We start from the raw sequence: 144,179 nt of genomic DNA, 5'->3' as shown, positions 1-144,179 counted from the left end.
ATGAACATTCATGTATTCTGAGTAATGGATTTGCGTAGAAATTGTAACAATATAGAGAAAAATAATGCATGCATTTGAAAATGTGTCCACGTGAGTGGCCATCTGTGTCACAAAGTATACTTATTAATGGCTTATTAATATGAAATACGGAGCTTATGTTTGATTAACGTAGTAGTACATCATATTAAGGGTTATGCATTATGTATTAACTTTATTAATCATAGGCCTTAACTTAGCGGATGTCTTGGCCTAGTTGCATGGCCTCATGTCAAGCTGTATTTCTAAACTGATTATTAAAATGTCTGCTTAGAGAATTAAATTGCAATTTTCTACTGTGCTGACTAAATGTGCCCATAGCTAAAAGTCTTTCTCATGAGAACTGCTTGCTTGAAGTTGCTGAATGTAACAATATAAGTGTAATGTGTGTAAGACTGACTTTCTCAGGAGGAGAACAATGGAGACACTGACTGGAGCATAAGCTGCAACAATATTGTTACCTGACGAGCCGGATGATGAGGACATTACAAGAGAAGCCAATGAGTGACATGTTAACTGTGTACTAGTAGAAATTATAGATTTGAAGTTTTAGTTTTATAGGACAAAGTGTGAACATGCAACCCTTGACCAATAGGGACTTGGGAAGTGATTTTAGAAAATCTAACTTAGCCGGACTGCACTGGGAAGAAGTTGCCATTGCGCATTTGCCCATTTCTTCATGCCGAAAAGCCATTACTTTACAGAGCGTCTAGATAGGTGCTTTACTTTAATGCTTAAAGACTTTGTGTTTCCTGAACTTTGATGCTGAATCAGGATGCCTTGCTGACCAAACCGATATCCTGATGACTATCTTAGCTTGCCGATCCAATTGAGGAGAGGTATACTTTTACCCATGAGTTTGTTATGCCTTTTTGCTTTTTCTTTCTAGGTACCAACTGCACTATTTTGATAGAGCCATAGTTAGATGTTTTCTACCTTTGTGTTGACTAACCTGTTTTGCAAGAAGCCCAACATGCTAATGCTAATGGGCAGCCAGTAATGTTTCTGTATGTTTATCATTTGATTTTGAGATTATTTTACATGACATTAGCATTGTTAATATAGGGAAATAAATATTCAAACTTTTACTAAAAGATGTGGTTATTTATGACTGATAGGTCATGGTGTGTGATAATTACTGACAAGTTGATTACCAATGCTATTGGTTATCATTGATTAGTGATGTTACTGATTGGTTATTGATCTGCATATACTGGAATCTATGGTGGGAACATCTTAAATGCGAGTCAAAAGGTTAATCAACCTATTTGTGTCCCCTTGTAAGTTTACTTATTAAGGTCTGACGCGCTAACAATAGTGCGCTCTACAGATCTGCATAACATAACACTGTCCTACCAATGTGCACAATACCTGCTCAAAAAGGTAACAGTGACTTCATTTTTATTTCATCCCCTGCCCTGATAATCGAGACTACCAACATGTTGATTACCCTATCCAAATACACAAAATACAAATCTTGACATACAACACATCTTCATGACGATCACAACAAAGATCTTCATTGTTGAAAAAAGTTTTGTCAATTGTGATGCTATTAATTGTGTTTGACCAATGACTTTGTTTCACCACTGTGCATATTAGTTGCTCAATGTTCACCAGTAGCACATTATATGTTTTGTTCAGTTTAGCTGCCTATTGGCTTTGATATGGCATTAGACATTACATTCTGTATTCAGTTTTGCTGCCTATTGGCTTTGACATGACATTAGACATTACATTCGATATTTAGGTTAGCTGCCTATTGGCTCTGACGTGGGGTTAGACATTGTAGTTGAGACATTGCAGATGAACTGTGTTTTTCCACAAGATGGACCAAGCTGTTTTCTTCACACCAGACCTTAGCTGATAAGAGCACGTAGATTTTGTGTTTACCTCGCAATCCAATCTGAGAGCTCGGGGGCTCGGGAGAATTGGCCACTCTCCAGGGTTCTTCGGTTCTCACACTGAGTTTGCTTTTAAGGATGACTCTGGGCTACAGCAGGGTAGATTGAATCTGCTTTGACTTCAGACAGGAGCTAGACGTCAGTTGCCGGTCTCCCGTTTGGGTAGAGAATCTCTTTCTCGCTGTTGACCGGAGTCATCAACTTGCTGACCCCAGAAAGATGAAGCTGAGCTATAGGCCCTACGGTGATGAATTTGGACTTTTATGCTTTGCTTTGAAGTTATGCTATAATATAATCACCTATATTTGCTGTGTACATTGCAACTGAGAAGTACTTGGATATATTTTGCTTTCATTGCTGCAACTACTTTTTAATGTGTGCTTCCAATCTACTAATTTCGTCTCTCAGGAACCTTGTGGTGGGGAATTAATAATAATAAATGTCTTCTTTAAACTCAGAAGTGCATTCCAGAGAGGTTCTGTAAGCTCGGTTATGAGATAAGGGCAGGAAAGCAGAACATCAATGTATTTATGCAGAGTAACCCATTACACCCAAACCATTTAATCCATGTATTAGTTCAAATCAAGACAGTGAATGTTTTAAAAAATAAGACAATATGGCCAGTGAATGCAGCAGGATGAGCAAAGCCATAATTTGAGTGATTTTTACACTTTACCACCATGAGCTGAATCTTCAATTGCTTTCGTTGTTTTAGCATGTCATAAAAACTATTTAACACACAAAAATAGCAGCTTGGGAGAGATGGCCTTCTGAATGGGTGGATCTTCCATTCATAAGAGTGCAAATTTTTGTTCTACATGGAGCCATATGTACCTGCTTTGTGCACCCCCAGGAAACTTTGGTATTACAGAAAGGGCCAGAGACCCTTGTGCTGCCTCTTCTGTAATACTGATAGCCTTGGTGTTACATGTGCCCCAGTGCTATCTTGAGAGGACATTTGGTTATTTGCATGAGAGTGTGGCCCCATGCAGATAAGCAAATCACTTTTACTCCATTAGGAGGCGCACTGACAATGCACCACAAAAAGGTAGCACAACGTTAATGCATCCCCTGAGGGCAACCCCCTCCTGGGGGAGGGAGGGAGTCCCATGGACCCCCAGGTAATCCCCTGCAGGTGGGTGTAGGCTTCACTCCATCTGCCTGCAGGGGAATCTTTCTGCCCCCTTTGAACTGCAGATGGCTTGACATCTGCACTATGACACACAGTCTGGCTTGGAGAAAACCACTCAACTTTTACGCAATGTGCTGCCCCCAGGGTAGCACATTCATCGTAATGGAGTGCTCTATTCGGGTCCGTGACAGGTGTAACTTTTGAATAGTGTGCTGTAGTGCAAACAGAGACAATGTACCCAGTTTATAATATGGTCCACGATGCTCTGTTGGTCTAAATTCTGTGCCTGCTTGTATACTAAGTCCCTGTTATATGTGCCATGCTTTCAAAATATCTGTTTTAATCCTAATTTGCCTTAAGTAACACTTGGACAAATCAACTGTAAATGTAGGAAGGTGCTCTGCATGACTTTACAATGTTCAGTTATGGGTTGAAAGAGAGAACATGGCTTTTCTTAACTGTCAATATAAAAGGGCAACATGTTTTAAAAGCCAGGATGCAAAGTCTGCAGGAAATATAAAGGTGGTAACTTCCCTTTTTGCCATCTTCAAAAGAATTATATAAAAGGCAAATTTACAAAATATACGTAACCCATTATGAGAAGATTCTTGGAATTCTCTCATTTTGATTATCTAGAATGCTTATTCAAGTCTGAAATTTTACACATAATATGCAAGAAGCCCAAATGTAATGTTTAACAAAAGTCTGTACAAGCTAATGGTTTACCTAATGTCATTCACATTTAATACGCTCAGTGGCTGAGAGAGATATCAGTTGTTACATAAAGGAGACAATGCATAGATGATCAAAGGAAGAAGGAGCATTAAACCTAAGGGGTCACATCTGTTTCTGAATACCTCCTATAGCATACCCTATTTTGAGGGTGGGGCATCTATCAGACTTTAGGGTGCCAGATCTACCTGGGGACTAGTACAGGTGGGGGATTGGGGATCTTTGGTGAGAGAAACTGAGCTGTCCAAGGGTGCAGTTTTATATACAGGAAAGATCGGACATGGTATTTTCATAGATAAAAAGGATTATAGGATAGTTTGGTCCAGAATTCAAGTCCCTGTAACAAGAAGTGCATCATGCACATGCAAAGGATGTAGATGGATAGCCTGGAAGTTTTAAGAGGATTCACTTAGATGTCATCACCATTCCCTGACTGATTCTACTCTTTAAATTGACCAACTCAAGGTACCCTCACCAGAAAGCCGATTGATGAAATGAGACAGATGAGCTTACCTGCCATTACATTGAAAATTTCCAGCCTAATGAGATTTTTGTCTCCAACTTCGGTTTCAAACCCTGAGCCTAGGATGCTGTGGCAAAAGGTTGGTAGTGCAGGCCGTTCACTGACTTCACAGTCCAGTGGTGCCAGTGTCTTCCCTTGGAGAATGTGTGCGAGACAGAGAGTGAAAAAAGTCCTGACAACAAAGTAGTTTCAGGCTACCAGAAAAAAATCTGTGGGGATCCATAACTGTCATGTCTCTTGTCTGGTCTCGTTACCCTTCTCCCTTGTGCCTCTAGAGTGAGGGAGGCCCTCTAGGCAAAGAAAGCTGTTGCAGCTCAAAGAAATCCCAAGGAGTAGTTGGAAAGTGGTATTTTGCGATGGACCAGGATGCCAATTTTCGGAAGCCTCCTGCAACTGCGAATTATGGGTTGGTGTGAGAGTGCATTTAGTCTTAGCTAGGAGTAGAGAGTCCTGTGAACACAGTTCCACTATTGCTCGATACAGTTTAAGAAGTAGGATAAAAGAAAAATCCACCTAATTCTGTGAGGAATTTCAAAATGGGTTTGAGTTCTACAGCTGGAACTGGGCAGATGGTAATTAATTGATATGTCTGTTGGGGCCAAGTGAAGTGAAAGATGGATTATTTGACAAATCAGGCTCGACAAAAAAGTACCCAAGGAATGTAAGTGTAGGGCCATAAACAGAGCAAATGATGTATTTGTCAAATGCAGTGGTAGCTACATCCCCAATTGAAACAGATTGGAGTAAGATTTCAAATTGCAAGCAAAATTAAAAGAGACTCGCCAGCGTATTTTTCCGACAGGCTCAAGGATGTGTTTGAGAGATATTCAGGCATTGCCCTTCCCCCAGAGATCGCTCAAAGAGCTGTAGTTGCTTCCTTTGTGCAGGAAGTGTTACCAAATGTGCTACACCAGCTAATGACTATTTGTGCTGGATGGCAAATGAAAAAGGTTGCTAAATTAATAAACGTTGTAAAGCATTGTCACCTGCAAAGACCAGAAGAAAGAATGTTAAATCTAAACTACTATCCTTCAAAAGACAAAATATACAACAGAATGTAGATAAGGGAGGATGGGGTGCCCCACCAGCAAGAAGCAAAGGATCAACAGGGTGGAGGACAAGTGGAGAGAGGAAACAGGAAGGACAGAGACGAAGCCCCTAGCATGGGAGGGTTTGTTTTTCCTGCAGACAGTTAAAGTATTGGAAGAGGGTTTGTTCTAATGTTTTTTTTTTTCAAATGTGCTTGTTTTGCCAACCCATCAGAACGTAACCAGGTCACAAACAACTCTTATCCTGAATATGAGCACACCTTCAGAGGTGCCACAGGTACTGTGAATACCCTGACTCCCATAGATCAGAAATGGTGCTTACGTTGATTGTATGATAAATGGTAAATCCTCCACTTGCCCTGCTGACACTAGCACAAGCCGCTTTACTCTGAAAATGTCTTGGTTCCCTTCATTACCTATCTAGGGCTTGTCCAAAGAGGCATTGAAATTTCAAATAAGTGTGTTCTACACCACATTTTTGACCAAGTTTTCATCACCCTAGTTGCTGTCATACACAAACACTCTTTCCATTTAAACTGTACTTCAGCTACTAATCTGCTGGGTTGTTATATACTGTGTAAACTAAATTGTACCATTTTATGTACTACCCAAAATGTACCTCTAAACTGGAGAATGCAGTATCTGCCCTCTCGTGTTAAACGTCTTGCAGGCTGTTGCAGATTGTATTTTAATAGTATTTATATAGCGCTTACTACCTCTGAAGAGGCATCGAAGTGCCTTTTAATGAGTAGCTCGCCACTCCGGAACCCAAAAAGGAAACAGTGGTGGATTAGTATAGGGAAATATGAGTACAGTATTAGTATTAGTATGAGTTCATTTGAGCAGAGGATATGTGAGTTTGTTATTTGGATTGACTAGAGTAATGGAGGGATAGAGGAGGGAAGAATCCAGAAGTGTTAATTGGGAGTTTATAGTAATAGGATGAGGCTTAGGATGAGCAAAGGAGAGATGGAGGAGGGAAGAGTCTGTGGAAAGGGTTAGGGAGATCATAGTAACAGGAGGGGTTTTGGATGAGCCAAAGGTGATATAACTGAGGGAGAATTTAGTAGGGTTGTTTGGGAGATCATGGTAGTGAACTGAGGTTTGGGTGAGCTAGATGTGGTAGAGGAGGGAAGAGCTTAGGCAGGGTTATTTTGGAGATAAAAGTAGTAGAATGGGTTTGGGGTGAGTCAGAGTAGGGATGGAGGATAGATTGATAGAGACAGTTTGACGGGGAGACAGAGTAAAGCTTACAAGAGACTACATTTATAGATATTTTTATGTATTTATTTTATTTAAATATTTTTCATTAATATTTTTCATTCTATTATTAATATATACATTTGTAACTTTATAATTTGAATTATTTTTATTTAATTGATCTCTAGTACAGTAGGACTAGAGTAATAGATATGTAAATACATAGTAAGGGAATATATGTGCACGGAATACAATAATGGGTATAATAATAAAAAGAAGAAAACTAGTATTGTATAAACACAGACTTTCAAGATTTGTAATATTTGAAGTGAATTAATAAGTGTACTTCTTTCCTCAATTTTTGAATAGCGAAATGATTATAATAAAACATTTGATCAGTGTAAGGAAATGCCTCCTTGGCATGGTTACCCCCTGACTTTTTTCCTTTGCTGATGCTATGTTTTGAATTGAAAGCGTGCTGAGGCCTGCTAACCAGGCCCCAGCACCAGTGTTCTTTCCCTAACCTGTACTTTTGATTCCACAATTGGCACACCCTGGCATCCAGATAAGTCCCTTGTAACTGGTACCTCTGGTACCAAGGGCCCTGATGCCAGGGAAGGTCTCTAAGGGCTGCAGCATGTATTATGCCACCCTGGAGACCCCTCACTCAGCACAGACACACTGCTTACCAGCTTGTGTGTGCTAGTGAGAACAAAAGGAGTAAGTCGACCTGGCACTCCCCTCAGGGTGCCATGCCAGCCTCTCACTGCCTATGCAGTATAGGTAAGACACCCCTCTAGCAGGCCTTACAGCCCTAAGACAGGGTGCACTATACCATAGGTGAGGGTACCAGTGCATGAGCACTGTGCCACTACAGTGTCTAAGCAAAACCTTAGACATTGTAAGTGCAGGGTAGCCATAAGAGTATATGGTCTGGGAGTCTGTTTTACACGAACTCCACAGCACCATAATGGCTACACTGAAAACTGGGAAGTTTGGTATCAAACTTCTCAGCACAATAAATGCACACTGATGCCAGTGTACATTTTATTGTAAAATACACCACAGAGGGCACCTTAGAGGTGCCCCCTGAAACCTAACCGACTATCTGTGTAGGCTGACTGGTTCCAGCAGCCTGCCACACTAGAGACATGTTGCTGGCCCCATGGGGAGAGTGCCTTTGTCACTCTGAGGCCAGTAACAAAGCCTGCACTGGGTGGAGATGCTAACACCTCCCCCAGGCAGGAGCTGTAACACCTGGCGGTGAGCCTCAAAGGCTCACCCCTTTGTCACAGCACAGCAGGGCACTCCAGCTTAGTGGAGTTGCCCGCCCCCTCCGGCCACGGCCCCCACTTTTGGCGGCAAGGCTGTAGGGAACAAAGAAAGCAACAAGGAGGAGTCACTGGCCAGTCAGGACAGCCCCTAAGGTGTCCTGAGCTGAAGTGACTCTAACTTTTAGAAATCCTCCATCTTGCAGATGGAGGATTCCCCCAATAGGATTAGGGATGTGACCCCCTCCCCTTGGGAGGAGGCACAAAGAGGGTGTACTCACCCTCAGGGCTAGTAGCCATTGGCTACTAACCCCCCAGACCTAAACACGCCCTTAAATTTAGTATTTAAGGGCTTCCCTGAACCTAGAAAAACAGATTCCTGCAACTACAAGAAGAAGGACTGCTGAGCTGACAAACCCCTGCAGAGGAAGAACAGAAGACACCAACTGCCTTGGCCCCAGACTTACCGGCCTGTCTCCTGCCTTCCAAAGAAACCTGCTCCAGCGACGCTTTCCAAGGGACCAGCGACCTCTGAATCCTCTGAGGACTGCCCTGCTTCGAAAAAGACAAGAAACTCCCGAGGACAGCGGCACTGCTCCAAAAGAACTGCAACTTTGTTACAAGGAGCAGATTTAAAGACCCCTGCAACTCCCCGCAAGAAGCGTGAGACTTGCAACACTGCACCCGGTGACCCCGACTCGACTGGTGGAGAACAACCAACTCAGGGAGGACCCCCCGGCGACTCTACGACTGTGAGTAACCAAAGTTGTCCCCCCTGAGCCCCCACAGCGACGCCTGCAGAGGGAATCCCCAGGCTCCCCTTGACCGCGACTGTCTGAATTCCATTTCCCGACGGCTGGAAAAGACCCTGCACCCGCAGCCCCCAGCCCCTAAAGAAACGGAACTTCTGTGCAGGAGTGACCCCCAGGAGGCCCTCTCCCTTGCCCAGGTGGTGGCTACCCCGAGGAGCCCCCCCTTGCCTGCCTGCATCGCTGAAGAGACCCCTTGGTCTCCCATTGAAACCTGAAGGAAACCCGACGCGTGTTTGCACACTGCACCCGGCCGCCCCGCGCTGCTTAGGGTGTACTTTCTGTGCTACTTTGTGTCCCCCCCGGTGCCCTACAAAACCCCCCTGGTCTGCCCTCCGAAGACGCGGGTACTTACCTGCTGACAGACTGGAACCGGGGCACCCCCCTCTCTCCATTATAGCCTATGTGTTTTGGGCACCTCTTTGACCTTTGCACCTGACCGGCCCTGAGCTGCTGGTGTGATAACTTTGGGGTTGCTCTGAACCCCCAACGGTGGGCTACCTTGGACCAAAAACTCAAACCTGTAAGTGACTTACTTACCTGTGAAAACTAACAATAACTTACCTCCCCCAGGAACTGTGAAAATTGCACTGTGTCCACTTTTAAAACAGCTTATTGTGTTTTATGTAAAAAGTATACATGCTAAAGTAATGATTCAAAGTTCCTAGAGTACTTACCTGCAACACCTTTCAAAAGAGCTATTACATGTAAAATTTGAACCTGTGGTTCTTAAAATAAACTAAGAAAAGATATTTTTCTATAACAAAACCTATTGGCTGGATTTGTCTCTGAGTGTGTGTACCTCATTTATTGTCTATGTGTATGTACAACAAATGCTTAACACTACTCCTTGGATAAGCCTACTGCTCGACCACACTACCACAAAATAGAGCATTAGTATTATCTCTTTTTACCACTATTTTACCTCTAAGGGGAACCCTTGGACTCTGTGCATGCTATTCCTTACTTTGAAATAGCACATACAGAGCCAACTTCCTACATTGGTGGATCAGCGGTGGGGTACAAGACTTTGCATTTGCTGGACTACTCAGCCAATACCTGATCACACGACAAATTCCAAAATTGTCATTAGAAATTGATTTTTGCAATTTGAAAAGTTTTCTAAATTCTTTAAAGTCCTGCTAGGGCCTTGTGTTAGTCCCTGTTAGCATTTCTTTTAGAGTTTAAAAGTTTGTAAAAGTTTGAATTAGATTCTAGAACTAGTTTTAGATTCTTAAAAGCATTCCAACTTTTAGAAGAATAATGTCTAGTACAGAGATGAATGTGGTGGAACTCGACAACACACCTTACCTCCATCTCCAGATGAAAGAGCTAAGGTCACTCTGTAACATAAGAAAAATAACAATGGGCTCCAGACCTACCAAAGTACAGCTCCAGGAGCTGTTGGCAGAGTATGATAGAGCCAACCCCTCTGTGGATAACACAGAGGAGGATGATAGTGAACTGGAGGAAGAATCCCCTCCACCAGTCCTATCTAGGGAGAACAGGGCTTCTCAAGCCCTGACTCCAAAAATAATAGTCAGAGATGCTGGCTCCCTCACAGGAGGGTCCAGCCTCTCTGAAATCACTGAGGATAACTCCAGTGAAGAGGACATCCAGTTAGCCAGGATGGCCAAAAGATTGGCTTTGGAAAAACAGATCCTAGCCATAGAAAGGGAAAGACAAGAGATGGGCCTAGGACCCATCAATGGTGGCAGCAACATAAATAGGGTCAGAGATTCTCCTGACATGTTGAAAATCCCCAAAGGGATTGTAACAAAATATGAAGATGGTGATGACATCACCAAATGGTTCACAGCTTTTGAGAGGGCTTGTGAAACCAGAAAAGTGAACAAATCTCACTGGGGTGCTCTCCTTTGGGAAATGTTCACAGGAAAGTGTAGGGATAGACTCCTCACACTCTCTAAAAAAAGATGCAGAATCTTATGACCTCATGAAGGGTACCCTGATTGAGGGCTTTGGATTCTCCACTGAGGAGTATAGGATTAGATTCAGGGGGGCTCAAAAATCCTCGAGCCAGACCTGGGTTGACTTTGTAGACTACTCAGTAAAACACTAGATGGTTGGATTCAAGGCAATGGTGTAAATGATTATGATGGGCTGTACAATTTATTTGTGAAAGAACACCTATTAAGTAATTGTTTCAATGATAAACTTCATCAGCATCTGGTGGACCTAGGACCAATTTCTCCCCAAGAATTGGGAAAGAAGGCGGACCATTGGGTCAAGACTAGGGTGTCTAAAACTTCCACAGGGGGTGACCAAAAGAAAGGGGTCACAAAACCTCCCCAGGGGAAAGGTGGTGAGACAGCCAAAAACAAAAATAGTAAAGAGTCTTCTACAGGCCCCCAAAAACCTGCACAGGAGGGTGGGCCCAGAGCCTCTTCACAAAACAATTCTGGGTACAAGGGTAAAAACTTTGATCCCAAAAAGGCCTGGTGTCGTAGCTGTAGTCAGTCTGGACACCAAACTGGAGGCAAGGCCTGTCCCAAGAAAGATACCACTTCTAACTCCCATCCAGCTAAAACTGGAATGGCCAGTCTCCAAGTGGGATCAACAGTGTGCCCAGAGCAAATCAGGTGTCACACTGAAGCTACATTAGTCTCTGAGGGTGGGGTGGATTTAGCCACACTGGCTGCCTGGCCCCCTAACATGCAAAAATACAGGCAGCAGCTCTTAATTAATGGGACAAGTGTAGAGGGCCTGAGGGATACAGGTGCCAGTGTCACCATGGTGACAGAGAAACTGGTTTCCCCTGGCCAATACCTGACTGGACAAACTTATCCAGTCACCAATGCTGACAATCAAACTAAAGTACATCCCATGGCAATGGTAACTTTAGAGTGGGGAGGGGTCAATGGCCTGAAACAGGTGGTGGTCTCCTCAAATATCCCAGTAGACTGTTTGCTTGGAAACGACCTGGAGTCCTCAGCATGGGCTGAGGTAGAACTAAAAACCCATGCAGCCATGCTGGGTATCCCTGAACTGGTGTGTGTCAAGACTAGGGCACAGTGCAAGGCACAGGGTGAAAAAGTAGAGCTGGAGTCTGGAAAAATGGCCCAGCCTACCAAGAGGAAAGGAAAGTCAGCTGGGAAACCAGCTGCAACACAACACCAAAAAGAGAACCTCTCTTCTCAGGAAGAAGTTCTGCCCTCTGAGGGAACTGAGCCTATGGAACTGGAACCTTATCAGGTTGAGCTCTTAGGCCCAGGGGGACCCTCAAGGGAAGAGTTGTGTAAGGGACAAGAAACCTGTCCCTCTCTTGAAGGCCTTAGGCAGCAAGCTGCTGAAGAGTCCAAAGGCAAGAAAAATGGAACACATAGGGTCTATTGGGAAGATGGACTCCTGTACACTGAGGCAAGAGATCCCAAACCTGGTGCCATTAGGAGAGTGGTAGTGCCTCAGAGTTTCAGAGAGTTTATCCTGACCTTAGCCCATGATATTCCCCTTGCTGGGCATTTGGGACAAACCAAGACGTGGGAGAGGTTAGTCAACCACTTCTACTGGCCCAATATGTCCCAGAAGGTTAAGGAGTTTTGCCTCTCCTGCCCCACCTGTCAAGCCAGTGGTAAGACAGGTGGGCATCCAAAGGCCCCCCTCATTCCACTTCCAGTGGTGGGGGTCCCCTTTGAAAGAGTGGGTGTGGACATAGTTGGTCCACTAGAACCTCCCACAGCCTCAGGGAATATGTACATCCTAGTAGTAGTGGATCATGCTACTAGGTATCCTGAAGCTATTCCCCTTAGGTCAACTACTGCCCCTGCAGTAGCCAAGGCCCTCATTGGTATCTTTACCAGAGTGGGCTTCCCTAAGGAGGTGGTGGCTGACAGAGGTACCAACTTCATGTCAGCATACCTAAAACACATGTGGAATGAATGAGGGGTGACTTATAAATTCACTACACCATATCATCCACAGACTAATGGCCTTGTTGAGAGATTCAACAACACATTAAAGGGCATGATCATGGGGCTCCCAGAGAAACTCAAAAGGAGATGGGATGTCCTCCTGCCATGTCTGCTTTTCGCTTACAGAGAGGTGCCTCAGAAGGGAGTAGGATTCTCACCCTTTGAACTTCTGTTTGGCCACCCTGTAAGGGGACCACTTGCTCTTGTTAAAGAAGGCTGGGAGAGACCTCTTCATGAGCCTAAACAAGACATAGTGGACTATGTACTTGGCCTTCGCTCAAGGATGGCAGAGTACATGGAAAAGGCAAGTAAAAACCTTGAGGCCAGCCAACAACTCCAGAAGTTGTGGTATGACCAAAAGGCTGCACTGGTTGAATTCCAACCAGGGCAGAAAGTCTGGGTTCTGGAGCCTGTGGCCCCCAGGGCACTTCAGGACAAATGGAGTGGCCCTTACCCAGTACTAGAGAGGAAGAGTCAGGTCACCTACCTGGTGGACCTGGGCACAAGCAGGAGCCCCAAGAGGGTGATCCATGTGAACCGCCTTAAGCTCTTCCATGACAGGGCTGATGTAAATCTGTTGATGGTGACAGATGAGGACCAGGAAGCTGAGAGTGAGCCTCTCCCTGATCTCCTCTCATCAGACCCTAAAGATGGCTCAGTGGATGGAGTGATCTACTCAGACACCCTCTCTGGCCAACAGCAAGCTGACTGTAGGAAGGTCCTACAACAGTTTGCTGAACTCTTTTCCCTAACCCCTGGTCAGACACACCTGTGTACCCATGATGTGGACACAGGAGACAGCATGCCTGTCAAAAACAAAATATTTAGACAGTCTGACCAAGTTAAGGAAAGCATCAAGGTGGAAGTCCACAAGATGCTGGAATTGGGAGTAATAGAGCACTCTGACAGCCCCTGGGCTAGCCCAGTGGTCTTAGTCCCCAAACCTCACACCAAAGATGGAAAGAGAGAGATGAGGTTTTGTGTGGACTACAGAGGTCTCAACTCTGTCACCAAGACAGATGCCCATCCCATTCCTAGAGCTGATGAGCTCATAGACAAATTAGGGGCTGCCAAATTCTTAAGTACCTTTGACTTAACAGCAGGGTACTGGCAAATCAAAATGGCCCCTGGAGCAAAAGAAAAGACAGCATTCTCCACACCTGATGGGCATTATCAGTTCACTGTTATGCCCTTTGGTTTAAAGAATGCCCCTGCCACCTTCCAAAGGTTGGTGAATCAAGTCCTTGCTGGGCTGGAATCCTTTAGTGCAGCTTATCTTGATGATATTGCTGTCTTCAGCTCCACCTGGCAGGATCACCTGGTCCACCTGAAGAAGGTTTTGAAGGCCCTGCAATCAGCAGGCCTCTCTATCAAGGCATCCAAATGCCAGATAGGGCAGGGAACTGTGGTTTACTTGGGACACCTTGTAGGTGGAGGCCAAGTTCAGCCACTCCAACCCAAGATCCAGACTATTCTGGACTGGGTAGCTCCAAAAACCCACACTCAAGTCAGGGCATTCCTTGGCTTGACTGGGTACTATAGGAGGTTTGTGAAGGGATATGGATCCATTGTGACAGCCCTCACAGAACTCACCTCCAAGAAAATGCCCAAGAAAGTAAACTGGACTGTAGAATGCCAACATGCCTTTGACACCCTGAAACAAGCTATGTGCACAGCACCAGTTCTAAAAGCTCCAGATTACTCCAAGCAATTCATTGTGCAAACAGATGCCTCTGAACATGGGATAGGGGCAGTTTTGTCCCAAACAAATGATGATGGCCTTGACCAGCCTGTTGCTTTCATTAGCAGGAGGTTACTCCCCAGGGAGCAGCGTTGGAGTGCCATTGAGAGGGAGGCCTTTGCTGTGGTTTGGTCCCTGAAGAAGCTGAGACCATACCTCTTTGGTACTCACTTCCTAGTTCAGACTGACCACAGACCTCTCAGATGGCTGATGCAAATGAAAGGTGAAAATCCAAAACTGTTGAGGTGGTCCATCTCCCTACAGGGAATGGACTTTATAGTGGAACACAGACCTGGGACTGCCCATGCCAATGCAGATGGCCTTTCCAGGTTCTTCCACTTAGACAATGAAGACTCTCTTGGGAAAGGTTAGTCTCATCCTCTTTCGTTTGGGGGGGGGGGGTTGTGTAAGGAAATGCCTCCTTGGCATGGTTACCCCCTGACTTTTTGCCTTTGCTGATGCTATGTTTTGAATTGAAAGCGTGCTGAGGCCTGCTAACCAGGCCCCAGCACCAGTGTTCTTTCCCTAACCTGTACTTTTGATTCCACAATTGGCACACCCTGGCATCCAGATAAGTCCCTTGTAACTAGGACCTCTGGTACCAAGGGCCCTGATGCCAGGGAAGCTCTCTAAGGGCTGCAGCATGTATTATGCCACCCTGGAGACCCCTCACTCAGCACAGACACACTGCTTACCAGCTTGTGTGTGCTAGTGAGAACAAAAGGAGTAAGTCGACCTGGCACTCCCCTCAGGGTGCCATGCCAGCCTCTCACTGCCTATGCAGTATAGGTAAGACACCCCTCTAGCAGGCCTTACAGCCCTAAGGCAGGGTGCACTATACCATAGGTGAGGGTACCAGTGCATGAGCACTGTGCCCCTACAGTGTCTAAGCAAAACCTTAGACATTGTAAGTGCAGGGTAGCCATAAGAGTATATGGTCTGGGAGTCTGTTTTACACGAACTCCACAGCACCATAATGGCTACACTGAAAACTGGGAAGTTTGGTATCAAACTTCTCAGCACAATAAATGCACACTGATGCCAGTGTACATTTTATTGTAAAATACACCACAGAGGGCACCTTAGAGGTGCCCCCTGAAACCTAACCGACTATCTGTGTAGGCTGACTGGTTCCAGCTGCCTGCCACACTAGAGACATGTTGCTGGCCCCATGGGGAGAGTGCCTTTGTCACTCTGAGGACAGTAACAAAGCCTGCACTGGGTGGAGATGCTAACACCTCCCCCAGGCAGGAGCTGTAACACCTGGCGGTGAGCCTCAAAGGCTCACCCCTTTGTCACAGCACAGCAGGGCACTCCAGCTTAGTGGAGTTGCCCGCCCCCTCCGGCCACGGCCCCCACTTTTGGCGGCAAGGCTGGAGGGAACAAAGAAAGCAACAAGGAGGAGTCACTGGCCAGTCAGGACAGCCCCTAAGGTGTCCTGAGCTGAAGTGACTCACTTTTAGAAATCCTCCATCTTGCAGATGGAGGATTCCCCCAATAGGATTAGGGATGTGACCCCCTCCCCTTGGGAGGAGGCACAAAGAGGGTGTACTCACCCTCAGGGCTAGTAGCCATTGGCTACTAACCCCCCAGACCTAAACACACCCTTAAATTTAGTATTTAAGGGCTTCCCTGAACCTAGAAAAACAGATTCCTGCAACTACAAGAAGAAGGACTGCTGAGCTGACAAACCCCTGCAGAGGAAGAACAGAAGACACCAACTGCCTTGGCCCCAGACTTACCGGCCTGTCTCCTGCCTTCCAAAGAAACCTGCTCCAGCGACGCTTTCCAAGGGACCAGCGACCTCTGAATCCTCTGAGGACTGCCCTGCTTCGAAAAAGACAAGAAACTCCCGAGGACAGCGGCACTGCTCCAAAAGAACTGCAACTTTGTTACAAGGAGCAGATTTAAAGACCCCTGCAACTCCCCGCAAGAAGCGTGAGACTTGCAACACTGCACCCGGCGACCCAGACTCGACTGGTGGAGAACAACCAACTCAGGGAGGACCCTCCGGCGACTCTACGACTGTGAGTAACCAAAGTTGTCCCCCCTGAGCCCACACAGCGACGCCTGCAGAGGGAATCCCCAGGCTCCCCCTGACCGCGACTGTCTGAATTCCATTTCCCGACGGCTGGAAAAGACCCTGCACCCGCAGCCCCCAGCCCCTAAAGAAACGGAACTTCTGTGCAGGAGTGACCCCCAGGAGGCCCTCTCCCTTGCCCAGGTGGTGGCTACCCCGAGGAGCCCCCCCCTTGCCTGCCTGCATCGCTGAAGAGACCCCTTGGTCTCCCATTGAAACCTGAAGGAAACCCGACGCGTGTTTGCACACTGCACCCGGCCGCCCCCGCGCTGCTGAGGGTGTACTTTCTGTGCTACTTTGTGTCCCACCCGGTGCCCTACAAAACCCCCCTGGTCTGCCCTCCGAAGACGCGGGTACTTACCTGCTGGCAGACTGGAACCGGGGCACCCCCTCTCTCCATTATAGCCTATGTGTTTTGGGCACCTCTTTGACCTTTGCACCTGACCGGCCCTGAGCTGCTGGTGTGATAACTTTGGGGTTGCTCTGAACCCCCAACGGTGGGCTACCTTGGACCAAAAACTCAAACCTGTAAGTGACTTACTTACCTGTGAAAACTAACAATAACTTACCTCCCCCAGGAACTGTGAAAATTGCAGTGTCCACTTTTAAAACAGCTTATTGTGTTTTATGTAAAAAGTATACATGCTAAAGTAATGATTCAAAGTTCCTAGAGTACTTACCTGCAACACCTTTCAAAAGAGCTATTACATGTAAAATTTGAACCTGTGGTTCTTAAAATAAACTAAGAAAAGATATTTTTCTATAACAAAACTTATTGGCTGGATTTGTCTCTGAGTGTGTGTACCTCATTTATTGTCTATGTGTATGTACAACAAATGCTTAACACTACTCCTTGGATAAGCCTACTGCTCGACCACACTACCACAAAATAGAGCATTAGTATTATCTCTTTTTACCACTATTTTACCTCTAAGGGGAACCCTTGGACTCTGTGCATGCTATTCCTTACTTTGAAATAGCACATACAGAGCCAACTTCCTACAATCAGTGTGATATAAAAGCGAAAGCAGGGATTCATAAGTATCTAATATAACAACTTATCTAGGAGCTATGCAATGACCTATGGACATGTTAAGAATAGAATACACACATGCACACACACACACACACACACACACATACATATATATATATATATATATATATTTAACTGTGAGTAAATATACATTTGTTAAGCAGGCTTAAAGAGTATGTGTATAATTTATTATTATGACATAGTAACAATACATATTTCCTAAAGAACTATACATATCTACAAAATACACATAATCAGATTATAAATATTTATCAACACAGGCATACGCAGTCCATTGCTGTTTGGATATGGTGGTTATGAAGGAAAGTCTTGAGTAGTCTTCTGAAGGCAAAATATTCATCTGTGGATCTTATATTTGGAGGTAATTAATTCCATAGTTTGGCTGCTTGGACGGAGAAGGATGTACCACCTATTGTCTTTTTCTTCTATGGTGGTGTTCTAAGCCGGGGTGCCAATCTTGAGCTAAGTTTCTTTGTTGAATGTATGTGGTTATTTTGATCCTGAAAAAAGCAGTCCTGTTCCATGTATAGCTTTGTGGGTTATACAAAGCAGCTTGAAGATGGATCTTCTGGCAAAGGGTAACCAGTGTAGTGCTCTCAAGGCAGGGGAGATGTGGGCTTGTGGCTTTGCATGTAATCGTAGCCTGGCAGCGGAGTTCTGAATACTTTGTCGTTTTTTCATACTAGATAGAGATGATCCATGGTAAAGGTCATTGGCATAATCTAGTTTGGATAGTACAAGAGAGATATTAGCCTGTACCTTGTGTGGAAATCTGGAGGTGGGGGGAAGATGCGTCGCAGAGTCTTCAAGGTGATGAACCTTGGTCGTGCAAATTTGTCATTTTGGCATTCATGGTTAACTTGGAATCCATGGTAATTCCAAGGTTTATAACTTCCTTCGATACTTGAGGAAGTGGTCAGAGATCGTCAGGCCAGGCGCACATTGGGTCATAATTTTCCAGTCATCACACGTGAGTATTTCCGTTTTGGAAGCATTTAGTTTGAAATGGCTCCAAGTCATACACTGATCAACGGCTCTGAGGCAACTGAAGACTTGTGAGTTTTCAATGTCTTTGGGGTGTTCCAATTTAAGTAATATTTGTGGATCATCTGCATAGCTGTAGCATGTGAGTTGAAAATCATTGATCAGTTCTGGTAATGACATCATGTAGATGTTGAAAAGCAAAGGTGAGATGATTAATCCTTGGGAGACTCCTGCTTTTGTGGGGTAGGGTTTGGATGAGAAGAGGGAGAAAAGATAATATTAGTTCTGTTTTGAAGAACCCTAAAATGTCTAAAGAACTATCTTAGTTGATTTCTCAAATGTCATCCACATCATGGGCCATAGTGGACAACGACGTGTGGTATATTTCTTCTAGGTACTCTGTAAAAATAAGAATCAATCCAATGAAACATCTGCCTCCTATGCCACAATATGTATTGAAGTCTGAAGATGAGTCAAGGATTCGACCAGTTATCGCAGAGGATACCCTCGGACCACTGAAATGGTCCAGAAAAGCCTTACATGCCTTTTACAAATAAAGAATGCTCTTGCCTGTGCACCCACTCTATGGCTCCCTGATTAATCAAAGCCATTTACTCCCTATTGCCATGAACATGATGAATTTGCTCTTGGTGGTACTAGTCCTAATCATAGGGCTTAGAAAGGTTTGCAGCAAGCTATTCACCACTATAGACCTAGTAGCAGCTGGTCTTCCTCCATAACTTCCACTCTGTAGCTGCTGCTACCACCTTATTGAAGCATTTGGAAATGTCTTGAGTTCCACGCGGGTAGTTGCTGTTCCCACTCTGCTGCTGCTCTCCTCCTTGCTGCCTAGACTCAGCACCTTTCTACTGCCAGATTGACCCTATTTGAAATTCGGTTATTGTCTGCCTCTCACTCTAATCCATTGCCCTATTCTGCACCCTTCGTGTCTGATGCCCATTGGTGGAGAAGTAGAACCCAGTGATTGCCTTGTGATAACTGAGCATGCATCAAAACCCTACATTGATGTTACAGAGGGCCCAATACAGAATTGTGAACTAATTTATTTTATGGATGGATCCGGAGATGAAGGTGAGCTGGTTGCAGGTTATACTGTATGTGCTATAAATCAAATGTTTCCGCTTGCCGAGTGTGAGATTGTCACAAGTTGCTGAACTAGTGGTGCTCACCAGAGCCCGTATGCTTCTGAGAAAAAGCTCTTTTCAAAAACTCAAAGTATGCATTTAGAGCCACACATGACTTTGGCATGCAGAGCGGTTTCTTTATTTCTATTGGCAACCGAACACAGAATGGCTTGTATGTGGCTTGCTTGAGCAGAATTTATTGAATGCTTTACCAACGTCTCTGCATATTGCTGCTGTAAAATGTGATGTGAACTAGTGTTTTCATGGTGAAGTGTCTTAAGGAAATGCTGACACTGAAGCTAGAAAAGTTGCTTTGTCCCAAACCAATGAAGGTGCCATGTAGGTTTACAAACTCGTTTATTTCTTGTACGGGATCTAAAGTAAATGTTTCTGTTACAGGGCCAACTGCCTTAAAGCAAAAAATAGTATTGGACCAATAAGAATTGTACATGGGACCTGGAAGGAGTATGCAGAGACAGCTCAGGCATGTGTGCACATCAGAATTTCTGCTTCCAACGTTGCATGATTCCATCATGGAGCTGTCCATGTTCGTAGGGATAGAATGGTACAAGCCACCACAACCCAATGGTATGCACACTTCCTTCCTTTTATGACTAAGAACTATTGCCATTCTTGTCATTTGCCTATCCCACAATGTCAATCAGGGGTCCCGATAGCCCCAGCTGCTCACCCTCCTCATGCCCTTTTCGCTATCTCCAGATTGATTTAATTCAGATGACGAAATGTGCCTCCGCTTTTTATGTGCTCATCATTGTTTGCATATTTTCAGGGTGGATGGAAGGTTATCCGTATGCAAGAGCATGAGCCATTACTGTAGCTAAGCACTTAGAGACTTCATCCTCCATTTCGGATTCCAGTGTTGCCTTTTGAGTGACTGAAGAACGCACTTTGTTTTGGCAGCAATACATGAGCTCTGCAAAGCTTTAAGGGACTATCAATACTTCCATTTTGTCTATCCCCCGAGTCAGCAGGAAAGGTAGAGCAAAATAACGGTGCGCTTAGAAATATTGTAGTGAATATTTATTCCGAAAATCGACTGAAGGAGGTCAACACTTTGCAGTTAACTCAGAACCATAGCAACCGAAAGAGACAGACTGTGCCCCAATGAGATAGTTATGGAATACATTATGATGTAGTTTTCAAACTCACCTGTCTCAATTGCTCTGTTAGACTTTCAATTAAATGACGATGCAGTCCTTTAATACAGTAAAAAAAATGTACTCACTGTTTCTGCCTTTTCCGTTTTCAGGGTCCAGTTGCCTTACAGATTGCCCGTCTCAGTTCTGCCACAGCTTCCAGCCAGGTGATTGAGTTTTTGTCAAGATCCACCAGAGGAAGTCCACCCTGCAGGCCAGTTTTTTTAAACATATTCTTTATTGGTATTTTAAAAAGAACAATAATTTAACTCACCACTGGTCAACATTTTTGTTCTTTTGGCGTGGAGCACTGAACATACAGGAAACAAGAAATAACTTAGTTCTATTGATATAAGTCAGGAGCAATTTTCTCTTCTTTCTGCACATTTCTCCTATCCAATCAAAATAGGTAGTTATAATTCTCACAACTGGCAACTTCCAGATTGAGTTGCACACTATATATGTCTAGGTTTCCCTGACTTCATGTCAGTGAGCTCTCAATGTCATGTTACATGGTTTTCTAGACGGCAGCGTGTGACACAGTGATAGAGGGACTCTAGGCTATCACCAATGGTACTTCTGAGTTAGAGGATATACAGCCAATTACCAACTAGCTACGAAAACAACTGGGGTGAGGGAAAAACAAAAAGGAACCAAAAAGCGGCAAAAAAAGAAAGTCTCTGGGAGGTCGGGTCCCAGATATTGTGGCTGGTGGTGAAGGGTGTGTGAACCAGCAGACAGCTACAGTGACTACGCATCAGGGCGTCTGGAGTATAGTCTGTATAGGCTTATATGAGGGAATGGTGGTGACTTTTGTAGGACAACCGCTCTGTGCTTGAGGCCCCCCTACTATGTACTATGCCCCATGTAAAGGCCAGCTGAGGATGTTAGCAGACAGAAGGTCCTAGTTATGTGCAGGACCGATCCTCACCCCCATACCTCTCCTCACTGGTATCCCTCATCCTCACAGATTCACATCTTCCAGCTCAAATCCAGTGTCGCTGAAGGAGAGCTCAAACTTTTCAAGGACCTCCACCCACTGACCCACCATAGGTCATCTCCTGACCCCCGGGGCATCCTCCCTGTGTAATATACTTTCTTCTGCTTTAGCCAATGTTGTGATGTTACTAGCCCACGTGCCCACAACTGGTCCAGTCATAGACCTCCATGACAGCAAGATCCCGTGCCTCATTAGCGCAAGCACCAAGTCCAGAAATTAAGTTCTGACTTTGTGTGCCATGGGCCTAGGAAACTCCCCCCAACCCCAAGAGGCAGGTCTCCACTGTGCAAGAAAGTGGATGCACCAATGTCCTGTGCAGACAAAGTACCACTTCAGTCCAAAACATCTGGAGCATCTGGCAGCTCCACAGCATGTGCTGGAAGTCTGCATCAAAGGATCTGCATTTTGGACTCTCCCAGGACTCACCCCTATAGATCATCTGTAGTCTGTGTGAGGTGACGTAGGTCATGTGTAAGCGATTTAGGGCCATATCTACAAGAAAGTGGTGCATCGCTCCTGATGTGCCACTTTTCTTGCTCCAACCCAACCCCACCTAAGAAACACCATGGTTTGGGCAGTACTTATAACATAATTTATGATTCTATTGTGGCGCTTTGCTTGATTAGCCCCATAACTTATGACACTCATGCAGCAAATCACTAGGGAGGTCCCTAGATTACTTCCCGTCCCAGGGTGCCCTCTTATCTTATCCTGAGTGCCCCCAGTGAGCTCCATCCCATCATTCTGTGACTGGTAGAACCAGGGCACCAGTCATTGTGCCGAGCCCAGAGTAAGGAGCTGTTGAAGTACAGTGTGTTGTCAGGGATTCTTCTCTCCCCGTGTCGCATAAGTCAGCATATTGTTCAGCAACACCTCATATATCAGGAATGGGTCACCAGGTAGCACATGTTGTAGTATTAGCACCTCCAAAGGCTTGAGGACACCCAGCTCAAAGCAGTCTCTCACTTCCTCCAGCACACCTTCAGTCCAAGCCTGGAATGAACCTGCTTTAAAGTAACTAACTGGGGTGCCATGGGGTAACCCAAACAGTAGCAGCACCAGTGCATATAAGCCTCTTAGCCTACATCTGCGCCAACAGTGCAGGGCCACCTGCAGCAGGGTACTCAGCTGCGAATCGCCCCATCCACACGCAGCAGCCTGACTAACAAAAGCCCCTGGTATAGCGGCTGTCCCACAAGTTCTAAGTCACTCCTGCGGGTCTTGTCAAGTCAACGCCATCTGTGCGGCTAAATAATACAGTTCAAAGTCTGGGACTTTCATGCCTCCTGCAATGGGCGGACACCGTAGCACTCCAAGGGATATATTATCGCGGCTCCGGTGCCAGATTTACTCCCAAAGTAAAACATCTAGTCGTCAAAACCATGTCACAGGGAACTTAATTGGGAGATTAGCAAAAAAGTGAGATTTTGCTATGCATGTTCTGTGGTCAAGGCATCTCGATTTTTCTAAAATTACCTGATAATGCTCTTTCATATCTAACAAAATTCAGTGAGTAGCAGGGTCAGGACCCAAGGCATTGTCTAGCCAATGTAGTGTGGTATCCAAAGTGTGCAGTTCTGCATTGAGTTCTTTGCTGGCACCCACAGATTGTCTCATGTAGTGGTCCTGGACAACAACCTTAAAAGCCTCTCCCACTCTAACCAGAGTATGCAATGCTGTGCTCTGATTGGTGTCAAAGTATTCTATGATGGCCGTTGGCAGTGTGTTTCTATAACTTGCCACCAGCTTAAGGTGCCACATTGGAATTGCCGGCCTTTTATCAATGGGGCAGAAAGGGTCCGGCCGAGGTAATCCGTGTATGTGACATATTGACACAACCCCAGTGAGCATATATATTTGTCTAATCCCATGTTGAGGGAGTATATGTGGGAATTAAAGGAGAAATCCCACTCATTGCAATGCTGAACTCACCAGATGTCCAACAGCTCCCCGTTCTGTAGCCAGTCTTGGAACCCTGTAGCTACTCTCTGGGTGGGTGTCCATGACCAGGGGGATGGGGTGGATCGATCCAGGAGCACGTCTGTGACACAGTAAAGTCTCCTCAGCCAACAGGCTCCCACCCACTCTCTTTCCCGGTGAGGCAAAGACTGGAAAAAAGATATTTGATCAGTATTGGTTTTGAATATTCTTCCCAGTATCTCAACCTTTCCCAGCAACCTGCCCTTCACCAGTACGTACCACCCCTCTACATCAATCAACAAGCTTATAAGTTCAAAAGGGGTCCCGCCCCTAACCCAGACCAGAACTCTACAGGCATAAGCCGAGAAGGAAGTGGCATATAACTAGCCATGCCATCAACTGAGCAGTCTTTCCACCTCAACCCCCACAAGGTGGGTCTCCTGCAGGATGGCAATGTTAACACCCCTGCGTCTCAGGTATCTGTGGGTATTATGTTGCTTGGCTGCTGATTGTATTCCTTGAACATTTCAGGTCATGCAGATAAGCCCCATTTGCCTGTTAGCTTCAGATCACATTTGGCAAGGGTATACTCCAAACAACTCCCACCGTGTTCCACAACCTCCCCTGTTGCTCTGCCCAGTAAGGATCCCCCAGAGACAAGACATAACACATTTCCCAACAGTAAACTCCCCAGACTCAGGGTCCCACAGCATCAACCGGCCATCCAAACTTATAGTAAGCAACAAAAAGAGCCATAGGTTCAGTTCCACAAGACACCTAAAATGGGTCAAGTGGGAGGGTGCAGGCAAGAAAAATGTCAATGGATGTGAGTCTGCTCTAGCCATATTCGCCAGGAGTCTCCTAATTAAGACCTACTTCGTGACCGGCGGTGTGCTCGTGGACTCTCTGGTCAGTAGGGCTGGGTTCCAACAAGTGTGATGTTGACTTCAGGGTCACTTAAGGAGTACTGCACTACTCAAATATTAGATAATGTTGTCCACAGACTATAGGGTCACCACTGGCAGTTCTGTCTGTGCCAGAACAGATCCCTCTGAATCTGAATCCAGAAACTGTTTATCAGACAAAACGTCTGGTTCTGACTCAGTGCCTGTACGCAATGCGATCCCAGAGGCAGTCTGTAAAGCTCCAACCTGGTCCTGCTCTACCTCCATCCTGGTCAGTCTCTGCAGGCCGCTCCTGTTTCTGGTCTCCCTTCCATGGCCTACGTGTGTTCCCTCACCTCGCAGAAATGGGTTTTGACGTCCAACATAATTTTTTGATTTCGCTGGAAACATCAGAGAGTACTATATCCCTTCTTCCCCTCAGCTCTTTTTTCACCTCCATACAGGAGGCCCTCTTACATTGCATGGCAGCCATAGTATGGAAACATCAGCACTTTGCCATTACCAATAGCATACGATCCATTGACACAGGCGTGCTGCAGTAAAATATCCTTATCTCTTTAGTGGAACAACCTTGCCACCACCTTACGGGGAGGCAGACCAGAGGCTGGTGGCTGGGCAGGCACTCGGTGTGTGAGATCCAGGGCAAAAAAAGCATCAGATGATTCAGGGAAACTTCAGTCTTTATCCAACGTTTGAGCTAAGACACCATATCACTGCCTTCAGAGCCCTCCGGAAGTCCCAATATACGTACATTGTTCCGCTGATAGCGGCACTCAGCATCATTTGCTATGTGTTCTAATGTACACACTCTGTCAGTTAGTGCCGCCACTTGTCTAGCCAGGTCTGCTTGTGCAGGGCGCACTTCCTTGAGCCCCATCTCTACTTCCTTCACACTGCACTCATGTTTATGGTGCTGCACTTTCAGCAGGCCCAGTCCCACTGATACCACGCCGGTGTCCTGCTGAAGCACGATCTTTGTATCAGCTATTGCCACCAGTATTCTGTCAAATTGCATGTGCAGTGGAGGAGTCGCACCCTCTGAGTCCGCCGACTCCTCTTGCATGGCTGGTGTGGGCTCTGTCGCCCCCTATCTGGAAACTGGCCTGTTTGGCCCTAGGTTTTCACATGGCCAACTAGCAATGCAGAGACTAATGGTCCCACCTCCAGCAGTACAGTCTGGGGAGAGCAAGTCAAGGGTAAATACAGGTGACTGTCAATAGGTGTTTTCCAGAGGTGGTCAAGTTTGACTGGAGCACTGCACCACAACCATATGAGTCTTGCCAGGGCCTTAAGGGATGACTGCGTATTGGCTCCTCTTCATACCCATTTGGTGTCTAACTGGCCAGAACTCTCGCTGCAGCACCAATCACTCCCTCGGACCAGAGTACAAAATGTAGCAGTTCCCCTCTGGCTCCATTCACGAAGAACCTTGATGTATTTTAGTCCCCCGTCTGGCCAGGGTCTGCAGCATGCAGGGTCAAATCTTTGCCCGCCCCGGTGCTGGGGTAGCAAAAGTTAGAGTCCGCACCATTCAGACCACTGCTGTGTCAGGAGCAGCACAGTAGAAGGAGGTAACTCCCAATGACCTGCCTTCTGCAGTAGCACTAGGTTTCCTGGAGGAGCTTCTCCTCCGAATTCCCCTTCGGTTCCAGGCTGCGGCGTTCTCCAAAGTCTAGCCTCAGCTGTGCCGCCTCACCAAATGGGCACAGCCAACTAGAGAAAGGATAATGGAGCACAGGCTGGGTTCTTCAAGGCCCTGTCAACAACTGCCACCATTCTGTCATCTGCAGCCATTCGTGGGAGTGTTGATGAATGCACAGGAACCCTAACACTTCTGCAGGCCCATTCATTTGCCATAAGCGAAGGCGCACACAGAGGATCACAGAATCTGGTGTCTCTCTCAGCCCCCACCACTGGGTCTCTGCATCAGAGGCAGCACAAGGACTGCATTTCCGGGGCCCGTTGCGGCCCACCCAGTTGGCCTATAGGTTTGGTGGTGCTGCCAGGTAGCAGGGCTGTGCTGACACAGCCTCCAGACTCAGGAGCACTTGATCAGCCCTGCGGGTTAGGATCACCTCTGTATGCTGGGCTGGCCAGTCTAGGCCATGCGCACCACTCGCTCTCTCTGCTGCACCTCTCCAGCTGATCCCAGGGCCCTGGCTTGTAGGGCCAGTTCTCACACAGCCCCCACATGGAACAATCAGGGTTGGATGGGGCCCTGGCTCAGCAATTTTGCAGGATAAGCAGAACGGCCAAAGCAGAGCAATTAAGTTATGCATCCACCATCTTAGATGGGAAGCTACACCCCCACCCTGCAGGACACTATATCCTGCTCACCACCCTCAAAGCTGTGAAGTGTTGTGGACTGCGACACAGGTTAATTCCTCAGAGTGCAAGAGAGTTGCACCTCTCTGAAATACTAGTCTGCCTGTGTACATCTCCAGACCTGCTCCAAATTCTTGAACGGGGCCCCATGCCGGAATTTCTCCTGCCTCACCTCCTGAAAGTGGGCTGGACATCTGAGACACACCAGCCCCACCTGTAAAATAATGCACCCATCACCCTTCATTGTTACAACCTCTGTCTGAGGTGAGCAACCACCTCCTGGTCTCTTGGTCTGCTGTCTTTGTGTTGACCTCAACCTCTATCTCCTCGTAGGGCATCTCATGACTGCATAAAGGAGAGCTGCTGGAAAGACTAACTGTACTGTCCCTGTCCAAAAATGAAGCCACCACTCTGTGCATGAGAACAACGCATACTTTAAGTTGCTGGATAAATATAAATAAACAATTACTCTTCCTTCATGCTTTATCAGCACTTGTTATTATGCCAATGCCTTGGGGATGTTACTGTGATCAAAGAGCCCCTCAGGAAAAACACAACTTCTCTTGATCTGTTCTACCATGGGCACCAACTAACTGAACATGCAAGCACTTGCCCTTGACAAAGTCAAGAAAACTGTAATCTCACCAACTACTATTTATATAGTGTTACTCGCCTGTCTTACCGAAAATAGAGGCAGTTATACCAACAACATGAGACCACTAACTGGAGTATATCTGTGGGTAAAAGCAAACATGACACTGTTTTAGGGACTATACATCCCACTGCACATCCATATGAATACAGTTTTTCTATCAGTATATTGTTTTAGAAATGATATTAAAAGGAATATGTACATTTCATCTGAAACAATTAAGTCTACCCTGGCCGAGCTGGGGTCTGTTATGCCAGTTACGTGGTTCCTCCCAACAGACACTGTGGCATCCATCCCCTTCATTAGAGGTGGGGCATCATAAGGTCTCCAAAATGAACAGATCCGTCTCCATTTTATTTCCAAACTATGGGGTAGGGCAGGGTTCTGCAAAATCGGTCCTGGAGAGCCAGGTCCATGCCAGGTTTTTTGCATGTCCACATTTAGAAAATAGATGTTTCAGAAATCTACATTTTTCTAAATGTGGAAATGATGAAAAATTGGCATTGACCCGGCTCTCCAGGACCGACTTTGCAGAAACCTGGAGTAGGGCAAGCCATCAGAAAAAAGTCGATATTCAAATATTGAAAAACTTAGCCATTGTCACCTTAGGCCTGATAACTGATCAACTGGATGCCCACATAACAATGCTCCTACAGATTTGAATGGAACTGGTCTATGTTCATGCAGCCAAAGGGAGGTTTGTGCAATAGTAGGGTAAAATGCTGCATTCATTTCTTTAACACATCGTTTAGTATGCGTGAACAAAGATCATGTAAAGAGTACTGTAAAGTGAATTGCATGAGATTTAGAGTACTTTAGACTTAAGCAAAACTGCCATCTGGTATTGGATAATTGAATTTTTTTTAAAACAGGGAATGACGATTTTTGAAATAATGAAAACAGCGATTTTTGTTGTACTGACCTCGTATTTTTCGATTAAACTGAAATATGCATCATTCAACATGTGTACTAAAATAAAGGTGTTGCTTGTGATTATTCACTTGTTATTGCTGATGATGTAAAATGTGTGTGAGGAATAAGACTATGGCCCATATTTATACTTTTTTTAGCGCCGCATTTGCACCACTTTTTGACGGAAAAAGCGGCACAAAATTTGTATTTTGTCAGTTTGCACCGCTTTTGCATCTAAAAATTATGCAGAATGCGGCCCTAAAAAAGTATAAATATGGGCCTTTATGCTATTAAATTATTGTGTTTCAGCTTACTAAAACGTTAGCATTATTGTACATTTACATATATTTTAAGTGCACTGCCATTTTCAGCTAGATCACTCTATTAGGCACAGTCTTGTTTTGAACTTCGAATGAAGAAGAAAGAACTGCTAATTCAGGGAAGTCAGCTTTTTTACACTCACTTGTATCACTTTTAAAGGTCTCCCCACCTTCTTTCTACAAGAAGACCCTGACATCTGTGCGTTAGTATCTACCCCACAGTTCTGATTTTAGCATGTCCTTCATTTCACTTACTGCATCAAGAAAAAGTGCATCAAATTAGTGCCAAAATGTATAGAATTTAACATTGTTTCAAAGGATCGGAGGGGGAAGCTCTGGGACACTGAAATGGTAATTTGTACTTAAAAGACTTTGGGTTCTTGCTGGCTATTCTTGCATCAAACATTTGTTGGATTTTATGAACTTTCCCAGGTGTCAGATTTCTATCAGAACATCGTTTTAACTAACCTGGGGGTATATTTATACTTTTTGATGCAAAACTGCACTAATGCAGTTTTGCATCAAAAGGTTTTGCACTGGCTTGTGCCATTCCTTAGCCCAGCCAGACTCCATATTTATGGAATGGCGCAAGCCGGTGGAAAGGGTGGGCTAGCGTAAATAAAATAAAAAAATATGTTAGCTGGGTGGGGTTGGTGGTATGGGAGAAGGGGGTTTTGCACGAAAAAATTACATTAGGCTGGTTAGAGGCAAAAGAAAAATGCCTCTAACCAGTCTAGCGCCGTTTTCTGATGCAAAACCATCCATAGCATAGGATTCCTGTCTTAGAAAAGACAGGAGTCATGCCCACCACCCCAACGGCCAGCACATGGGACCAGGGTCGACATCAGATGGGAGAGGAGGTCCACAGCTGCTTTGTTCTTTTTCTCCAGGACAGCATGCAATTCACTCAACTACATATTGTGATTGCTACATATCCATCTTGGGCTCCGATGGTCTCTGCTCCTAAGAATGGATATTTAAGTGGTACTCAGATCCGATGATGCAGGTCCTTGTACTGCCAGATTTTGGCTATCATCCTCTGGTCCATGGTGTGTTTACAAGTTTATGTTGCGATGAAGGTAGAGTCAGCAGTAATCCATTATTTTTCTCCAGCAACAGTCATTGGAACAAGCACTCTGAGGGTTGGGCAGCGAACCAGTTTGGCTCATACTGCTTGAACATAGAAATTCTCAGGGAGGTTGAGAGACCTCCAGGCAAACACAGGTCAACACTGGTTATTCTCTTACATATAGTCAACCCTTCTGAAGCACCCCTATACTTGTCTTAGAAGTTGGGCTTCTCCTTTCTCTGGCAGTCAGCTTCATCAGTATCATGTATGCTTCTTCCCCTACTTAGTGTGTGAGGCAGGCTGCCAGGTCACAGACAGACCCACCGCTCTTTCAGCAAGAATTGTGGACTTCAAGTGATATCCACTGAACTTTGGGATTCTGTCAGGCAGTTACAAGCCCTGGCTCTCCGTAGTTTTTTAGCATACCCTTTTCATTGGTCTTGATGAACTAGGAACTGCAACCAAGTAGGATAATTTGGATCCCAATTTTATAAATACATCCAGTCATTGGATTTCGATCCCACTCTAATGCCCTGGAAATACTTTGGGTGGTTCTTTTTTCATATTTCATGTTCTTTCTGCAGTTCAAAATAGCTATTTGTGTAAAAGGTGGTGGCTCACATAGCAGGTAGTGACAATGCTGGCTTTAGGCAAGAGTGCACACAACAACAATGATGTGTGAAACCTCTGACTCTGGTTATCATCAACCTTCCTAAAGGAGCACCCAGGGAGAGACAAAAGGGGCAGGTCCTGCATAGAATTTTCTATTCCTCTAACAATAGGATCACAGTGACTCATTCCATCACCATTAACCAAAACGGCAGTGCTAAAGAAGGACTAATCAACATTCCCCTTATAAAAAGTCACCATAGGTTTTCTAAAGGCAGCAATTTCTCTAGCTTCCACCATTTCAGTGTCTAGGGTTACACCCTCCAATTTCCCAGGGGAAACCTAAAATGAATCCCACTGGTCCCAGCAACCTTACAGTCACATCCACGTCCTTCAACCATGCACACTTTACACAACATGCCCTGACATGCAAATGAGATGTCAATGCAAGGATCTTGGTGTCTCTTATAATTGGAACTTTACACAAGTGGTGGCAGTAGGAGTCAAACACCTTTTTTCTGTATAGTTTTTTTTTTCAGGTGTAAAACTACCAAATAAGGTGTGTTTGTGCACACAATCAACATAGACATTATCATATGTACATACAACATCATAAGTAGTGATGAGAGAGGCCTCCTTCTTTAATGTCAACTTTGGTACATAGTGGTATCACATGCCTTCCCTAGGTGGGAGAGATTAGGATAGTGTTGATGCTCTGCATTGGTGGGAGGAGTAGGAGGTAAAAAGTCAGAATGGTGGGGGCTCTCCAGCCATTGGCATGGCCTTTGTGTGTGCACAGTCACACCAGGTAACCACTTTTCCCTGCTCTTATCAAAAGGAATTGTCAGTGGATCCCAATGTATCACAGGCTGTCTCATCTTATGTGTTTTGTGCTGCGTTATTTATGTAATTCTCTGCCCTCCTCTTCTGCTGCCTGTGGTTGATCATTTGTGGAATGCATGTGCATGCTGGGCCTACTTTCCGCTTGTATGTAGCATTGTATTTGTTACACTCGGCGTGTCTGTGTTAAAAATCCATTTGGTGTTAGTGTTCACGGGGATGTGTGTCCAATTTAGCTTTAATTGCCAACAATATCATGTCCCATTTCATTGTTGCTTGCCCATCCCCAGTGATCGCCCCATGATTGGTCGGTTTTGCTGCTGTCTCCTTTTCTCACTTCATCAGGTCAGCTAGCCTGCATTTCTGTGGTGCCTCATGGACCTTCCATGGCTGTACACCTTTTTGTCAGTACCACCAATAGGTCTATAAATCTGGAATGGTAATTTTACACCTTTGGTCTGGGCATTAATCCCAAGAGGCAAAGCGAGGGATCAAGCAGCAGTTCCCATTTCACCAATTCACTTGAAGTCTCAAGCACCTCTGACCAACCTTGTTACTAGACATTGCCATTCAGTGTGTTAAAAGGCTGCTTGCGTCGATAGGTAGCAGAGAGTGTGTGTCCTCAAACATGCAGGCAAATTTGCCCCAGTGTGAGGTAAATTTGGAGTACGTAAATTAACTGGGTGCATTTCAACTGGGCGTTTCTAGACAGCCCTGAGTAAACCCCAGTATTTTGGACCATTGGTCATCTGGGCATTTCCTATGTTCTTTTGCCACCGAGTGGTGAAATGTATTGTGTGGACAGACTAGTGTGTCCGCAGTGCATTATACCATACATTTACCATTCTCCTAGTACGTCCATGTTTGAGTACAAACTTGGGGACCTGTGAACTGGGGATTTTTTTTATCTCTCTTGCACCCCTGTTCATCTCAACATCTCCTTGATCACATTGTACCTGAGAAACTGCCCAGGCCTTAACGAATAGTTATCATGTAGTTCTTGGTAAGTGTATAGGTCATTCAGGATGGTTACCTTTGTTAGGGTGTCCATGCAGGTAAAATAACCATGAGTGGCAATTGTGCCACATTTCAAGCAGGCTGGCATGGGGTTTCATCACAATGTGCAGGCCAGGTTGCATTCACTGGGCAGCGGTGCTAACAAGCATGAAATACAGGTTGTCCTTCATGGGGTCAGGTTGTCTGTGGTCAGCTGCAGCCCTTCGGCGATAGTACCTCTGTATTGCTACATGCACTACGTGCAAGGTAAACAGTGGTGCAGGGTGTGGACCATTGGCCTCTGCTTCCATTGGCCTTCGCTTCCATTTTGGTTCACGACGCCATTTTGTCGAGTCTGGTTCTGTGCGTAAGGCACTGTTCTGTGTTTTTCCACAAGCTTCGGCAAGCTGAAGGGTGGGGTGTTTTTCTGCTCAACTTCGCTCCATCTGCCTGATACGAAGGGCGCTATTTACATTCCACGAGCTATCAGTTAGAACAACAGGGGGATGCGCCTGTACTCAAGGAGGAATGCAAGCTTCACCTTGGAGCCCTCTTCTGGGAACTTGGCCCGTTCCGAGGAGACGTCTCGAAGGGTGAACAAGGTACCGCTGATTGCACAATTTGTAAAGGAGGGGGTCTTTTTCTAGAAAAGACTCCTGGGCGTTAGTAAATACTATAAAGGTCGGGGCCTGGATGGACTGCTTTAGGAACTCTCTTCTGGGTTGGACGCAACGCCAGGAGGACTGATTGTCCCGAAGGAGGCTCCCTGTGTCAGCCGATTTGGGTTCCCCGGCTCTGTGTACGGCGGAGGGATGCAGACGCTCTTTTCGGTGAAGCTTTTCAATTTATGAGCACTGAAGCATATGGTGTGTGTGCGTGTGTTATATGCACTTATTCTTGCAGTTATTCTCATGCTATTAAGCATTGAAGTATATTGTGTGTGCGTGCGTGCGTTATATGCACTTATTCTTGCAGTTATTTTCATGCTATTATTCATGATATCACAGAGTGCTTATATTCTCACCATTATTCTCATGTTATTTTTTTTTATATATATATATATTAGTGTGGTTAGTTTTGCCATCTGAGAACTTGCCCCTTAAATAAACTTGATTATTCTACTCATTAAGGTGTCTGAGAGTGATTGCTTTACATTGTGCCTTAAAATATCCTGAAGTTCATAGTTTTTATATTCTGAAGAGTAAAGCAACACAAATTGGCGTAGTCGGCAGGATGTTGACAAGGGGTGGTGGGATTGGGCTTTTGGATGGCTGCCTAATTTAGGCCAACTGCGTTATATCCTTTGTGTAATCATTATCATAACAGTTATTTTAATTTCGTTATGTTGTTGTATTCAGTGTGTGCCTAACCTTCTATCTCAGCGTCGCCCAAGAGCATTGCCATTTCAGCTTATAGGATATACTTAGTTGTAAGTTGGCCAAATGGTCCAAGGGTGGAATGTATTGCTACATGCACTACGTGCAAGGTAAACAGTGGTGCAGGGTGTGGACCATTGGCCTCTGCTTCCATTGGCCTTCGCTTCCATTTTGGTTCACGACTCCATTTTGTCGAGTCTGGTTCTGTGCGTAAGGCACTGTTCTGTGTTTTTCCACAAGCTTCGGCAAGCTGAAGGGTGGGGTGTTTTTCTACTCAACTTCGCTCCATCTGCCTGATACGAAAGGCGCTATTTACATTCCACGAGCTATCAGTTAGAACAACAGGGGGATGCGCCTGTACTCAAGGAGGAATGCAAGCTTCACCTTGGAGCCCTCTTCTGGGAACTTGGCCCGTTCCGAGGAGACGTCTCGAAGGGTGAACAAGGTACCGCTGATTGCACAATTTGTAAAGGAGGGGGTCTTTTTCTAGAAAAGACTCCTGGGCGTTAGTAAATACTATAAAGGTCGGGGCCTGGATGGACTGCTTTAGGAACTCTCTTCTGGGTTGGACGCAACGCCAGGAGGACTGATTGTCCCGAAGGAGGCTCCCTGTGTCAGCCGATTTGGGTTCCCCGGCTCTGTGTACGGCGGAGGGATGCAGACGCTCTTTTCGGTGAAGCTTTTCAATTTATGAGCACTGAAGCATATGGTGTGTGTGCGTGTGTTATATGCACTTATTCTTGCAGTTATTCTCATGCTATTAAGCATTGAAGTATATTGTGTGTGCGTGCGTGCGTTATATGCACTTATTCTTGCAGTTATTTTCATGCTATTATTCATGATATCACAGAGTGCTTATATTCTCACCATTATTCTCATGTTATTTTTTTTTATATATATATATATTAGTGTGGTTAGTTTTGCCATCTGAGAACTTGCCCCTTAAATAAACTTGATTATTCTACTCATTAAGGTGTCTGAGAGTGATTGCTTTACATTGTGCCTTAAAATATCCTGAAGTTCATAGTTTTTATATTCTGAAGAGTAAAGCAACACAAATTGGCGTAGTCGGCAGGATGTTGACAAGGGGTGGTGGGATTGGGCTTTTGGATGGCTGCCTAATTTAGGCCAACTGCGTTATATCCTTTGTGTAATCATTATCATAACAGTTATTTTAATTTCGTTATGTTGTTGTATTCAGTGTGTGCCTAACCTTCTATCTCAGCGTCGCCCAAGAGCATTGCCATTTCAGCTTATAGGATATACTTAGTTGTAAGTTGGCCAAATGGTCCAAGGGTGGAATGTATTGCTACATGCACTACGTGCAAGGTAAACAGTGGTGCAGGGTGTGGACCATTGGCCTCTGCTTCCATTGGCCTTCGCTTCCATTTTGGTTCACGACTCCATTTTGTCGAGTCTGGTTCTGTGCGTAAGGCACTGTTCTGTGTTTTTCCACAAGCTTCGGCAAGCTGAAGGGTGGGGTGTTTTTCTACTCAACTTCGCTCCATCTGCCTGATACGAAAGGCGCTATTTACATTCCACGAGCTATCAGTTAGAACAACAGGGGGATGCGCCTGTACTCAAGGAGGAATGCAAGCTTCACCTTGGAGCCCTCTTCTGGGAACTTGGCCCGTTCCGAGGAGACGTCTCGAAGGGTGAACAAGGAACCGCCGATTGCACAATTTGTAAAGGAGGGGGTCTTTTTCTAGAAAAGACTCCTGGGCGTTAGTAAATACTATAAAGGTAGGGGGCCTGGATGGACTGGTTTAGGAACTCTCTTCTGGGCTGGACGCAACGCCAGGAGGACTGATTGTCCCGAAGGAGGCTCCCTGTGTCAGCCGATTTGGGTTCCCCGGCTTTGTGTACGGCGGAGGGATGCAGACGCTCTTTTCGGTGAAGCTTTTCAATTTATGAGCACTGAAGCATATTGTGTGTGTGCGTGTGTTATATGCACTTATTCTTGCAGTTATTCTCATGCTATTAAGCATTGAAGTATATTGTGTGTGCGTGCGTTATATGCACTTATTCTTGCAGTTATTTTCATGCTATTATTCATGATATCACAGAGTGCTTATATTCTCACCATTATTCTTATGTTATTTTTTTTTATATATATATTAGTGTGGTTAGTTTTGCCATCTGAGAACTTGCCCCTTAAATAAACTTGATTATTCTACTCATTAAGGTGCCTGAGAGTGATTTCTTTACATTGTGCCTTAAAATATCCTGAAGTGCATAGTTTTGATATTCTGAAGAGTAAAGCAACACAACCTCCAAGCTCCTACCATGGCTCCTGGGGTGTAGTTGGGTATTTTTTTTATAGCAATTGGGGAAGTCACCTTCCAGGCCCTTCAGGCCATCTCCCTTCTGCAGCACAAGTGGGTGGGGGGGTTCTTGCTCCGGATTATGAGGATCCTGGGGGAGGGGTATGCATCAAGAGTAGTGCTGCCTTTGTCTCAGATCCACTTGAGTTCCAACAGCAGCCCTATCTTTCTGATCTCAGGCCTGTCCCTTGATTCTCTTTAACCGTCTTCCCGGGGAGACGAGTAGGCCTCTGCCTCTTTTCCTCCATGGCTTTGGGCTGCAGCGCAGCAGCTGACTCTGCTCTACTCTGCTCTGCTCTGCTGCAGCATGAATCTCCAGCAATGACCATCTGTGACACCCAACCTGCTGTTTGCGCTGCGGCGACAACCATCCACAACGCTCTCCCTACTCCTTGTGTCCTCTTCCACCGTGAACAGAATGTTTCGTGCTAGACTCTAAAAAGTAGCTTTTTTTTTTTTTTTTTTGCTGGACTGACCTGGTCCCTGTAGTCAGCCCACCCTCCATCTCTGTCGGAATGAACATGTTACTTTCATCCAGTCTCACATAACCAGATAACTGCGAGTAGGGCTTTGTGCCTTTAGGTTCTAAACTTACCTTAAACTTTGTAATTACATAGCTTCAGTTCTATTGATTGGATTTTTGTAATTTTGGTCTCAATTCATAAAATTGGACTCTATTATACAAAACTGGTGTGGTATTTTTCCTGTGTTTTCACTTTATTTCTGTTTGTGTGCTACATGAATAGTTTGCCTCTAAATTAAGCCTGACTGCTTTTGTGCCAAGCTATCAGCGGGTTGAACACAGGGTAATTTGAGGTTTGCATGTGCCTCACCCTGACAAGAATCTGTGGTGCTGCTTGAGTAGGGTTTCGCCCCCTCAACCTGTAACCCAGTTTCCTATAATGGTGTTCAACAGTGAGATTAAGACTTGTGTTTGTGCAGTACCATGCAATGATTTTGTGTTACCTTAAAACTTAGATAAATAATTTGACATCAATTCCATTTTATTTAATTCTCAATTGGTTATTTTGATTTTTCCAAATTCACTCTCACCCCACCAGTCTGTGACCATACCTGCAAAAATTGAATTCCAGCTCATCAACCTGGAGAGATACACTGTGGTTGAGCTCCATAAATACTATAAGGAAAGGGGACTTCCAACCAAGAATAGCACCAAGAAGTTGGAGCTTCAGAAAGCTCAGAGGCTGGGTGGAGGCTCACCAGTTGCTGACAGCAACAGAGTATCCACGTGAGGGGGATTATTCAGGGAGCAGGACCTGGGTGGAGGTTCAGAGATGCAGCTCACAGGGGAGGGGGATGATTTGCCTCCTGAAATGGAAATCCCTCCCGGAGAAGAAAACAGTGTGTCCTCCCTTGGCTTGTCCCCAGAGGAGCTGGTGGAGAGGAAGACTGAAAGCAAGTTTACGCTGCAGATCACCAATCTACAGATGGGGGAAAGGAAAGCTGAGAAAGAGAAAGCCTTGGCGGAAGAGAAATTGCTTCTGGCTCATGAAGTGAGCACAAGAGAGCTTGAACCTAAGGCAAGGCAAACAGATGCAAGCAAACAATACCTGCATACCTGCAGTGTAATAGGGGGGGCAAGAAGGTTCACATACCTAAAGATCTGGTGCATAGTGATATCCGGCATTTCAATGTAAACGTTAACAATAAAAACCAGTACATCCTGGTTTTTACAGCACAATAGTTGACATAGATATTTAATGCAATTGAACGTAAATAACATGTAAGTCCCTTACAGATACAACGCAGCATTGTTTTAAATCTACAATGCTGTTTTGTAAACTGAAAATCTCTGCTGGCAAATTTCTATGTTGACATTCTGATTTTGCTTTCACATTCAGAAAGCTGGGGTGATATTTTTTTAACCTGAATTATTACGTTTCAATTATTCCGCCGAGTTGTTTTTCAAAAGAATGTTACAAGATCCCCGTCACCCCTGCAGTGTCAACATTCTTTGTTGACATTCTGGCTTTGCGTTGACAATCAGAAAACTGTGCAGTCTATAGACTTTTTTCAAGAATCAACACTGCCATCTACTGGTGTAGAAGGTAAATGCAAACAGTCTTAAATGTCTATTTTTCGAACGGGGTATATTTGTGTATTATTAATAGTTTTTAAACAAAAATCTTAAAACGTTTTAAGTTAAATTAGTCCACGTTTTTGCCCTTTTTAACATAAATATCTTGCTACTACTAGTTGTAATGTAATATGTAATTAAAGTAATCTGATAAAATGAGTTCTCAAACTTTGCCCCATATCCCTTTAAATACATGTTCTGAAATAGAATGTTATTCTGGAAAAATGGAATTAGTAAATTTAAGTATTTACATTTAAACTTGAATTAAAACCCTTCGCCAGTAAATATACAAATTTAAACACCTGAACCTCAAATGTTCATTACCCTTATAAGCTTCATTTTGCACAAGTAAGAATTCTAAATGTAAAAATATATATATATAATTCTCATTAAATTACTTTCTACCCTTTGCCCCGTACAATTTTTAAAATCCGTTTTTAGATAATTCTTCTTTATCTTTATTCAAATTACATTCTAATATTTAAAATATTTTTTTTCAAATACATTTTTTCCCCTATAAGACATTTTGACCCTGAATCAAAAATTTACGGAATTTTCATAACATTAACATTATTCCAATTTCCACCAATAATTAGAAGTTAAACATGTAAATACATGGACTCAGATTGAACAAAAATGTGATGTAAATATTAGTCTATGAAAATGACATGTAATATAAAAAATGTTTTGTAAATGTAAGTATGTAAATGATTCATTTTGAAGGTAATATACCGTTGCCCAGCTATGTAGTAGGGAATGATATTGACAAATGGTTTTCACACTAGGAGGTGGCCCTCTAAACGCACAGGGATCCAGAAGAGTTTTGATGGGCCTCACTCTGGAGACACATGACTACAGCAGGGAGGGGGTACCTTGTTTACATTGGAGATGAGGGATCAGATGCAGTACACTCCCATGTCCCAGATAAATTCCTGATTAGGTTCTGGCACAGCCAAAAGAGGCAGAATCAACTGAGTGTATTTTCTTGATTATGGCAGCAAGGCACTGAATGGTTGGGTGCGGAGCAGAAAAGTTGGCAATTTTACTGGGTTGTTTTAAAGAGCACATGTTAAATATCTGGGTCAGCACCAGAGTATCCAAAGATGTATCTGGTGGGATGGCGGGGGTTCGCCAGAAGGGTAATCAGGGGTCTCACCAAAAGAAACAGGGGGAAGACTTAAAAATAAGGAATTCTCTAAAGGACCAAAATAATACAGTAAAGAAGTCGCAACCTGCTCAGAAGGGATTCTTTGATCACAAGACATGGAGGTTCATCCCCCAGTGTAATGACTATTACAAATATGGGCATTCCAAGGGAGCACTAAATATCCCACCAGAGGGCAGACACCTGTGTTGACCAATGTAGCATTTGGGGAGGTGTTGGTCCCAGTTAGCATGAGGGAGAGGGGCACAGGTTACATTAGAGTCCCTAGGGGATGGAGCGATTTTGCCAAAATTCCATATGCTCTCTGGTACTACCAAGTGTAGGCAGTGGGTCACCATCAATGAGCAGTGGTTGGAGACTGATAGACACAGGAGCCAATATTACTACTGTGAGGTCTCATCTGGTGTCCTCATAGGAATTCATTCCTAATACATTCCTCCAGGTCGTAGACTCAGACGACCATGAGAATCACTACCCAGTGGCTCTGGTTCCTTTTGAGTGTGGGGTGGGGGACCTTATGTACTCTGTATGCAGCTGTGAGCCCTGCCATGCCTGTATATTGTCTGTGAGGCAACAACTTAGAACACACTGTATGAAAGGAAGTGGAGCTCAGTTCATATCTGGAGATGTAAGGCTTGCCAGAATTGATCTCTATGACCACGAGGTCCATGACTGACCAAGAGGGGAGTCAAGGAAGCCTGGAAGAAGGTCCCAGGCACCTGACAAGAAGAGGAAACACAAGGGGCACTGGAAACCGGCCCATGAAGTTCTCATGGTCCAGGATGAAGGGGCACGTGAGAAAATCGCTCCTAAGCCTATTGGGGAGGACACTGCCACCCTGGGAGACCTGCCCGAGCTTGCTGGATGGCAAGTTGAGGTTGGGCCCACCAGGGAGAAATTCTGAAAGGCGCAGAAATAATGCCCATCTCTAGAGGGCTTGAGGCGATGACAAGCTGAGGCCCAGGCAGCAGGTGATGCCTCTGGAGATCACCTTATCTATTGGCAGAATGACCTCCTGTACACTGAGCCTAGGGATCTAGGACCTTGGCAGTGTGTGTTCTGGTGGTCTCCCAGTATTACAGAGCCTCCTACAGGGGTTGGCTCATGATATTAGCCTAGCAGGACGTGACCTTTGCCAGGTTTGCCCTGCTCTTCTGATGACCCCTGATCAAGACAGCCTCAGACACATTCTGCAGGTCCTGTCCTACCTGACAGGACAGCAAGAAAGCAGGGGGAAAAGATGAAGGCTCCACTGGTTCCCATTCCGGTCATTGGCACACCCTTTGAAAGGGTGGTAATCGACATTGTTGGGTTCTTGGACCCCAAGACTGCCTTGGGCAACACATTCATTTTGGTCTTGGTGGGCCACAGATACAGTACTTAAAGACCATCCCTCTGAGGTCCATGGCTGCACCTGTGGTGTCTAGGGTCCCGATGGGGATGTTTACCCTCATAGAATTCCCTAAGGAAACGGTATCTGACTGAGGCCCTAACTTCATGTCAGTGTACATGAAGTCTATGTGGGATGAGTGTGGGTTAACCTACAAGTTTAACTACACTATGCCATACACACAAACTGGCGTGTTCAGAGATTCAACACGACCCTGAAGGGCATGATAATGGGCTGCCTGAGCCCATGCGGTGGAAGTGGGATGTCCTCTTGCCATGCCTGATTTTCATCTACAAGGAGGTACCACAGAAGGGCTTTGGGTTTAGCCCATTTGAGCTCCTCTATGGACATCGTGTTAAGGGGACAGTTCAGCCTTGTGAGAAAAAAGCGGGAGCAAGCTCCTAAAAAGTGCACTCAGTAAGTAGTCAGACGCATGCTGGCTCTACATCACTAGATGCAGCGCTTCTGGAAGAAGGTACAAGATAACCTTCAGGCCAGTCAAGAAGTGTTGAGACTCTGGTATGACCAGAAGGCCACTCTGGTAGAATTTCATCCTGGCCAGAGGGTGTGGGTTTTGGAGCCAGTGAAGCCTGGGGTTCTTCAAGATTGTTGGATCTGCCCCTCTAAGGTGAAGGAGGGGAAGGGGGAGACCACCTACCTGGTGGATCTCAAGAACCCAGGAAACTCCCAAGGGTGCTCTACATAAACCACTTCTACAAGGAAACTTTTTCAACTGGACCAACCTGGTCCCTCTATCTGGCATGTGCTCCATTGTGGTCGGCCTGAACTTGAGACTTTCACCTGGTCTTGCATGACCATATAACTGCGAGTGGTGCTTTGTGCCTTTAGCACTATACATTTTAAAATTACTTATCTCTGGTTTACTGATTTGATTTGTGCTATTGCTCTCAAATTATTGATAAAAATGTTACTCTAGTTTTCTAAATCAGTGTGGAATTTTTCTTGTGTTGTGTTTTCACTTTATTTCTGTTTGTGTGCTGCATAAATACTTTACACTTTGCCTCCAAGTTAAGCCTGACAGCTATTGTGTCAGACAACCAGAGGGTTGAGCAAAGGTTAATTTGGGTTTTGCTTGTGAATCACCCTGCCAATAATTGTAGTTGTTACTTAACTCAATTTCGTACAGGGGGCTTTCTGTCCGTATTAAGTGCCAGATGATGAAGGAGCCAAGGCAACAGTACTGAGCAAAGTTAAGGTGTGACAGTCTTCGCTGCCATCATCCACACCCTTTCTTAATCAGGGAAACAGATCTGTTAAGTGCTAGTATTATAAAAACAGCCAGTTGTCAACACTGCTTACTGACAAACCCATGGAGATGCTTAGAGTCCCTTGCCAGCAAAAATGCTGGCTTGGTGTGCCCATCCAGGTCTCAGAATCAGGTGCAAAACCTCACAGTAATTGACACACTATATTAGTTTGTGAGCTTGGCCACGAAAAGTGAGAATACCGAGTATCACATGCAGTTTAGTAACTCTCAGAAGGCGATCATGTCCATTTACTATTCAGGGGCATTCCCATCCCACCAACAGTTCTGTCCTGAGATATTAAATCACCTGTTCACCATGCATTACATGTGGTATACCCGTGCAGTTCTCAGTGCTTGGAATGCAGCTTTCACGGAATAAAACGTTTTGGTTTTTAACATCTATACCTTACAGGGTATATAGCCCATTTTAAAGCACTCTACAATAATCTGACCTCCACCACCCAGGATGAGGAATAATTTGGTTATTTAAGACCTAGCATTATTATAATAAATGGTTTGTATTAACTTCCCGTGCATTGCAGTGAAATAGTTATTAGCAATGTGTGAACTAATGTCTATAATCTTGCAACTGTACAGATTTGTCTATGCTTCAAAAGCCTTATGAACAGTGAAGCTTGTTTTGTTTTTTCAAGAGCAGTTTTGCCAGCCCTTCCCTGGGTAAGAATCAATTTCTGCTATTGTTCAAGGTAGATGGATAATACATGTGACTGTTTGCTGTCACCTGCTCGAAGCCTCTACTCCATGGCAAAGACCAGGTTCCCCTGCCTGCACTGTTAAGCCCTTATATATAGTTCCCTGCCTATCGCGCACAGTATATACTCAGCGCTGCATCCCCTTCATCCTGCAGTATTTGTGCATCTACACATCTTATAACTGGTTGAACACGTGAAATGATACAGCAATCATTTCCTGATGTAGGATGCCCCACTCCACTGGACACCCTGCAGCAATAGTCATCAGCAGCAGCAGGAGGCTGAGCAGGTTAACCTGTACTTGTGGAAAGTACAGAATATTCACTAAGAAAAGACTGATGACTTCCCCCTACTTCGTGGATGAAGTATACAACTTCACTCTCCTTAATAATCAAGCAGCTCTCAGTATGAAAGGGTCTTCAGTATGATAAATGCTCTGGTTATTTTTTCTCTTCCGATAGCCAGGTCTTCTTAAGCTTAATAGTATTCAGCTGAAATCTGTTTATCTGAGGACCTAAGGAATGCCACCTATATCCCCCAAACTACAAGTCAGGACGTCCCCGGCATCCAGAATTTTAATTACAGGAAGGAATCTCTGCACAGGAGGTCTCCTATTAAACACCAACGAATAGGGAATTACTTTGCGCGCCCAGAATTACTGGGTAGAATTCTACATGAAATTCTTAATTCCATGTGGGTTAATGCAGGCGTTTAGCACTTCCTTCTTCCTTCAAGGAGCCAGTGTGAGGTGGAGGAGAGGAGGGTATAGAGGGGGGGAAGAGAAGGGGAATATGTGACCTGTTAGGGGAAAGCATTACGTGCTCCCCACTTGTCTTTGAGGAATGTCATCTGTGAGCCGGGGACTGTGTCAGGCTGTAGAGCTGCCCTTTCCCAAAAACATGTTACTGGTTAGAAATTCCATCTATTAAATCGGGTCCCAGGTTCCTACACCTGGAATATCTGGGTGTAGGAACAACAGCCTACTTATAATTGTGAGCAGCAGAATTGCACATGAGAATTAAGTCCCACACAACTTGTTATTAGGCCTGGTGGTGAGGAAACCACAGTGAATTACATATTTTTTTATTAAACGGATTTATTGTTAAGACTAGTTTTCTATATGATCACCTTACATGTCGGACGGTAAAATGTTCTTGTGGCATCATGGTATAAGTAAGCAAGGTAGAGAGCTCCCCCTCCCCTCCCCCACTGCACTATGCAGGGAGGCTACCTCATATTTTGTTACGCCACTAAAAATCTTAACAGAAAGAATTGAAAATCCTGGCAGCCCTGGAACACTGGCTGCCAGTGCACAGCGGTTCCCCAAAGACTGTTCCACAACTGCAGAGAATGCTTTGATAAGTAAGCAGCCGGATGAGGAGCAGGGTCAAACTGGCCTATGGAGCAATCTGGCAGTCCCTGAAAGTCTGCTCCGACAGGTCAATTTGTTGCCCTTTATTGTTGTGTATGTGCCTGTTTTATAGTCTACACGACTGATACCTTGCAAACACCTATAAGCATGTTTTAAAAGTTCAAAACTACCCTGATTTGTAAATGGAGGCCACTTTTTTTAGCTACCGATTCATCAGTGGGGACGACTTTTGTGTTAGTGCCTGGGGCCGTTTTCTTTCCCAATGTGACCTTGACCAGGATTCAGGCCATGGATCTTACAACTAATACTGCTCAGATCCTGCTCAAAGTGGGATGCATATGAGAGACTGGCAGAAGTTAGAGTGCATGACAGCGTAAGTAATACGTATAAACAGTACCCAAGGTGACTCTGCCAAAGGCTGAGGAAGCCAATGGAACAACTTTCTTTTTTGTCCAGGTCTGCTGAGACCCAGGATTAGCAATGCTTGAACATTTTCGTTTCCGCATTAGCTGGTTTTACTATTTCATAAGGGAGAAGATGTGGCCTAACGGCCAGAGCTCCTGACTATGGAACTGGGGAACCATGTGTGAGTTTTGGCATCAACTCAACATTCTGTGATTCAGGGCAAATCACTTACCCTCACCAACTCTTTAAAAAAGTATCTGACCTTGAATAATGTAGCCCCAGCTGATGTAAGGCACTCCACTGCCCTTTGGCCGACTTTGAGCTATATAACTGCAAAACAATAAATAAATAAAAACATTATTAATGTCCGACGTTTAGGACAAAACCAAGCATTAAAAAGGGAACCAATTATATTATCTTTTTTTAAGGCATACAAAACTGCATCTACAATTGGAAATGTGTAGAATGAATTAAGCTTCTATGTTGTGTTTGAGCTGTACTGAAGTGCTTATTGGAGCACAAAGCTAGCTTAAAAATGATACAATAACAAAATGCCAGCCATATCCAGCAAATTAGCTTTGGGGGTGCAGAATAGGTTCCACAATTTCTGCTATAACACTCCAATGGCGATGTGGTAAAACAAATATTAAAATATTCAGAGGTTAAACATTTATTTCTTCACTATAGTCACTCAGAGAATGAATCCGCCATGATTCCCTATCAGAAGAAAGTGAGACTTTATCCTCCAAACTTCAGGGTTCTATCCATGTACAGTTGGGGAGGAGGAACCATTGCTTAGGACAGTGTTTCCCAAACTGGTGGGTTGCGAGCGTTTTTTTGTAGATCGGGAAAGTATGAGCAAGATACTCTTAAATTCTCTGTTTATCTTTTAACATTTGCCAGTGCTTCACAGACAGAGGTTAAATGTCAGGTTATGTCTTTTGACCAATTGCTGCCTATTGCTAGTGTTCTTTTCTTTTTGTGACTGCAAAGTAAAAAGAGAGTCTTTAAAGTTAATTATGTGACAATCTTGCTGGAGTACAGCGAGTGTGAAAGGAAAGGCTGGAGGACATCATATTTTTCAATACACAGGGAAAATGTATATACCTGTAAATTAACTGCATGCATTTAGCAGTTAGAAAAGCAAAAATGAAAAAAAAATTGTAATTCTGACGTATGCTGGAAACAGAGTTTAATAAGGTAAAAACAAATCAGGACACATTACTGGGTGATGACCAAATGATAAATATTTACAGAAACCCAATTTCCACACATTATCATTTGAGTGCTATATAGTTTTATCAGGAAACCTATATGCCTGTACAAACTTGGTGTCCATTTCAATGGCAAATGTGCGAACCGTAAATGACAAAATGCTATCACACAATACTTTAGGTACATTCAAAAATCAACCCTTCGCATGTCCATTAAAGGTAGGGTTTGCAAATGTTTGTCGTTCATAAATGGCTCATGGTTCTAAAAAAAATTGGGAACCACTGGTTTAGACTAATTTACTCATTAATCCAAATGTATCACCAACATTTTACAGATTTTTGCTTATAGCAGTTTCACACCAATGCATACAGTCCTGTCTTTATTTGCACTGTGAGACTTTTAGCCATACATTTATAATGACAAATTAAAACTTCAAATGCTGTGATGCAATGAACAAAAACAGGATTGTATAAACTAGTCTCACCTAATATGACAACTTCAGAGCACAATGGATATTAATGCTCATCTCATGAAAGGGTGAGTGAGTTCACATAACAATTTGTCAGAACCAGTAGACTAACTAGTCCACGTGCATTGGGCCACAACTTTCATTAAATTGGCCATCCCTTCGTCAGAGAACACCCCCCCACCCCCACCCAATCAATTTCCACAACTCCTGCCACTAATCGTTGCTGCTTTCAAGGGCAATCTGTTATGCTTGACTGTTGATAATCTGCCCATCACCTAGCATATCCTTACTCTGGTTATGGGGTTGGCCTTCACGTTGTCTGGCAATTCTGTACACTAGATTGTGATGTATTTCCAGGGCTGTAAGTGGGCTTGGTTCCTCTGGGCCTCAAGCTTGACAGTAATTGAAAACAGATATTGAAATGGGTCACGATCTGTCCCTTTATTTCTGTCTTTAACTTTAATGGCAAAAATATTAATCGTCTTCTGAACAATACATGCAAAATCATTTTGAAAATCCCATGTTTTACTTAATCTTGCATTCCCAAAGAGTGTTTGCTACTTTCAAGATGTTGTGTTTCTGTATTTTTTGTTTATTACATTACTCTTGCATAGTGCACACTTTGAACAGAATCACCTCAATGTGTCCATAATGACCCATGATGAAGAGCTCTAGAGTGGAGGCTGAATGCATTGCGAGTTTCTCACGGTAGCATTCAGTAGGTCAGAAATGCATTCAGAATACATTCTCATCCAATCTTTGGCTTCTCTGCAGAGTTCACAGAGCAAGGGGCGCATATTCCAGTTGCAATTGTGATTCTGCGCGAATGTGTGTGAAGGAGGTCCGCACTTGTGAAAATATTTACAAAGCAAAAGTAATAAAAATGCAATGCTTACAGGTGCATGGGTGTGTTGTGTGTTTAGGGTTGGTGAAGTTAAGGAGATGCGAGGAAGTGCTTTCAGGAGATTGAAAGGTTGCTGAAGAGGAAAGAGATGAGGTGTAGGATAGCAGATGAACGAGATGTGGAGATAAAAGGAGTGCACAGGTTTAACAGAGTAACCGTAACGAGAGTAATTGAGACACTCTGAAGACCACTACCCCTTCCACAGTCCTCAGTAATATTGAAATCAAAGTCTTACAATTTCAAAATTAAAACATTTTCAATATTATTGAAAACTAAATCTTTGTGGTTACTTGTTTATCTTGAACAGCTAACAACTATTGACAAAGCCAATACCCCTGGCTGGCTTTAGGTTTGTATCAGTTGTAGTGTTATATATCTGGATGCAATAACAGAAAACTCAGAGAGGAGCCAAAATACTGGTGGTAATCACACACCAAGGGAATTCAGAAATGCAGTTTGCACGCTCAAGTCATATCCTTAATTACATGTGCCATACCCCATTTAGAGATGCACCAACGTTTTCCATCCTACTTAAATCCCTCTGTATTTCAGTCGGGATGTGCCCTATTCCTTTCAAGTTAAAACCAATCTGGGCTACACTGTACTCATTCCAAGAAGTGCTGCACTCTTGGCAGCCTTCATGGGCCCTGTTGGTAACGTATTTATCAGGCTCCTGTTTATACTCTTGGAAGGCTGCACCCTGAACTGTACTTTAGCTGTTGCTACCAGGCTCTACCTTGGTAAGTATATATACTCCTTTCTCTGTGAAGCTAATAGAGGTAAACTTGTTTGATTTTTTTCTGGCCTATAATGTACTATTGTGTTCTCTCAAACTCAGTGTGCTGCACGTGCTAGACTGAGGATTTGGCCTTATGTCCTGGGCTGCTCACTTTTTTTTTATATATATATCGCTAGCTCGACCCGAAGGAATTGGAGCGCTTTACATGAGCACCAGTTACAAGGACACATTCATCTTTGGTGGTAACAGGGGAAATAAGTGATTTGCCCAGAATCACAGGATGTTTAGCCGACGCCGAGACTCGAACGTGGTTCCGCAGTTCCAAAGCGCCAGCTCTGGCAGTTAACCAGGTTCGAGTTTCACTGTTGGCTCAAAATTCTGTGCTTCTGGTCAAATCACTATGTCCCGAGCCTAAAAAAAGATCAACGTGACCTTGTATAATGAAACCGGTGCGCACGAAAAGCGCTCCAATACATCAGTTCGAGCTATATAAAACTGCCAAAAATCCGACTCACGTCTGAATGCACCTGGGCTGCACTGTAATCTCTTCTGTCTTGCTCTGTCCTGTGCTACCCTAACGTGCCCCCTTAGAAAGTCCGCCACCAGCCCTCCATCTTTCTCATCTCTTGAGAACATTCTTCGCTATCGGCTGCAGGTGCAACGGCAGTAGCGTAAAGCAAAACGGTGGGGCTCCAGCAGAATGTGAGGAGGCCTCCGAGACTCCCACACCTTGCAGATATTCAATGGCGTGGGGTGAATGGGAGGCTCCTGAGGGCCGGGGCCTGCATTACGCTCCTCAGCAACGGTCCTCGCTGCCCTGTGGCCTCAAACAACCTGTCAACAGCAGCGAGGAGCGGCGCTGGCAGGGATGTTCGGGTGGGCATGGTGCCAGGGAGCGACAGCCATCCCTACCACCGGCCCCTCCCCTCTTAACAATATCAGGTCAAATCTGCGAGCGGAGCTCTTCAGTCAGAAGGGGCGGGCTTGTTTGGTGGGTGTGGCGTCCAAGCGCAGTCTCCTTAAATTCCGAGGTTCAGACCAGTCGGGGTTTGCGCTCTGCGAGCTCTTTATTTTAACTCCTCGCGTTATTGCACCTCTCGCTCTCAGCATGCCGGTAGACCTGTCTGGCTGGACCGGGCCGCTTTGCCTCACCGATGTGGACGAGAAGCCCATGCACCCGCTGCGCGTGCGGTACGGGAGTGTGGAGGTGGACCATCTGGGAAAGGAACTGACCCCCACACAGGTAATGAGCTCTCGACTAATACTGTAGAGAAAACCACACACCCCTCACATTGCACCCTCTCCTCAAATAGCGGAATTGCTGCTCCCTTGGAGTTACTTTTAATCTTGCTTTTCTACGGTCTTCCGCTTGGAGTAGACCTATCCCTTCTCCCTTACCCTCGGTGATCCCTCCATGTAACCGATCGCACACATAATGCTCACCCCCTCCGATGACCACCTCCAGTCATTTCAACCCCACAATACATTTTCCGCTGTCCCTTTGCGATGATGAGCTACCAACCAGTCCCCTGCACTAGATTTGCAGAACATCTGACCATGTCTATAGGCCACATTGCAACCCACACCCTTAGGTTACAATTTAGTTTATATAGCCTTATGTGAATAGGACTGCTTCCTGGCCACATCAGTGGAATGAAGCGCTATATACATTAGTTAATACCAAAGAGATACGACATTCAACACACCCATTAAGGCCCAGATTTATGGTGGCCTTGCGCCATTCCAATGCCAAATTATCGTCATTTTTTCTAAGCTAATGTGGCATTGGAAGGGGCAAAAACGTCATGCCATATTTACAAAGTGGCGGAATGCTTGCATTGTGCCACTTTGTAACCCCTTGTGCCACATTATGCCTGCTCCAGGAATAATGTATACGGGGGGAGGGGAATTCCAAGACTAGGTAGTCGTAAAAATGGCTCCAAGAAATCTATGAGATTCCTTTATGCCATTTTTATCTGCATTTTTTAACGCCTGCTAAGTGCAGGTGTTAAAAAGAGGCTCCCATTGGTTACAGTGGGCATCTGGGTGCTTTGCAGGATTAGCGTCAACATTTATGATGCAATCCTGCAAAACACCGGACTAACGTAAAAAATTATGACGCTAGTCCCCCTAACTAACGCCATGATGCGCCGCCATAAATTAAATACAGCGCACACATGGCGGCGTTAGGGGGAGCACTAAGAGGCGCAAAAAAAGTGGCACTGCACTAGATGCAGCGCCACTTTTCATAAATTTGCCCCGAAGTGTCGTCTTTGGTCGGCTCAGGAGAGGAGGAAGCATCCTTCTGTAGTGGCCGTGACTGAGGAAAGAATGGCCTGCTTGTTCCTGAAAGGTCGCAAGGCCGTCAGTCAGAAAATCCCATGGAAGGCGTCTGAGTGACTATCTGTACTGTACATCTATTCTATGATTGCGGTGCTACATCAGAGGCAACCGGAGTAAGCAGCAACAGAGGACATATTTTTGCAGCAGGGTTGACTAAATTACGCAGTAACAAAAGGGAAATATCATAGTGCATAATGCAGCACATTCGCTTGTAGTAGAATTTTATTTTAAAACACATTCATGCTCACAGGGGAAAGATTTCACCTTAGTAATACCAGTCTAACACCTAAATACAGCAGCCGGGAAGTGAAAGGTGACAAGTTAACCTTTACAACGGACCTGCCACTGCTGGGCTTCAATTTAGTGCTATTTTAACTAACCTTTGATCAATCTTAGCAAGAAAACACCTTTTTAATGAAATCTGCAAATTATGCAGCATTTGATGGAATCAGTTGAAAGTGTGACGAATCCACAGTTATGCAGAAGGCGCTGCAGCCACAGAATCACAGCGCTGCGGTGGCCCTAAGAATTGTGAGTACACAGCACGATCCTTGCGTCATCAGTACTAACCACCGGTGAGAAGCCAACACATGGATGTTTATTTCCCTACACAATTAAAGTGGCTTTTTTCAAATATGTATTTGGTCTACTTTACTTCGATTAATAAAAACGATGCACGTTTAACTCGCACGCTTCTTTGTAGCTAACAAACAGTGCTTACCTTTGGAGGACGATTCAAGCAAAATCATTAAATAGAGTTCCGCGGATAGGACCAGCTGGAGACAGCGCCTGTTTTATTCGTAGTTGCCAGGATAAAAGGGAAAATTCCGCCCAATACATTTTTTTAAGTTTTGTGCATTGAACGGCGCACAATACAAATTCCCGGAGTCATCAAACAATCATTACTAATGTACTTTCTGTCAATGTTTTCAAAATTTAATATCGTAAGTTTAACACTTGGCAATTGCCATCTTTTTCTCCTTCTTGCAATTTTCTGTCATGTTTCAAGTGGAAAAGACGCACATGATACTTTGTTACTATATCCTAAAAAAACGATCCCAATTCATCCACTTAAGGTAACGAAGACCCATATTTATACTTTTTTTGCGCCGAAGTCATTTTTTGACGCAAAGGCGGCACAAACTTAGAAAATGCAATATTTAAGACGTTTGCGCCGCTTTTGTGTAAAAAAAAAAAAAAATGGTCCAAATGCGACACAAAAAAATATAAATATGGGCCAAAGTGTCATGTGCCTCTTTCACACTTGAAATGTCAGAGGATAGCAAGGAGGGACCAAGATGGCAGCTGACACATTTCAGCTGGTGAAGTTAGAAAAAAAGTGACTAAAGTTACCTTAGACAAAAATGAAACAAAGATGTTGGGTTTTTGTATTGCTGACCGCCTCATGCCTAAAGTGTATTGAGTGAAATTTCTAGGGCCTGATTTATGAAGTTAGCGCCGCCTTTTCAAACTTACAAAATATATGGTGCAAACTTACAAAATACATATTTTGTAAGTTTGCACCGCTTTTGCGTCAAAAAATGAAGCCAAGGCGGCGCTAACTTTTCATAAATCAGGCCCCTAGTGTTATATTTTTATTATGTTACGCAAAATGTCAACAAATATTACGTTTAAAAGTACAACTTGATAACCTGTACATTTTGGAAGCTTTGTAGTTGAGAAACTGTGATATCTTCTGAAAGCTACTATCAAGGCCGGTAAGGACTTAGCTGCACAGTGTGCCAGTAGGCATTTGCCTGTGACCTTGAGTTGAGGTAAAACGTATCAAATTCAGAACTGAAGATGTGATGGGTAAAAGAGAACAAAGAAGGTATCCGTTTTATTGCAGAATAGGAGGATTAAGTCTAGTCATCTAACATCCAAATGGCAGCCTATTGGGTCGTAAGTTACTTACAGCATCTAGAACTGCGTCATCCTGACCCCATTTTGTATTTTTTTTTGTCTGCCTTGTTTTTCATCTACTCAGAGGACCTCTTGAATGCTAAGCCCACTGGTATGCTTTCCACATGGTTTGTGATGTTCCCTCTAACAGCATTGTTCTAGATTGTGGTAAACTGCGGACACACACAACTGAGCCCCATGAATGTCGAGGACAGCTACTGTGACATCACCAGGCTAAGGAGAGACATACTGTGGGTGATAGCATGAAACTTATTTTAGCAGTTAAGATATTTTTCCCCCACCACCCCTTGGTAAGAAACCTACAGGCTCCCTTATAGAATTTGATCAGTCTTCCATAGCGGGAAGCCTTTTATAAACCTGTCAGAAATGTGTGCCTCCACACAAGAGCTTGTGTAAGTGTCTCTCTGATAACTTTATGGCTGGTGTCCCTTCAGAGGAACATGGCAACAGTACACAAGAAAAGAGGTCACATTTAAGCAAGTAAGTGTCATACTGGTTTCTTGTCTACAATCCACAGTGCTTAATTTGAGCCAGTGGTTGCAGATGGGGCCCACCACCACTTACTTTTACTCATTAGACCTTCTCTCAGGGCAAGAGAGAGAAAAGTCAAACTCAGGAAAGGAGGTTGACCAGAAAGAGAAAAACAGAGACAAGGGGCAAAAAGCAAGGATGAAAAAGTACCTGTAAGATGGAAATAGAAGGCAGAGAGGGTTACATGGTGGAAGAAAGATGCACCAAGTGGAATTTAGAGGAGGCATCTTTGGTATTCACAATCCTGACGTTCATTGGTGCAGTCTATAGCATTTGAGAAAACCTTTGGGCTCTAACTCTTATTTTATAAATCAAGCACTGAAAATCCGAATGCTTTCTAGTACTGCTCTCTTCTTTACTTACAGAAATTCCTTCCCTCCCTCGGTATTGTCTATATGGATTTTGTCTTGTAATATATAGGACCAAATGCTGCTCGGAAACAGGAGGGCCGAAGGTCTCAGCAGGTACAGTTTCACTCCTCATGTGACTTTGGCAGAAGTAAAAAGACACTGGTAGGACCCTGCACAAAGGACCTTTTGAAGTGTGCACAGTCTATACATCATGTGCTGTGCCCTCCCTTCCTCCTCCCGCTAACCAGTGCTAAAGTGCCTGTGCTCCCTTTTCAATATGATGAATTTGGTATACCCCTGATTAGCATATTTAACTTCCTTATAAAACCCTTGTATATGGCACAAAAGTGTACCTAGGGCTTGTAAGTTAAATTTCACAAGTGGACTGCAGCACCCATTGTGCCACCCAGTGAAATGACAGTGTAAAAATGACTGCAGGTCTACTCTCTGTTATTCGGCTGTGCGGAGTTAAAACTGTAAATCTGGCTTATCGAATGGCTACTTTTGACAGGCCCAAACCCTCCTTTTAAATATTAATCAGTCACCTGTAAATAGACCCTACTGCCTAATAAGGTAGGGTTTATGAGTACATGTAAAATGTTAATATTACACATGCCCTTACAGTGAAAAGGTTCCAAATGGTATTTTCTCTTCAGCAAGGCTAGCTGTTCCATAGAAAAATGTGGGGATGCAATATTACATTCTAATAATTTATCTCAGGAATGGGACTGGCTAGGAAACTAATAATAAACCACTATTTACATAGCAATAAATTCAATTTAAGGGTGAAACTGGACCTTTACTAAATATTAAGGAAAAGTAACTTTTAGAAAGTTACCTTATCCCCACCTAAAGTTCTTGGATACTGATCTGATTATTGCTCTCCCTCTTCCTCCTGAAAATAGGCCTTTTGATGAGGTGTGAACTTAATCCTAGATTTGAGATGAAGGCATTGGGTGTGGGGAGGTGGTGTTGTGCTCTTGACAGAATGACCTGTTACTGGGCCCAATAATATGATTAACTTCAAAGAGGCATACTATGTCACAGGGAGATGGAGTTAACATCTAAGCCTTCCCCCTTCCTTTGCTGCCCCCCCCAAAGCAAGGCAGGCCCAAGTCTCTGTGGGCCTTTTTTTGACATTATAGTGTCAAATCCTGTGGAGTGTCAATACTTGCTTGACAGGTATGCAGGTGATTTTCATATAACACTTGTGGTACATTTCAAAGAAGAGAAACAAGATGCCAAAACAATTCTTGTATATCTACTGTATTGTTGCTGAAAACCTAACTTATTGTACAAGACAACTCTCTCTTGGTTTATTGAGCTGTATCATGGCTGCTTAAAAATGAAGTTTTGGACATGGGAGGACACTAGCATTAACACAGTACACCCCATCCACACACCCCAGACCTCACAGACCAAGTTTAGTGTGGCTGAAGAATTTTGCCAACTTGAAAATGTCCAAGTGAGTAGGGGTAGCCCTAGGAACCTTTATCCTATTAGTTAGGACATCCCCAGCAGTCATTACCGCCCACTAGCTCATGCCAGTCATAAATGTTGTATCTCCAGGCACCCACTTCAGAACACTCCTGTACCTGTGGAAGAGCAGAAGAGGACTGAATCTGTTGTCTGAGACATGAAAAGAACGCTATAGGATTGGACCTGCTCTCCTCTCTTTTACTCAGGACAAATAAGTGGACTTCAAAGCTTATAAGGCAGACCCCCTGTTCAAACTACAGGGAAACAACATGCTACAAGAAGCCATTACTGCCACTGCTCAGCTGACCAGTGGCAAATGGACCTGAACTGAACACTGTTGGCTTCTGCTTGATACCAAGAGAGTCGCCAATTGCCTTCCCTGAGGTCTTGGGTGCTTTAGAAGTGAACCCCTGTGGTGGATTGGGACTTAAAAGACTAAATCAGAAGGTAAAATCTTTTGTCCAGGACAAACCTGGTTGGTGCATCTGACCCTAACCCCATCGCAGTCAGTGTGAAATTTCATCTAGGTCCCTGTTCTACCATGACAAAGAAGTTTGTGCTTCTTGGCACCATTTCTAATTATAACATTAACAAAATCATATCTTTGATTTCCCTTATTGGATTTTGTCATTTTGGTGTAATTTTGTTTATTAAATTGTACTGTATTTTTCTAATTTATTTTGCATCTCAACTTCATTAATGATTTAGTACTGCATAAATATATTAAACATTACTTCTAAGTTAAACCTTTCTGACGTAGCAATCAGGGTGTTGAGCTCAAGATTATTCAGTGACTTGGTGTCCTATCCTGACAAGGATTGCATTTATTATTTGAGGTGGGTCTCTACCCTTCGCAGTTACTAACCCAATTTCTTACACTGATGTCCAGCTGTGTGGTCAAGTGATTGTGTTTTGCAGTGCCTCTCAGTGATTAAGGTTAAAATCAAAAATCCATTTTATAATCTGACATGAAAGTCAACTTATTTTTCCGATCAACATTATATATTTAATTGCCCATTTTTCCCAAATTATTACATTCCCCTCCTTCAGTTCTGCACCAGCGATTTATGGAAGAATGGAAGTGAATTTGAGCAGCATCAAGAGAATCAGCTTGATAGACCTGAGAGAACTGTATAGGAAAAAGGGCTGAGGCTGGCAGGGTACAAGAAGGAATACCACCTGATAGCCCAGAGAGCATGTGTGGGAGCCCACATGCTACAGTCAACCACACAAGAGCAAGAAGAGGATGGGAGAAGGATGAAGAAGAGGAGGAAGGGGGCAGTGGCCCTGCAGTGGAACCAGTGCCATTAGTGGGTGAGAAAATGCCCATGAGATCCTGGTTACATGCCTTTTCCAGAGCTGAGAGCAGTGTGTTCTTGCACAGTTTGATCCAGTCAGAGTTGGATGACATGTAGTCTGAGAGGGAGTTGAGGCTGAAATGGGTTACTCAATCATTTGAGCAAAAGGCAGCAGCAGCAGAACTGATACGGTAGGAGAAAAGGTTACCCTTGACCTTTGAGGAAAAGAAGGCTCTGTTGGCTCATGAGAGGAGCCAGGGAGAGCTGGATATGAAAACAGAGAAGGTCTTTGATTACAGTAATGATGGTAGTAGTGACAGTGTAGTGCCTAGGACAAGTAAAAGAGTACACATCCCCAAAGACCTGGTTCCTATTTATGTGATAGCCCTGCATATTCCTAGAGTCACAGAGGAGGGACTACAGCTGCTGGTCTGTGGAAGCATATGCCAGTTGCTGAAAGGGATACCCTGTTGGTCTTAGAGGTTGCTGACCAGATGAGATATCCTCCCCATGAAGGAAGTCCTTATCACAAAAGTTTAGTCTGACCGTTGAGAAATCTCACCTGAAGTTCAGGGATAGCCAGAAGCAGTGACACCAATCCTGGATAGATTTTGTGGACTCATCAAGTAAGGCATTAGATGGTTGGGTGAAGGGCAACAACATGAATGATTATGGTGGGCCTTATAATCTGGGGAAGCAAAATCTGAGTAATTGTTTTGCAGAGTTGTACCATCACCTAATTGATTTCAAGTTGACTGGACCAAAAGAGCTTGGGAAAGAGGCTGACTTCCAGATCAGTACCACAGTGTCAAGGAATGTTCAAGGGAAGTACCACAAAAAAGGTGGGTTGGGTCCCCCTCAGCATAAGGATTGGGTATTGCAGAGGAGGGGGAAGGGTTCTTTAAAGGTCCCAACAAAGTTTCCAGGACAGGGAGTCCCAATCATCCTATGACCACAAGAAGAGGGGTTTCTTTAGAAAGAATCCTCAGGTGCCTTATTAGTCCAAATATTTTGAATGCTACTTGTTAGGGCACAAGAATTGAGATGCCATCTATCCTAAGAAGAAGCATCCCCCCCCCCACTGGTGTACCTTCCACCGGTGTTGCCAGTGTAGTGCTGGAGGTAGGAGCTTGTCAGAGTGAGCTTGGGGGAAATGCAGAGGTTACCCTTGTGTTCCTGGCTGACAGAGAGAAGATACCTATAGCTCAGATGCTTGGCAACACTAAGAAGTACAGATAGTGGCTCACCCATAAATGGACATAGGGTGGAGGCTCTGTGAGACATAGGAACCAGCATGACTTCTATTATATGTCATCTATTGTTTTCAGAGTAGGTTATCCCTAATGTAGTCCACAAAGTTGTAACATCCGACACCCAGATAAGCCACTATCAGGTGGCTTTGGTTCTCCTCAAGTGGGGTGGAAGCTGGCTCATGAGATACCCTTGGCAGGACATCTGGGGAAGGCCAAAACATTTGACTGTCTGGTCACTCACTTTTATAGGCGCAAATTAGGACTAAATCAGATGTATTCTGAAGGTCCTGTGTTAGGAGCCAGGCCAATGGTAAGTCAGAGGTAAAGCACCAATCTCCCCTGCACCCTTTCTCAGTGGTGGGAAGACACTTTGAGAGGGTGAGTGTGGATATTGTTGGTCTTCTGGACACCAAGACAGCCTTAGGCAACAGGTTCATCCTAGTCTAGGTGGACCATGCTACAAGGTGCCCTCAGGCAATAACTCTCAGGACAGTGACTGTGTCCATTATGTCCAGGGCATTATTGGGAATCTTTAGCCATGTGGATTTCCCCAAGGAGGTTGTATCTGACAGGGACACCAACTTCATGTCTGCCTACATGAAGACCATCTGGGGTAAGTGTGGGGCAACCTACAAGTTCTTCACACAGTACCACCCCAAACCAATGGGCTTGGTGAAAGATTCAAGAAGACCCTGAAGGGTATAAATATAGGTCTGCTGGAGCCGCTGAGATGTGAGTGGGCTGTCCTGTTAGCTTGGCTTTTTTGCCTACAGGGTAGTGCCCCAGAAGGGTGTGGGCTTTAGTCCCTTTGAGCTCCTATTTGATCATCCTTTTAGAGCACCTCTCAATATTATCAAGGAGGAGTGGGAGGGGCTGCTTGCTGAGAGAGCTCTGCATGCTGAAGTGTGCCTGGTAGTAGCGTCAGGGCATAAGGAGCTACAGGGGTGTCCACATCTCTCCCCCCACTGTCCCTGTGGTTGCTGTGGGGGCCCAATTCCCTGTAATGGCCCCCGCAGAGCTGTGTAAACAGATGCAGATGCACCAGGCCTGAGCAGCACGCTCAGAGCTGCTGGCAAGAGGGAAGTTGTGGCCTTAATAACCCCATTAAGCCACACTGCCAACACAAGACTTGCGGGTGGCATCCTCAATGCTGCCATCTCCTGCTGCTACTTGCCGATGCCCCCTGTGAATACCACCCCCCACCACAATAGACACATGAGGTGGGGCCTTTGAACTCTGGTTTCCCGCAGCTGGCATATTTTCCCCTAACACTACGGCCACCCGCTCTGTGCACATGCAGATCCGTCAAAAGCCCTGAGGAGTTGCACACCACCACCATTTTGGGCCAGGCAGTATGGATCCCCCATGACCAGCCTGGGCTATCTATTACTGCCAGCGTAGACCACTGCACATACCAGTGAGAGCCCCGCATTGCTCCCTGAACCCCGTGGCCTCCCCCGGGGGCCTCAGAACCTCGCTTATTGAACTTTTGCCTGACTGATTGGGCCCAATTGTGTCCCTTGGGCCACTGCGGCTGGACGGCCCTCTGTCACCATGCCATCTTTACCTACTGGTCTCTGGCCCTCCTCTGTCTCCCGACTGGGGTGAACCCTCCCCGACTGGACCCTCATCTCATGTTCGGGAGACCAGCTACTGACAGAGGTGGAACCCTGAACCACCCAGTCCCCTCCTGGGGGAGAAGATGACCACAGACCATCCTGGCCCCTTGGGGCCCCACAGGGGCTCCGGCAGCCAACTCTTCTACACCACACATGGACACTTTGCCATATCACCCGCGGCGACACACCGTTGGACTCCTGCACGTGTGACCCTCCCGCCACCCTCACCTGGCTTCTGCCCAGGCAGGCGCTGGGCCCATTCCTGCAGGCTGTAGTGCCTCACCCGGCCCCATGATCTTCCTGTAGCTCATGCTGACCGAGAACGCACGTCTGGACCTCAAGCTATTCTGGCTGATCCCACCCCCTGGGCCCAGGACTTGTCTTGCCTTTAGTTTCCTAGTAGATGTGTGACTCCCACCCCCCTTAATGTCAAAGCTGCTGGAGTGAACTCTATGAGTGGACCACCCCTCCCCATCCCAGCAAAGGAGGGGAGTGGCCTAGGTCCTGTGCTTTTGCCTGTATAGCACCACCGGGATGCTCACTAGTACCAGATGCTCCTTGCAGCTCAGACTGTTATCACACAGTGATTACTGGTGCTGGGGGGATTACTGCCTCTTCTGTGTCCTGAGGTGCCAGCCTCAAACACCCCTCTTGGCCCCCCAGACTTCCCTTTTCTCCAGGACCCTGGTCCGGAGATGCCCACCAGCATATCCTCCAGTAATCCTGCCTGCCAGTTGTTCTTCTCAGAGTCCATCTCCCAAGAACGCACCATGGCCACCCTCCAGAAGTCAACTGAAACTTGCTCTGCAGAACCCCTCCCCTGCCTGGGACAAGATACTACAATGGATCGCATATTGCGGGAGATCACCACGGGTGATCTCTGGCTGTAGGGCATAGACTCCAAAATCTTGGACCTTGCTATAGAATCTAGGTCCATCTGAGTAGACATTGCAGGCTTTCAGGTCAAGGTGGTGGGGATGGAAGACCGTCTTGCAGTCGTGGAGGACAGGATCAATGTCATACTGGACACGGACCAGGAACTGTTGCACCTTTGGAACAAGCTTATAGACCTGGAAGACAGAAGCTGCAGAGACAATGTCTGCTTTTTCCGATTTCTGGAATGTGGCGAGGGCACAGACATCAGGAACTTCCTCAAAGGCCTCTTCCCCACCCTTACAGGGCTCACTTTCTCACCTGGAGTTCTAATGGGCTCACAGAATAGCCCCCAATCAAAACAATTCATCAGGAATTAGCATGGTTTCTCTGGCACAAACAGGTGCATTAACTCCTGATTGGTGCCCAGACCCGTGGCCCGTATGATTTTGAGGGACACGAGATCCGCATAGATGCAGACTTTTCACATAAAACCAATACCAAGAGGAAGGCATTCTTGGCTCTTCAGGCCAAGTTGCAACAACTGGACATCAAGTTTGGATAGTTTGAAACTGCCCTTATGTGGATGAAAAAAAGACAGTAGATGCAAATATTCAAATCAACTAGTCCCTTAAGGGTACTGCATTTGAATAGCGTCAAACCACACTTCAAGAGGTATGAATTAATAATGCTCATGCTGCTATGGTGGTGAGAAGGAGGCAAGTGAACACTTCCCAGAACATGTCTAGGAAGGAACAGGATGGGTCAGTGGAGGGAGTTCCAGTCCCCCCCACCTCCAACACTGACAGCAGAGGGACTGTCTCCAGTAAATGAGTTCTCTTCTCTCTTCACCCTTACCGCTGGGCTCACTGACTTGTTCATGATATTCACACTAGGGACAGTATGCCTGTCAAAAATAAAATGTACAGGCTGTCTGATAAGGTGAGCATGAAAGATAAGGTTATAAGATGCTGGAGATGGGGATGATCAAGCCCTCCTGTAGTCCCTGCTCTAGCCCAGTGTTTTAGTATCAATGGGTAAATGCCAGCCCCATGTGTCAGTCTAGAACTGAGGTTCATCCCAGTCATGGACGAGGACCTAATTCCCAGAACAGATGAGCTCATTAATCAGTTAGGGGCTGCCAAATTCCCTAGTGCCTTTGAACTGACGTCAGGATACTGGCAGATTGCCCGAAATGGGGGGTCAAGGAGTGGTCAGCATTCTCAATCACAGAAGGGCCTTCATAATTCAGAATGCCTCCCTTTGGGCCAAAGAATGCCCCTGCCACCTTCCAGAAGTTAAGTGGAGCCTACCTCAATGGCATTGCTATCTTCCAGCTGGGATGACTACCTCAAACATCTCAATGAAGTGATTCCAGTTCTACAATAGGCAGGACCTGTAAACGTCTGATAGGGCAGGGCACTGTGGTGTGCTTGGACCACCAAGTTTGTTCTGTGCTTGGGCCATCAATTATGTAGAGGCCATGTCAAACCTTTCTAGAGCAAGAGACAGACCATTATTGCTTGGGAGCATCCCAAAGACCCTGACCCATGGGAGAGCCTTCTTAGGCCTCAGTGGGTAAAACAGGAGATTTGTCAAAGGGTATAGCACCTTTGTTGCCCCCTTGACTGAGGTGATGTCCAAGAAGCTGCCAGATAAGGTGATCTGGACAGACTCGCAGCAAAAAGACTGACACCCATTTATTCAGCACCAGAATTTATGTTACCTGACTTCAGTAAGGAATTCCTTGTGTAGACATAGGCTTCATAACATGGTATTAAGGTTGCTTTGTCACAGCTAAATGATGAGGACCTGGACCAAGCTGTAGCCTTCATCAGCAGATGACTACTACCTAGGGGCCAAAGGTGGAGTACAATTGAAAGGCAAGCATTTGCAGTGGTCTGGGCACTTCCGAAACTGAGACCATACCTGTCTGGGACTCATTTCTAGGTTCACACAGACCACAGAACCATCAGGTAACTGATGCAAACAGGAGGTTAAATTCTAAACTGTGGAGATGGTCAATCTCCCTACATACCATATGGGCTTCACAGTGGAACATCGTCTTGTGACCGACAATGCCAACCCTGATGGTCTTTCCAGGTTTTTCTGCCATAGAGATGAGAACTCCCATAGGGGTGGGTAGATCTCCCACCATTCTGCTTGGGGAATGCCCATATTAGGAAAGACCATTTTATGTGTGGTATGTCCCCAGATGTTTGCCTTGACTGTTTTTTCTAGCTGTCTGTGATTATTGCTTGAGAAGAGTACTTACCCTCCTCATCTAATAACCCAATTTCTTACAAGAGACATATCCATTGAGTATTAGATTTGAAATTTCCAGCAGTGAGTGCTCTATTGTGGTGGGGTGCGGGGGAGCTCCAGGGGGCCCACTTCAGCAAAAGTGGTTGGTGGTGGGACAGGGAGGAACCCCCCTTCCTCCATGTAGTTAGCAGAGGGGGCCCCCTCACGTTTTGTTACGCCACTGCTGGGAGAGGAGTAAGCTAAACCCATCTCACTGTATGTGCCCCCTCTAAAATATTGCTGATCATTATCAAGTTCCAATCGGCATGCTTGAATGTCAGTAAGTCCATAATGAAACTGCATAAAACATGCATAAATGACAAAGCCTCCATGTGCAATAAAGTGTTGCTATATAGTAATCAAACATGTTACTTAACTTCAGGAGCACTATTTCTGGTGTATACTTTTATTGGCTATTCCACACCTTAGAATCCTCTCCAGGTATCAGACTGTATCCAGAAAACGTTTCCCCATAGCAGTGCTCCCTTATTCGGCTAGGTACCTCAGCGCTGACTTCATACTGCCCCAGAAGTGATGCAGTGAAGCTGCATATAAGTGACATCCCTTCACATTGAAGCCAGTTTTTTATCTTTTCCCTTTCCATCCCCTCAGACGCAGCATGTGAACAACTGTTGGTACCAGTGTCCTGATTCCTAACTTAGGATAATTTTATATTTTAAAAACAGACCCCTCCACAGAACGGGGAGGCGGGAGGGTGATGAGAAATCTGCATAAGACTGAATATCCACCAGAAAGAGCATTTCCAAAAATATGTAACTTTTTGTTTTGATGTATATTTCTAACCACAGATTCCTCTCTTTAGAAGAGATACCAAAAAAGTACCTTCCCAAGGTGGGGTGTGGGGTTCTGTGGAGTGGACTCAGACTAAAAAGTCCAAGTGGGTAAAATGCCCTTCCCACCAGACTTGTCTGTCAAGGAATAAGTGCTCTGTGAACATGCGTACTGACACCCACGTTGAAGCATAGCAGATATCGGGGATAGGCACTCTACACATCAATGCTTTCTTTTCAGCCTTTGCCCTGGTGAAATGGTCTCTCAAACCTTCTGAAGGCCGCTTCTTGACCATGCATAAGAAATTTTAATGCAGAAGAATATCCACTTTGAAAGGGTCTGCTTCTGCATAGCCTTCTTCTTTGCTGCAGAGAATCACACAAACAGCTGAATGTCCACTTGATGGTCTTGGATACAATCAATGTAAAAGCATATATTCCTTTTGAGTGTCAGCCAATGGAGCCTTTCTTCCACTTTTGAGGGATGAGAGGAGCAAAGAACACTGGCAGAGTGATAGACTACCCAATGTGGAAGACCGTCACAACCTTTGGCAAGGATACAGCTCAAACCCTCTGCACCAACTTGTCTGGAAAAAAGTGGTGTATGGCTGATGCATCTTAAGTGCCTGAAGTGCACTTTCACAATGAGGGAGATGGTCTTTAAAGTCAGGAGGTGTAACAAGCAGCTTTTCATCAGCTCAAAGGGTGTACATATGAAATGCTAAGACCAATTTAGAGTCCCCTTCTGGCATCCCACTGTTTGGGAGAAAACTTGTATCAGACCTTTAATAAGTCTTATAGCAAAAGGTGAATTAAACAAGAATGGTTGGTAGAGCAAGATTAGAAAGGCTGACAGAGCTGACGTATAACCTACACCAGTGGCCAAAAAAATAAAACAAACTGAAGGCTATCCGGCAGCTTTGTTTATATAGAACCAGTCTTCAGATTCTGACACCAGGCAACATATTTTGTCCCAGTGCCTGGCTGAAGCTGACTTCATGGAAGGGCATCTGGTTATTTTAGGCAGGAAATGAATTGTAGTTACTTGCCAGCACTCAATCTCTGCACAGATTTGGATAGAAGACCCCACCCTGTTGCTGAAATGTGGCAAGTGGTAGCCTGAGCAGAGGAGATTTTCATGCTCAGAAGGTCTGGGTACCACCCTCTCCTGACCAAATCTAGAGCCACTAAAATGATCCGGTCCTAGTCATTCCTGATCTTTTTAAGAACTCTAGGCAGGAGAAGTAGGGCCAGTAAGGTGTACAGGAGTCTGGTGTTCCATTCCAGTGGGACTGCATCCCCTAACAAGTGTTCTTGCAGAAGCTCAATGTGAAAAACATTTGAAATTGCACTTTCTAAACAGTGGCGAAAAGATCTAGCCAGGCTTCTCCCCACACTGCTGGAAGATGCCCTGTGTCACCTCCAAATGTAGACATCACTTATGATTTGCCAGGTGGCCTTTAGGGAACCTGCCAGATAGTTGGCAATCAGGAGAATGCCCTGACATTCTAGCCTCTTCCAAAGGCACCGTCAGATTGCCTTGACCATGGGCCTGTTGGAATTTTAAATAGCATTTCAAAGCTCCTATTGCCACCTGGCATCGCTGACTAGGAGGAGGCAGGGCACTAAGAGGCTAAGAATTCTTAAAACTGCTCTCAGAATGATACTGGATCAAGCCTGAAACATCAGAATCATAGTCCAGATGTCCTGAACTCTGTACAGCAGGGGGGAAACTGTGACCTTTCCTTTGTCCGGGAGTGCTCCAATCAGTGGAAGCCATACATCCAGAGGTGGTGCGCGATGGACTGTGGTAAGCCACCTTCAACAGCCAGTCATCGAGGCAGGGCACCTTTTGTTCCCCCACTCTATTCATACTGTTTTACAGGTTGAAGCAAAGTGTGACAAAAATCTGGAGCCATGGCTGAAGGTTGGGGACCCAAAGTCTCTTTTGAATTCACGTAATTTATTTAGGAATTAAATTAATTTGTTCCAAGAGGTAGTAAAGCACCTAAAGCTATTTCCAAGTCCGATTTCCCCAAAAAATGTTGTTTAGGAGGAAAAGTGTAACCAAGGCACTATTGTACTGATATACATACGACTAGTACTTTAAGTAAGTAGGGGTGGGCATTTTTTTTTTTTTTAAATCCGCAGTAAGCAAATGCAAAACGTCTGGCAATTCTGCTATTTTTGGCTTGTTTTGCATCCATGTACCCTGAATTTAACGAAAAGGCGGAACGCTGGCAGAATGGTCTGCAGCACAAGAATTCCTTGTTCAGTGAGGTGAGGATTACTCAGAGCAAGGAATTATTGTGCAGTTGAGCTCTGCAAGGAACCTCCTAAATGCAATTACCATTCTAATTACATTGTCAAGCCCCTGACAGTTTGCTGAGACTTAAAGCATCCTCATGACACAGATGCAACCTCAGTACACAGGTGCAAAAGGAGAGGACAGAGGATAAAAGAAAGAACAATTATGAAAACTATCTGTAGCTGTAAAGCAAAACACCTCTATATATCAACTTCCTACTGAGGAAAGAGGAAAGATACACAAATATCCATGGAGTAGCGGGCTTCCTGTCTCCCCCCCCCCCCAACACACCCTTGGGGACCAGAGAAGGGTAAACCCCTCAAATCTGCTTCTTGAGGGCAGAAATACTGTTAGGGATTTAGGGTCAGAGGTTAGGGCTGGTGCCTAGGTGGGCTGCCAGACCCTATATTTTTTCTGAAAAATAACATATCCCTGTTGTCTAGTGTGCTTTCTGCCCTGCCCCTCTTCCCCCTGCCAACACACACACACCCAGGAGGCAGACTGGGACTAAACATCCCCAATCTGTCCACCGGGGCATGAAAGCTGGAGGTAATTTAGGGGTGCGTGTCCGGGCCAATGCTTGGGAGGGACTCCTCCAACCCACATTTCTTGTTCTTAAAAAAAAAAATACTCCCTGGTATCTAGTGTGCTTTCCGCCCCCTATGGGGAGGTCAGAATGTGGTTAGTAAATACTCAAGACCATATTGGAGAAGGGCTTGGTCTGATACATTTGTTTCTTAAAAACTGAATGTGTGGGAAAGCAGATTATGGGAGGTACCAAAAACAATAAGTCTCTAATTCAACACAATGAAAATGCTGCTTCACCGTACACAAATAGAACATATTTTAATGAACTAAACACCAAAACAACAAAAATTCAATAAGGGGAGCCATAACACATGGATTTTCAAAGTTTAAATAAAAATAGCACCAAATAACACAAAAAGCCAACTGCGGGCAATTGGTCACACTGGACCAGGACAAGGGTAATGTTTGAGGCAGACCATGATGGAGCATGGGCCAGATACAAGGACCAGGTTGGTCCAGGTCAAAGAGTTGCCTTTGGTCTTATAAACCTTTCAAGAATGTAGAGTCCTCAGTGAGGCAAGGCTGCAGGCTGGATCTACAAATGTGTGCAATGATGATGTGTTGACAACGGACAAGGTCTAGATGAAGCAGTCAGCGTAGGAGGGAAGAGCTCAAAGTGGGAAAAGTGCAAAGTTGGTGCCCAAGAAGTAATTGATCGGTTGCTGTAGCTCAGGTTCAGACCCGGTGAAGATTTCTACCTTTGGAGCATTTAGGCTTGTGGAGGAAGGCTACACTCAGACACTAGCCAAAGGTTCCAGGACCTCAGGAACAGGACTTGGGGGGGTGTCAGAACCAGTGCTTAATTTGTGAAAGAAAGAGAACTGGTGCCCGTGGTAATGAAAAGGCTAATGGTTGAATACAAAGACTTGTAGTCTTTAATCCACTACTATATTTACTATATTCTCCCTGTCCTTTTTTTTCCATGCTCTTGCAGGTTCTTGCTTTCTCCCTTTCTGATGGGTCGACTATCTTTCTCTTCCTCCATCTTTCCAAACTGTTTGTTTTCCCTCTCTTAAACTCCATAAATATCTGATGCGGAAAAATAAGTGTCAGTGGCCAAAAATGCGTGCAGGTTGTTCCCACCAGCAACCACTGGCTCAAATTAAGCACTGGTCAGGACTCACTTCAATAGAAGACACCAGCAGGGACCAGGGCAGGTCCAGTTAAAAATAGTCATCTGAGTTACTCCAGGAAAATGAGCTTCATGCAGCTTTTCTGTCCCTGTAGTTTAACGAGAGGTCATCCAATTGACCCTTGGAATCTCTTCTCTTCTTTGTCCTAGGTAGAAGTGGAAGAAGTTCCAGCCATTTGGGTTCGCCTCATGGGTCTCATTAGCACGTGCAGGCCTTCTTCAGGTCCATCAGTAATCTGAATGGGGTCCCCGGAGTAGTTGGTGGGGGTTTGGAACATATATACCTGCCAGTGGGGGGTTATAAGTCCTTTGAGTGAGGGCAGGTCACTGGCCTTTGAAATATAAGTATCTGGCCCTCCACCCTCCCAGCCCAGGAAGACCCATTCAGTATGCAGATGAATGCAGATGATGTGCCTAAGTGTCCTGTGTTTGTGGTTGCCTAGGTAAAATGCACAAGGGAGCGGTCAACCAGGACAGACCAGACGTTGATTGGAAACAGGCTGTCAGGCACAGATAGTTTTAAGTGCAGAGAAATGCTCACTTTCTAAAAGTGGCATTTCTAAAATAGTAATATAAAATCTAACCTCACCAATAAACAGGATTTTCTATTACCATTTTTGCCATATTAAATATGACCTGATTACCCCTTTCAGATCAGAATCTACCACTCAAAAAGTATATGGGGGCGGTCCTAATGCTAGTCTATAAAAGGAGCAGGCCTCACAGTAGTGGAAAACGAATTTAGGAGCTTTTCACTACCAAGACATATACAACACACATATACATGTCCTGCCTTGTACCTACCTAGCACCCTGCCCGATTGGTTACCTAGGGCCTACCTTAGGGGTGACATATGTAAAACAAAAAGGAGTGTTTACAGCTTGGCAAGTACGTTTAAATGCCAAGTCGAAGTGGCAGTGAAACTGCACACAGACCTTGCAATGGCAGACCTGAGATATGGTTAAGGAGCTACTTATGTGGGTGGCACAATCAGTGCTGCAGGCCCACCAGTAGCATTTAATTTACAGGCCCTGGGCACATGTAGTGCACTTTACTAGGAGCCTATAAGTAAATCAAATATGCCAATTGGGGATGAACCAATGTTACATGTTTAAGGAAGAGAGCATATGCACTTTAGCAGTGGTTAGCAGTGGTAAAGTGCTAAGAGTCATAAAACCAGCACACACAGTGTCAGAAAAGTGGAGGGAGGCAGGCAAAAAGCTGGGAGATGACCACCCGAAGCTGCTAGGTCTAGCAATAATTGAAGGCACAGTACGCATGCAACTAATTATATGATTACTTGATCTTGATTGTCTAGTCTCAAATGGACGGGAATCGTTTGCCATATATATATAATCTACATGAGACTTGACTTCCATTCTGGACCTCACTAATCATGTCACAGAGTCCAATCAGGACACAAAACACCACTCATTGACCACCTGGAGTTGGGACACCCGTAATATGCCTTCAGTCTGGCAACAAAATACCCCCACTAAACATATTCCTCTGCAAGGTTAGAAAGGCAATGCACTGGTGCCCCAATCCCAGGGCAGGGACTGGAGCGTACCAATATGCATTATTTAATATACTTTAAAAAAATCTTCAAGGAGTTTTTACATTTAGATTCTTCTATCAATTTAGACAATTTGCCTAGGAGTGTAAAATAATAAAGGCCAGTAATAAGAAGAGGTACAGCAGCCATATGATTTGTAATGTATGATTGTAGTTATGTTTGTCAGGATATGAGAACCTTAGTGAAATGGGCATAGGAAGACCATTTGGCTTGTAACTAAATAAGTATGATATAGGAGAATATTAAAAAAACAGGACCATTTCTTGTATATATGTATCTAAAAGAAACCAGGATCAAAACATTACTAATGAATACTAGATGATTTGGTGACCACTCCAACAGAATATTTGAGAATTCTCAAACGGTGTTAGCTACATGAGGGGTATTGTGCTTTTAGGGTTTAAAGCTTGCTGGTGTGCAGACCATTAAAATTGCATCCATAGGGTTGAGGGCACATTTAGGGAATTACCCAACTTATGGGGTCTTTCTTTAGTGTGGACTTTTCTTTAGTGTGTTCTCTCGGTTGGTTGGGATGCCCTTCAGAGTGTGTCCTCATAGCCATTTCCACCTCCCTTGTGGTATGGATTTGTTACTTTGTCTGTAGTATTTAGTAGTGTATGTAGTAAAGTACATTTCCTCAAGCCAACAGCACCTCCCCCTGATAAGCTTTAGACCACTCAGCCTCAAGTGCTATAAGGAGTACTTGGTTCCACATTCACAGCATGGGTACATGAAAACACCAGTGGCAAAACTCCCCAATTGTTAAAGTTGGTGGAACATGCCTCATCCCCCACCATCTGCCCTGTGACCATCCAACCTTTCAGTGTGCTGAAAGAGAATGGTCATGGTGCTGCATCTAAGTTTCCACACCTGGTCAGGTTGCCACCTCCTGCTGCCAGTGAGTGGCTCACCCAGCAGCATACACTGGACTGTGTACTTCAGTGCCTTTCTATCTTTCTATTTTTAGTAGTGGCCAACGAGAGATTGTACTCCTATGGACTCAACCTGACATCAAAATGCAGACCTTAGGTAGCTTTTCACGCTGCCATGCCTCGAAGTGTGTGCAGCACGTGGAACCTGTGCATGGATAAGTTGCCTTCAATTATCACAAAATACAGTGTAGGAGCAGCATATGGGAGAGTGCACTCTGGTCACCTCAGAAAGGGCAGGAGGTATGCCTTTGGTACAGTGAGAGGTGGTGGGACAGAAACATTAGTTGAGGGCATTCTCATTCTTATCTAAATAGGACAGAGAAGGTAAAACAGAGAAATGTATGCTTAAACACACAAACTCATGCAGATACTCAAGTGGACGCACACATGTGAACACACGTTCTCTTACTCTTTCAGTGAAGAGATAATAAAGCAACTGGTTACCCCCACGTGCCACGGATGACACTGCTTCAGGCTCTATGATGGAGGGGAGATATGGTCAGTTCCCCTATGTTCATCCCTGAGTAAATATGTTTTACATCTTGGCACATATGTTAGAACATCTTCCTTGTGTCCACAGACATATTAAGGATCTTGGAGGCCCTGGGCAAAACATACTTTGGAGACCCCATTGAAAACGTCTTTGAATAAATTAACTTTTTCAGCCCATTCATGCCCTATTAGGCATGTTCACAGGCAGTTCCATCTTAATTAGTGTTGGGACCTTGGGCACAAACATTTCTGTGTCCCTAATTTATACTTAATCAGAGGAACAAATTACACATCCTCAAAATGCAAACCCCCTTATGGACTCCCGGGTGAAGAAGAAGGACTGCAACCCAAGTTCTCCAGACACAGAAGAGAGACTTGAACACCAGTAAATTAAAAGAGAGAAAGGTATAAAGGGTTCTTTTTTTTTTAAATGCCACTCATATATAAAACAAAAAAAAAGAAAAAAAAAAAAGAAGATATGGGATTTATTGCAGCCTTTTAAGGATCATGTAATACTATTTATACACAATTTAAACATCCAAACAGGCTACAACTTTTTTTGAGGTACAGTTAGTTGGGGGTCAGAACAGAAGTCATAGACTCTGACTTCAGAATACAGAGCTTAGTTCATGTAAAGCTAATCATGTGCGTTTAAGCTTTTGACACTAAATTAATTTCCCAGGTTTCACAGATCTTAACATAGGATTGGGCTTCACACAGAAAAGCTATCCTAAAACTACACATGCAAAAGGTGCTGGCCCAGGCCTTACCTTCTGGGGGTTGCAGACAACTTTTAAAGTCCTCTGATCTATTCCTTAGTTTACACAGATTGTAGGGTAGTCCCTTAACAGCAGATCTATTACACGCCCTACACAAATCTCACCAACTCCAGCCCCAAAGAGCAGTTCTGTTACTTATGTGTCACTTTTGGATATGACAGCACATCATCCCTCAAATTACATATATTACAGACTCCGAGACTTAATTAAAGTTTTGTTGATGGGATATACTGTGACAAATGAGGTGATGTCCTGAGCGCCTTATACAAGGTCATTATAGGCCATGGCACTTGTAATATGGCAAATGGGATATTTTCTGCGTATGTGATGGAGTGTTCACCAAACTCTAAATAAGGTTTGCAGAGCAAGGCTACTCTTTACATGTTGAAACATCTGAAAAAAAAAACTATCCATCTGGTTACCCAGATATGATATGCTCAGACCTCCTACCTATGGAAGAAATCCTACAGTTTCAGACATTAAGCATGTAACCTACACTTTAAGGTACTTGTATCTTACTGGCTAAGGAAACAAATAGGACTACATCATGTCACCTGGATCAAACAGACCATGTCTTTGTACAATAAAGGTATAGGTTACAGTCTCAAAGTGAGATAGGGGCAATATGTTACACTTCCATGCTTAGGCATCAGACAGAACAGCTATACTTTTGATTAAACATATCTTAGTGGAGTGGCATCTTCCAGGAAAGCTGGTTCTGACAGTAAAGCTCTCCTTTAAGTATTAACATAATCGTATCTAGACATCTAGAATTTAAGTGCACTCAAATGTATAGAACTCACTCTCACTGAAGACTGGATTACCACACACTACTGTGGATATAAGATTTTTTAAGTCTGCAAAAATGTTTTACATATATCCATAACACCTGGAAAATATCTGAAATAGAAACAGAATTGGTGGCTAAGATGTTTCAAGTTGCTTTTTATTTGAGGTACACACATCCGACTCAAGGGGCATTATTGGAATAATTGACACAACCTTTTTATGAAAAGCACACTAAGGAAATAGCAGTACAAGCTTCAATCAAAAGCAGAACATGCATAGTGCAGACAACAGTTGAGCAATCATTTCTTGCATATCGCAGGCACCAGTAGTGTAATATCACTCACAAAAAGAACAAGGATTACTAGTGCAAGCATACATAAATTGCCGAGCACAGAAAGGATGAAGTTTGCAAGGAACCTTCACACAGACAACAGACCATTGTGGGAACAGCAATACAAGCATACTTGACACAAGGAAAATGCACTAAGAGTTCAAGCATCCCTTACACAGAACAGGCAGCTTTAGGTCCGAACCACACACACACACACACACACACACAGACAAGGTGCAATTCTGAAAGCTACCTTGACAGACAAAGCTGACTTAGTGCAAGGAGAGACACCAAACAAATTTCCTCAACTTCCTGACAGAGCCTGAGAAAGTACAGCTGGGCAGTGGTGCCCTGCGCCTGTAAGGGGAATAAGTACTATGCATTGGACTCAATCTCTTTTCCCTGTACATTACATATATGGTATTGAAAATTAACCTTGGAACGAAAGGTGGCCTGAAAATTCTTTCTTAAGAAACTCCTGTGACAAGGGAGGTTGTATGTTGCTTTATTAACGTAAAAAATTGGTTAAAACAAAGTAAGTGAATATGTGCCATGCACTAGACAATGCTCTAAATGTATTTAAAATACAAGTAGGCCAAGTAGAAGAAAACCGTATAGCAATAAGTGTTTCAATATTGTGATTATTACTGTTATTACAAATAACATTTGTGAATTTGTTTTTGTTGGCCTTAGGACTCTGAATTTTATCACTGAATTTTATCACTGCCTCCCACTGCTAAAATGCTAGTGCTCACTCCCTAAGAATGGTAAAGTTGGCTTACACTTGATTGACATATTTATGGTCCCTAGTAAAGTGGTATACCATATACCCAGGGCCAGTAAATTAAATACTACTAGTGGGTCTGCAGCATTTTCTGTCACCCACTTAAGCTGTCCCATAATCATGTCCCAGTTCTGCCATTTGCAGCCTTTAGTGCAGTTCAAACTGGTAATGTACAAATAACCCTTTGCCAAGCCTTAAACTCCCCTTTTAATACATATAACTCACCCCTAGAGTACACCCTAAACAACCCATAGGTCAGGGTGCAGTGAAATTAAATGAAAACGTTGGACATTTACATCTCCTGGTGCTGCAAAAAATAATTTTTCACTACTGTGAGGCCTACCTCCCACATGGGATAACTTTGGGTTACCTTGTGTGGAAGCAGGTAGAAATATCCTGTTTAGTCTCTAAGAAATTGTAATTTAAAATCCTTTTTAATGATAAGGTTGGATTTTTAAGTCACAATTTTGAAAATGCCACTTTTAGAAAATTGTCATTTCCTTGTTCTGTTTGGTGTCTGCAGCCTGCTCCTGGGTGAAATAACTAGGTGTGAGTGGCAGTTGGCCTTTGTGTATTCCTTACAAGACAGCCACATACTAGAGGGACCAGGTGGTAGCAAGATGGGCAATTCAGGCAGTATGGGGTGTTGAAGCTGTGCACAGCCCTAGTTGCTCTTCAAAGACACTGTCTTAGCACATACGCAAATAACTTCACACTAAGCTATTGTGCCCCTAGACAACCAGGGCAGGAAGGCGGAAATCCAAGGCACTTATGTTAGGGGAAAACTCCAGAAGCTTGTCTCACATCAGGAGGCACCAGGTATAACAAATAAGACCCTCATACCCACTCTTCAATTTACTTCTTGACTTGCTGAAGGAGTCTGAGGACTGCCCTGCCACCTGTGGCCTGCTGTGTGCTTCAAAGGACTGCCCTGCTGCACCAAGAGATCTGCCCTGCCTGAAGCCTGCCCTGTGTCCTTAGAGGGCGGCCCTGCTGTTTGAAACCCAGGACTAGCAGAGTGACTCAAGGGTTAGTTTGGCTGGCCTCCTGATCAGAGCCTCAGGGACAGGAAAGACTCCAACCATCTTGAACCAACACCTGGATCCAGCTTGGGTGAGTCCTAACTCTCCACATGGTGCCCTTCCAGTCTTGGGCCCTTGGACATGGTGCTGAAGGTGCCTGGATGACCCAAAGGGGAAACTTTTCAGTTAAAAAGTGCTCTGAGAACCAAGAAGAGCCTGGGGCATACCTGCTCGCCGATCTGCCAGAGGTTAGCATCGCTGGTCGGCCAGAGTGTGCAGCAGCTCCCACTACCATCTTCTCCACCGCTGCAAATCCTGTTCAGCAGCTCCTCGCAGAAAGGGTAAGCCAACTCGTGAATCTCATCTGCTACAGCCTGCAGCCTTGTCCCACTGGAGATTTTCAGCTTTCATTACCACAACCTCATCCAGTCGCTATCTGACGATGATGCCTCCTCCTCAAATACTGCCAGCCTCCTTGCCCACTGAACTTCACTTTCCTAGAAGAAATTTGGGAGAAAAAGTGAATCAGTCCAGAGGTAAATGCAGACAAGGCCCTATCGACCTTGTGTATCCGAACCATGCTCCATCGCGGTCAGCCATAACTTTTGACTTTACCCCAGTCTGACGTAACAAAATGCCTGCAGTTAGCGCTTTGATCTTTTAGGTACTAGATTTCACTGAATAAATTATAAACTACAGTTCTACTGAATATGGATTTTTGTTATTTTAGTGTCAAATCATTTATTAAGTTTTACTCTAGTTTTCTAAATTGGTGTGGGTTTTTCCCTTGTGTGGTGGTTTCACTTAATTACTGTTTGTAGTGATGCATAAATACTTTAGATATTGCGTCTAAGTTCAGCCTGATGGCTTTTATGCCTAGCTACCAGAGGGTTAAGCACTGGTTAATTTTGGTGGTTCACCCAGACAATGAGTATGGCTGTTGCTTGAGAAGGGCTCACACCCCCCTCAACCAACAACCCAATTTCTTACAGTAAGGTGTTGGTTTGATCTCAAATACATTTTTATGGATGTTGCACAGGGTTAAAAAACATTAGTATAGCATGTCTGTGCAAATGTTCTATACAGATTCCCACATACCATCCTAGCATCCCCAAGCCAAAAGTACATTACATGAAAATGGTAATTAAAACCGCCAATGTTTACCAGCACTTGAGGTCATCAGTGCAGGACAGTCAGTGGAACACAGCCATCTAAGACACACATTTGAAAAGGACCTCCTCCGAGCTAATGGCATAAAATATCTCTGATTGACCTATGTGCAGTTGTGCACATGCTCGGCCTAGTCACCCAAATCTTAAATGATTTGGTGCCAGCAGGCATTGGCAAGCTAGGAAAAGGATTATTTTTTTTTTTTTCTTTTTTTTTTTAATTACTCACGCCCTAAAAAGTCTCTGCCTGGGCCCAATAGGCCGGGGGAAGGGTATTTTTGTGGGATAGAAGATATAATCGGATTAGCACGCATACAATGTCAAGCACACAAACTCTGCATTGGTGCAGGAATGATGTGGCAATAAAATTACCCTTGTGTACAGAGGCAAGTGCACCACAGGCTATTTAGTAAAGCTGGAATGATATGATGAGCGGGTATTACCTCTGAAGCAGTAATTACCACTTGGAAGTGTCAGCACCCTCAATATGTATTGCTGTGCACAGTCAAATCTACACTTATTGATTGTGCTGCAGGGCACAGATAAAAATGAGACAACACCTGAGCATCCGCAAGTACTGGACCTAGTACAACCCCTGCAGCTTGCTGATGCTTTTGATCACGTAACGTGGATATCCTTGGTGTGATGGTACTTACTAAAACAAATTGCTGGGTCCCGACAGTGTTCTTAATCCCTCCTATATTGTGCACCTCTGTGACATTATGGTACACACATCTGGGTATGCCCTGCCCCAATGATGGTAATTCTTGGCATATTGCAGGGCAGTTTAGTCATTATGATTCTCACTCCTACCTTATTGTATGCAGGGGAGTTTATTGCATGATGGTACAACTTCTGGCATAGAGCTGGCCCTAGATTATGGTGTCATATCTTGGTGAACTGTGGGGCTCTATAAGCAGGCATTAACATTTCCCAGCAAGTAAAATTGTGGATGGAGAGCCTAAAAACTGATAAAATGAGGAACAGAGACCATAGCCTTCTTACTCTACTGATATTATGCTGGACAGAGCTTTAAGTGAGGTGGGTCCCTCCCAGTCTCAGACCCTCCCAGTCTCAGACCCACCAGTAATTAAGATCTGACACGGACATGGGTATATTCATCATGTACTTAACTTTGCAGGTTAAACACTGATCACTTTCTAAACAATGACTGTAACACGTTAAGGTAATCCATGTCAGCGATGCACTTTCTATTTACATTTCATAGATGTTTTTACTTAAGTTTGCAGAGTGTTTTTTTTTCAACAATGTGCGTTTCTGTAGTATTTCTTCATGCAGCATATTACTCTTGTGTACTGTTAAATGTGTCACCTCTCTAGGTTTATGTGAGTTCTTAGTAAGGAATGGTGTTTATATAGACCCAGAGAAGGGCTCACCATCATTTTTTGAAGAGAACATTCACTGCTTTCACAAACACCAACAACAGCATGGAATTCCAGACCTTCAAAATTCACATCAATCGACAACTACACCCTGAATAGCACCCTTATCTACTGACCTCCTGGAGCACCTGCCAACTTTGGCAGCACGATCACGAACTCCGTTGCTCCCCTATTCCCACTACCTGGTATTCTGCTCTAGCATGTTCATTATCCTTGGCACCCTGAACTACCACCTAGAGGACCTCATTGACCCTAACATAAACAACCTCCTGGAGGACCTGTCAACCCTCTGACTCACCCAACAAGAGAAATGCCCCACCCACACCACCAGACACATCCAAGATCCCATTTTTACCAACTTCAATGACATCACAGTGAACAAACCCACATCGCTCACCTAGACAGACCATGCCCTTGTCCAATTCAACATGGATATCTCTCACCACTGCAGAACTGCTCCCGCCAAATCCACACAACGAGAATGAGTAACAAATTAGGTTATTAGTTGAGATTGGTAAGCACCCAATTCAAGTGGTAAATCACAGTCCTTGTCAAGGTGAGTGTTTAAAGTTAATAAACTAACCTGTGTTCAACCCTCTCGTAGCTATGGCACAGAGCAGACAGGCTTAACCTAGAGACAATGGGTTAAATATTTAAGCAGTACTAAAAGAGTAATAAAGTCAAAATGCAAAACAAAGCTCCCAAAGTAAATTTATTAAACAAAATTATACCAAGTAAACAAAATTTCAGTAAGAGGAAATTAAACTATATTTTTTAAAGTTTTAGGTAAAAATAGCACCAATAAGCACAAGTTCCAATGATAGTCAATAGTCACGGTACAACAGGACCCAGCTGCAATTTGATGCTGACCGCAATGGAGTACAGGTCAGCTACACTAACTGGGTTCATACTGGTCAAAGAATTTACCTTTTGATTTTTGTCCTTTATATCCTGATCCACAACAGGAGTACACTTCTAAAGCCTCCAGGATCCCAGGGAAGGCACTTGGGTGCATATTTAAGAGCCCCCTAGCAACACAGGAGCGTCACTTCATGACGCTCCGGTGGCGCTATGCCCTGCACCATATTTACAAGGTGCTGTTAAGCCACTTTGAAAACAATACCAGCAGTGCCAATGAAATCTTTAGCATTTTGAAAGTTTTCTCCTCACCAGCAGCTAGCTACACAATCATCATACCCTTCACAGGACCTTTGCACCCTGCACTCCCTCTCTTTCAGCAGCAAGATCATCAATACCTTAAAGCTCCATATGGGCCCATCCACCCTTGCAGTCCTCCCCCTGCCCTTTGAGACCAACCCACAGAAACCCACCATGACCACCTGCCCACCATCACCACATAGGAAACCAAAGTAACCATGCAGCACATGCATTCTGAAGCACTGTCATGCATGTCCCCTCACCAAATCTTCGCCAATGGACTGGACTTTGACAGCCCAAATAGTGAACAGCTTTATTCACAGAGCCACCTTCCATATGCCTGGAAGCACGCTATGATACTCCCCTACTTAAGAATCCCTCAGCAGACCCAAAGACACCATCCAATTAACACTGATCTCCTGCTACCCTACCCTGTGAAAGTCATTGAGAAAATCTTCAGACAACTAACCACCCACCTCAGTGCCAACCAATTCCTTCACACAATTCAGTACAGTTTCAGACCCAACCACAGCATTGTTGGACCTGTCCCTTTTTGCAGGGTCATCCCCAAACCTTTTGCCTCCTTCCTCCTATTTTTTTCTGACCTTGTTGTTGGCTCTAGGACTCTGAGCAGCTTATCACTGCTGATCAGTGCTAAAGCGCAGGTGCTCTCCCTTCTAAAGTTGGTATGATTGGCTTACACCTAATTGGCACATTTAATTTACCTCTAAGTCCCTTGTACAGTGGTATCTCTATACCCAGGGCCTGTAAATTAAATGCTACTACGGGGCCTGCAGCACTGCTTGCGCCACCCACAGAAGTAGACTTTAAAACCTGTCTTAGGTCTACTCGCACAGAACCAGTGTTCGCAGTTAACTGCCACAGGGAACTGGCATTCAAATTGATTTGCCAGGCCTGAATCTCCCCTTGTACTACATTTAAGTCACCCCTAAGGTAGGCCCTAGCTAAGCCCTAAGGGCAGGGTGATATGTTTGTAGAAGGCAGGACATGTGCCTGATCGTGTTGCATGTCCTGGTAGTGACAAACAGCCTATTTGGTTTCTCACTTCTGTGAGTGCTGCCTTACTCATATGACTGCATTGGAAATGCCCTGCCTTATGTATAGGGAGTATTTTCTGATTCATGAGAGGTAGCATAGGTATGTTTGGTATGGTTGTAATGGTTGATAGGAATGCTGCTTACTGGTGTAGGTGGATTTTTTACTACCATTATAAAAATGCCACTTCTAGAAGGTGAGCATTTCTCTGTGCCTATGACTCTGGCGTTTTGCAGCTTGACTCCAAGCCACATCTGGGGCAGAGTGACAGCTGGGCTTTGTGCATACTAGCCTGTACACAGGGAGGGTGGAGGTGTCACAGAGGTGTATCTGCATGTTGAATGGTCTTCCTGGGCAGAGAGGAGAGGCAGGGTATACCTGCATTTGTAAAGGCTGTGCCCTGGCCTCACACAAAGGGCTTGTTTACCCCCAACTGATGTCTGGAACCTGTGCTGGAGGAGAGAAGGGACACTCCTAGAACCAGTTGTAACTCATTGAAACCTCTTCTCCCCCTCTTTGTAAGTGCTGTGCAAAAACTGAGTATAAGTACAGGGGATTTTCCCCATCTTCGGAGACACCTTGAAACAAGAAGAGACATTTTTGGGACACAGAATGCTGCTGGAGGGACTCACCAGGAACCGCCTTGGGCTGCTGCTGTTGTGCTGACCTGTGACCTGCTGGGTCACTAATAGGAACTGCCACTGACTGGCCACTTGTGCTGTCCGCTTGTTGGGCCCTACACTCCTGTGCTTCCACTGGTGCCCCCAGGGGTCTGGGTGCTGTGGCCCCTGCCTCCTGCAGCTACTTGCTTCCAGCACAAGGACAGCACTATGTTTGAATGTTCCCGTGATGGAGCGTAGTGCGTGAAGAGTACCTTTCCTTAATCTGTGAAGCGCAAGAAGGAGCGCTCTACTTGATTTATTCATCCCACTTTGTGAGCCCTTGTTCCATCTCCCCAATGGAGGAATCGCCACTGGGGCGGGTCTTTGGAAACAAAGTCAGGAGCGAGTGTGCTACTTGGGGTGTCCCCGGGGCAAGGAAAGAATCAATCCTGAGCGAGTGTGCTCCTTGTGGTGCCCCTGGGGCGAGGAGCATTGAGAGGCTCTCATGAAGGGCTCCCTAGTCAGGAGGCTTATCCAGAGGAGTGCCTTACCCCGGATCAAAGATGCATGTCCTCCAGGATCCCACCCAGTGGTGAGCTGTGTGGCGGCGGTGGCCCCAAGTGAGAAGAGAGCTCACCTGCCAGGTGTACGGCTTCCTGGTGAGACCGCCTGTGTGGGAAGGGGGGTTCTTGCTGGCAATCCACCCGAGTGGCATGGGGGCAAGATTGTTGGGTTGGCAGGACAGGGACGAAACCCTTGCCGGGGTTCCTGTGCCTGCCCAACCTTTCTATAACCTACTGTGACCGCCATAGGAGGAGCCAAGAGGCGTTCTAGTTATTTTACCAGGAGGGGGGTGAATAGGACTCCTACCCTCCAGGCCGTATGGTTTTTTCTTTTCCCAAACACATCAACAGGATCACCCATGATGAGTGCCACCGGGCTCATGCCTGGATCTATGCACTAATGTGGTTTGCAATATATGCATACGGGGAATGTTGATATCACTGGTCGTGTATTCTCGGATGCTCCTTTTATAGGCATTCATGATGGTGCTTTTACTAGGGCATGTGCATTTATAGTAACGTGATTATTGTCACCTGATGCATTCATGATGATGCCAGTTTATGATAACATGTGCATTCTTTTAGTAATGTTTTCCTGACTACTGCTTAAGTTACAGAATAACCAGTAACCTACATGTTTTATGTGACTACTGCTGGCTTTCGCAGAGTAATAGTACTGTGTAATGTTCTGACAACTGCTTGGGCAGCAGGGTATTACTGACATTTTGTGTTTGGTCTAATGATGTTGTGTACAATACAGTTTATTTTTATATAACTTGATGTTGGGTTTCCTTCATTGTGGGGATAGTGCATCACGTGTAATATGTGTGTTGTGCAATGGCTTCACACATTGCCTCTGGTATAGGCCTGACTGCTCGTGACAAGCTACCAGGGGGGTGAGCAGGGGTTATCTTGGGTTTGTAACTCCCTCGCCCTGACTAGAGTAGGTGGGTTCTGCTAGCCTAGGTGCACACCCTAGCCAACCAGAAACCCCATTTGTAGCAACCATCAAGATCACCCTTATTGCTGCCACAGACATATATGGATCGAGCAGACACCTCAGCCCAAATCCATCTCGACCTATCTGCCACCTTTGACCTGTTTCTGACCCCATCCTCATTCAGCATCCCCACAAAACCCGTATACAAGGTCCTGTACTCCGCTGGATCTGCTCCTTCCTAACAGACCACAGCCAGTCAGTAAGCCAGACAGCCTGGCTCCCTATATCTTGATCACAACAACCTAATCTGCGGAGTATACGAAGGATCATCTCTTTGCCCCACACATTTTAACACCTACATGACCCAACTCATAAACATCATCCAATCCCACTAAAACAACTTCATCTATGCCAATAACACCCAGCTCATCCTCTCAGACATAACACCAAGCACACGGACCTATGTCACCTCCCATATGTCTGAAGTCAGCAGTTGGATGAAGACCAACTGCCCAAAATCTAACACAGACAAAACGGAAGTAGGTCTCTTCACTATGAAATTCCACCTGGTGGGCTGCAGACCACATAGACACACTGTCCCCGGCAACCCGAACAAAGACCTTCAGACTAGTTCCAAAGTAATGCTTTCTGGAAAAAATGGTCAAATCCTGACTGCACAGGTGTGTTTTAAAACAAGGTGCATTTGGTGCTTAAATCTCAGGGTCAAATTGCCTTACAACTCTATTAATCATACAAAACTTTCCTCAAAAGGAAAGCACTCATCCAGGACAATAAATTAATTCTAGATGTGTTAATTTTTTCCAAAGATTCTTTCAGCACAATAACGTACCCAATCTTGTGGCATCCAATAAGGAGACTAAGTGAACTAAAAATCTTTCTAAGCTTTATTCTAATGGAGCTGTGATGAAGAATTAAGCTTGGAAAGATTTGTAATTCACTGTATCGTAGTCTCCTCATTGTATGTCACAAGACTGGATATGTTATCTTCTTAAAAGAATCATTGGAACAGTTAAACACATCTAGAATGGATGAGAAATCAGATTGTACTGGATCAGTGCTTACCGTTTGTGGAACCTCAGAATAGTGTTTTACAAGCAGCTCACTACGACTGGCCAAGTGATTGCAGTCACCGCCTCTGGCTTCCACAACCTCAAAATACTCAATAAGATAAAATCCTGGCCAGCATGAAGAACTGTTACTTAGGCCCTCATCAGCATGAAGAGCTGTTAGTTAGGCCCTCATCACCAGCTAGACGGACTACGGCAACACACTCCACTCCATGGAAGAATCAACAAGGAAGTACATAAGGAAGAGTGTCAAAAGAAGGTGCTAAACAGAAATGAGATGAGGTGGGGGGGGGGGGGGAAATGCTTATGGAACATAAACGTGTTAGACAGCAGCAGAAAGTAGTGAGAAGGAAAGAACAGGAGTAGTTCGGCCACTCAGCAGATGGCTGCCCCCTCTACAAAGCTTAATAATGTTTAATTTACAGTCTCATGATTTCAGAATTTAAATATTTTCAATTCTAATTATTCACAACAAAATTGTTGTTATTTATCTTATAATGCTAACAAGCATTGGCAAATAGAATAGGCTTGGATTATTTTAGGTGCATGTCTGTTACCCTTTTGTTATATCTGGATGAATCAACAGCAAGCTCATACAGAGGCACCAAAATACAGGTGGTATGCTACGGGAAGCGCAGTATTTTAGTTTATTTGTTTCAAACCATGCCCTTAATAATATGGGCCATGCCTCTTGGAAAGTATTTCTAGCTAGGTTTCTTACACCAAACCGGTATTAGAGAAACACCATTTTTTTCATCACACTTAAATAAAGTATCTAAGCATTTTGAAAACAAAATTTTACAAGTTCATGCCAATTTCACTCCCTATGAGGACATTGCAGACCAATTTACCATGACTTACATGGCTTCTAATGCATGTCATGCGACCCTTTCCAATTTTCATTCTCCTTCTCAGGATCGCATTCAAAAGTTGATTTCTGAAATTAAATCAGGCTCCCCCTTGGACCCTTGCCCCCCCTCCATTTTTCAACTGGCTCCTGAGCTTTTTTCCTGAGCCTTAGTCCCTATCTTTCAGGAGGTTCTCTCTTCATGGGTCTATCCAGTTTCTTGAAAGGAAACTATAGTCATCCCCTTGAAAAAAATAAAAAATGGAAACAACCAGGACCTAAGTAACCTACCTCTGATTGCGTTCCTCCCTTTTCTGGCAAAGATCTTTCAAAAATACATTAATAAGGAACTAGTAAAATTTCTAATGGAAGAGGGAGGACTAGATCCTTCCCAACATGGTTTTAGAAAGGGGCACAGTACGGAGTCTGCTCTTATCTCTTCTTCGGACTCTCTCCGGTGAATGGTGGATGAACAGCAAGGGGCTATCCTAGTTCTATTAGACTTGTCTGCAGCTTTTGACACTATTTCACCTCCAACTCTGCTAGCCCACCTTTACCAAGCAGGCGTTAAAGAGCAGGCGCTTAAGCTATTAGAGTCCTTCTTGACCGACAGATGGACCTCGGTTAACTGTGGCGACTTCAGATCTACAGCCTATCTTCTACCCTGTGGGGTCCCCTCAGGTTTCTTCATTAAGCCCCACTCTGTTTAATGTGTATGTTGCTCCACTGGCCAACTTGATTCGGTCGTTTGGATTCATTCCCACGTCCTATGCAGATAATGCACAGCTAATTATCCCAGTTAATAGGAATTGGGAGAAAGTGGCTGATCGTTTTAATAATTGCATGCAGGCAGTTGATAACTGGATGAGGACTTCTTGGCGGAAACTCAACGGCGCCAAAACCGAAATTGTCTGCTTCGGACCTGGCATTGAGCGGTGGAATACACGGTGGTGGCCAACCGACTGTGGCACCCTCCCAGTCCCCACTACCGCTAGTAGGAATTTAGGAATCATCTTTGATGATCGCGTATCTTTTAAAAGTCAGGTAAATAACACTGTAGCAACATGCCTGTGGACTTTAAAAATGTTAAGAAAAGTTTTCCCCTACCTTCAACAGGAATGGAAAATCACAGTCACTCTAGCCCTGGTCATGTCCACAATGGACTATTGTAATGCCCTTTTACTTAATCTGGACAGAGTTTCCTTGAACAAGCTACAGCTGATCCAGAATACGGCCACTAGATCCATCCTCAATCTTCCTTGCTCTGCCTCATCCAGAGACAGTCTCAAACAACTACATTTGCTCCCGGTGGCTCAGCGCATTATTTTAAAAATGCTCTGCATGACCTACAAAGCTGTTCATGGCATCGGCTCTCACTACCTGGTTTCCAAACTCTGCTGGTATAGACCCAGGCGACATCTCAGGTCACTTGGGGCCTACAGAATTCAGGCCCCTCGTACCTACAAAGCTTAATGGGGGGATAAAGCCTTTACCGTGGCCGCGGCAAAATGCTGGAATTCACTCCCCCTGAATATCAGGAAGGAATTCAGCTACTTAAGCTTCAGGAAACTGGTCAAAACCTGGCTCTTTCCACGTTAGTCACAGGCATCTGCTTTTTCTTTCCTTTTCCCTTTCTCGTTTTTGCCCCTCTCACCTCTTTTTAGTGCTTCAGTGCTCTGAGCCGGAACGCGCTTTATAAATACCACTTACATAAATACATACAAATCTCTAACGCTGGACCCTTGAGTTAGGTAGCCATTTCTAAACAATTGCATTCATCCATCCAGGCACTTACTCACCCCTAAATAAGCGAATCCATGTAGTCAATCATCCATCCATTCAGCAATAGGCCCATTCTCACCTTAACCCACTCAGCCATCCACTTATCAAAACACACACTAGCCAGTCCATGCAGAAGCACTTAGACTTAAAATTGAACTATCCTTTTGACTTGCAAAGACATTTTAATATTGAATACATTGCTATTAAAGTTTTTGCTGCCATAAATTTGTTAATGTGCCCAATTATCAAAATAGATGGTGGTTCTAAGATTCATGTTTAAAACCTACAGTGAGCATTTACTTTTCCAGTCCCACATTTTTCATGTTATGTGTTTTGCTAGGTTACATTTTTTTTTAAACTGTATTTCAATGCCAGTTCTGTTTTTGGAACATCAAAGGTTAAGGAGAAACCAACAGTCTTTGACTGGCCAGGAGCGGACAAAAGCAAGCTTTATACTGTGATTTTCACAGACCCTGATGTGCCCAGCAGAAAAGACCCCAAGTTGAGGTAAGATGCAAAAAAACTCCAATCAATAAATGTTTCAAAGCATTATTTTATAACCACAAAGCCAAAGTCATGTAAATTGTGCGCAAAATCAAATTGTATAGATAAATGAAAACCATGGGTCAACCAAATTAATGAAACAAGTTGAATCTACTCAACTTCAACACCATAAAACATTCAAGAATAATTATACATATTAATACTGAAATCAGTTGTGAACAGAAATATACTTTAAATCAGACTGTAAAGACATTAGTCAAATCAAATTACAATATTTGGGAATCAGGATTTGGACATGGGTTGTCCTTACTTCTAATCACATTAGGACAAACGTGTGGGAATGGACTAACATGTGGGCAAAAGTCAAAAAGAGACAAAAATAATTTGAAAAATCATCTATCTCGTCTAAATTAGAGTATCTAGAAAAATAAAATAGACTGGTGTCAGCATCTTAACGTCTGTTAAAGGAACGCAGGTCAGGGGAAAATAACATTTGCAATAGAATATACCTCTCCTAGGGTCAGCATTCAATTCAGTTTCATCAGCAAAGCATGTAGATCATCAGCAAGGTCCATTAGAAGCAGCATCAGGGTAAGTGCAGAACACAGGCTGCAAAGGGAACAATCAGGAAACATCCAAGCAAGGACCAGAAGAAGACCCTAAGGCGGACTAACTGGAAACTAACAAAGTACTTCCCTATAGTGAAATTCACAAATGTCTCCGATTCAACAGTTCAGTGGATCCACATCACACAAAAGAGGCAATATCCAATTAGAACTCAAATTCCAAACAAATTTGCAACATGACAGAATTCTCAAGTTTGGTCTGTAGTCATCACTTTCTTCCATGTAAATCCAATAGTCAATAACAATTTTGTACATCACTTGATACAATGAGAGTTCTAAAGAATTTAACAGTTCCCATGTGAATGTTTGTTAAAAGAAACTATTTTATTTCACGTTTGATCCACAGGCTAAATGTTCCAGAATCAAGGTCAGTGGGAAACAAGTATTGTACATTGAACAATGGGACCCTTTACTATTCATGAGAAACAACCTAATGGAAAAGTTAATGTCAGAGAAAGAATGATTCATCACTTTTACATGACTCCAAATAGGATGTCTTCAGTCCTAGTTATGCTAGCACAAGAAATATAATGCATAATTATTGTTATCAATAAAACACACAATATGAAAAGTTATAAATTCAGCATTAATAATATGGAAAACATTTCACTAATAACTGCAATCTTTGTTAAAGCATCACATTAGATATGACAGAAGTGCATTTATTTTTCTGTACACTTAACTCTATACAAAAATCACATTAAACATTATAGTGACTGCTAGTAGTGAAACAAATCTGATTTATAATGTTTAAAACTTATATTCAACATAATTGTAATCTTGTTAGCATATTGTCAATTCTGGTAGGCACATTGGTGTCTGCCACAAAATAAAACGTGAGCACTTTTAAAATACAGTGTCAAGCAGCTTTTCTCTTCATTAGGCTTTTAAAACATGACAAATGCTGCCAATGCTGACATCTGGGTCACTAAAAGCATTACTAAAATATTTGCTCCAACACACTCTCAAACTGTAACTCCTAAGGGTGTGTCCTCAGTGTCACCTGGGACACTGTGTGCTCACTTCCAAAGGTGACCGTCAGGGGTGCAGCTACTACAGGGCCAACTTTAGCAATGGTAGCACCTGATGCTACTTTTTTTTTTTTGCACCCTCCAGACCCCCCACCCCAGTTAAGCCCCCCTCTATGGATTCTCTCACTTCCATCCTCCAACACTGCCCCTCATCTCTTCCTAGCCAGTCTTACATGCATTATATTTGTTTTACGGGATTACTCATGCCAGTGCAGGGTGTCAAAGTTCTTAACATCACACACACATTATGCAGAGAAAGTGAATCATGTGGCTAAATCAGTGTATAGGAAATGTTACATAAGACAATGAGGACTACTAGGTGCAGAACTCACAAGTCATCCATACTAGTGAGTAGTATGTTTTGAGAGTGTTTGGTCTGGAGAAGCACAAACTAAGGATTTAAAACGTACCTTAGTGGTTGAGGTTGGCTTTATTAAAAATAATTTATTTCTACCTAATGGAACCCTCTTTAGCAAAATTAGGATAATAAAAGAGTGGGGGAAAAAATAAAGTTCAAACCTATGCCATGCCGTTTGCATGTAGCTCTTTGATAGTGCATAGGTCATTTCGTTTTGTTGGGACTGTAACTTATGAACTGCATGTAACAAAAGTTTTTCTGTGACAAAAGCAGTAACCCTCTGAGTTATCCACATAAAATACAGTTATGCGATCTGCATGGTACACATTCTTTGCAGCAGGCATATTAACCTGCTGCGCTACTTTACAATGACTCAGACTTATCGCTAGACAACACTTCAATCTCCTCCCAGCAGGAACATTAATCACCAGATTTATCTTCACATTTTAATTTTTGGCTGAAAACTGCTGGACATACAAGAAACTCTGCAGCAAGGGATTTCAAATTCATGTTATTCCTAAACATATTGCCTTCCAAGGTCAGCGCCAAGTTCGGCTGCACTGGTTGCACCACCCTAAAGCTGGCACTGAGCTACTCTATTGTAGGTAACCCACACGCACCCTATGTGGGCCACTTTGCAGTGTGCCTGTTTTTGTAATGTTGCGCAAGTTGATGAGCAAAGGTATGTCTTGATTTGTATGGGACCACTCCCCCATGCAAATGAGGGAACATTCCCTTCACATTAAACTGGCCTCCGCATAATACAGATTAGTGCAATGAGTGCAGAAGTATCTGTGACCTCTTCTATAATACGGGATGTGTTATGGGTGCAAGAAAAGAGGGTGCAAATACCCTGTATATCTCTCGAGCCATTGAGTAATTTGGCTCTTCGTGTTTCAAATAAAACTAGAAAATGGCGACATTAAAGTTGTGAGGCTGATAGAGCGGAACGTGGTAACAATTTACCTGTGTTCGGACGCTCTTTAGGCCGATGAATCTTTTGACTTAGTGGGAACTCTCCGTACTCTTAATCGATCAATCTCATCAAAATCAATAATCAATAACGAACATAAGCAACACCTTGAACAACATAACACTTAACAATTAATCCAGAATACATTTCGGCGAACCCTGACCTTTCAGTCAGGAATAACCACACCAGTTTATTGCAAAGTTAGTGAATTTATTTCCCTATATTAACAAAGCTAGCACAATATAAATGTGTCTCAACACCAAATGATAAACATAAATGAACATTAATAGCTGTCCATAACGTCGAAACAAATGTAATCTATGTAGCATTTGAATCACAAGGCATTCGATAATGGCAATGCAAAGCACTAATACGATAATCTGTAATGAACTAATGGCATACATTTAGTCAGCATAACAAGATCTCAAATTGCATCGTGCGACATATGGAATCCTCGTCTAACCTCAAATTAGCATCAGCATGTGGGACTTCACGCAAAAACAATTTAGCAACATAAATTTAGAAAAACTCTTAACTAGGGATCTTACCAAAAATCAGCAGTTGGTTACCTAAAAGAAACACAATGCAATTTTACAATCTCCTTTCATATTTACCAATTACGATCAGCATACAAGGAAGTCTTCGTCTCACAGGTACCGTTCTTCGGTCATCATGGGTATCGTTTCTCGATCAGCATGGGACGGGACAAAGGGGCAGGGGTGGACGGGGCAATTGCCTCACGGCGGCAAGGTAAAACTATTACTTCATGCAAAAGGATCAAATCAAAGTTACAGTCTCTAGGGCAAGAATCGTTTAAAGTCTCTTTCTCTCGATTAGAGAAAGACTCAACGTCTCTCAAAATGGCGGCGCAGCAAAGTGGGCCATAATAGCTACGAAGTCAAAATGGCGTAATGTCCGGGTAATGGCCGTAATGATCTGATTTCTTCTCGTGCACCTGGTTTTTATAGACAACAGTTCAAGTCCAGTAGGGTCTCCATTGGAGGGTTCATAGGTTAGCTTCAAATTGACCAATCAAAAACGACAGTTCTCAAGCTTTTACTTAAGCATACATTATCCTTGGAGATGGGTACGCAAATCGCAACATTGTCTCCCAATTAGCTTACTCTCAGAGCCTCCATTGTCCGCACCTGCAAGTCGACCTTGAATTAAAGAGAAAATATGCCAGGCTGGCACGAAACTTTAAGATAAGCATGTGAACAGTTTCTGTGGAAAAGTACAGCTTCAAGCTAAAATACACGTTTATTAGCACAATGGAAAAATACGAGCAGCTAAACCGTGAGACCAGGCAACTAGGCCAAAGCCTCCGCTAAAGTAATGTTAAGCTAAAGCATTTCAAACAAGCAAATCGTAGCACACGTTTATGATTATGTCGGATTAGTGCAATTCTAATTCACCACGTTATATAAAGCACGCGTATAAATGATGGCAAACTACTCTGAGGGCACATTTTGTCCCCGTACAATCTTTATTAGTTCGGTTAATGTCACACATGATTATTTCAGCACTACGTTTAAGCGTTAATAAATCAAAACCTTCATTTTCTGCTTCATCAAGGCTCCTGAGCATTGATACAGAGTGCTTTGCTTTTGAAACGTTGTAATGAGCATATTTGAATATAGTATACGAGTGACTGTGTAATTTAAAAAGTATTGGTTCTTAAGGTAGCTGCATCACTATGTGTGAAATTAATTTGGTTTGCTTTACAATGTTGAGGGGACGAATATGATTAATACAACTTGAGTGAACTGAAGAATGAGTGATGGGTTGTTGCTGCAGAACCAACCGTGGTCAAATTATTGTATCTACACCCATTGCTTAAAGGCTATGCAGGGGCCACAAACTGATAAAACAAATGAGGCTGCAAGGCATCCAATGCCTAATGTGCATTCACTCAAAAAAGTGTGGTACCTCGTTTGCAGGGGGCTTAACTCCGAGCAATAATTGGCATTCATTTTGTAGTTCTTTTGCTCTAGGGTTAATAAAACAAGCACATTGACAAACAGTCGATTGTAAAACGCTAAGTGTGCATCTTCTGAGAAGTCAAGAGAAGCACATTCAGCGTAACCTGTATCCTCCACGCAGCCCCCGAGACAACCCCTTGTGAAGGGACATAGGGGTCCCTTAGATCCTCCATGGACAGGTCTGCGCGCTCATTCAAAGAGTAGTTGGCGTGACCAAATTCAATCATTTTCTGCGGTAGGAGTCTCACTGTCAGATTCTGCGCGCGAACATCCAGCTTGTGGACACTTTAGAGAGTCCCTAAAACTCCTCTTAAATATAGGTTTGGACCCAAATGACACCCACCCCCCTGGAGGCCTTCGGAGGCGTTCACCCTCCTACAGCTCTCTTCAGGCTTACAGACAGATGTAGTAGTGCATAAACTCGTCTATTTCTGCAAAATTTTCTTCTGCAATCGCGCCAAAACAGACAGTAGGTATACGGACAAGTACACTTCTTAGTAAAAACATATTTGAGTATATTGCTTTCCTCTCTACTTGGTGCGAGTGCAATAGGGGTGCCATGGGCTTCTAAATAGGGGGCGCGTCCACTATCTGAATACAACACCTGCTGAGGGGCAAGTCTGAGGAACCAAATAGGCCACTGAGGGCACTGATATTGTGAATATGATGCTGTGAAAACAATAACAAGTGTTACCAGTGCACTCTTTATCTGTATGTGGTGTGTAAGTTATGCTCTCTTAACAGCACAAAGCAGTAAAACTATTCGTTGGGATAAAACTCTTGTCAAATATTAGCATGCTAAGGTGTTTGTTGACTTACATAGTTTTTTGCACGGATGACCTGTATTGTTAGACTTTGCATGGACATTCTCACAATGGCAAATGTATTCCGTTTTAGGGAATGGCAGCACTACTTAATAATAAATATGAAGGGAAATGACCTCAGCTCCGGATGCCAATCAGACTATGTTGGTTCTGGGCCTGTTGAAGGGACAGGTCAGTATGACTTATTATTGGTTTAAGATCGTTATTATTGCTCAAACGGTACCTAATCGCGTCTAATGATTTTTTTAAATATTCTTTATTGCATAATTTGAAAACTAGGCCAAGTAGAATGATACGCAATGATATGGCACACAGGTCTATCTACTGGTCGCTGTCCGTGTTTCTTGTAAAGGCCAGCCTGCTTTGGAATGACCTTTGAGATTCCTCAAGGTATCTCAAGACCTATTTTCCAGAGCAAATTACGGCTTTCACTTCAAAGTATGAGTCTGATTCCTCATTGGTGTCTGATGGCAGCGCTTGGATGTCTCTGGCACATCTGCCACTTTAAAACTGAGGACTAGCCTTCACTTAATTTTCAAGGCAACCTTCCAGTCATGAGGTGTACCATTCTAACTCTATTTTGTAGCCCCAGCCTCTCTGTGCTCTAAACAGCGCAGCGAGCAGAAGGACAAAGAAGGTAAGAACACAGACTTGTGCTGTGTATTTTTGAAACTTTAAAACTGATCTTTTCCCTACTCGTGACTGTTTAAATTGAACTCTTGGTTTGTGTGCAAATTGTACTTTTAAAACTGCTGTTTTTGCTACCCATGACTGTTTAAATCTCTCTCCTAGTTTTTGCCTCTATTGTTCCAAGGCTTGTGTTTTATTACTTTTTTTTTATAAAAAAAGTTAAAAAGGCAAACTAAATCCCAGAGGCTAAGCATAGTGTGTTTGAAAGACTTGTTAACCTGCTTTATGGTTTAAACAGTATTTGGAAAGTGTATGTAGTATTTGGTTTTGGCCAGAAAAAGTGTTTTACTTAAGTGTGCGAAAAGCAGTATCTATAGTGGCTTTAAATTTGGGCCTTACCTGCAAGGTTGACCAGGACTTGCAAAGTGCGGACTGAGCCTGTCCATATCCAAGGAGATTCTGTCTTGCAGAGCAGCTCCCTGTCCCCTGCCCACCAGCATGTGCTTAAGATCACATGCCCTTTATATAATTTTCTCACTTGTTGTTGCATTTGTGCTCGGATTGGCTCCTAGAGCTAGAGTTTCTATTGTAGTTAGGGCTTAGGGTTAGAGTTCTGATTGAGTGATAGGTCTGGGGTTCCGATTGGTTCCTAGGGCTATGGGTTTGATTTCATTTATGGGTTAGAGTTTGGATTGGTTGATAGGTATGGGGTTCTGATTGGTTCCTAGGGCTAGTGTTTAGATTGGATATAGGGCTTAGGGTTTAGGTTTGGATTCGTTGGTAGGGCCAGGGATGTGATTGTTTGAAGGGGCAAGGTCTCCTATTGGCATTAGGGCTAGGGTTCTGATTGGGTATGGCTAGGGTTCCCATTGGCCAACAGGATTATTGAAGCCTAGGGGTCACAGCGTCCTAGCCCAGGCACTGCGGACAAGGGCAGAGAGGTCAAGGGCAGTTGCCTGTTTGGGCCAGAAATTCTGCCTTTTTTGCCATTCACCAGCAACCACCTTAAGCTATCTACAAACATAGTAATACTGTCTCAGCAAATGTGCACTATTCATATACCACAAAAAAATCCTATACACATTTCTACCCCAGTTACCACACAATGGCACCTTCATTCTCACACAAGACAACACCCTGTCCTATACCACTAGCAAATCCACAGATCACCAACACGACACAAAGCCACATTATACATAACTTGAATCCATCCAGACACACTTCCTGTTCATATAAAATACCAACTCTAACCTCTACTTGCTCCTTACAGACCTTTCTCTGTCACCCCAAAACCTATTCTCTGCCTTCCATCATATCATCCATTAGCATCCTCCTCATCTTTTTATAAAAAAAAAACACAACCACTCCACCACACATATTACCTCTTTCAATGATCAACTCAACACATTCATAACCCTTGTCCATCCCCTCTCACACATTAGAAAAATACACCCACTCCCACCCTCTTGACTATACCAATAATACACATTCTAAACCATCTTTATTCCCAAATTTTCAATCTTCAGCAACACCTACCATAAATACTCCAACACAGCTCTCATTCACCTGCCTTTCATCCATTGCACAATTTAGAGCCTTAAACTCTGACCCACATGCTCCACCACCACCCCTAACCTATATACCTTCCAGCCTAAACAGACACAAACAAAATAAACAACACACCACTCTTCACAACTTTACATTTCCATGTCTATTACACAGCAAGGTTACTCTGAAAAAACAACTCAGCTCACCATCTCACTCTCAACCACCATCTCCACCACCAACACATGCAGACCCAACAAAATGCCTTCTAAGCCTGCTGGATGAGGAATACAATATAGAAAAACAACACTATTGTGACCTCGTACAGCTAACACCAGAAATAATGACACACCTGCTACAAGTTCAAAATATACTGGTCACTCGTCTTGCAAACAAAGTCACACCACCATAAAAAAACGGTCTCTCAACTGCCTACTAATAAATGCTTGATCACGACTGACACAACCTGACTGACTCTTCATAAGTGAATCATGGTTCGGCGATGACATAGCTTAAGTGTTGTGTTAAGCCATTCCTCCAGGCTGCCAAATTATCACACAAAATCATATAGGCAAAAGAGGAGGTGTACTAGCAATTATATTCAACCAAACAATAAATCTAACCAAAACTGATGACATTTCCATACAAGGCTGTGAGGCCACCATCACCGATGCAACCCTACACCAACTTCCTCCTGTAACTTCTTCCTCCTTTACTGACCACCATCTAGGAATGCAGCATTCCCAGACACGTTTCTAGACACAGTTTCAAACCTTATAACACCACACTCAAACCCATGCATTTTTGGTGCCTGACACATTTGGTTTGTCAAAAGTAATATGCCCCATCAAAAAAACGATCGTCTCTGGCCTAGTCACACAGAACCTACATCAGATCACACACAAACCCACACACATCATTAAGCACATTCTAGATGTCATTGTTGCAATCCAGAAGTAGTTACCTTTCAATGGATTACTCCAGTCAGAAGGTCAGACCATCATTTGGTAGCTCTCCAAACATAAAACACCACAAATCAACACACCCACATTCATCCACCTATCAATCATTGAACAGACTCAATTTTGAATACTCAGAAACACAACTAACATCCAACACTAATCCAGACACAATAAATTCAGTCAACAACTTTATAAGTGGTGGCTACACAAAGCTTTCGATATCCTAATACCACTAAGGACAACAAAACAGGACAAAATAAAACATGTACTATGGAGAAATATAGAACTAAAAAAGATAAAACAACAAATTAGAAAGCTGTAATGAACCTGGCTCAAAACAAACAGCAATGAAGACAAACTTCAAAATCTACAGAAATGTAACAGAATATGCAAATAAACAATTAAAAAAGGTACTATTCAGACATAATTCAAAATGCTAAATGTGTAAATAAAGAATTTTATAAAATTCTCACCAAATTTTGTCAACATAAATACATGGAAGGAACTCTTCCGATTGCTCAAGCATTCACAGACAAACTGGAAAATCATTACATAACCAAAGCAGGCACGCTGGACACCTATTTAAAACAAAGGAAAAACACCAGCACCAACTCATTTCCAAAAATCATCTTCAAGAGTAGGCTAACACAACTTCTGCATTCCTCCAAACAAATATCAAAAAATGAATTTATGGATCCGGTCAAAGCAAGCAGGCTATCTGAATGCCCTTCTGACCCTGGTCTACCACATATTTTCAAGAACATTATTTTATCTACCTCTCCTGCCACATCAATAAAAATAAACATTCATAATTCTTTAACTATGGGAATCTTGCCAGAAGACCAAAAAAATACATAAATAAGCCAATCATTAAAGAAAACAAACCTGGACTAGCATGACCCAAACAACTACAGACCAATTACAAATGAACCTTTTCTGGGCAAACTGATAGAAAGAGTAGCAGTCACCCAGCTGTCACAGTTCATTGAAGATAACTCCTTACTTTCAGAATACCAAACTGGATTCCGCCCAGGAAGAGGCACAAAATCTGCCCTCATTACGATCTGGGATGACCTTAAACACAGTAGACTGGAACGGGGTTGCTGCACTACTTCTCTTGGACCTCCCAGCTGCCTTTGATACAGTTGACCATGACACCCTAATGCAGATGTTATTTATGTATTCAAAACATTTATAAAGCGCACTGTGACCGTGCAAAGCTGGCATAGAGGGTACTGCTCTCGACTGGATCACATCCTACCTCCAAAACAGAACAAATGTCATCCAATCTCCTCCTTTCTCATCCAAACCATACTTCACAAAAGCAGTGGGCCCTCAAGGCTCTATCAGCTCACCCATGCTTTTCAACATCTAATGAAGTAATTACTGGCAAAGATCAATTAATTTCAGCTAACATGCTATAACTATGCAGATGACATACAAATATTTCATAACCTGGAAAGGTCCAAAGACATTGGAAACTCAGAAATCTTCAATTGCCTCAGAGCCATTGATCAGTGGATGACATGGAGCTATCTCAAATTGAATGTTTCCAATACGGAACTACATGTGGCTATTGAAAACATGATGACCCACTCTGCCCCTGGCCAGATGATCTGAGACCACCTCCTAAAGTATCTAAGGAAGTAAGCAGCCTTGGAATTACCATGGACTCCAAGTTAACAATAAATACCCAAGTGGACAACTTAGCAAGATCAAGCTTCATTGCCATGAAAACTCTGCAAAATACCTTCTCCGACCTGGGATTTCCACACAAGGTCCCGTCTACTATCTCTCTTGTACTGTCTAAACGTGATTACGCCTCTACCACAGATCATTTCTATCAACTAAGAAAAGCCTACAGTGGATTCAGAACTCCTACGTGTAAAACCACAAGCCCACACCTTCAAGCTGCTTTGCATCACCCACAAAGCAATACATGGAAAATGACCACTTTTAATCAGGAATAAAATAACAAAATACATTGAACAAAAGAACCTCCTCTCAAGATTTAGACCTCGCCTAAAAACCTCACCATACAAGAAAAAGACAATAGGCGATACATCTTTCTCTGTACAAGCAGCCAATCTATGGATTTCATTATTCTCAAATATAAGATCCAATGATAACTATCATATCTTCAGAAGAGTATTCAAGAGTTGGCTCTTTCCTACATAACCACCATACTCAAACACTAATGTACAGCATAGCCCTGCATATGTAAACATTTATAATTTGATTATATGTATGTATCTAGATATGTGTATTTCTTTGTACAAATCTATATAATAACTATGTTTTTTTATATGTAAATATTGTTTAGGTCTGCTTAACAAATACATATACTACTTACGGTTATATATTATTCTATGCTTAACATGTTCATAGGTTATTGCATAGTTTTTATATAGGCTGTCAGATTAGATGCTTATGGGTCTCTGAAATATTTGCCACAATATGTAAATATTACCATAACTATTTTATCTAGAAGTGCTTCATTATTGAAATATTGAGGAAAATATATATTTTTTTAAAATGTGTTATAAAAAATAAACAAATACATTAGCTTCAAGTACATAAACACTTGAAAGTCTGAGTTTATACAATACAACTTTAAATCTCAATATATTATCTTCGTTATACATATATACCCTTTCTATGAAGTCATGTATTTATTACTTTACTCCTAATGTGGAAGAGAGGGAAAAAAAAAAAACTTTCACTCTCTCCAGTGGACTACCCAGTCTCACCCTATACCTCTCTCAGTACATCCTCTGCCTCCACTCCCTGACTCATCCCAAACCTCATTCTACCAGTGTGATCTCCAAAATAACTATTTCTAGACTCTTCCATCCTCTGCCCCTCCCAGCTCACCCAAAACATCAGTTTACTACTATGACATTCCAAACAACCCTTTATAAATTCTTCCCTCATGCATCCCTCCTTTCAACTCCTCCCAAACATTATTCTACTACTGTGATATCCCATTCTACAGACCCTTTCCCCTGCCATCTATACTTTTTACTCATTCCAAACCTCATCTTACTACTACGATCTTCCAAATAACACTTTCTAAACTCTTACCTCTTCTATCCCTCCATTATCATATTGAATCCTACTAACAGACTCACATGTGCACTCCTCAAATGAACTCATATTTCCCCCCATACTAATCGACCATTTGGGTTCCGGAGTAGCACGCTACTCACCGAAAAGTGCTTTGACGGCTCGAAGTAGGCACTACATAAGTCCAATTTACCTTCCTTTCACTTGAAAGCAAGAGAGTAAAGGCATACTGACACATCCCACTTTTGAGTTGTTCTCCACTATTGACAGGTCTAGTTTGGTTATTGGGACTGCTTGATGGCACTCTAAGTTCCTTTAGGATCTTGAAAATGGTTCTAATGTGCTTCCTGAAAAAGGTAACCGCACCAAGGATTTTGCTTTGCAACATGCACAATTTGAGTTAAAGGAGATTCCTGGCATGTGTTGGGTGACATGTATGTCAAACGTGTATCAAATTACAACAATACCCAAATACTGGGCCATAAACTCCACCAGACGTCCTTCTGTTTCGAACTCTCCTCAAGACATACCCCTCTTCATTGGTGGCTGCCAACAATTGGTAGATTAAATCAGTTTCCAAAAAGACTAATAATCACCACGTATAACTCTGTATTTAAAACCATAACAACCTGGTGGGATCAGAAGTAGGCCCAGGACTTGGAACGTGACAAAGCCAACACCGTATGATCATATTGTTAAAAGCAAATTAAGGAGGTTTCTGTGAGGTTAAAGAAATCCAAATACATCCAAGAGGGAAGATGATTCAAACTCCAAGTTTAATCAAGAGGATAGCAAACTCCATCCCCTTTGGTCCACAGCAAGCCTAGATCTCCAGATCTAGTTGTTGAACAATAACAGTCTAATTTCTATAGGCAGACAGGACCCTAAACATACAATACAAATCATTACAAAACACACACAATATTATAAAGGAGAGGAAATGCAGGATATAGATATTACCTCCCTCCTCACCAAAACAAAAACAACAAAATAAAAATAAAATTATTTTGTCACTGACAACCTATTAAAATTCCATATTCTGCCATCCCCCAACTTCGCAACACCTTTGAATACCTTGATGACCCGCAGGGGATTTCCAAAATGTAAACCACTGAGTTTTGTGGGTAATTTCACACCTAATCTCTATTTTAATATCTTTTATTGCTTTGCAATTGTCAAAATGCTATTTCCTTTTGGCACATGCATTTAGTTCTTTTAATCTACATGTATCCATTTTTTTTCGATGGTGACATCCGAATCACCATACGGTCTCAGCCACGGTGGACACATTCTAGCATTAGGCTTACATTTAGAAAGCATCTCAAATGGACGGAGCCCAGTGGTAGAATAGGGAGTATGCCTGTACTCCCTCACCCTGTCCAAAAGTGCTTTGACCCAACCCTTACTCTGAGACCTTGAAATCTGAGTTGACTCTTTTAATGTGAGATTCAATTTCTCAATTATACCATTTGTTTCCGGGTGGTACAAAGAGCATTTTTATTAGTTATTCCCCTTCCCTTTAAGTATGATCCCTTATAGAAATGGGGTCTCTGGTTGGCAGAGGTATACACCCTTGTCCAAGTAGGGACCACTGTCCTAGTCAGGGTAAGTCACAGCACAATCCACATTATCCTGTGCCCACCCTCCGGTTGCTTGGCACTGAGCAGTCAGGCTTAACTTAAAAAGCAATGTGTAAAGTATTTGTGCAAGACCCACTTAGGTTTAGAAAAATAGAGAATATTTATCTGGACAAAAAATAGTTGAAATGATGAAGATCCAGTGTACACAAGCAAAGTTATGCATTTTTAAAGACTAAATCCCACTAAAGCACTTAGAAACACAATAGCTCCAACTGGGAGTATCACAGCATCATTGACGGAGTTGTTCCCAATAATCAGATGCCTCAGGCACCGGACACGGAGTCACATGGACTCCCAGGTATTTTGAAAACGAAGAAACAAAGACGTTACATACAGTGATGTCCACGGAGCAGGCGTCACTGAAGTTGTTCCTGGCATCGCTGAAGTCGGGAAACTAGTTAAAAGCTAGTGGGTGAGGCCTTTGCTGTCTCTGAGAGTTCAGAACAGGGGGCAAGCTCAATCCAAGCCCTTGGAGAACACTTTTGGGGAAGGCACAGTACTTCCAGCACAGTTAAAGGCCGGCAGGCAGCAGGGCAACAAACAAGGCAGCAGTCCTCCTCAGGGATGCACAGTCCAGATGAGTCCTTTGGGCTGACAGAGTTCAATTGTAGAACCAGCAGAGTCTGATATGCTGGGTTCAGAGACCCAGTTGATATATCCCAAAATGCCTCTGAAGTGGGGAGAATTCAAAGAGTGGTTTTGAAGTGCACAAGTTCCTCTTTTAGCCCAGTCCTATCTGCCAGGATCCCTGTGGAGGGCTATCAGTTCTTTGTGTGAGGAAGGCCACTGGCCTTTGAAAAGTAAATGAGCCCCTTCACCCTTCCTGCCCCAGGAGACCAATTCAGTATGCAGATGCGACTGAGTGAACTGTGTTTGTGACTGACTGGGGGAATTGAGAGGGGGAGCTGTCAAATAGAGGAGATCAGATGTGGATAGGAGACAGGCTGTAAGGCACAGATGGCAGTAAGTGCAGAGAAATACCCTCTTTCTAAAAGTCGCATTTCTAAAATAGTAATATAAAATCCAACTTCACCAGTAAGCAGGATGTTCTATTACCATTCTGCAGGGCTACTCCTTCCAGATCAAAATCTGCCACTTAAAAGTATATGAAAGCAATCCTTATGCTTGCCTATGAGAGGAGTAGGCCTCACAGTAGTGGAAACTGAATTGTGAGTTTTCACTAGCAGGACATGTAAAACACATAAGTGCATGCCCTGCCTCTTACGTACATAGTACCCTGCCCTATAGGTTACCTAGGACCTACCTTAGGGGTGACATGTAGATCAAGGGGAGTTTAATGCTTGGCCAGTAGTTTTAAATGCCAAGTCGAAGTGGCAGTGAAACTGCACACACAGGCCTTGTGATGGCAGGCCTGAGACATGGTTAAGGGGCTACTTATGTGGGTGGCACAATCAGTGCTGCAGGCCCACTAGTAGCATTTAATTTACAGGCCCTGGGGACATGTAGTGCTCTTTACTAGGGGCTTACAAGTAAATTAAATATGCCAATTGGTTAGGAACCAATGAAGACATGTTCAGGGGAGAGAGCGCATGCACTTTAGTAAAGTGTGCAGAGTCCTGAATTCAGCAAAAACAGTTGCAGAAAAGTAGAGGGAGGCTGGCAAAATGTTGGGGGATGACCACCCTAACGTGGTCAGGTCTAATAATCCCATTTCAGAAGAAGAAAGCTGTACATTACCAGTGAGAATATATGTTGGATAGCCCTCTTCATAAAGCACGTCATCAAGAAACTTACAGATTGAATTAATAGAAATGTCATGAACTATTTTCACCACAGGCCATCTGGACAGCAAATACATGAATGCTTGGACATTTCTATTTCCTCCACCTTTGTTGTCTATGGAACCCAGCACCCAGTATATTTAGAGATAGTTTATCCCACACCTCTCTTGGAAATTTCCTTCATACCAACGGAGCAGTCCTGACCTTTTGACTCTCATCACTTAGTTTACATTTGTAGCAATCTCTCAACAATCTCTCAGCTTGTAAATGCATTGCTGGGCACCAATACATGTTTCTCAAGTGTTCTTTAGTTTTGTAAATGCCTTTAAGGCCTTCATGTGCCATTTCCAAAAAGCGACCCCTCAGCCCTTCAGGGACCACTAATATATTATCTCTTAAAACAAGGTCATTGTTCACAGAGTCCATTGTTGACTTTCACAAATCCTCCCACTTCACTTTCATCCATGACATGTTATCCAGTAAGTTTTTTCTGCACTTTTACAGATAAATTATCTTTTTTTTAGACCCCTTCTATCCACTGTCTCTCAGAAATACAACCACTGGTAATCCTGCACACTTTGCAATCACTGTTTTCCCACCAACTTTGGTCATCAAGATCTTCTAGAGGGTCATCCACCACCTATCTAGAAAAGAAATTTGCGGTCTTGTTTTCAACACCTGCAATATATTCTACTTTGAATTTGAAACTTTGTAATGCCACAAGCCATTTAGGAATGCGGGATGAAATAGAATCAAGACATTTTTTTTTTTTTTTTTAAACTTTTCCTTTTCCTGAAAATGCTTGTGATCAGTTTCACAGCAAACTTTGTTCCACAGAAAAACTGTTTGAATTTCTTTATTCCCCAAAACACCGCCAAGCCCTCTTTTTCTCTTGTAGAGTAATTCTGCCCCTTTTAATGATCTTGATGCGAAAGCAATTGTGACAATGTTAGATCCCTGTGTTTGTTTGAGTACAGCACTTAAGCCCTTGCTGCTGGCACAGGTAAGCACATAACAAAACTGACCAGGCCTACAAATCTTTAAACGGACAGCTCTATTTAAAGAATCGTTCACATCCATAACTTCCCTCTGACATTCTTCTGTTCATTTAAGTTGTACCTTCTTTTTTAACAATCCTCTGATGGCACATGTGTGTTTGGCAAAATAGTCTACAAACCTAACCTCTGCCATCCCTAAAAAAACTTTGCACATCACCTTTTCTCTCTGAAGACAATTCTGAAATAGTTTTGACTAGTTCCTGTTTGGGTCTCACACCTTATGCAGAGATGACATGACCCAAGTAGGTTATTTCAGGTAAACAGAACTTAAACTTACTAATTTTTAGCAAGATGGCTTGGTTCTTGAAAATCCACAGTACCTCCCTGATTTTTTCTACATATGAAGTCAAACATACCTTGAAAATAAGTACATCATCATTCACTCCTGAGTTCTTCCTTAAGATGTCTTTCATGAGCCTTTTGGAAAATTGATGCTGTGGAGCACAATCCAAAGAGCAACCTCTAAAGACTCCAAAAAGGGGTAATGAAAGCAGTGTAATTCTTGGAATCTTGACTCAAATGGACCTGGTGATACGCCAATGTAAGGTCTAGGGTGGAGAAAAACTTTGCTCCTCCCAGAATGGTCATCATTTCCATAATGTTAAGAAAGGGGAATTTATCTTCCGCCACCTGTTTATTAAGTTGCCTCACAGCAGCTCAAAGTCTGATCTTTCCTGAACTCTTAGTCGTCACCACAGTGGGCGAGACCTATTCTACAGCCTCAATTATGCCCTACAAACACAAACGCTGTAAATGTATAGGTAAATTTCTTACTTTACACGTTCCTGGCACAGCATCCTTTTTAAGTTGTATGCAATGAACATATCCTTTAACACAACCAACTTCATCAACAAAGACTTCTGGAAATTCTTCATGAAAGTTGAAGTCCATAATATCAGTTTTTTTAACATGGATTTTCCTAAACTGAACTTGAGGTATGGCATGGGGATCCAAATAAATTCCCAGCTTCCTTTGATAGGGCCATCTTATATAGTGTCACCTTTGACAGGAAAATATATCTTTTTTTTTATGGCATTTCTCTGTAATTCAATTTTGGCAGTAAAAATCCTATAAGTTCAATGGATTTTACCCCGTAACCATAAGGTGTAACATCCGGATCCTCCAATTTAATTTTGCCTTGAAACATTTTTTGTAATCTGAGTCAGATATGAGAGACATCTTGGCACCTGAATCCATCATCATGGTGATGTGAATACCATTCACACATTTCATCAGAACAATAATCACACACTGCTCCAAAACACAACTAAAATCATTCAAAAACTTGCAACACCACTGGATCAAAATCCACCTCTATCTTAATAATTTTCCCTTTTATAACTTTTGACCTACAACATTTGTCAAAATGTTTTCTTTTCGAACAATTTTTGCAAATGACTTTGATGGCAGAACACTCGTTTGAATTTGCAAAATGGTTAGGACTGCCACATCTAAAACATACATTTCTAGTATTAACATTTCCAGTTTTGTTCTGGATAGTATTACTGCCTGTTTGGGTGAGGATAAGAGAAATTATTTTTGTTTCTGTGATTCTTTCGTGCACATTAAAGAATGCTGAACCCTTTTCACTATAATGATATCACTTAGGGGCTCATTACGAAGCTGGCGGTCTTCAGACTGCTATACCTGCGGTGGCAGTCAGGACCACCCCTGCTGTGGCAGTCCGACCGCCACATAAAGACCCTGGCAGTCAGACCACCAGGGTTCCGCCAGCACCACCGGGATCCATGATCCTGATGGCCTGGCCTGGTGGTGGCCATAAAAAGGCTGGGGCAGAACATGTGTAGGGGGCCACAGGCGGGCCCCTACACTGCCCATCCACTTCGCATGAGCAGTGCAGGGGTCCCCCTGCCCAGCACAGTTGCAATGTTCACTCTCTGGTATGCAGACAGTGAACATTGCGATGGTGCTGGTGCAGCCTGCGGGCTACAGCATTGTCGCTGGCTCGATTACAAGCCAGAGACAATGCTGTAGCCTGTTTTCCGGTAGGCCAGCAGTGGAAACCGAGGTTTCCGCCCACTGGCCTAGTGGAAAACTCCTAATAGGTCTGGTGGGGTGGTCCCTACTGTGGCTGTGGCCACCCTGTCGGGAGTTTGGCGGTCAGGCTTTCCTTTTTTCCATTTAGGCCATGGAATCAGTGGTTCTCCTGGCAAGACCAGAAAAAATAGGGGAGGTGAAATGTTCTGCATGATGAACTCAGTCACAAAGTTAAACAGTTATCCAGAAAAAAAAACATTCTCCCCAAAGTACCTTTCTTTTATGAAATCGATTTCTCCTTCAAAAGCACCCTGGAAAATTAAGCAGTTTCTACAGAAAGAGCATACTAATACCTTTTACAATGATCAGCGAGCTTAGAAGCATGGCTGAGCAGAGTAACTCAAGTTTACACATGGCAAGATAGACCATGTAAGTTGTAGAAAACGGAAGCAACAATGTCACAAGCGTCGCTTCTAGTGACAGAGGATGTACCTGGAAAGAAGTGAGTGCGGCACACAGGTTCCATTGAGGGCGCAAATACGTCACGAGCGAAGCTCCCAGCAATCAATGTCCTGGAGCTGAAGCAAGATGGTAGCTGCTGTGGAGCAACGGCAGGGTCCAAGATGAGGTAGGTCTGGAGTGAGTGAAGCACTCGAGACTAGAGCAGGTGCTACTGCGTCACAAGCAAGGCTCTCAGTGACAGGAGACAGGGTTGACACTCCCAATGAGAACTCATGCCCCAAACAGACGAGCAGGCAGCTTTCCCAAAAACAGAAATACACACTGGACATGCTGTATTATTTAAAGAACACAATAGAGGCTGCCCCATTTTGAATTCCAGGGAAGAAGAACTGAAATAGCGCTTCCAGAAATAGTGTTTGCAAAATATCCCCAATGAAGAGGGGCTGAGGTGGAAAAAAAAAGAAAAAAAAAAGCAGTACCTTGTTCACATCAGCTGTAAAGGGGAGGATCTATAAAGTTGAATGGACACTATTTAGGGAGCATGGAAGCCAAGCTTTATCACTGTACTTCATGTTGAAGTTTCTTCCTCTTTAAAAACTAATTTTTCTTAATCTTCACATGCATACGTGGTGCATCCCATCCTCGTTGCCAGTGTGAAGATATAGAAATCCAGATAAATCCAAGAGGCAAGGTGATTCACACTCAAAGTTTAATCCAAGGGATAAAGAACCTCCATCCACTCAGGTCCACAGCCAGCCTAGATCTCCAGATCAAGTTGTTGAACAATAACATTCTAAATTCTTTAGGTGGGCAGGAGCCTGAACATACAATAGAAATAATAAGGGGAGTTAAAGTGATCCACACACAATAATACAGAGGAGAAGAAATGCTGGTTAAAGACATCACAGTCATTCGATGGAAGGCCTAGGTTTATTATTCACAATAAGTGTTGATGTTTATTCACGATAAATTTATACTCAGTGCATATTACACACTAGTTAACATGGTAAGGTATGTGCTGGATACCAGTGCAGAGGGCAGAGGATGGGCTGCACCTGTGCTGGGATCCTGTACTTTACATCAGTGTTCGCTGATGGGAGAGCACTACCAAGTAAATATTTAAAACAATCTGTGAGATGACTGATCTCAGACTGGAGCCTGCAACACTTGTTATCCTCCTGGGATAGCCATGTTCCAGGGGAGATCTAAAGGCCCTAAATTTTAAGTTGGCTCAAAGATTCAGTAATGTTTAACACACACACACACAGCATATGCAGTACCCCAACCAAGTACGGCAAGGTCTACAGACATTTGGGAGAAATCTGGCCTGGCAAAGTCAAATGACTGCATATGTTTCAGCATATGTGCAGTGATGTCATCATCATGTTGAGACATAATTGTGTTTTTAAAAGCAAAATAAACTTTCGAAATATTAAAATAAAGGAGAAGCTGAATAAAGAGCTGTACTTTAACGCCGACATACTTTAAAAATCTTTAAAAGGCAAGTCGAGTATGACGCTTTTGTAAACGTCTGCTCCTCAAGTACGTGCATTTTTGTCAATGATAAGGATTTTTGTTGCTCAGTTTCCTACTAAATGAAGACACTCAGGAAGAATAGGAAGCAGTGGTCAAAGTCAGTGAGCAGGATCTGCAGGGCACAACGTGTCCATGCTTTTTGTAATTTAAGAACCCCCCCCCCCTTTTTGTCAAAAGACAACCATCCTGTGTCAATTAATTCCGACAGTTGAAACGCTTCAGCTGAAGTATAAGGCAGGGAGACTCCTGTTCAGTGAAACCAAGGGAGGGGCAGACAGCTAAACAAGCCTTCTTGCCAGGGTGCCTGCTTGCCTGAAAGAAATGTAAATGTGCGCAACTGGTCAATCTGTAAATGGTGCCTGGAAGATGGTATTGCATTTAATTGATGGAATCACTTGAAGCTTCGTGATGACATACATTTATTCTTTTTGAGTGATATTGCAAGGAGTTACCAGCTGAGCTACGACGTGTGTGCCTTTAAAAGGCAGTTACAAAAAAAATTGTCTGGGTATTACTAAGATCTATAGTTTGGAAGCTCTTTTTTTAATCTTAAAACTTTTGACACATTTAACAGTCAATCTCATGCTGTGAGTAATCAAAGTTTAAAATAACTTGCATATTAACAGTGCTTTCTGTCACAGACTGGCACCTCGTAGCACTAAACATACACAAATCATTATTCTCCATTGTACCAACCAAAATTCATTTCTTTGGCTCTCCGGTTACGCACACCGACAACCACAGTGCTTTCTCTAATATGAGGTTTTATAATTTCTGATAGTACATTTCCAACTAATTAACAACTTGTATTTATTTAATCTGTGTGTTATACCAGGCTTTTCCTGATTTAAAGACCACACAAGTGTAATATAGGTACGCAAGGGCTAGTGATACTCCTTGGCAGGAGGGCCTCCGTCCACTAATGTTAATAAAGGCACGTGGGTCGGGTAAAATAGAAAAAATGTCACACAAAGCATCCTGCCTGGTCCTACCTGCAAATGTTACTGCATGGGTAGCGGAGATAGTAGGCATAATTCACTATAGCAAGAGCCAGAGAGTATCTCCCTGCCCATTTTAAACTACAGATATTCCAGGTCCAGACGAGTTAGTCCCTCTTATACATTGTTTAACTAATACAAATTCCGACGGACAGAGCCTGATGTAAGTCCTACATGAAAATATACATATTCTTTTAAGAGCTTATCACTTTCCATGAGGAGGAGGTACAAGAAGACCCGCCCTCCATAAACACTTGCTGCTTTTTCCTGCTCACGCTGAGGCAGGTACCTGCGAGGATTTGGCACTTAAGATGGTAAATTGACACCTCCTCTACAGGTGGTGTAACTTTCTGCCTCTTTTACTGTATGTGGCCCTGCTGCGTATGGCCCATTTCATCTAGCCTGCAGTCAGGTGTGGGACTACTACTAGTCATTTCCCAGGGATCTGCCTCCATGAGAGGAGGGTTGCATTAGTCCTCTTCTGAGCTGTGGTGGTCTTTCTTGTGCCCCTGGCAAGTTTCTTCCTTCCAACCCCATGGAGTATGGTTTTAGAAAGCTCTGCTCCTTCTCATGGGAGAGGTTGGGCCTTTACCCTGATGATTGGGTGGCTGTGTGCTTCTGGTCCTGGTGAATTGCCTTAGTGTCTGGCTTGTTCGGTTTTCAGCTCTCCACAGTAGCGTAGCAAGGGAGCCATGGACACTTAGGCAAACAAGAAAAAGTCCACCCTTACCATAGTTTAGTAGCAGTATGCAGCTACAATTGGGGTTCAGAGGACCTCTACTGCCCATGGGCCCGTGCCATTGCACCTGCTGCACTTCTGTAGTTATGCCCCTGGCTACCCACCCCGTGATGTGGTTTGCCTGGATGCAGTGCAACCAAGCAGTTTTATTTGGGCGAATGAAGGTGGGCTGATGGTGAGCAGTGGTTCCATAGTGGCGATTTCTCGCAGCTTCCTTTTTTTTTAACATACATACATTGCTGAACTTTGTGAAACTGGTCTCTATTTGTGTCAGGAGCAATCCGAGGAAGCAGTCTTTGAAACACCCTTATCTGGGCTGTGTAGAGTGGGTCTATCTTCTAGACAGAAATGGGTCACAAATATTCTCCTGCCAGGAGCCTTTCCTTCCTAAATATGTGCACATTCCGACTCCTGTTGTGCTTTTAATGGATTTTGAGTCTACGACTGTGTGGCAGTTGATAAAGGACATTGCTGCACACGTTTGAGAAGCTCGTTCCAGGATGTTCCTCTGCCTGAACATGTGGCCTCTCTTGTTCTTGAACTTGAAGACTCTGTTAGCAGCGCTCGGTTGAGGAAGCCCTGCTCTTGATTTTAGAGGATGGCATCCCAGATGTGGACCAGGAAGATCATGATCCACATTGGGAAAATGCCATAGCAATACTATGGATCTTTGTTCCCCAACACAGATGGCAAAACATTTTGTTTTAACAAGCCTATAATGATATAGTGAGAATAATTCTAATGGTGGTGTTAAAAACTGTCCCCCGACCACACTCTGGGACCCCATTCCTGCCCCTCAACCCTTCCTTTATCCCCTCACTCATCCCACAAAGGCTAGGTGGTTAGAGTATATCTACTCATACCCTTTATGTCATTTTTTAAAAACCATTTTCAGGATAAGAGACCAAATCCAGAGTCCTTTAATGGCTGCCACACCATTTGTGTTCCTGTTGCAGCCAGCCAATCAGGAAAGTGTTTTTTTTTTAATTTTTTTTTATTCAGTCCAACTGTGAAAATAGATATGCTTTTTTAACCTAACTTTCTCCAAAACTACTCAACAGATTTAAACCAAATCACAAAAAGCACAATTTCTGGATAAAGGCCCAGCTTTCTGCCAAATGTGGTATATTCCTTTCAGCTATTTGGACTGTAGCACGGTCTAAAGTTTCCCATGGAAACTGCATGGGGGGGATGTTTTTGGGGCCACCCCCTCACACACTTTCCTTGCCCCTGCTTGACAGATCACCCCAAAACTTTCCAAGGAGGAGCTGACATGGATGAACTGTTTTATTGGAAAGACTTAGGAAGATTTATCAAATGTCACCAAAGTTATTAGTGAAAACAAACCTTTTCAATGGAAAGTCTGATATAACTAGAACTACAAAGTAGCGACTGCCACTGTGAGATAAATCATCCTGATTCACCTGCACTAAAACCCTCAATTTCTGAGTCACTCATACCCATAGATTCATTAAACTCTGGTTCCATCACCACTGCACATTATTAAACACAGTTAGTAACAATGATGGTGTTGTATAACTTTTAATTCATGCGCTTAGATATCTTCTCTAGAACAATGATGTCCCTACACCAAGCTATTGCTAGTTATTAGGGAGTTTAGTCATAATTATAATGCCTTTTTCTTGCCATCCAGATGAATGCCACCGACCCCGTGGGCACTTTGCGTTGGCAGACACATGTTCACCACAGGAAGGGACAAATAAGAGACCCTCATGTCCAACATTTGTTTTATTATTACTGCAGGGAACTTTTATATCAAGCTTATTGTTCACCTTCAGGTAATTTTAATTCTCGTATAAGGATCTCATAGTTGTAGTAAATCTTCCAGAGACCTGGAAACTTTTTCTAAAATATCTCAATCAAGAGCTTCTATCCATTGGAGTGCTTTGTTACAGATGTATAGTTTGCTGATCTAGAAGCAAAATCTAATGATGATGCATGCCACAGAAGCAGGTGACTGTTTTTGCATGCTTAGAATGTGACCCTCTTATTTTGCCTCTATATTTGTGTATGAAGTCATATCTTTCGATTTTGAGAGATAAGTTAGGGGGTGGGGGATGTATGATGAAATTCTTCAAGGTCAGACTGCGACAGTAAATAGGCCCACATACCAAAATAAAACTGGCATCCATAAGCAAATCAGTTAGCTAAGTACAGAGGCTCACATTTGCATATCCTGGCAGTTTTAAACTTGTAAAGAAATGCTGCATAGTGTTTTGCAGGATATGGGAAACTGCATGCATTTTGTCCTTGCTATAGGCAATCTTTGTGGTAATAACTGAGAAAATTGCCAATAAAGAGCAAGACCATAAACAGACCCACAAACAGACAAAGAAGCCCACACACTGGCCTGTCACATCAGCCCACTAGGCACTGCCCGATTGCCCTATAGCTCAGTCCAACCCTGGACTTCGGGAATAATTCCTGTCACTTCAATCTTGATGATGCATGAATATAGACATTGACCCTAATGGCAAGTATGTGACAAAAAATTCTGCGATGAGGTGAAGGCCAGTCTCCACCCTTAAAATGGAATTCCCTGATTGTTCTGTTGCCACCACCTCCAACAATTCTGTCAGACCCTACTACTTCCTCTCTGTATACCTTTGTCTTGTTCCCACAGGGTCATTGACAGGTGTGGGTTCACTAATGGAATGATCTTGGGAAGGTGTTTGTTCCTTGCTACTGGGGAACGTTGTACCATCCGCAGGGTCTAAACCAGGAACTTCTTATGTGCTTAAGATGGATTTCTACCTGCCTCTGTCACTTAAAGCCTGGCCGTCATTCCATCATTGCTTGGAGGATTCCTTTCCTTATCCCACTCACACAAGGGATGACTGTTAACTAAATTATGCTACCTCTTCTATTAGACATGTACAGTGGGCTCCACTCTTCCTGAGGAAGGATTTGAAGTCTCTCAAGGTGTCCTTGGTGTAGGACTCTGACAGCACCAGTTTCTTTCACATCATCATGACTTCAGTTTGTCACAGTCATTGCCATGGACACCATCAAGGCCACTTAATTCATATTAAGTTCCTCTTTGGCTACCTGGAAAACTTTCTAGCTAAGAAGGTCCACGTGCTGACGCTTCTCTTTTTGGGACAGCAACTTTGTGGGCCTTGTCTAAAGGAAATGATCAAGCACTTTTACCATGGACCTTCTTTTCTTGCCTTATCTCTTTTCTGTATACCCTCTCAATAGGCCAGCCTTGTTCCAAGCTGTTTTTGCAGAAGTCGAGGGTAGGGTATGGTCATGCGCTTCATGACTCTTCCTCTTACATCAGCCTTCCTGACTACACCAGAATTTGGCTGTCCTCCTACCCTTTTCTATTCTACATGTGTGGGGACAGGTTGAGGTTTATTCCCAATTTTCAGATCCTGGATATCAATGATCTCTGAACGATGCATTTGTGGAGGATCTTCCATCTCCAGTGTTCCCGTGTGAAGCACTTAGCCCTATGGCAGGGTGTTCAGGACATCTTAAACAGGGAAGCCAAGTCTGTAGTCATAGCACTACTTTTTTTTTTTTTGTACTGTCCATTTCCTCCCATTGTATCACCACTTCCCCCTCCGGCCCTGTTGCTTATTAAAGGCATTGTCTCCACTTTAAATATATATTGCTAAGCTGGTGTTGCTGTGTACTCTCAGCTTTTCAAAGATATTGCTGTGCCGACCTTTGTACAAACATCACGTGTTCCAAAATATTTTCTATTTCAAGCATTCCATGGCAAATGCATACTGAACATTTTGTAAGTGTTCTTTTCACTGATTCTGTTATGTGCAGGGCACAAGTCCTTAAAAAAAAACAGTGGAAGGACTAACCAAGTTAGGCAGTATGCAAGTGACATCATGGCAATTGACAACACAATGCTTGACATCACAACCCATGACGTCACAGGATGTGATATCGGATCTTAAGACTTCACACAAATGTTTAGCAGGTCTATTGTGAGTGCATTACAATATTTATTAAATTAGATATTGTGTCAGAGTTGTGCCAAAAAAGTGACGCAATTCCGACACAAATTCTGGGCATCAATTTATATATTCATTTTTAAAAACCCTGCTACAAAGAAATTGGTAACATGGAGAAATGTGGCAGTATTTCTTCTGCTTAATTGGATGCAAAGTCTACATTTTAAACTATCTTATGGTTTTAAGACACCTGCTGCAGAGATCTTTGTGTGGCCACTAAATCACAAGTAATAATACTAATAATGATATGATAGCTCTGGAGGTTATTGTATTTGCTGGAGGGATCTGTGGCTTGCCTAGTCCCAGTTTTCAATCAAAGTAACATGAAGAGCTAATAGGTATCCTGCAAAGCACATCATATAACACACAAATGACAGATTTTTATTTTATGTAAATGGGTAAGTCGGTTACTGCTTTTAAAACAGATATCCTTTTGTTACTTGCAGTTCATAAAATGTAATCCTCCTATTATAGCACAGTGAGTTATGAAGGTTATGTGACTACTACACCTTATAACCCTCGCTGTCATATGTAATATATCCTGTATATTGATTTACTAACATATGATTTATTGTGAATGTTTAAAATATATATGGGTAATTTAAAGTGTTCAGACACCCTGTATTGGGATGCAGAGCACTATAAAAGAAATAGAATAAAAAAGTGCTATTTTAATTGTTATTTGAGTAAATACCGGGACAGAACAAAACATCTGACATTTTTACAGTGTATGCATATCTCATATACAGAGAGAGAAAAAGAATAAAAGGAAAAAAAACAGACAACGTGCATGCGCTGAAAATAACACTGGGATGAGTTCAGCATATTTCTGTGGGTCCCGACTTCTTAGCAGAGTGGATGCTGTCTACCCTGTGAAAAGAGTGGGTAGACGCAGTCTACCCACTTGTACCCTCAACTTGTGCTCTGTTTATGCACCAGTACCAACTGCTCTTCTCGACCTCGGTATAAGAAAGTGCCCAGTGTCTGAGCCTTGTTCTTCACGTACCTTACGGCTGCAGTGTGGCTAAGCACTTCAGCGCTTTCTTTCTTCCATGTCCACTCAACAATGTCTGTTTATACACAGCATTGTGTTCAATTATGGGCAATAAACTACTGCTGACAGCAGATATTTGTCACATGCTGCGTTTTTTTTATTTCCCTTTTGCCATTTAAACCTTACAGAAGAGTTTCACTTGGGTCTCCAGAGAACACAGCAAAGTCCCAAATGATATGATGAGACATTTTTAAAGTCTCAGCTAGACAGAGCATGCACTGTCTCAAAGAGACTGTTGTATTCAATATGTTGGCATTCCGCCCACCTACAGGCTTCCCATTTGCTGGCTCCATCGTCGCTCTCATTCTTTTTCCCCATTTGGCCATAGCATCATTGTGTTATGCCTCTCCCTGTGTTTAGCCTTCCCTGGCAGCATGGACCAAGTACTAGTATCCATCCACTGCTCGCATTTTAGGATCTACTTTTTTCTTTGTTTTTGAGCACTTCACACGAGCACTCATGTTTTCACTTGCACCTTGTTTGCTGTTGCGGCTTTCATTATTGTTCTCAGAGCTGCGTTTCCATAAACAGACATGCAAATCTTGTTCTGATTACATATGCTGTGCATTCAAATACCGAGATCAAATGTCCAATGCTGTTTTCAGAGGACACCCGTTTCCTTTTCTTTCTCTGACTCAAAATTGAGAGGATTTTTTTGTTAAAGCGCTGAAATGTCACACGTATTGTACCGTCTGACTACTAATCATTCATGGAGCTATGCTGTAAGCACCGTAGCACAGTCTGCACTAGTTAGACTTTTTTGTGCCTCACGAAGCCAGGAGATGAGCAGGACCCAGAGCAAAGGTAACAGTGGTTGGATGGAAACTCGGAGCCCAGCTTGTTACAGTTTATGCATGTCTCTGTTCTCAGAGACCCCTTGTGTCATCTCAGACCCTTGTGGAATCTTGTGCTGTGATTGGGTACTTGGTGTGTTGTCATAAGCATTGTCTTTTCTGCACAAACAGGATGATGCGACCCAACTCTGCATGACTCCTTTTTGTGCAGTGTCCAGACAAGCCTATGACATTCACCACACACACACTTCGAGAGGAAAGAGACATGAAACCCCCATTACTATGGAGGCTTAACAGTCAAAAAACGAGTAAATAAACAGACCCACTGCCATGAGATACTAGGATTTAAACAGTCAACCTATTGCGTGACAGTGCAAGAGCTTTACCAGTAAGTCAGAAGAGATTCTGTTCTGCTTTGCATCAAAACTTAACTATAACATTTGAACCACACATCTTGCTAGTGTTACTCTTTGAAGTCATTGAATGTAGAGACTTTTGCACAAACTAGCTGGATCATCTTGCACCCCGGTGCCGCTTTGTATGAGAGACAACTTTCTACCTTCTTAGCAGCATGCCCCACTGAAAGCAAATAGCATGGAGGTGTGGTGAGCGATGCACTCGATTTCGAAGCAGCATCGCCTGTGCCACATCGGGCCCTGCTCTGTCCTCCTAAGGGACAGGGTGCAACCCATCGCTGGGAATGACATAAAGTCAGCTCCATGTGTCTGCATGCTTCTCTGCAAGCTGCCAGGACAATGATGTCGCCAGGGAAGAGGCGAGCAATAAAGCCCAGTTGGTTCAGGCACACTGCTCCTGCTCAATGACAGTCACTCTCCAAGTGGCTGAGCAGTGCGTTCCATTCCTTGCACAGGTGCCCAGTCCCAGGCTAGGCAAGCGTTACCCACTTCAGTTCTTCCAGACTGATCTCTGCTAACAAGCGCCTTTAAAGAAGAAATGTCTCTGAATTAAGTGATCTTTATTATCCATTTTTGCCACATTTTCTAAAGTTTGTATGCGAGTTACGTTTTGAAGAAAAATCAAAAGTTCATGATACTTGTGATATATGTGGCATTATTTTACACGTCTGCTTTTTTTCAGAATGGCAGTGTTAGGATTGTAAAGCTTGCCCAAACAAAATTAAAAGTAGTTGTGTTTAAGGTGTTTTTACAACATATCGCACACTCTTCTGTGCAAGGCAGAATTGTAATCTTGATACTTTGAAAATGCTGGAGTTTTCATATGTCAAAGATGCAACAGCTGTGATAAAATATGCAGTATTGTATCTCATCATGAAACCTGTCCAGTTCCAGATTTCCACATAATGCTTAAAAAATATCTATTTATTCAGGTCCGTTTTTTCAGCGAGAAGGCTGTTCTCAGGCAGTTCTGCGTCCATCATACAATCACGTTTTCTCATAAAACTGCATACTTGCATGTTTCCATAAGCGATATGTTGGGTATGAAAAGGCAAATCTGTCTTTTAAGCTAGCACCACTTGCACATTTGAACAGGGAAGCAAAACTACTTGTCCCGCAGTGCGATATTATTGTTTTTTTAAAAGATGACACTGGCAGTGCCTGAGGTGATCTAGAAGCTATGCTTTTATACAAGTCCAAACACAGTATATCATTTTCACAGTAATTTTAGTGCATGCGGACCAAGTTTCAAAGTTAGCTCCCAGTAATGTAGCGATCAATAGTGCAGCAGGTACAGTTCGGATTTCCTGTCTTGCGTTAGTGCTCATGGCACACCCTAGCTGCACTACTGCCCACTCTCAACAGGATAATTCTTACTGAGTTAGCACATTCTTCTCAGCATGCACTCACTCTCGGAGAGGATTGGGGTAAAGCTAATCATTTGAGTAAAAGTTTCAGCTATGATAGAATGATCTATGCTAAGGGTAGCTCAGTAGTTAGTGCCCTTGCTGCACTTATTTGATCATCACTTGGATGTCAAAGGTTAGGATTCTGTCAAGGCCCACAGCACCATTCATCCAACACACATCAAGTAAATAAGTCATTTTGATAATGAATTCCCCGAAAACCCAGAATTCTCAGAGTATTTAATTGAGAAATTGATGACCTAGACTCAGAATTAATTTAATTTAACACCATGATAGATTATGGGAATTGTTGATTTGGTTTCCATCACTTGGACTCGAATTTCAAACTTTAATGGCTTTGCTGACAATAGATTAATGTTTGTTCAACCAAGAGTTTATAACACTCGAAATAGGACATATTGTAAAATTTAAATTCTTTATGTGTCTGTGGGTGGTAGACAAGTCCAGGACACATGGCAAGCATCCAGGTGCCTTGAGTGAGCAATGCCTTTGGCCAAACTTTTTTTTCTTTTTGCATGTTGCATCCTGGGCTGTTTTGATACAGTTTCATGACTATAACATTGGACAAAAGAAAGCAATTTAAAATATTTATATAGGAACATGACCATATCTGTCAAATCAAGTGTCAGTCAAATGCATTAAATTGTCACACTTAAAACAAGTGAAAGCTTGGAAATGTTACAAATAGACAAACTTGGCAGCTATGTTGTTAAAGTCCTTTTGTTGTTTACCTCATCCCCTACCCTCTCCCGTATCTCGAATGTATGTCGTAACAACGCATGCTGGAACAACGGATGCCTGAACAATGAGGTCGGAACAAAGACTGCGTTACCACTACTAATGCCTTTACCACGAATGCCTTAACAACGATTTTTCGGTGTAAAGGCACTCCTGGTAAAGGCATTAGTGAACGGCATGCATGGTTCCAGCATGCGTCTCCCCTGGCCCCCCATTAGTGCGACCCCCACCCCTAAAACCACACCAACCCCCCACTCCTGCCCCTAAAACTACCCCAACCCCCCACCTTGCCCCTAAAATTACCACGACCCCAACTCTGCCCGTAAAACCTAAAACCACCCCAACCCCACCACCCGCCCCTAAAACAGCCCCAACCCCATCCCTAAAACCTAAACTACGCCAACCCCCACCCCATCCCTAAAATTACCCTGACCCCCACCCCTAAAAACCACCCCAACACCCCCGCCTCTAAAACTACCCCGACCCCCCAACCCCGCATCTAAAACCTAAAACCACCCCAACCCCCACCCCTAAAATTACTGCAACCCCTCACCCCACCCCTAAAACCACCCCAACCCCAACCCCCACCCCTAAAACCTAACGCCCCCTAAAATCTAAAGCCCCCTAAAACCCCACCCCAAAACCTAAACCACTCTAACCCCCACCCTCATATACTAAAAATACCTCAACACCCCCTCCCCTAAACCACCTGACCCAAACCCCTAAAACTAAAAATACCTCGACCTCCAACCCCTGCCCCTAAAACTAAAAATACCCTCCCCCAAACCTAAATTCCCGACCCCACCCCTAAAACTAAAAATACCTCGAACCCCACCCCGCCGCCAAAACTAAAAATACCCCGACCCCCCCCTTCTCCCGCCCCTAAAACTAAAAATAACCCGACCCCCACTCCACCCCTAAAACCTAAACCACCTCAACCCCCACCCCAAATACTAAAAATACCTCGACCCCCTACCCGCCCCTAAAACTAAAAATACCTCGACCCCACCTTCCCCCGCCCCTAAACTTAATCTGCACCTAAAACTAAACATAACCCAAACATAACCCAACCCCCCTCCCCTAAACTAAAAATACCCCGACCCCCCACCCCCGTCCCTAAAACTAAAAATACCCGACCCCCGCACCCCTAAAACAGCCCCACTTACCTGACTAACCACGTCGTCCTCAGCTGACTCCCTTCTTTTGTGCCTTAACCACACATGGGCGTGGTTAAGGCACCAAACAACAAAGTTGTGGTTAACGAAAGCGTTGTTCTGCTTTTGTTGTCCACAACTTTGTTGTTACGGAGTCACGGTTAAGGCTCTTCCCCCATATCGCTACTTTCCCCGTTCTTGCTTGCCCCCTCCGTCCATCATTGCTTGTCCCGCCTTGCTCACCCTGACATTGCTTTTTATCGCTTATTATTATTTAGTGCTGCTGAAGAGCCATACAGCGGGATTTCCTGAGCTTGAATTCACTACTCTGCATGGTGTGCTTCGGTCAGCCACCCACAGCCCAGAGTCATTGCATTTCCCTTTCCCACCCAAGTTCCTCAACAAAGGAAGAAAAGTTATCTCAATTCAGCCACGACCACGCTGCTCCTCTACTTCTACTGCAGCTGCAGGTACAGGCTCCCAGTCTGCCCTGAAGCCAATCCGAACGCTGCTGTTAGCAGCATCACAGAAGGTTTGCAGCTGCTGCTCCTGGCGGGGGCGATGCTCCTCCGCCATTGTCAGAGGAGCCACGCCTGCTGAATGGTGTCTGCTTTTTTTCTTCCAAAATCTGCAACTTGTGTATGTGCTTTTTCAAGGTGGTGCAATACAGACTACAAAGCCTACAGTGTCTGGAGTCTCAAACATGCAGTGACCAGAGGGGCACATCCCTCTGTGGCCATTGGATCAGTTAACTTCTACTTCAATATCCCAAGCAGCGTTGCTCCAAAATTTATGCTCCCTGTAGCACTTCAGCTGACACAATATGTTTACCCTTCATTACTGTTTTGACATGAGAAGGTGGAACTCCACAATGCCATACATAACCAACTAAATGCAAGGAAAAGGTACTCCGATTTATACAATGCTTATTATTTATCATTAAAGAAAAACAATGCAATGACCGTAGAGTCTGCTGTAAAGTCATGTTTCCTTTGTTTTATCCCTCCTTTCCATGCCACTCGTAGCTGTAATGCCAGTTTTACCATCTCCCTTATCTGTGTTGCTGCTTTTCTCTTTCACCCCCTGCCCCATCTGTTTCTTATCTACCCTCCCCCACCCTCAATTGTGTTCAGCTTTTCCCCACCCATCTGCCTGCTTTTTATTACACTTATCGCTGTGTGAAACACCTCGCCACCATACCAAGCCCAATTGACAACAAGTGTGAGTTATAATCTGGCAGCATATGCATCGGGCAGAGTCAACTATAAAGGCATGTTCCTAGGTTTTATGTCTTCTTTTAATGGACGTGGTAAAAAATATCGACATTCACAACACAAATAGCTATCCAAATGCAGAGAACTATTGATTTGCCAATGCTTGTTCTTTTTTTCCCCTCAGTGGATGAATGCATCTATTGCTATAATCGGCATGCAACCTACAGGTCATAACTTTGAATATGGCAGATCCAGCAAGTATTTTCACCCATCTAGGTCAAAACTATGAAGACCAGTGACTTTTACAGCATCTGTTCACTGACTTGCATTGGTGGGGGATGTGACAGCATTGCCATGTACACAGTTGCGGCCACTGCCAGGGACGAACGCAGGTGGGGCGGTGGGTTGTGGAGGGGTAGGAACCTCTGTGCTTCTCTGCTCCCCTCCCTACCCAAACCAGTCGCTTTTCACATGCTGTTACACAGCATGAAAGAAGTGCCGGATTTGCCTGAGCGGGCTGAAATGCCTCTCAGGGAGGGAGTTGAAGATTGCACTTGGTCTCCACCCGGCTGTAAAATATAGCTCAGGTGGAGAGTTATAAGTGCGCATTTCAGTTTGGCCGGCTTTGGACTGCTGGGTAAACTGACATGCGCACTTAGAGAACACCACCACTGCTCCTCCTCCCCGGTGACATGGGGATTGCTGGCCCCGCCCGGCCCTCCATAAGCAGAAAAATAAAAGGATAATAAAGGACTTTTATTGTCATTTTATTATTCTGCCTTTCAGGTGAGGGGCGAATCTCCACCACCATAGCAGAGGGGCCACCCTTACATATACAAGTGCACTTTAGTGTTAATGGGAAAGTTATTTCACTTTAACAAGTGAATTGTGTTCTTAAAATTCTTGAGACAGAGCTCATATAGCATCTAGAACTACACAAAAGGTTCTATATGGGGCCGCCGGCATCAATGTTAAGGCCCTGTTCCCTGCTGGGCTGGGGGGCATAAAGCTGTTTCTGCCCTCCGGCCCAGCGGGGAACTCTTAATAGGGCCAGCGGGCAGAAGACCAGCGAGGTGGTCTTCCGTGCAAATGAGTTTGGCAGGCGGCCTCCGCCACCCGCCAAACTCATAATAACCCCCAATGTGTGTTTCTGAGTGCACTATACCAGACTCTGAAGTTCTGTAATAGTTCTTTAGTTCTCTTTCAGCAGTGCCCCTAAAATGAATGACCACACTATTAATGGACTTGAAAAATCGTGCTGTAAAATTTGCCGCCTATCCTAAAAAAATGTTTAATTAAAAATATTTTTGTTGTTAGAAGTCACTCTCTCCCAAATTTTGCTGGATATGTTTAGCACGCTCTGAAAAAAAAAAAAGCAGGTAAGGTTTTACTCCCAGTCTCTGTAGGTAAAAATGCCTTTGTCTTCATCATTGTGATATTTTGTGTTTCACATGCAGTTTCAGCTTTTCTTCACAGTATACTTACCTAATAATTAGTCTCACCATTATCACCTTGGCTGATTGAGATATTTTAACGATTGGGATTCAGTTAGGCAACAGAGAGCACATTCATAGAATCATTTGCAGCACACATGACTGTTCTTTTATTTGGCCTGCGGTTTCGACTAGCTTGATAATCATGCATATTGTCCTTTCCATAGGTCTTCACCGATACGTGTGGCTGGTGTACCAGCAAGATGGTCCGATGACGTGTGAAGAGCCTGTCCTTAGCAATCGCTCCCTTGAACACCGTGCCAAGTTCTCTACATCATCCTTCCGTAAAAAGTGCAATTTAGGAGCCCCTGTTGCTGGTACTTGCTACCAGGCTCAATATGATGATTATGTGCCTAAGTTGTATGAACAATTAGCAGCAAAATAATTCATATTTTCCTAAAAATACCATAAAACATTATGGCTATAGCTTGGCTTGTATGTAAGATACATAGATTAATTTAGTTACCTTTCTACCAATTCTTTTTGTCAGGTAATTTAAGGGTTTTGTTAATGTGTAATGAGGAGCATCTTTAGAATATTAGCCATTATTAAAAAAAAGAAGGCCAAAATAGACACTGAAGAGAAGCTGAAATAATACTTAATATCCATTCTGAGGGACGTCTTAAATTTTGAACTTGTTTTTATTTTTGAGCAGTGTCAGTGTAAGAGGAAGTAGCCTTTTAACATGGTTATCATTTTGGGCAAAGTCAGGATTTTTGTAGAAATTGAACATGTAGATGTTTTGTTGACAAATCATGGTGCCCAGATAAATATTTCATGTTTTGAGCCAAATCAAGGTCACCTGAGAAAGAATTTAGGAGTTAGTTTAAGGTGTGACACATGCTTTCTTACAGAGAGTTTGAGAACAGATTAGGTGTTTATTTTGGGTAATTTCAGAACTGGATTGTGGCCACTTCCACGGTTCTAGCATTTGTTTCACAAGGGTGAGTAGGAATTTCATGACACTAGTTGAATATACTAGACCAGTGCTTCTTAACCTGAGGTCCGGAGACTTCTGGGAGTGCATGACGCCTACTCAGAGGGGTCTGTGACTGCTAAGAAAATTAAATAAATATGAACAGGTCAATAAAGTGTAGATAAATAAAGAAGCAAACTGTCAAACTGGAAATGTTTAAATGTTCTGTAGATCTGAAAGAATTTGAAGTTGAGGCTAATAAGTTGCTATCTTTACACTGAGTCCTTCCTGACAGCAGTGCAAGCGCATCAAACAGAATATTGTATGGACAATGGTTTTTGAGTTTAAAAACGTTCCAACTTTTCCATTCAAATGAAAATATAGATTGTTTTGCTTTGTGAATTAAACTAAATATTTGATGATTTGTGTATTGAAATGCTTGCTTCTATAATTGTGTGTACTGTTTAACCGTTCAAATCATTTAAGTTGCTTAGGTTAAAGTCCCCCCCCCCCACACAATTCCAATAATGACTCACTGAGACCCCCGGGTCCACAGCAGTCAAAAGGTGAAGAACCACTCTATTACAGTGAAATTGCTGTACAAATGTTCCATTGTGGCACTTTAAAGCAAAAAAATTAATTATAACATTTGTCTTTCAAACCAAATGTGGGCACATAAACTATGTGGGCTGTCCTTTAAAAATGTCCTGCTTTCGACATTTTAGAGCGCAACACACTTTCACCCCCTTGGAAGTGGGCGCTGGAGCCTACTTAGATGTGACTAATGCGCTGGTGATGGGCAACATTTTCTGCTAATCTGGGGGATAAAGAGGCAGGAACCCCAGGCATAGATGCAGTCTTTTCTGTGTCACTTGAAGTCTATTCATCAATAACGGGTATGTTGGATGAAATATGCCTTCAAAATACAGTTTTACAAAAACTGTCCGACTCCACACACCCTTCCTCGTTTTTTTTTTTTTTTAAAGTATATCCACTTCAGGCCAAACCCCCAACTATAAGTATGTATAGAATGCATATCTTGTTCCTAAAAACGTATAGATTTGTGGAAAATCCGTCGATCCTCATCTCCCGATCATGTTTCTGAAAATGTCCTTTAACTTAAGGTTGCCACAGTCTTAATGTAAACATTTGTAGTCTTTTCACTCTCGAGTAGCGTCCAAAATTTTAAATACTTAACTCGCCTTGGCAGTCTAACTATATCACTCTGATACCCAGTCAGCAACCCAAAGCGCGTGTTCAGGGTCTCAGATAGAAAGGCAAAGAGTCCCACACCCTACATATCGGACACAGTGAGCAGTATTATACTACACACTGCGCAGATGGCTTGAATACATTAAACGTTACTTTGTGCAAATTGAGAACAGTCCTTTTTAAAATGAGAAACTACTCAAATTAGATTTACCGTCTTTTTTTAACATACTTGCCTACCATACCTACAGCATAAGCTATATCTCACTTTAATAAACAGTTTTGTCTCATTTCTATGTTTTTAGTAAAAGTGAAACATTAACTATGTTGTGAACTGAACTTTTTATTTTCTAGCAGCACAATAATATGACTTCCTCAAAGTGTGCAGTGAAAAGAAGGTACTTTTGCAGTTTGGAATGTTTCTGTTTTTCAGATTTCACGCACAAAATGTATAAGTTAAGTTGCGTTCTAGGGACATTTTTAGTAATTGAAAGACACAGCACATTGGGATAAATGCTTTTCTGCAAAGACTGTCTTCAAAAGTACTTTGTTTCCTTGCGTAATTAATTTGGTTTTTGCTCCAGCTCTCCATCTGTCTCAGAGTCACAAATGTAAAATATTCCACTTGTCAGCTGGGCGTCCCAGCAATTTTTTTTTTTCAGGTTTCAGCAAGTCTACAACATTCTCATCATTTGGTGAACGAAGTCGCAAGTGCCTTCGAAAACTAGGACCTGGCACTTGGAAAGTGATATAACCTTTGGACTGCTGGAATCATAACTCCAGGGAATTCAAAGCATCTGAGAACATCCCATAGATAGGACCAATTAACCCTGTCGAAAACTTTTGCAGCATCTAAGGTAGCAATTGTTAATGGATAACCAAGTGTTCTGGCCAGATCTATGGTTCCTATTAATAAGTGGGTTAATTATTACAGTTGCCTGGCCATAATAAACCCCTTTTGGTCGCTGTGTATTAGATGCTGTATATGGTTACCTATCCTTCCTGACACTATTTTTGGAAAGATTTTGTAGTCATTATTCAACAGCAATATGGGCCTATATGAATCTGCAGGACTTCGTGGCTTTCCTGGCTTTAGTATTATTAAAACTGTTACCTCTGCCCAGGAAGATGGACTATGCAGATGCATTTGGTTAAACAGTAAGCACATCGAAGGTGCAAGATCTTGTAAGAGGAATGTACAGTACTCTGCAGGTATGGCATCTAAGCCCACCTCTTTCTCGTTCTTTAGTGTCTTAATGTGGGCTATAATCTCCTCTTCCATGATCTCCCTAGTCATTTCTTGAATTGGAGATTCTGTTAATATAGAGAGATATTTTTTTAGTGAGCCACCTCTTGATATTTTTCATGGTCAGGCACTGAATCTTCCTGGTACACCAGGGTCAAGCTACTATCCAGCTCCTCCTTAATCTCTGAAGTTGTGGAGAGCCTTTCTGCTGTTCCGGCTTGCTTCATTATGTCACTGTGATTCATAGCATTATCAGATCTTGTTTCCCATGTTAAGAGATTCCAACAGTTTCCCCGTTGTCAAAATGGTGTAACTTACTGACTTTCCATTTATCAGGGGATTTCTTTTAGTGACACGCCCTGTATTCACTTTTCACCTGCTCAAGTTAACTGATTAGAGGATCAAAATTGCCAATTAAGTGGGAGGCATTTTCTTGTAATTTTCTAGTTTTTAAAGCCAAAGCCAGCAACAGCTCCTCCCCCTAGATGCCTGCTTTCTGGTGGTTTGATGCCGCCACTTTTATTAGAATTCCCCACATGTATGCCTTACATGCGTTCCACACAGTCCGAGTATCCCTTGATCCTTCCGCAAAGTTTTATCTGGAGTCCATCTAGGTCTTAATTTCTATGTTGGAAATGAAATTGATAAAATGACTGTCCCATGATCCAAAATTGACGCTGGCTGATGGGCTCCGCATGGGCCTGATCTAGGAGAAAAAGATCAATACGTGCTCTGGGGTCCTTTAGTAAACTGTCCATCATCCTAGGAAAATGGTAGATCAGTGGGGCTTCTAGGTCATTTTGCATAATTTTAGTTTTTAAAAGGGATAATGCGATCTCTTGTCTCAGTAGCAGATGACAAGATAGAACCTACACAACAGTCACCTCCATCAAGGTTTACAGTAACTTTTCAATGCGTAAATGCAGAGAAAAAACACTTGCTTTGCCTCGACCATGCTCCAAAAATTAGGAGGAAAAATACTTCACAGAAGTGAAGCTACAACTTGGGCAGTTGGCTTCGTTTATATCTGTAAGTGCTTCCCTTAAAGATGTTTTTTCTGTAACTGAATATCAATGCCAGAATGAACCCTGTCATGCATATTTATTTAGGATAAATACACAGGGCAGGATTCATTTTTGTTTTTAATTAATGTTGGGGGCCAAAGGGAGAGACTCAAGGACCCTTAGTCTCAGCCGGCTCCCTGCCTCCTGCTGGTGCCGGCATTGCTCCAGCACACAGGAAGCTGCTGGAAATGCAGCTCCTTGTGTGCGGGAGCGTTGTTTCATCTTTTTTCCTGCCTGCATGTCTGCAAGCGGGGAAAGAGATTAAATCTCCGCTTCCAACCAGCTGAAGCATTTTTACAGCTCCTACTTGCAGGAAGCAGAGAATTTGCTTTTGCTTGGTGGGAGCGGTCACAGTTCCCGCCAAGCAAAAGCAAACAGCCCTCTCTCGAGGGTGGACAACTCTGGAGATAGCAGGAGCCCACCCTGGAGGTGGTGGTCCCCAAGGAAGGGGGGGGGGAGGACATGCAGCCCCCCTCTTTTGTTCTGCAAAGGCTGGCCTCGGGGAGGCGATGGTCCCAGGGGCCGTATATGGCCCAGGAAGGGTGCTGCACAGGTCGCCTCCCTGTTTTTAATAAAGTAATTGACCTGGGGAGGCGGGAGTTCCCGGGGGGGGGGGGGGGGGAGGATCTACATGGCCACCTCAAACAATTGTTGTTATGTAGCCCTGGGGAGGTGGCAGTCACCTATGCCCAGGTTGGTCCACAGGTGCCCCTTACAATATTTTTATGTAGTCCCGGGAAGGGGTGGTTGGCCCATGGGAGGTCCATGCAACACCCCCATATATTTATTAAGTGTAACCTTGGGCGATAATGGTCCCTGGGGCTTTAAAAAGCCTTATAAGGGAGGCACCCCTCATTTTTTTTTATAGTGGGCATGCCCCAGTTAGCTGGCTGTCCTGGGGGCAACATTATTACTAAGTGCAGGAGACCTCATTATAAAAAATAATAAAAAAATAAAAAAATCACCAACATCTGGGGATCCACCACAGAGTTTGCCATTTTTTTTAAAATACTTTTTGTGTCCTGGCTGGGTCCCAGGGGGACCCCCAGCACCAAGGCTATAGGTTAGGGTAGTCGTACCCTGCCCCCTTTTTTTGAGTTTTTGTTTGGGACTCTGCTTAAACCAAGTCCTGAAATGGCTGCCATCACTTTCTGGTTGAAGTGTTGACAGCAAATCAAGATATCAATACAGGTACTGTTGGTTCCAGGGAGGATCCGCGTCCCTAGACAGCAATATGATTTTCCTTTAATATCTCTAAAACTACTCACCGGACTTATACCAAATCACAAAAGCACGACCTGTGTACTAAAAATCTAGCTTCCTGCCAAATTAGATGTAATTCCGTTCAGCAGTTCAGGCTGTAGGTGTGTTAAATGACCCTATGGGAATTAACATGGGAAACACACTACCAACCTGTGAGCCAATCCAAACTTCCACCCCAAAGAAGATCTAGTAAGGATTATCACTGTGTCAGTCTTTCATCCCCAGTGTTTTCCTGGCCAGCTGTCATTGTAGTGATCAGACATATGGTATTGGGCATCATTTTGCTCTACAAACCAACTACGTCTATTGGCTGTTCATCATAATCAACTCTATTCTACTGTATTGACCTTAAGCTTTCCCACAAGGAAACCATCAGGCCAATGTTGTAAAATTAAGAATATGTTTAAAAAAATTAAAAAAACATCAAAGTGCAGATCTTCTACTCCAAGGGTTTGCCAGTGGATAACACCCGTGCCCACTACAGTAATCTAAGACATTCCATTTAACAAAAAATCTCTGCAAGCTTTAAAACAAGCATAAAACTGTTTCACCCTTAAAGCACTGTTCACAATGACAAATGCTTTTCACAATAAATAGTCCAGGTCTTATACTCGTCATACATTTTCATAATACATAGACAAAAGATCTGGGAACAGACATACCTTTTCCCAATAAACCAATCAGGCCTCTAACCGTAATCATTGCATGTCGCCTAAACTAACCTATGATTATTGTATTGCACAAATGCTTTCCCACACATCAACCATCAGGCATAGAACCATACAATTAATATGTACAAAATTACAGTATGCCCTTCTTGTGAGGATTTAGCATGGAATCGGAGTCCAAATCTTCTACCCCAGGATTATTCAAAGGGGGTTACTACAAAAACCATTGGTAGCTATATAACCTGTGGGATTCCATTTAACACAGTACCTGTATACAGGCATTAGCTTATTATAATAAGAAGGCCTATTTGTTGAACACAGTTACGCATCAGGCCCACAGCCTTTTTTGTAACCTCTAATAATAAACAGTTCAGGCTTCTAGTTTGATCATTGGCTCATCCCATAGCCAAACACACTATGGGTGATGAGAGGATGCTTGCATTAAGTCTAACTACTGGAAATCGCTCAGGGAAGCATTACAACCCATCTTTCTTTTGCCAACATGCCACGTCAGATTAGACCCAGCTATATGAAAATCAGTCTTGACTCTGCTCCAATACGAATAGTCCAGCGTGAAATGCCATGCCAGGTCCTCTCTGAACTGAAGACAAGCAACCCAAGACCGGTATTACACTGACAAGGGTTCTTCAGTCCGGTGTGGCTTTGTTCCAGTGGTAAAGTGAGGAATGGACCCACGTCTGGGCATATCCTTGGCCACTTTGACAGCATGGCAATTTGGGCAAAGCCGGATGAAGCCTGATTTGCATATGGCTCAGTCCGTACTGAGCATGGCAAGGTGAGCAAAAGAACAATGGGTTGGGATGCTACGCCAAGTGATTGCCAGTGGATAGACTAATTTCAAATATTACTCCTATCACCTTTTTTTGTGTTTGATGTATCTCCCTAAGTGCCAATGTTATGGCCAGACATAGGTCCCATGCTCACTGTGCCACTGGAACCAAACTAATCCTGGCTATGAGCCCTTATCAGGGAACTCTGGTCCTAAGTTGCTTGTGTTCTGGTTCAGTCAGGACATGACCTGGCCTGTCAGTTCGGGCTGGACTGCTCCCATGAGGAGCAGGGTCAAGTCTGATTTGCATGTGGCTGGATCCACACTTACGTGGCACGGTAAGCAAAAGAAAAATGTCTTGGAATGCTACACCAAGAGGTTGACAATGGTTAGCTAAATTGCTGGGATTCCTTCTATCACCTTTTGTGTGTTTGATGCCACATAACCAACCCAGTACTGCTCTACTGAGTATAATATTTTCCAAAAGACAAAAAGGGGAATACAAGCACTCTTTTCAGTGAAAGTATAAAGAGTCACCCAGTCAAATGCTGCACTCAAGGTAATTGTGAACGAAAAATGTGTAGCCACATTGGCGCAAGTGTAGTCACGGCAGGCACGTTTTCTTTCTCATGTTAAGTGTGGCCAGTCTGATATTTTAAACATATTTCATATCTTGGCTGTAGAGATGGGAAATTACTGATTAGCTCGCTCAACCAAAATGCTTATATTCCTTTTACATTTAATGATCTTCTTCTCTATTGCTTACGATCTCAGACCCCAGTACCTTTGTACTTACTATATTTTTTTACTGTGTGATGTGATTCCCATTGAAAGCCCGTATTTGAAATCCTAGGTGCCTTGCTTGTTACTTTACCAAACTTTATTCGGAGGCAATAAGCATCCATAAAAGTAATCATATACATTCAATAAAAACGGAGATAAGACAATTGAGTATTCCATTAATAAAAATCAGAAACACAGAATTACACTAGAAAAGCATTGTACTGCGGGCCCTCACAGCAGATCTAAAAAAGGACACAGTATGCAAAACAATTTCATCGTGGGATAACTAGCAAAAAATTAAATCAAGTCTGCAGTGCCCAATATTACATTTCCTTTTAGATAGTGGGATTAAAAATGTTGAGTATAGCTTACATAAAATTTACAGAAAAGTGCAAAGTTCATCACTGCTTGTCCAGACTTGCCATCACAGGACAGGGAAATCATGTAAATTATTGGTGTAACTCAATGGAAAGCATAACCAATATTTAACTGTATTGGCTCTAAAGCCGAACAATAGAGATTGCTCCCACTGCCCCCGAGCAAAGGGCCGGCTTTAGTGCTGGTGGCGCCCTGTGTGGCAGTCTTTTTTTGGCGGCCCCCCCACCTCCATGACCACCTCTTAGGATTTCCTCACTACCACCCAGAAAATGTGTCGCTCATCTCTCCAAAGCCCCCCTTCGACATACATTCATTTGTTTTAAAGCGCTAGTAAAGGCTGGCTTTACTAATCCACTCAGCTACCCACATAAAATATAGTTCTGTTCTTTGCAGCAGGCACATTAACCCTCTGTGCTACTTTATGGCGAGTCAAAGCTGCCGCTAGACAAAACTCCGATCTCTCTCTCTAGCAAGAACATTTATTACTAGAGGTATCTTGACATTTGAATTGTTTCCTAAAGGCTGGACGCACAAGGAACTTTTCAGCAGGTGCTTTTAAATCACAAGTTTTGTAATTCATTGCTAAACACAGCACCCCCCTGACGTCAGGTCAGCACCCGGTTTGACCGCACCACTCACTCCGTCGTAAAGCCGGCCCTACCCGAGCACACCACAGATAACTTTTAGAACAATTTATCGTAAACAGGTAGAGGTAGTCACTAATGCTGGACTTTGTGGCCTCTATACTCATTCTACATAAGTGTGAGCGATCATATAGCGCTTGTCGAACCTGCCTTCTACTTATATTACTGCAAGACTCTGGGTCCATGAACGCATTATGCAGGCCAATTTTAGAATATTCTAATATGACATATGATAACCAAGGAATTCAGTGGCTACTATCACACGACATACAATCAAATGTAATGTCTCTGGTTAAGTCAGCCTCTTTATTTCTCCAAATTGGCAGCCACAATAAGGCTGGCTGGGATCTGATAATATCTTCAATATATAGGAGATCCAACTCTGCAAGGCAGATTAAATGCGAGGACAATATGGGGACTGAAAGGAGCAACAGAAGCTATTCTCTTCACACTGGATAGCCTCATAGTTCGAAATACCCATACCTCAGACCTCAGCCTCATATGTTACAATGGGAATGTATTGTGACATATCTGTAATGGGGGTAGGGAGGAGCTGGCCGCTCCCCCTTTATTGGCTGTGGAATAGCTTATAAGGCACCGATTGCCATGGACAGCTTCGCTCTGCCTTAAGTAATACGGGGCGTGCAAGAGGTAGAGAAAGCTATCCCTAAATAAGGAAAGGTGCTAGTACTACTCAAGAAATTGGAACCAACATACAGGTTTTAAATTTGTTTACGCTGTGGTCCACAGGCCATAATGTGTGATTTAGTCAAATTCATACACAAATTCAGAGCAGCTACAAAATTCACGAAGACAAGCACCAGATGACGCAGGGCTCTAGGTGTGCATGCCATGAGCACTGCGTCATCCATATATAAGAGCGACAGTACCAACATGCCTTTGATTTTTGGTACGGCTGGGGTGACTGGAGTTAAAATAGGGTGCAATGTATTAATATATAAAATAAATAAAAGGGAGGCTAGCATACAACCCTGCCTCACCCCGTGATGGATGTGCACATCAAAGGGTACCCCTCCATGTGTGCTAATGTTTACCCTGCCTCTCATATCTTTGTGCAAATATGCTAAAAAGTGCACAAGTGCTTCATACAGCCCACTGGAAATGGGCATATGCCATAATTTAAAATGACTGACACAATCGAACGCTGAACTCCGGTCCATGAATGCCAAATAAAGAGTCTGTTTGGCAACAGTGTATTTACCAAGGACTACATTCAGATGCAGGTCTTGCTTGACTGTCCCTATTTTGACTCTAAATCCATACTGACAGGGTACCGGACTTATTCAGCTTGACTCCAGTCCTTGATCCTATTGTATAGGATATTGTATATCCTATTGTATATAACCAAGAAAGGTGTTATAGACCCATCTCATTGATTGATACAAAGGTTGAGACTGGTCTCCTTTCTTAAATATTAGCAGTATAATAGATGATGATCGTGAAGCAGGTACTGAAGAATGAGCAATATTATTAAAAACATTTGTTAATAATGGGGCCCAAAAGTCAGTGTTATACTTTACTAAATCAATTGGGTCCCCATCAGGACCCGTTGCCTTATTACCTTCACTTTTATAGCATTCTCAACCTTACCCAGTGTAATTTTAATGATGGTCAGGTGTTTATTATCCATCACTAATCCAACGCCGGAAAGAGAGACAGCATAAATGTTGCCATAATTGGGCCTCCCAGGACATAATATCAATATGGCAAGAGACTGAAGATACTCTTGATTTATACGCCTCATATCTGTAACAGTGGACCGATAAATTTGACTATCTTATAGAGATGTCTGCCTACTGCTGCCCAACTATTTCTGTCCAGCGTGACAATCTCACCTCCTAGTAGCGCTTCAATGGTTTTCCACCACTAGAGGATCCCTGGGTTTAAACACGAGCCATCCTTAAGGATCAAGTGCCCACAGTACACTCATTGTTGAACCTCCTGGGAGTATCAACTATGGCTCGAAATAGTCCAAGAGCTCTCCTGATGGTAGAACATAAGCTGGTAAAAGCTACCACCATCTGATGATCGATACCCACCTCCACTAGGCACTTGTTTACCAACTCAAAATTCTCCATTAGCACCAACCTAAAGAGCTGCTCTGGAGCCCGTTTTTCTACGCTAATCTTAAATTATCCGTGGATGGCTGAAGATTGCTTGCCCCTCTGTCTACCCTGGGTATTCTCCCTGGATAGGTTACTAATGCAATCTCAAAAGGATTGTGATCATCAAAGTTAGTAGGGACTCTTCCAAAGTATGCATAATGAAGATATAATCACTAACAGAGGAGCTCCCTCTGCCTCTAAAAGTAGAAGGCTACGGTCACTAGCACTCACTATCTCCATCACAATCACTAGATCTTGGCTGCAAGATAAGGCATCAGCTCCTTGCCTCTGGAGTCAATGTCAGCATAGAGCGGCCCGTCCACGTGATTGGTGCTGAGACTAGGGGTAGGCCTCACATTTAAATCCCCTGCCAGACAAACATAAACGACCCGCCCTTTAAAGGTAATTTCTGTTAGCAAGGTAATATAATTAAACAGAGCTGCGAATTAGGGGTTTGGAATACAGGATAAATCATGGTAAAAGTTAACCAGTACAAATTCTTTAAGAACACAACTTGAAAACTGCTATTAGATGTCTCCAAAGACCCAGCATGCCCCTCAATAGCTACGCTAACCTATACCGCTAACCCACCATAAGCCCGTCCGTGGGGGGAGGGAGTAACAGGGACGTTTAAACACTGCTACCCGTCTATCGCAGTAGGTAAAATATACCAAGTCTCCTGAAACATAATGATGGCATACCCTTTAATAAAAGAAAGTCAATCGGGCCAGCTTACCTTAGCCCGTAAACCAGCTACATTCCAGTGTACCAGCTTCAATTGTGCAGCACCAGGATCTGGCGGGGCCTTAGCAATAATTGCAGTGCTGCTGCCTGGCGCGGCCTGTACAGTGTTAGGGCCTAATGCATGACAGGCTCAAATAATCATTCAACACTATCTAAATCGCTCAATGGTAAAAACCTATTCACACAGGTTAAATGGGGCAATGGAGCTCGGGTGTCCCGTGAACACTGTAGGGTGGGTACTGTTGTGTAAAAATATCCTAGGTGGAGTGCAACAATTCAGGACTCAGTTAAGTGGCTATTTTTCTTTACTCTCGGTATAATTTCGTTCTCAAGATGGATTCCTAAAATTAACAATGCAATCCCCTTTAACATCTTTTATTGACTGACCCCTCCCCCACAACCCTTACTATAATAATCTCATGTAGGCCCGTTGTACCAAAATGTTTATACTTGCCCAATCAGTCAGAAGATCTATTACGAAGCTGAACCCAAGACTCTTGTTTATTAGGACAAACATCTGTCCCAGAGATTCCACTTGCAAGTATATTTGCATTTCCTGTCTGAGCATCAGAAGTAAAAACATCAAAGGGGCTTGGTCCACTGTTATTACTCAATCCCGATAACATACGTGCATCCCCAACCACTCACTCCTAGTCAAACAAGTCACACGGAGCAACTTTGTTCACAGGGGAGCAATTCAACTCCTCCCACGCATTTCTGCCCCCAGGGTGACCGAGAACATTTTGAGGCTAGGATACAGAGGTGCCACTGCTACTTCTAGCAGTTGGCGTGTTAACTACATCAGGTATAATGCTCTCAATACAGTTGAGGCGAAATCCTACGATTATGTCCAAGAGAACAGAGGAATCTGGAGGTGCAGCGGTATGATTTTGAACTGACTGAGACCGAGTTTGTGGCTTAGTCCATATTGAGAGTTGGCATTTAGGACTGTTTTTACTAGACAGATGGTTCAGCGAGGCCACTGAATTCTGATAACATTTTTTTCCTTTTAGCAGCAGGAGTTTGCCGGTCAGGAGCAGGAGATGAGCTTAGCTGTTCAGAGCCAGATTCTATATTACCAACCAACTCACTGCACTATTATAGGAGGATACCTGCAAAGGCCCTGCACCTATTTTTAGTTCAAAGAGACCGGAAGCATTACTATTTAGGAAGACAGCATTGAACTACTTATTGAGCTGCAGGGCATAAAAATCTATGCTAGACAAGTACAGTTTCATTCAAAATTATCCCAACCACCCTCTCCAGATTGCGGTCAATAGTTATCATTGAGCGCGGGACAGTGGTAATAACAGGTCCTGCAACTTTGCGCTTGCCCATATCTGCGCCGCTACATGACTCACCTGCTACTCGTACCAGGGACTAACACAAAAATCACCTGCTGTCAGGCATCAAAGAGGGTGGGGTGGGCCCAGCCCAGCCACGTCCAGCCATGGACGGGACAGACTGGCCCGCTCTTGGCCCAGTCTTTGCCTCCTCATTTTTGGGAGGTGGGGCAGAGTGCTGCTTCTATGAGGCGTCCACCAGGGAGCCCCTCCTCCTCACTCTAGCCCACGCACGGTGAAATAGCGTGATGAAGGTGGGATATGCAGTCCCCCCCAGATGAGAAGCACGTCTTGCTGAGATCCACATGGGAAGCTGCAAAGCTTTGTCATAGGCCAGACTTGGCACACAACCATGGACATCAGGCATGTGCAGCAGGGATTAGCATCATGCAGCCAGTCCATTCAACCAACTGCCATCATGCAACCAATCACCTCTGCACAAAACCTTTGGCTGTACACAGCATGGTTTGACCACAGGGCCTCATTGCATTGCACGTAGCCAAGCCCCATGGAGCATAGCCTTTAGCTGTGCACAGCCAGGGTTGGTGAAAGGGACTGGAATGTGGTCAAGCCATGTTACCAACATGCTGCATGTGAATTACACCCAGAAGTGGATGTTGGCCAAGTGCAGCAGTAGAGCACAAAATGACTTTTCTTTTCAGTAGCATTTGAAAACTCCAGTATAGGAAGTGTGATCCTGGAGTTAAGGGTAGGTACATACTGTCCACCTTATGCTCTTTTTCTTTTAATTTTTTCCAGGCTAGTCCTTGTTTCGCTGTGTTGGGTAATAGCAGCTGTAAGAAACTGGGTTATTAGTTGAGTGGTGAGAGCCCTACTCAAGTAATAAACATAATTCTCCTCAAATGCACCAAATAAACCTGTGCTTAGCACCCTGGTAGCTTGGCACAAAAGCAGTGAGGCCTAACTAAGAGCCAATAAGTAAAGAATTTAAACAGTAATAAAGTGAAAACATAACAAAATAAAAATCTCAACCTATTTAAGATAGAGGAAATTTTGCTAAATAAAATTACATAAAAATGACAAAATTCCAATATGTAGAACTGGAGTTGTTAATGTTTGAGGTACAAAATAGAACATGGAAGATCAAAGAACCACTCGCAGGTATCTGGCCACACTGGATAAGGTCAAAGTCATAGGTTCAGGCCTTGCGCCACCTCACTCCTGTAGAGTGAGGGTCCTGCGTGCGCTCTGACTGACTGGCTGCAAAATGAAAACAAATGTTGAGGGGCCACTACAGAACAGGGAGGCTTAGTCCCCTGCAGTGAAAAGATTATTAAAAAAAAAAAAAAAACTCTGAGTGGGTTGAGTAGGGATACCCTGCCCGTAGCCTTTGAGAGGGGGGGCCAGGGCCTGAGGGGGTCACTATATAGTTATTTGCAGTGGGGGCCTCCCTCCCCAAGCCGATTGAGGCCCTGGGGATCCCATCACCTTGGGCCCACTTAATCTTTAAGGGGTAAGGGAGCATGCATCCACTGTTCCCAAGCTGGGAAAATCAGTAACCTGATCCCCCAGGGCCAAACCACAATTCAAGGGGAGGGGACATATACACCCCCTAACCTAGCCTGCAAAGGTCCCAGGGACCACATCCACTGGGGCCAAAACAATTCTAGATGATGGGGGGGTGGGGGGTTGGCTCCCCTCGCCGAGCCTAGAAGGCCTGCGAGGACACCATCTCTTGAGACAAAGCATAACTATGGGGAACGGGAGCATGCAGCACCCACCTCCCTGAGGCGCCCATGGCCCCCGGCACCCCATCCCCTGAGGCCCCTCAATAACTGTGTGCCAGGGATCCCACACACAGAACACTATTTCCCTGCCCGCAAAAACCTGTATGCTCTAACTTTGCAGGAACTGCACAAATGCACCCACCACATGGGAACACACATTAGTATCCTTGCTTATGCTCGGTCAGACAGGAAAACTGAGATTGCTCCAACTCAGCGGAAGCAGAGAAAAGAACCTGCTCCTGCTAGGTGGGAGCAATGCCACTTCTACAGCACCCAGGATGGGAGCACAGGGGAGCTGGCAGGGCCACAGGAGTCCTGAACCACTCTCTCCAATGGCCACCAACAGTGTGTACTGTTGGTGCCCAATGTGGGCACCCACATTATGTCATAGGAATGGGGTCCCTGGGCCCTATAATAGCTCAGGGAAGAGATCCACTCTCACTCTACCAATAATAATAATAATAATAATAATAATAATATTAATACAGCCCTAAGGGATGGGGGTCTCCGGGGCCTGCAAAGGTTTGGGGATTGGGTCCGCACAGCCCCTCCCCTTTTAATGAATGTTGACCCCAGGGGATGTGGTCCTCTGGGCCTTCCGAGGCCAGAAATAATTAAACTTGGACCATGGGGGTCACCGGTGCGAGCAATGGATTGAGGAGGGGTGGACGCACAACCCCTCCCCAATTTTAGAAAAAAACATGAATAATAAATGAGCATCAGGAGCTGCTCTTTTATCATTCAGTTCTCCTAAGCAAGAAGCACCCCTTAATGCCCAATATATTTTCTTGCTTGTAGTGCCCTTAGAAGAGGCAGGGGCACCACAATTTAGTTATGTTGTTAGGGTTTCAGTGAGTACAGCAGCACCCCTAGCAACATTTAAAAAAATGTAAGTCTCCTGGGTCATTAAATCCATGACTCCAGGCACACTTACCATATTTATAAAAAACAATCCTAGTTAGAGCACTATGCCCTTCAGCTCAAGTGCAAGGACCTCTTGTGGTTGTTTTTTTTATTACATTTTGAGAGTGTAGTCGACCCACGTTAAGAACACACTCAGTCAGCTGTTGATTTAAGTATTTTTAGTCATATCTTTAGGATTGTTTTGCTTTCTTTGGTTTCTCCTTTCCACAATGCTTCCCTGGTCTTCTGGTCTTGTTTCTTCCAAGTTTCTTCTCTGGTTTACTGGCCACTCTTCATGTCAATCCCAGGACACAAGAAGGTCAAGCAGCCTCAGAATACACCACATAAATAGACCATTAACAATAGAGAAAGCTCCCCTGAGTCAAATGTGCAACCGGCACCTGCCTGTGCGTAGTGTTTTCACTCTCACAACTGGTGCTCTCATAAACATACTCATATTCCAGGACCATTTCCACCACACCACCACCTCCATAATTGAAGGTAATGTACAAATAGCATTTGACATGATCCTCGTCCATGGTTGTGGCAATGGGAGCAACAACGTCCCCCTTAGGCTCTCGCTCGCCAGAATCTAGGATAGTCGACTGGGTCTCTTGAGGCTCACCATGCCTCCCGACACTGCTCTTCCCCTCTGCGATCCCACTGTGACCTCCTTTGGTGTTCCGCTGTCTCCTTTGATGACCCTTCTTCTCCCTCAGTCAGTGCACTCTTTGGTCGGGCTCTGCTGTCACCGTTCCAGTCCTCCGCTTTACTGTTCCAACTCGTCTCTTTGCCACTCTCTACACTGTCTCCACAGTCCTCCACATCCTCTTTTCTGGTCCACATCATGGAGCATCCTGCCGTCATTTTCCCCCACGACAACTAGAACATTACTGCGCTGCACTTCCCCAGGTACAATGGTGATCATATTGGAATTCTAGGCCAACTCGTGTAACCAATCACAGAGGGCTGAAAAAGTTAAAAGAAAGACTACAAGAATAAAAACATCTTAGAGTCTTCTCTTAACATTGTTTAACCCACAAAATGCAACAATGAAAACTATGTTATAAAAAAACTCAGACATGATTTATTAAAACTTTATTAAACATTTTTATAATAATCACTATTGTTAAACATTGCATTGTGTGAATTACTGAAAAATACAGTTGATAAAAAATATTGATGAGTTTTGGAAAAGAAATGATAGATCTGCTTTATATACATTTATATTCTCACCCCTTGATAAAGCCAATAGGCCCACTTTTTAAATGTTGGTGTTGCAACTGTTTGACCAAGTTGGTATGTCTGCCCGAGTATGGCCAGGGCCTGCAAGACCAATCACACGCTACACATGCCAGATGGCTGTGTGTGGCATGGGGTTGCTTGCCTGCGAGGTGTTGGATGCAGGGCCTGGCCACAGGTGGTGAACACCGTGCCATGCACAGTGTTAAACTATTGTTGCGAGTGCACCAAGTGCTATAGATGTTGGTAATTTATTTTTGCGCACAGGAGAAGCTGCACTAGTTGGGGTGATTTCCCCGCTGGTTGGTGGGGTGGCAGGAAGAGAGAGAGAGATTGCGTTAATGTCTGGAAGGAATTATTCCCCATTTATCACTGTCTGTGATTGATAAGTTTGGATTTCTTTAGTGATTTTTAGCTTTTGTAAAATATTGCTTGTGTGAACCTTACTGTGAAGGAGGCAGAGCGGCAGGGAGGTGCTGCAAGCTATGCCATAGGGGCACACTGGTATTAGTAAGTTGGTTTGTGTGCTGCACTGTGAAAGGCCAACAGAGTGTGCTGTGCTGAGACTGGACATGGATAATACTAAGTATCACATTGTGATTTGTCGAGAACTGGTACTTGTTCAAATTGAAATTGGTAATTTTGATACACTGAAACAAATTAAAAATGAAATTCTTTAGGATGTTGAGAGATTTACTTAGAAGTAATGTAAGACTGCCTGTCTTTGAGGGCGTGGAAGCTCCTCCGGAGTGCACACCCAGTCCTTACATGGTAACAAAATGTTAGGCTCAACACAGAGTATTTGTCTTAAACAACTGAACAACATCATTGAGAAGGAGGGGTCTTTGCAATTTCCTAAATACGCCACCTTTAATTTGAGTAAACATTTTGAGGCGCATTATGAGGTTTTAAATGCATGGGAGTGTGCCGCACATGCATAAGAGAAGAATCAAACTCACTCCAAGAGAACAGTTTGTAGTTTGATGGATCTAAAATGGCATGCTGGGCAACAGGTATGGAGGACAGACTTGATTGAGTGAATTTGGATGTGCCCTGTATTGGTGAATAATAAAGCAGAGAAGATGAACGTATAAGAGGAGGGTGCTACAGGTACACAGTCTGAGGCAAGATTGATAGCGATTCTAGTTATTAGTTCTTCAAAGATTTGCTAGCTTTCTGACCACCTCCTTATAATGCAGTCCAACCAGATGGTGAGAATCAGCCAGACATTGATGATAATGCAACTGCACCTACTGGTCAGGTTCAACCTCATAGGAGTTCCACCTACTGTTGCCATCGTCATGACAGCAGGAACTCCTGTTATCACTAATTTCACTACAGCCCTGGGTTCACAAGCAATTGTATGGGTTCCAAGTACACAAGGGGGGTACTACTGGACAAATTCTAGCCATAGTGTTCTACACCCCTGATGCATCAAGTGTTTTTGGATTTTTAAATATGGCAGCACGTCACTGGATAGAGGGAACCCTAAGTGGGAGTACAAGTACAGATAAATTGACAATGGTCCCCATAATGCAAGAAGCCCCAAGACCCTTAGATGCCATTAGGCTAAATGCAGAATTGGATGAACTTATCAAAAGAAACCAGGATGTGGGAAATATAGATGGGTATTATGGACGGGATTTCTTCAATGTAGAAACATTACCCAATGTGCTACTGAAGCCTACGCAATTTTAGAAGGGGCTGCTGCTGAATTTAATGTTGATTTAGCTAAGAGTCAGACCTTAAAGAAGAACTTCATGGTGCATATAAAATGATAAACAAATTGCCATGAGAACTCTTGGGTTGAAAGCACATTTAATGGAGTTAGTGATTAGTATACAGAAGAAGAAGAATTGAAGAAATGTAAGGATAAATCGGCTCAGAGAGCAAAGAAGGATGAGAAGGATTTGGGGGAAGTGACAAGGTGTAACCTGAGTGACTCTGGACTTAGGGTTTATCTCCCGAGAGTTGTGAATGGAGGAGAATAGGGGCATGTGTCCTGGAGCTGCGTGATCTTGCTACATTTACAAATCAATTTCCCCAAATTGAGAGAGAATCCAGATTTGTGTTACACACAAGTTGAGTGTTTGTGAAGATTTTCAAAGCACTGTGGGAAGATTTGAATACTTTTTTGATATTGTGGTTCCCACTGATCTATGAGCCGAATGTAAAGTGTCAATACAGAGGCCAAATACAGAAGCCATGATAGTATTCCAGATAAATGCCTATCGTCTGGTGTAATGTTGAAGTATGATCCAATAATAGATTTGTGAAAACTCATGCATGCCTATTATGAATGCCTTATGCAGGTGTCTGACAGCAATAGTGGTGCTGATAACTCAGAGAGGAAATATAAGAAATTTTGTGTGCCAGTTTGTTCTTGGGTGGCATCCAGAGATTAGTTTCTATTTTCAGCAGAACGTTATCTGTTGGCAGAGTAAACCTTTGAATGAAATACTTTGAAATGCAAAGTATTGCAATGATGAGTTAGAAATGAAACCAATAAGGATTAAGGAGTTCATGTTGGCACAGGCAAAGTTAGCCCAGAAGGTGTTCTAGAATAGTCTGTACATGGGTAATGAGAGTTCCAATATTAGTGTACATGGCGTAATGCAGGGAGTCAGGATTCAAGGTGGAGAAGAGATGATGCATATTGGGAACGGTGTTCCTCAAGGTAAAAGTTGTGTTGTGCAGATTGATCTGAATACTGGAATAGATGTAGCGAGTCTCAAGAGGTCTAAACCACGTCACTATTGGAAAAAAAAACTAGACCACTTAGGAGGGGAATGCCAGTTTAATCCGAATGGCCAGCAAGTGTCATTTGTGACTGACACCAGCACTATCCGTTCTACTGTCAGGACAGTAGAAGTTCCAAACTACCCTTCTCTGGAAAACAAGTTCAAGTTGTAAAAAAATTGCAAAGTAATGGATTGTAAGCCCAATGCTATCAAGGGCTCCTGTAAGGACAGGTCAATTTTAGGAGAACTAACAGTTCGTAGTATGCAATTCAAGGCCAGTCAATCTATCGGGCAAGGACATTCTCTGCAAACTTAAACTGTATAATCTACTTTACACCAGAGTGTGTTAAGCTTCCAACACACAATTTAGATGAAGAATTTAAACTGACCAAACCGGCAACTACTGTTGTGTTTCTCCATGATGACCACCGATGATTTGATCTTTGTTTTGAAACATTCTGTTAAACCCAAAGCCTGGCACTTCTCTGGTAAAGATATTGGTCTAATCAAAGGTGTAGAGCCAATGTGAATAACAGTCAAACCAAATAGAGAGTATACTCGAATTCCCCAGTACAATCTCTCAGAGATAGTGACTGGAATCACCTCAGTAACTGAGTCCACAATAGAGGAAATTCTTTTGAAAGAGATCTTGCTAAGTGCATGCAGTTCCTCCATCATGGGCCTGCACGAACTCAATGGCAAAAATTGAACATTTCAAGACCTAAGAAAAATTAATAATATTGTTGTCCTGCAGTATCAAAACCTCAAAAAGGCAAAATAACCCTTTTGCATAGACTAAACCTTTTGTGTTAAATTAGATAAAATGTGAAGCAGAGTGGCTCACATTGATTGATGCTTTCACTCCCACTGCACAAAGACAGCCAGTTTGCCTTTGCATTCTGGTTTGAAAATAGAATTCTGGCTGGTGGAGAGATACACAAGGATATATAGAAAGCCCCTCGATTTACAACCAGATGTGGAGACCCTCAAGTTACCATGCAATTCAGTACTAGTTCAATACTGCCCTCCTAGTGGTGCTGATGTTACAAGACAAGATTGCCCTGTTGAATCATTTGGCTGAAAATTGACAGACTGTCCCTAAATAAGTTGCAATAATCTAAGACAGAACTCCTGTATATAGGACATAGTATTGAGAAAAGATCAAAGAAAGGGCTGCAGGAAATAATATTTGCTAGTCTGATAATAAACCCTCCAACTACACAGAAAGAAGCCAGGATGTTTCTGGGAATGGTGAGCTACTGCTGCCAGTGGATACCAAACTTTTCCCAGTGGAAAAGTTTCTACAGAGGCTTACACACAAAGATGCATGTATAAATCAGTCATGGTTGGAGCCATATCAGGCTTACTTACATGGCATTAATGTAGGAAAAGAGGTCAGAAGCAGGGGAAATGGATAGAGTAGAGGCTGAAATGCCCCACAGCGCCAAGCTCAGTTGAGGTTTTACTAGGAGGTATGAGATGGACACTGAATTCTGTCACATAACATATCTCTTTAATATGCCAGTATCATTCACCATTACAATGTTGGATATGAATCACTCTGTATATAAGTAGTTGTATGTTATGGGTCTACAGGGGTCAGATACTTTGTCATTAAGGAAACCTCACATGATATGCTTTTATCATAATGTCAATACATCACCTGCCAGATTAGTGCCCCTTCCTGTACATACTGTTTATAATGCTGTCAATAGGCTCAACCACTATGGAAATGTTTAACTACTGCTGTATGTAAAGTATGGAACTTTAAATAAAATTTGGAAAAAAAAGCAGTTCGGGCTGGACTGTTCCCATGGGGAACAGGGTCAAGACTGATTTGCATATGGCTAGGTCCAAACTGCGGTGGCATGGTGAGCAAAAGAATTGATGGATTAAACCCAGATCTGTGACTGGGAGTGAATGTTTTATTGGTTCCGCATTCTGTCCATCATTTGTGTTTGTTTGCTTTGGACCTCCCAGGATGCGTGCACTTATCAGCCACCATTACCGTTTGCGAGACACGATGCCATACCTTTGGCTTTTGACACGGATTCTCGTTTGCTAGGAATTACCACGCCTGTATGAGGCTATGACCTGTGGAGATCGGAACCACGTGCTTTCCGGGACATATTGCCTTGTGATATGTGTAGACTGAAACCTCGAGCCAAACTGATAATTTGTTACATAAGCCCTGAAGTAGTTCACATTTTTTTGAAAAAAACACGTTGGCTGTCTTCATGGAACCAAAAAAAGCAAAATAAATAAGATTTTATAATGTGAAGATTTGGGATGTTTTCTTTCACTGGGTGCACCTTCCCTGATTGTTGCTCCTACGTGTTTCTGCCTGGCAGCAATATCACTCAATGGCTGGTACTGAGGTTACAGCGCACTAGTTTATACTTTATGGAACATTGTGGGAGGGCCATGACTGAATGTCCACAGTTGCCTTGTGGTTGATAACACAAAGATGCCTGTATATTTGTATTTTTGCACAAAGATGTGTCTGACCTCGGGACCACAAAAGCATGAATGCCTTCCTCGAGCTGGGATAAAGTCTTTGCCTGCCCTGCTGTTGGAATGCCACATTAGCCTAAGGAACTCATTTTATATTACTGTGAATGAGAAAGGTGCCCTCTCAGCGCTCACACAAACCCATGGCAGTTCTAAGAGACATGTTGCATATTTTTCAGCCACTTCTGAGCCATTCACCACACAGCTGGCTAAAGGTAGTATCAGCAGTCACTGTCACCATATGGCAGAGTAAAGGTATTGTGATGGGCTACCCCTTCACTCTAATGGTACCTCACCCTGTGGAAGCCCTTCTAACTCATAGTAAGTCACAATACATGACCAGATATGAGCAAGCTATGCTAGCAGCAGACAATATTACATTAAAACTGTGCTCATGTCTAAACCCTGTTACACTGCTACCTTTGCCTGAAACTGATGGAGAGGAGGTTCAGCATAGCTGCCTCGAGGTCACAGAGTTGTGCACCAAACTAAGGCCTGACCTCAGAGATGACTCCCTTGCAGAGCCTGATTTTGCATAATTTATGCATGGTTCTCATTTAAGATAAGGCAAATTTGAGAACTGTTTACGCCATTTACAAACTAGAGGGTGTAGTGAAAACCTCCTGGTTGTGTGATGTAATTTCAGCCAAGGTGGCTGAATTAATCCTTCTTACTAGAGTACTAGAGCCTGCTGTGTTTCTGACCAATTGAGAGTTACCATTGACACTGAAAGTCAGTATGGCTTTGGTGTGATCCATGTCTTCAGCCTTTTGTGGTCACAAAGAGTTTGTGACATCGTATAGATCTCCAATTAGGAACAGAAAGAACATAATGAGTTTGCTTGAGCCTTACAAATGCCTTTTGGGGCACAGAGGAGCGGGAATGATTGTGTCATGACGTAAATCGGTATGCTAACTAAGTTGCCCGATACTGCTCTCTTAGGTCTTGTTCCTTCAATGCTGAATATTCAAATGAATCTGAAAGTTAGACTGCTATGAACATGTGTTGACTGTTGCTGACAAGTGGGAGGAGATTAAGAGGCAGCAAGAAGCAGCAGCAGAGACTAAGCAGCAGGGAGGGGTCAGAGCAGGTTGCATGAAGAATGAGGATAAGATTAGTTTCTGGAGACAGCAGCCCTGCTTTGATAGTGTTAAACTTGGCCCTCTCTGCAGGGCCCTACATGATTTCCCTTCACCCCTTTTGTTTACTGAACCAGTTTTTATTGGCTTTTGGGACTCTTTGTACTTTACCATTGTTAAACTAGTACTTGTGCTCTCTCCCTAAAACATGGTAAAATTGACTTACACCCAATTGGCATATTTAATGTACTTATAGGTCCCTGGGAAAGTGGTACTACGTGTACCCAGGACCTATGAATTAGATGTCTTTAAATGAAATGACACTAGTGGGCCTGCTGCACTTACTGTGCCACTCACTTAAGTAGCCCTTTAAAATGGGCCTGCTATTATAGCCCTTGTGCAGTTTTAAACTGCCATTTCAAACAGGCAAAATAACCCTTTTGCAGAGTCTAAACCTTAATTCATATAAGTCACCCTTACTGTCAGCATAAACAGCCTATATGGCAGGTGCAGTGAAATTAAAAAGTAAGACGTGTTTTTAGGTCTTACTTAAGTCCTGCTAATTAATAAATCATTTTTTTCAATACTGCAAGGCCGACCACCCCCTTAGGATAATACTTAGTTACCCTATTACTTTTAATAAATGATAACTTTTGATTTGGAACAGGTAGAATTTCAAGTTTGGTCTCAAATGAATTGGGATTTAAAATCCTTTTCAATTTTAAGTTGGATTTTAAGTCACAATTCTGAAAACATCACTTGGCATTTTCTTTTTCTAACTGTTTGGTGCCTGCAGTCTGTTGCTGGGGAGTAGGTGGCAGTTTTTCTCAGAGGAATACTCAAAGGCCATGAAACAAAGGGGGACTAGATGTTGGCAGGATAAGCCATCTGACCAGGATAGGAGACGCTCTTCTCTGCTCCACTTACATTTAAAAGGGATGCCTCAAGTACTCACCCACAAAGAAACTTGACTCCAGCCTTTTGTCAACATAGACTGCTTGGAGCCAGAACCACATGTAAGGTTAGATTAAATGTTTTCCTCGCTTCAACTGCTGGGACCAGGTATAAATCTGGACCCTCAAACCAACTCTTCAGTGCACTCTTGGATCTGTGGATATTACCGAGGAAGGGCTGCCCTGTTTCTAGGCCTGGGCAGAATTATAAATCAGCTCGCAGAATTGGCAGAATTTGGGTAACTCTGCATTTTGCTTGTAAAATGGAGTTCTTACCAAATTCTGCCAGTTGGCCATTTGCGTCTCGTGGGAACAATGCGAGGCTCCGTAACACATGCCAGCAAGTGAGATTTGCCAGCCCCAGCACGATTTCCAGCCACCACAGACTCTACTGGCTCCATTTCATACTGCTGGTGGATTAGATTACTCAGAGGGGTGCCACTTGAGTAGATTTTCCACTCGAGTGGCAGCAAAATCAACTCGATATGCTGCACGCTCTTGCGCAATTCATGGTGCCATATGCACGGATTTTAAATGCTGCTTGTGCTACCAGCTCTAAATTGCAGTGCTGGCAACATATTTTCCACCAGTGGTGGTATCCTCCGGAATCTCACAGAGTTTTTCTATAACTCAGCTGAATTCCACAGAGTGAAACTCTGCGAGTTCCGCTAACCCCTACTTGTTTCCTGGAGGGCTGGACTACTGGTTGAGGCCTGCTTTGTTCACCAGAACACTGCCCTGTTGCTATCAGAGGACTGCCCTGCTGCTTGAGGCAGATGACTGCCCACAAACTTGAGATCTGCCTTGTTCTTCAGAGAACTGCCCTGCTCTACTCTGTGAGAAAGAAAACTGGACCCTCTCTCTTCATCCCAGGCAGACCTGAGTGACTCCAATGGTCAGTTGGCCGACCTTCTGTTCTAAGCTACAGAGACACAACAAACTCCAGAGGCCTCCCTGCAAATGCCCAGCTGACCTCTTGCAACTAGACCTGCCTGAGCCTGGCCTCAGCTTAAGTGAGTTCCTAACCCCA

At 43.6% G+C, this 144,179-nt stretch overlaps 1 protein-coding gene across 1 annotated transcript; it reads left to right on the top strand.

Annotated features, from left to right (window-relative positions):
• Positions 1 to 48,727: 48,727 nt before the first annotated feature.
• On the top strand, positions 48,728 to 120,136 carry LOC138266100 (phosphatidylethanolamine-binding protein 1-like). Its single transcript, XM_069214483.1, has 4 exons — positions 48,728 to 48,977; positions 84,237 to 84,346; positions 90,211 to 90,308; positions 118,966 to 120,136. Exons 1-4 carry the CDS (start codon positions 48,843 to 48,845, stop codon positions 119,181 to 119,183), a joined length of 561 nt encoding a protein of 186 aa, XP_069070584.1. The 5' UTR covers positions 48,728 to 48,842; the 3' UTR covers positions 119,184 to 120,136.
• Positions 120,137 to 144,179: the final 24,043 nt, after the last annotated feature.

The sequence above is a fragment of the Pleurodeles waltl genome, chromosome 11 (assembly GCF_031143425.1).
Source record: "Pleurodeles waltl isolate 20211129_DDA chromosome 11, aPleWal1.hap1.20221129, whole genome shotgun sequence".
NCBI lineage: Eukaryota > Metazoa > Chordata > Amphibia > Caudata > Salamandridae > Pleurodeles > Pleurodeles waltl.
The sequence above is the reverse complement of the archived record's forward strand: the minus strand, read 5'-3'. Positions and strand labels throughout refer to the sequence as shown.

Coding starts and splice junctions, on each gene's coding strand:
- LOC138266100 (XM_069214483.1), top strand. CDS start 48,843: ATGCCGGTAGACCTGTCTGGCTGGACCGGGCCGCTTTGCCTCACCGAT. Junction 84,347..90,210: donor AGAAAAGACCCCAAGTTGAG/GTAAGATGCAAA, acceptor ATTCCGTTTTAG/GGAATGGCAGCACTACTTAA. Junction 90,309..118,965: donor TGGGCCTGTTGAAGGGACAG/GTCAGTATGACT, acceptor TCCTTTCCATAG/GTCTTCACCGATACGTGTGG.